The sequence below is a fragment of the Eptatretus burgeri genome, chromosome 2 (assembly GCF_056783735.1).
Source record: "Eptatretus burgeri isolate ZD-2024b chromosome 2, Ebu_testis_v1, whole genome shotgun sequence".
In the NCBI taxonomy this organism is placed as follows: domain Eukaryota; kingdom Metazoa; phylum Chordata; class Myxini; order Myxiniformes; family Myxinidae; genus Eptatretus; species Eptatretus burgeri.
The window spans coordinates 143,748,270-143,892,448 of NC_140962.1; the positions used below are offsets into that span (position 1 = coordinate 143,748,270).

The 144,179-nt window shown below is 42.1% G+C and overlaps 2 protein-coding genes and 1 pseudogene across 2 annotated transcripts; all 3 read left to right on the plus strand.

Annotated features, from left to right (window-relative positions):
• Nucleotides 1–37,122: 37,122 nt before the first annotated feature.
• On the plus strand, nt 37,123–104,166 carry LOC147033399 (E3 ubiquitin-protein ligase TRIM7-like). The gene is made up of 8 exons (XM_085854214.1): nt 37,123–37,141; nt 52,403–53,026; nt 55,471–55,566; nt 56,903–57,136; nt 59,023–59,045; nt 59,516–59,643; nt 92,385–92,438; nt 100,801–104,166. Exons 1-8 carry the CDS (start codon nt 37,124–37,126, stop codon nt 101,328–101,330), a joined length of 1,707 nt encoding a protein of 568 aa, XP_085710340.1. The 5' UTR covers nt 37,123; the 3' UTR covers nt 101,331–104,166.
• LOC147033400 (uncharacterized) lies at nt 59,656–64,330 on the plus strand (annotated as a pseudogene).
• Nucleotides 104,167–119,857: 15,691 nt separating the features above from the next.
• On the plus strand, nt 119,858–128,703 carry LOC147033401 (uncharacterized). Its single transcript, XM_085854721.1, has 3 exons — nt 119,858–126,300; nt 126,398–126,604; nt 126,702–128,703. The coding sequence occupies exons 1-3, from the start codon at nt 126,247–126,249 to the stop codon at nt 126,996–126,998; spliced, it is 558 nt and encodes a 185-aa protein (XP_085710847.1). The 5' UTR covers nt 119,858–126,246; the 3' UTR covers nt 126,999–128,703.
• Nucleotides 128,704–144,179: the final 15,476 nt, after the last annotated feature.

Consider the following 144,179-nt stretch of genomic DNA (forward strand, 5'->3'; position numbering starts at 1 on the left):
CAATCTATACAAGTGCTTAAAAATGTGGGGGCCAGTTCACACCCCTGACAAACTCCAGTAGCAACTGGAAATACGTCAGAGGTGGAACCACTGCACCTCTCACCACTCTCAGTTCCAGATTATAGTTCAGAAATCAGATTGATCAGTTTTGGTGGCACCCCACGAAGACCGAGAATCCTCCAGAGGGTATCCGGATTTACTGAATTGAACACTATGCGGAGATCAACATAGGCTTCAAGCAGCTCCTGCGGAAACTCTCGTCTGTGTTCGGTGAGAGTTTTTTTTCTCCAACTTTAGTTTTGTATGTCGCAGATGAGGTGGTCATTTTTTTCCATGCCATTCCTTCATAGAGAGTACCAGCGTACTCTCTGATTGAAAACCTTTACTGACCTAAAATTTTGAGAAGTCTGTTAGCAACTGCAAGCCACAATTGATCCGATAACTCAATCATGCTGTTGATCATAATGCTGCGGAAGTTGCCTAAATGAACCCATTTATCCCTCCTGCTCCTGGTCTTAGGTTTCTGTAAGAAGGAAAGCAACCCAACTGGAGCTTCAACCATTACAGCAGGTCTCTACTCATAGTCATAACCCTCAAATGACATTCTGGAGTTAACGGGCTCTCTGAAGCATTGCAGCCAGATAGGTAACCCTATCAACTGTTTTCCTCAAAACAATCTCACTGTTACATCGAGGCTGCAGGCGGCTGCACTTTTGTTTCCTCTCTTCACACTCCCATCACATGCAGAGTACCCGCCCGAGGGATGATCTTCTAAGCGTGCAACCCGTTGTTGTTTGGGCAACTGACATCTGTGTCAATCGCTCCACCAAAAGCGAATCGCTCCACCTCTGCAGCAAGTCTGGATGTAATAGGCCTAGAACTGTAGGAGAAGTAGCACGACAAGCAAACAAACACACACAAACACCGGTCCGCGAATATAGTATGGATGATTGAGGCTCCTGGAAGAGCTGGAGCAGAATGGAAGGGAAGGAAACAGATATGGGGAAACACCAACAGTGGAGTAGAAGTGAGAGTGAGATCAAGGGCCACATGGTGGTGAACAAGCTGCATACAAGCGGAATGAAACACAGTAAGAAGAGGAAGGGGAAAGTGGGGATGAAACAGAAAAGGAACAAACCAACCAACAACTAACGAATGAAAAGAGGTGAGGGAGAGGGGAGGGAGGAGGGTGGAATCACAATAACCTGGAAAAAGGGAGTGCTTAGGGAATGGGGTCATTTGGGGAAGAAGATATCATGAGTCTGGATGGTAGATGACCTGATGTAGTGGTAAACAGCTGTCTTGAAGCCCTGGATGGAAGAATGGGACTGAACAGAGAAGAGGAAGTTGGTTGCACAGGCGAGAGAAAAGAGGAACAAACGAGTGGGGGTGAACAGTGACTAAAACAAACCGATGCACTGCATTGCAGCACAAGAATTATTGAAAAGCTGAAATGTCTTGAGTCAATAAGTATTCAACCCCTTTGCTATGACGCTCCAACTTGAGCTCAGGTGCATCCGATTTCCTTTGATCATCCTTGAGATGTCTCTACAACTTAATTGGAGTCCACGTGTGGACGATTCAATTCGATTGGACATGATTTAGAAATAACTGGCAGAGAGGGTGCAAGACCAAAAAGGAGGGTGGTTAGAATACAGAGAGGCCACCTACTTGCATGCGGTGTGAAACTACCATCTGTATCTTTCCCAAGGAATTTCAATGTAAGCATTATGACGTTTCTTCAACATATTCTGTTTAAGGGGAAATCCTTCTTGCGGCATTTGAGGTTGTGCAACGTCGCAGGAGGTTTTGAAACAATAAAACTGATAATAATAATAAAAACAATGTTCCAGGAAGCAACACAACCTTCCTTTTTGAGTGAAGGATGTTGCAACAAGGGATCCTGAGCAATTTGAGCTTCAGAGGAACAGCACTGACACTTGTCACTCACTGGTTTTATGGCCGGAGTGGATGGATATGATCTTTGGGATGTGACTTGATGGCCCTTTCTATTTCTTCAGAGGCAGCACATCTCTGCGGGTTCACATGATTGTTGGGAGTGCTTGTTAACCCCGGCCAACCAACAAAGTTGGCGGGGGATATAGAAATGGGTTCCGTCCGTCCGTCCGTCACATTTTGTTTCCGGAGCTTAACTACAAATCCCCTCAAGATATATTTACGAAATTTGGTACACATATCAAGCAAGTGGTGAACTGGTGCCTTATGATATTTTCTAATTGATAGGTCACATTGTTTGGCAGCCATGTTGGATTCAACAAAAAATATTAAATAATGTTTTCTCTGGAATCACATAACCTAACGAAGCGAAAATTTGCAACTATCATATTCCATCATGTCTGCATACATAGTAAAATTATGACGTCACAAGCCACATGGTTTGGCGGCCATCTTGGATATAAAAACACACCTCATCTGATTAACACGAAACTTCACGCACGTATTCCACTGGAGGATTGGAGGCAGAAAGTAAATTTATGATGTCATAGGTCACATGGTTCGTCAGCCATCTTGGATTGAAAATTAATAAATTTTAAAAATCTTCTTCTCCAGAACGGCTGGACAGATTGAGGCAAAATTTCACGTACACTTTCCCCAAGACATCCTTTCAGAAGTTTGTTAATTTCTAATTGATAGGTCACATGGTTTGGCAGCCATATTGAATTTACCCTAAAACCTTCAAACATCTCCAGAACGGCTGGTCAGATCAAGGGGAAACTTCACATACATATTGCACATGCTTCGGGAATATAAGTTTGTTAATCCTCATTTACTATGGCGGGGGATATCGAAGACTTTGTCTTCAATGGATGCTAGTTCTTCTTCTTGTATATGGCATCTTGGCTGCCGGGTAGCCATCACTTTGTTGGGTGGCAGCTGTGCCACTGATGCTGTGCCCGTAAAACCATTACACTGGTACTCATTTCGCCAACCTCAGAAAGATGACAGGCTGAGTCAACCCCACCTGGTGTTAATTCAGCGGAAAATGGGGCTCAAACTCAGGACCCTAAGATCCCAAGCCAGCCACCCGAACCCCGAAGCCAACACCAAGCTTGTTGGGAGTGCTGTTGTGCTGCTGATGCAGCACCCCCTGTATGTTGGAGCAGGAATTTGTTCATGGTGCCGCTGATAACTCACCCACTCTTCGTGAAGGATACCGTGGGGGTCTTTGACGTCCACCAACTCATGCCACCAGACGGGACCATTATCTATCCAGTTTAACGCCCATCCGAGGGACGGCACACACATTGATGAATCACCTGCCTGTGAAACACTGGGATGAGAGTTCATAGCTGGGTCTGGATTTAAAAAAAACAAGATAGACAACTCACAGGGGAGTGGCCATAGCTCTCGGCTATCACGCCAAAGCCCCTTAACCTGAATCAAACCAGATTCCAACCATCAACCTCAGGTTCCCACAACAATGATACAAATAATGAAGTCATCCCTGAAAAGCAGAGATATTTGGATGGAGAGGAGGTGATGTGTCGGAGTCCGGTGGATATTTAAGGACCTTACACTGAGACCTCAAGGTTTATTTTTCCTGGTGCTCATTTACTCGGGCAACTTTTCTTGCAGGCGGTGCTCATTCCCTGTGGGCCAGACCATTTCCAGATCATCTTTGGAGGCACACCGTGCATTTGTGGTGGAAGCTGGAGAGAGAGAGAAGAGATGCTTTGTTTGAGCATGACGCCAAAGTGCCTGAAACTTGTTTATTTTTCGTGTATAATTTACTTTTCAGCTTGAACTTAACACCAGCTGAGGTTCCTTGCTACCAAGTCTTTATGCAGCATAATATATACAATTAATTTGTTTCACAGGCAGGTCAAAGGAACAACAGGGCATGTGCACACACACACACACACACACACACACACACACACACACACACACACACACACACACACACACACACACACACACACACACACACACACACACACACACACACACACACGAGGTGACAAATTGAAGAAGTACAAGTGAGGTGTCACTTCGGTGTGAAATACATGACCTTGATGACCAGGTGTTGCTCTTTTATAAATAAGGCTTTGGCTCATTAAAATGGGTTTCTGTGAGTGGCCTGAGCACAAGGTATGAGTTGTGTGAGGGCGGCCCGACAATGGCCGACGGTGCCTGGAAATAAACATCAGGTATGGACGAAGATGAGTTTGAGTGAAAGAAGTCGAGAATGTCGATGTGTGAAAGGAGAGGAAACTGAAGCACATTTGATTACGTCCACAGTCAAATAAAATTCACATCTTTGAACTTTAGTCATGGTGAGTCATGGTGAGTATTATTATTGTTATCCATTCCTCCTGGTGAGTATTATTTTTGTTCTCCATACCTCATGGTGAGTATTATTATTATTATTATTATTATTCATTCCTCTTGCTGAGTTTTATTATTGTTAGCCATTCCTCCTGGTGAGTTTTTTTTAGTTATTCATTCCTCCTGGTGAGTTTTATTCTTGTTCTCCATTCCTCATGGTGAGTTTTATTATTATTATTCATTCCTCCTGGTGAATTGAATTATTGTTATTCATTTCATCTGTTAATTTTTTTTATTATCATTCATTTCTCTTGCTGAGTTTTATTATTGTTATTCATTCCATCTGATGAGTTTAATGATTGTTATTCATTCCATCTGATGAGTTTTATTATTGGTATTCATTCCTCCTTGTGAGTTTAATTATTGTTATTCATTCCTCCTTGTGAGTTTTATTATTGTTATTCATTCCTCCTTGTGAGTTTTATTATTGTCATCCATTCCTCCTGGTGAGTTTTATGATTGTTATTCATTCCTCCTGGTGAATTTAATTATTGTTATTCATTCCTCCTTGTGAGTTTTATTATTGTTATTCATTCCTCCTGGTGAGTTTTATTATTGTTATTCATTCCTCCTGGTGAATTTTATTATTGTTATTCATTCCTCCTGGTGAGTATTATTATTGTTATTCATTCCTCCTTGTGAGTTTTATTATTGTTATTGATTCCTCCTGCTGAGTTTTTTTTTTTAGTTATTCATTCCTCCTGGTGAGTTTTATGATTGTTATTCATTCCTCCTGGTGAATTTAATTATTGTTATTCATTCCTCCTTGTGAGTTTTATTCTTGTTCTCCATTCCTCATGGTGAGTTTTATTATTATTATTCATTCCTCCTGGTGAATTGAATTATTGTTATTCATTTCATCTGTTAATTTTTTTATTATCATTCATTTCTCTTGCTGAGTTTTATTATTGTTATTCATTCCATCTGATGAGTTTAATGATTGTTATTCATTCCATCTGATGAGTTTTATTATTGGTATTCATTCCTCCTTGTGAGTTTAATTATTGTTATTCATTCCTCCTTGTGAGTTTTATTATTGTTATTCATTCCTCCTTGTGAGTTTTATTATTGTCATCCATTCCTCCTGGTGAGTTTTATGATTGTTATTCATTCCTCCTGGTGAATTTAATTATTGTTATTCATTCCTCCTTGTGAGTTTTATTATTGTTATTCATTCCTCCTGGTGAATTTTATTATTGTTATTCATTCCTCCTGGTGAGTATTATTATTGTTATTCATTCCTCCTTGTGAGTTTTATTATTGTTATTGATTCCTCCTGCTGAGTTTTTTTTTTTAGTTATTCATTCCTCCTGGTGAGTTTTATGATTGTTATTCATTCCTCCTGGTGAATTTAATTATTGTTATTCATTCCTCCTTGTGAGTTTTATTATTGTTATTCATTCCTCCTTGTGAGTTTTATTATTGTTATCCATTCCTCCTGGTGAGTATTATTATTGTTATTCATTCCTCCTGGTGAATTTAATTATCTATATTCATTCCATCTGATGAGTTTCATGATTGTTATTCATTCCTCTTGCCGTGTTTTATTATTGGTATTCATTCCTCTAGCTGAGTTTTATTATTGTTATCCATTCCTCCTGGTGAGTTTTAATTATTGTTATTCATTCTTCCTGGTGAGTTTTAATTATTGTTATTCATTCTTCCTGGTGAGTTTTATTATTGTTATTCATTCCTCTTGCTGAGTTTTATTATTGTTATCCGTTCCTCCTGGTGAATTTAATTGTTATTCATTCCTCCTTCTGAGTTTAATGATTGTTATTCATTCCATCTGATGAGTTTAATCATTGTTATTCGTTCCTCCTTGTGAGTTTTATTATTATTATTATTATTCATTCCTCTTGCTGAGTTTTATTATTGTTATCCATTCCTCCTGGTGATTTTAATTTTTGTTATCCGTTCCTCCTGGTGAGTATTATTATTGTTATCCATTCCTCCTTGTGAGTATTATTATTATTGTTATCCATTCCTCCTGGTGAGTTTTATTATTGTTATCCGTTCCTCCTGGTGAGTTTTATTATTGTTATCCATTCCTCCTTGTGAGTATTATTATTATTATTGTTATCCAATTCCTCCTGGTGAGTGTTATTATTATTCATTCCTCCTGGTGAGTTTTATTATTGTTATCCATTTCTCCTGCTGAGTTTTATTTTTGTTATCCATTCCTCCTGGTGAGTTTTATTATTATTCATTCCTCCTGGTGAGTTTTATTATTGTTATCCATTCCTCCTTGTGAGTTATTATTATTATTATTGTTATCCATTCCTCCTGGTGAGTGTTATTATTATTCATTCCTCCTGGTGAGTTATATTATTGTTATCCATTCCTCCTTGTGAGTTATTATTATTATTATTATTGTTATCCATTCCTCCTGGTGAGTGTTATTATTATTCATTCCTCCTGGTGAGTTTTATTATTGTTATCCATTCCTCCTGGTGAGTTTTATTATTGTTCTCCATTTCTCCTGGTGAGTGTTATTATTATTAATATTCATTCCTCCTGGTGAGTTTTATTACTTCTGCCTTGTTTCCCTCCACCTTTTGTCAACTCACTCTTCCATGAGTCACAACAATGAACCACTGAAAATACTGTACGATAAACACCGTGCGCTACGTTTAAATATCAGAAAACATTCATGTGCTGCTGCTACTGCTCCAACTACTTGTGCAGAGGTCGGATCGTGGGAGGCATATTAGGCCAAATCTTTCACGAACTGGCTGGCAAGGCCTGGCGTTCAATTGGAGCTGGCTTGGGCAGGAATTTGCAGGAATTTTGGAATTTGTTCAAACTCGACATGAAAGACACCACGGGAGCTTCAGCGTCCATCAACTACAACTGTGGTTTCCAAACATTTTTTGTCCACAACTCAAAATTTGAAATCGCATTCACCTTGCACGTAAAGCGTCACTCCAACAGTTTACAGTCGAGTCGGGAATCCAACCCAGGACAGAGAGCTCCGTGGTAAGTGCACAACCTCTGCACCACCAGGTCAGATTCCAAACATCCATGTCCATTTTCACAAATGACCCTCAGCACTCCTACTCGTTTAAAGACCTTCAATTTCTCCCAACCAGCCGAAGGGATGTTCGCTTTTTCAGATTCGGACAAAGTGTGCGAATCACGAGACGAGGTGGAACGAAATAACTGCACCTGTAAAGTGGACATTGAGACTGTAGGAACACAAGGTTTACTGGTTGTGATTGCTACTTTACATCACGTGTGCAATCATCTCGTATTGCTGGCAGACGAGCAACAATGAAGCTGCAAATCGTATCCATTGATGGCTGGAATTCTGCTTGTGTGCGGGAAGGGAGAATTTCCAGGAAATATGGAACAGTAATTGTTTGGGAAAAAGTGTAAACGTTTGCGCTGTAAATCCCTTTCCCTTTTGTCGTTAACCTCGATCATGTTTAAAAAAAAAAAAAGAAGTCTTTCTCATGTCGGCACAAACTGGTGAGCCCAGTGATGGGAAGAGCTGGCTATACAATTCGATTTTCAAACAATTATCGGGTTTTCTTGGGACTCTGACCAAGGATCTGAGACGGAGACTTGATTCCTTTGGTACCAGGTCTCTTCGGAGAATCCTTGGCTATCGCTGGTCGGATTTTGTGTCCAACGAGCGGTTGCTGAGAGAGATTCGGATGAGATTTGTGACCTGCATCAGTTGCGGCTGTATGGACATGTGGCTCGTTTTCCTGACACTGATCCTGCTCACCAGATTATCTCAGCGATGGAGTCTCGTGAGTGGAGGAGGCCAGTGGGCCGACCACGTGCCTCGTGGTTGCAGCAGGTTGACCGGCATCTCAAGGAGATGGGGATGGGCCTGGCATCTGGCTGGGGGATGGCCAGACGGAGGCCCCTGGAGTACCAGTGGAAAGTGGACGCAGCGACGCGCTGTTCTGGCACATGCTCCCATACCTGACCTGACCTTGGGAGAACGATTGGAGCAAATGCGTTAATCGAAGGATAGCTTCAGGGGTATACACAGCAAAGAAAGGAGAGTGTGTTGGAGAAAATATAAACTCATTTGGTCAGGGTTGCTGGTGTAACAGACCCGTTTGAAATCTCAATGGATATAATAGAAGTCTGGAAACCCAACGCGTCTGCTGGGTCTACGCCGGGCCAAGCCATCTTTGCCTGTGGCCCTGCTTTGTTGGACAGTAGTGGGTCTCGGATTCGAGCAGGTGAGGGAACGTGTCATCGTTCCACAACCCTCACGGATGTTCTGGTACCTTTGAGCTTGGCTGCATGCAAATCCAATATCCCCAGGTACGCATGAAAGAGACCCATGTGAAATTGCTGAAGTCAAAGATCAATCGGCGCTGCTTGAAAAAGTGTGACTGATGCCTTTTTTTTTTTTCTTTTTGGCAATGACAATGTGCCTTCATAGAATGGAGAACTAGTCTTAGTCGTGAAGGTTGGAGTCACTCCTTCATATACTTCCTCGTCTGGTGGTCCTCTTTCACCCTCAGTCACTTGATTTGATATCCTGTGATATTTTGATCCCTCACATTTGTTGAGGACATAAGAGAGTTCGCCAGACGGTCCTTTCTCAGGCATGCTTCTGATTAGTCAGTTAATCATCGTTTCAAATTTAAAAATCTATAAAATTTTGAAAAAATTATTAATTATTCCCATAATTTCCGCATCATTTTACGATAAATTTTGTAATGTGCCATTTTAATTTGGCACCTTATTTGCATGTATAAACTGCCTACGGTAACTTTCCGAATATAACACGCATTTTTTCCACGAAACATTTATCTCGAATTTAAGGTGCGCATTGTACTTGGTAACAAATGGAAATGGGTTATCTTTGCTTATGGACACTCATGCCAGATGGAAATCTACGCTCATAATGTTAAAGAGGTTCTTGGAATTAAAAAAATCATTGTTGCAAATGCTCTGAATGATCTTTCTGCCGTTGGCCTTTTAACCTCCAAACAAGAGATAAAGCTCATTTCAAAAATTGTTGAAACCTCACAAGTTGTGTAAGTGAGTGTCTTGGCATTGGGCATGAGAGACTGTGACCTGATCAAGGCTGAAAAAATATTTGAGTTTTTGCTGAGGATGTTAAAATGAGCAGGAAATCATGATGGGGGCACTATACTCGTATTATCTGGCTGTAGAACACAGGATTAAGAAAAGAAGAAATACAAATCTTGCTGGCTTGTTAAATGCTATCTGGAGGACCCAAGTGCGTACATCTCACTCTTGGAAGGTGACCCACTACTCCAACGTCCATCCAGAAATGAAATTGCCAAGACAGCCAAAGACATTTGCATTCACCTCTTCCAAAACCATGGTCATAAGAAAGAGGTCAAGGTTGACGGTAAGGATCAAACAGTTGATATGAAATTGGACAAGGCAGAGGACCTGGATGCTTTGATATCAGAATGGATGAACAGAGGAAAAGCAAAAGCACTGGGTCCGGAAACTTCACCCAAAGAAATCTTGAAATGTTTCAAGACAGAAATGGCCGTCTTGGAAAGTACCAAGGAACGTCCAATTTAATTGGAGAAGGCATTCAATGCCGTGTAGACTATACGTCCAACTTTTGTGGAGGCAGAGAGAAGTTTTTGTGCAGTTGGCCTCTGTTAGAAAATTGTGCACATCTTTGAATGATGAGACTATTGACAAGCTCTTTTCTTTGGTCTTATCTCACGTAGCAGGAAAGAGCAAAGCTATTCCTTTCCCTTTTTGGAATTATGAATTATTTTATAATTTTTAATCAATCAATTAATTAGAAAATTTCATCATTCATCACTTTTTTTCCCCCAAAATGATCAATTAACCATGCTATAGTCCTTTCGGAGAGATGGATATAATGTTTCGAACCATCCTCCACTTGGTAAGCTTTTGCTGCCTCTGCCATCGAAGGACACCTTAATTCCTGGCTCAACAGCATTCTCTACTCACGCAGTCAATGCATAGCTCTTAATGGTGTCCTTTCTTGCCCACTCCTTGTGGAGACTGGAATTGCTGAAAGCCGATTATTGGAGTGTTTCGTTCATCACATACAGAATGACTAATCTGTTGCACTGCAGCAAACGCTTTCCTCTTTGTCGAGGAGTCCATATGTTGCCACATGGTAATCCAGCCAGCGACAAGCCTACAATCCTTCTCTGCTAATTGTGAAAGGGTCATATGCTGATATGGAAAGTTGAAGGTGTTATTCAGTCCCCACCTATCTACTTCCTTCACCAGCCACTGACAGATACTCATTACATTGAACTTCCAGGTATCATTAGCTGTGACTTCACCTGGGCAGAAAAAAAAAGATATTAAAGTTAGCCACATAAACTAGCCATGGACTGGATGTCCTCAATTGTAAATCTAAACTTCTCACCAGTCTTCAGGGCCGTTGTTTGTAGCTCGATGGAGTTAAGCTCTCCACTATGGGCTTGTGCTCCAACTTCACATGTTTCACTCCTGGAAGCTGTGGAATCCATCGCTGTTTATACAATTGGCTTCTCCCACAAAGAAGCAGAAGTACAATGTGTGCTTCGCTTTCATCGGAAACAGGTTGATGACATCTCCATGGTGTAAAGGTTTGAGCATCTACTCTGCGTCTGTTAGGTCAGTGCTTTGAACACTGGCAGAGTCACAGCTAAGACATGAAAATGGTGCGTGCTGCTTCCTTGTTTGACGTTCCACGTTTATAGACGATAGAACAAGGACAAAAAAAAGAACACCATAGCTTTCCAACATTTGTGCAAGATTGATGGGGCCTTGATGGTTTCCTCCTATTAATTTGTAGGTCATCAAAGGCCAAAATTGTCATTTTTCCTGTGATTGACTTGAAATTTTTAGAACATTTGCATATCAGCTTACTGAATTCAACCACTACTTCGTTCTGTTTTGCCAAGTGTCACTCCATGAGTGATTTTTCATTTGTCTGTTTGTCCGTCTGTTTGTTTGTCCACACACAATTTTAGTGTTTTTCTCTGCAACCGGTTGTCAGATTGAGACAAAATTTTCAACAAAGGAACGACTCCTCATGCAGAATGTTGAATTGATAATTATGACATCATAGGTCCCATGATCTGGCAGCCATGTTTAAAAAAAACGGAAAAACTTTGGACATCTATATCTCTGAAACCACACGATGGAAAAAACTTGAAACTTGGCATATGGCAAATACTCCTCATGGGGAATCTGAGATTTTTTTATGACATCATAGGTGCCTTCATTATGACGTCAAAATTGCATAAATGTAGAATGCTACATCTGATCAGGATGAAAAATTTTGCTGGTTATCTAGGGATAAAATGACCCACAGAAAAAAAAAAATCGATGACGTCATTCGGCAGCCACATTGTTAAAAAAACAACAACTTGATCAGCCACTTCAGAGAAGGTTTAACAGATCGAGGTGAAACTTTACATGTCTGACCACCTATGCATTTGGAACAATAGGTTCACATATGACATTATAGCTCACATGGTTTGACAGCCACATGAGATTTACCCAAAAACCCATAAAAATCATCTTCAGAACAGCTGGACAGATTGAGTGCCAACTTCACACAAATGTTCCTGAAGCCTTGGGTGTCCAAGTTTGTTGAGGAATAATTGATAGGTCAAATGGTTTGGCAGCCATACTGGATTGAAGAAAATATTAAATAATGTTTTATCTGGAACTGCTTAATGAATCCAACTAAAACTTCACAATTATGATCTCGTACTGATGTGGAGTACATGTTTTAATTTTCAACTTGATCAGACACATGGTCTGGCAGCCAGAATGATTTAATTTCTTTATTTTTATTTTTGATTTTTATTTTAAATTAATGACATTGCGAATGGTGGTCATCGGAACATCAAGTTCTCTGGAGATGGATTGTAGCCTTGAGATATATTTGTATATATATATATATATATATATATATATATATATATATATATCTCCTGATTTCATGATGCCATTCACACATTCCAGGCACCAAGTGCCAGAGGCAGCACATCAACCCTAAAACATCACTGAACCACCTCCATGTTTGACTGCAAGGAAGGTGTTCTTTTCTTTGAAGGCTTCATTTTGTTTTCTGTAAACATAGAGATGATGTGCTTCACCAAAAAGCTCTAATTTGGTCTCATCTGCCCACAGGACATTCTCCCAGAAGGATTTTGGCTTGTTCAGGTGTGTTTTAGCAAACTCCAGTCAGGCTTTCTTATGTCTGTCTCAGCAGTGGGGTTCTCCTGGGTCTCCTACCACAGAACCCCCTTTCATTGAGTTGGTGAGTGATGGTGTGAGTTGCAACTGTCGTACCTTGTGGCTAAAGGTAAACTTGAATCTGCTTGGCAGTTGATTGTGGTGCTTTCTCCACCATTCAAACAATCCTATGCTGCAATCTTCGATCAAGTTTTCGATTGCAGCCGTATCCAGGGAGGTTGGCTTCAGTGCCATGGGCTTTAAACTTCCTGATAACATAACGTATGGTGGTCATAGGAACATCAAGGTCTCTGGAGATGGACTTGTAGCCTTGAGATTGTCCATGCTTCCCAACAATCTCATGTCTGATCTCAGAGAATTCTCTGGTTTTCTTTCTTTTCTCCATGCTCATTGTGGTACACCCAGTGACAAAAAACAGCAGAATGACTCCTTTTCTCTATTCAAACTGGAATGAGTGATTTATATATTGCAGGCTCCTGTAATTCACCACAGAGAGTTCAATTCCAAAGTAAAGGAGAATCACCTGCTTGAAATCTAATTATATCTAACAACTTCTAAAAGGTGCCAATAATATTGTCTGGGCCATTTTAGGATTTCTCTGTGGAATAAGCGAAGACTTAGTCATTTTTCAGCTATTTTGGTTTTGTTTCACTGCAAACCAACTAAATACACTTGTGGATACCAAAATATATTTTTTTAATTTCAACAATTTTCAGGAAGAAATGGTGCAATATTTGAAAAACGTGCAAGGGTGTCAATATTTTTGGCAATGACAATATATATATATATATATATATATATATATATATATATATATATATATATATATATATATATATATATATACAGGGTAGCCCGAAAGTTTCTTTACCCCTGATAAATTTCTTGCACTTCCCTCCGTCCCTTCCCCTCTGCCCTCGCCCCCTCGTCCGCTATGGTATGCGGAAACACTGACTCAGAAGAATGATGGAGCACATACAGATACAATGACAAATTAATTATTTTAAATACTGTATACTAAAAGAGTTCAAGAATAATGCTTCACTGGGAAGGGTAAAGTGACTTTCAGGCCACCTTATATATGTATATATATGTATATATATATATATATATATATATATATATATATATATATATATATATATATATATATATATATATATATATACATATATTTCTTACGTGTGTGTGTATATATTGTTACGGCTGTGGAAATTCGAAAACCACCATTCAGGGCCCGTAGGTGAGATAACTCTAAGTACATGTGTAGTTAGCCCCAAACCCGTTGTTTAGAGGGAATTTATGTGATTCATTCGGGCTGCGACGCTTTGAGATAGCTGTTTTTCTGTTCTATCTTTATTTTGAACCAACCACGTCTCAACCGCCATAACCATCAAACCACCACCGATTAAACCCTCCAGCACCCTCACCTCTCTCCTTCTACGGCCATTCCCGCGCCACCTGAGACCACTAAGCGTCGGGCTGTCTTGGGCTCGTTCAAGATACGCACCGAGCCGCGAGTGCAAATAGCGGCCTTTCCGAGGGAGAATTCGGATCAAGAACGCTACACGCCTACTTCTGATCCGTCCAATTAGCAAGCGCGGAGCGGCTTGGCCCCGCCTCCAGGCGCGTCTGTGTGAAATCCATAGATGCAAATTCTAGGATCAGGGGAGGTTGATGCCCACTATTCCTCCGTCCAATTGGCGAGCGTGGCTCCGCCCCCGAGGTCATTCTGATCCGGAAATTTGCATATTGTTTCTCCTGCCGGCCTATAAAACGGCGAGCGCAAGGTGAATAGTGGGAGAGTCAGTTTTTGGTTGGAGAGCAGAGTGTGGCAGCGGCAGAGTGTGGCAGAGGGTGGAGTCGGGTGGCGAAGGCATCGAGTTGGGTTCTGCAGTCGGCTGAGGAGAGTTGTGGGAAGAGGCCAAGGAGCTCGGGTCCGAGGTGAGAAGGATGGCAGTCGGCGACGAGGTCGCGGTGGGAGATCGCTCGTCGCGGAACCCAAGCCAGCCAGCCAGCCATTCTCCCTCCCCCAGGGCATCAACAATTCCCCCTTTTCCCCCACGCTGAGATAGTGCAACAAAGGGGGCCCCGTTCCCACCCCACTCCAAACGTCGTGCCAACGAAACCCGCCAAGGAGCACAGAGTGGGGGCACAGCCACGCGACCACATCTGCGGCTCGTCCGCCAACGCGTCACGAGGACGCGGGTAGGACCCACCCGGTCTCATGCGCATATTGGCCTACAGGCCCGTCTGCCCCCTTGTCTATGAGGGTGGCTTCTTTCCTTTGCTTTTGAGTAAATGTGTGTTGGCGCCGTCTGTAAAGTAGAACTGTATAAGTGTTGCCGTGTGTACGCGTATTTGGTAGTAACTCTGCGTCATTGTTTCTTTTGTTGTAACTGCTATATGTGCATTTTGACTGTTTGGCTGTATATGTGTGCTCTCCGTGTGTCGCGTAATAAATGTGCATTGTGTGAACTGTTTTCCCATTTCGCTTCGTCTTTTCTTTATTGACCCTCCATCCTGCTTCACGTAAAGGGTTCGTAGTGGGCCTAATACGCTGATAATTAATCGGAACTGTCAAGGCCGATGATAACACCGCTCGGTTATCACTGTAGCACGGAACGGACTGCTTAAGCGGTTCGTGTCCGGAGTCGGCCTGTGGCGAGGTACGATCGCCCGGTCGACCATCCGCGCAGGTACTTAGGTAGATCGAATTTGGTGAGCGACCCTATCCTGCGCGGGTGGGCAATTGGCACGGTCGTGGTGGGGTTACACCCCCACCCGTGACTAGCTCCCGGCGTTGTTCCGAGAAGATCACGACAGAATTGTCCGTTTCGTTGGGAGAGGCGGCCGCCATTCGAGTCGAGCGGCCGATAGCACGCCGGCGGGCGCGAATTCGCAACAATATATACATATATATATATATATATATATATATATATATATATATATATATATATATATATATATATACATATATATATATACATATATATGTGTGTGTGTTTGTTGTATGCAATCCGAGAGATGACTGGCTGTTTTATTCTTACCTTTACCATCAATCACACCTGCCTCCCACATAGCTCAACTTGCAGATAAAAGCAGGTCAGGTGCTGCTATGGAATTCTTTATCGGGCTACGTCCGATCTCAACAAGCCACGACTCCTCATACATCAAGGCTTTTATCCAGTGAGAGGGCGTACGTTTCTCTGCTCCAGGCTATTTCTCCCATGAGCCAGCCACCTGGCACATATGGATGCTGTTGAGAGAACATATTGAGAACAAAGCCCTCAGGATCATTGCAGGCTGAGTCTGAAGGGGGGAGCTTCAAAATATTTTGCACTTTCATTCCATCGTTGTGTTGTCCTCATGTTCAAGATGAGACTTTCGAAATGACGAATGAAAGGTCAACAAGGCGTTGTGTGTGTGTGTGTGTGTGTGTGTGTGTGTGTGTGTGTGTGTGTGTGTGTGTGTGTGTGTGTGTGTGTGTGTGTGTGTGTGTGTGTGTGTGTGTGTGTGTGTGTGTGTGTGGACATTGACTCGCTCTTCCAGCTGGGCACATTTAACCTGCAGTTGCTCGCATTAAATCTGCAATTCAAATAGCCTTTTAAACATAATTTTCAGCATTTTACATGAAAGAGAGGCAATTTCAAAATGGTGAACCATAATTGTTCTGTTGCTCAATGAAAATCACATTCACAGAAACAGAAATACGAGAAATAACAGCAAATGAGAGATATCGGGCTTGTAGCATTTCCTGCTGATACAAGGAGCAATAGCAGTGTTTAACACACACACACACACACACACACACACACACACACACACACACACACACACACACACACACACACACACACACACACACACACACACACACACACGATGTTGGCAATCTGGGAGTCAGTGTGATTTGCTGCCTCCCTCTCACCTGGGATGGAAAGGACAGAGGGCCGCACCAAATATACCAGTTTTGAAGGCAGTGAAGACCAAGACAAAAATGGCAGCTTCAATGGGACGAGATGTATACGAGGCTCCCTGTATCATGCCATTTGACATGTTTGCGACGCGCTTGGCCTTGCAGCTTGGCGGGATTTATTGACCCCGTGCTGCTCGGAGAAAAGGCCCGAGCTTTGCCGAACTCCCTCTTGCAAAGTTCCACCCATTGAAGACTAGGGAGACCGAGTTTTGTGGGATTGAGAACCACGCCAAATACAACGACTTCAATGGGAGTGAGAACTGAGCTGTAGATGGTAACTTTGATGAGGCAGAGGGTCGTGCCTGGAGTTGCCCTGATCTACGAGTATGTGCGTTTGGGACATGGCCTGGCCTTGCAGCTTGTTGAGTTTTGCTGGCACCATCATGCTGAGAATGAAAACCTGAGCTTTGGCGCCTCCCTTTTTGTCAAGTTCCGCCCGCATGGGACTGCGTTACATAGGATCTCGGAGAACGCCAAATATAATGACTTTGGGAGTGAGAACCGAGCCGAGGGCAGCAGATTTTGTGGGGCAGAGGGCTGCACAGGGAGCGCCCAGAGGTACACTGATCAACATGCATTTGGGAAACGGCCTGGTGCCCTGGCCTTGCCTTGCGGCTTCTTGGGGTTTGCTGACTCTATATCCCATTGTTTGATCGAGGAAGGGTGAGACTGAAAAGGAAGAGACCGAGTCTGGCCATACCCGGGAGGCCACACATGGAAGCTTGTGCGGATGTTTATCGTTACCACTTCGACCACTTCGGGGACGGAGGGGCAAACTGAGCATGGATAAAGAGATTGCTTGGTCCATGAGTCGTGGTTCCTTGCTGGGGTGAAGATGGGTGTGGGTGCTTCAGGACCAGGGAAAACTCCATTCAGTCTTTGAGACTGGTGAGCGGATGATGATGATCAGTGGTGGCGGCATGTACGTACACACACACACACACACACACACACACACACACACACACACACACACACACACACACACACACACACACACACACACACACACACACACACACACACACACACACACACCATGATTTACACATACACATGTCCAATTGTGTGATTTACACATACACGTGAATCGTGACTTCCATGACATTATGCATATTTTATACATATTACACATGACATTATACATATTATATACAAGCTACATGCATACATATTGATATGTGATCATACTCATTATACATGACATATTTTACATATATTATACACACACAATGATATGTGATCATACGCATATTACACGTACAATATAATACACACACAGTCATATTGATGTGCGATCACACACATATTTTACATATTATATACACACATATTGATATGTGATCACATGCATAATATACATATTGTTGTGGATCTCCGCCCGCCGGCGTGTGAGCGACCGCGGTTAACCAATAGCGGCCACTTCGCCCACCAAACGTGCAATCCAGTCGCGGCTTTCTGGATCAACGCCGAAAACCAGCCATGGGTGTGGTTTAAAGCACACCACAGCCTCGTCAATATTCTACCCGCTACAGGGTCAATCGCCGAATTGTCGATATACCTAATTAATCGCGTGGGCAGACTACCGAGAGACTGTACCTCAACGGGGCCGCTTGGAAACGAGCCGCTTAAGCAGCTCGCTTCGTTTTGGGATAAACGAGCGGGGTATTTATCACGCAGCCCCGTTGGACCCGATTCTATTATCGGCTATTTAACAACCAACTATATTCCGGGTGCAATATGGCAGTTCAATCAAGGGAAAGGACGCAACGAACGGGTGACATTTAAACAAGCACATTTATTTCACAACCAAACATGCACGTATACGATCAAAGATGCGGTTATGCAAACAATGCACATATTCAATCATGCAATGAATGGGGGTAGGGACAAGACGCGAGCAAGACAAAGAGCTACCACCGTCTATTTATGATGTACAGTCACTTATCGACAGTTCTACTTACAGACATGGCGCCACAACGTTCATGCAAACAAACAAAGGAAAAACCCCATCAAAGACAAGGGGGTAGACTGGACCTCTTGGGGTCTTTATAGGCACGGAGCCGTGTAGACCGCAAAGGCTCCGAGAGACCGGGCTGGCTACCTTCACTCTCGCAGTGACTTGCTAGGGTGACCCTCGACTTCCCCTCTCCAGTGACCCACGGTAAGGTACGGTACGTCAGGCCGCGCGCCTTGGCTCCGCTGCGTTCCGCTCTCTCCAGTCCCCTACCGCTGCTCCACACACTGCCCACAACTCCGACACGACACTCTTTTCTCTCCTCCACACACCTCACAGCCTCCAGCTCGACACTACTCGACTTGCGTTCAGCGCGCCCTTTTATCTCCACGGTCCCTCGCCCTCCCTTTCGCCCCCCAAGCGTTTTCCTCGCTGAATCGGAGCCTTTCTCATTCTTTTCCTTTCTTCATAACTAGTGTCGCTTTATAACTATTGGTGTTGGGTTATTCTCCTGCTGCGTTGGCCGGCGCAGATGGTGTTCGTTGGGGGGGGGGTGGGGCCGTCGTCTGCTTTCCCCCGATAAATGCCAGGCTTCTCGCAACCATGTGCCGAGGTGGCAATGCGGTGGTGGTTATGGTGGTTGTTGTAATGGTGGCGTGGCTGGTGTTTTGTGGTGGTCGTGAGGGTGGTGTGGTTGGGCGGTTGTAGTGAAGGTGGTGGTGGAGAAGGTTTTGGTGGTGGAGGTGGTTGTTGTGAGCCGTTGGTCCAAAATAACGATAGCAAAAGAAAAACGGCTAACTGAAGATTCACAGCCCCGTTACATGAATAATTCCCTTAGATATCGGTGGGGAAATCTATCTGAACACAGACTTATCGACATAACTGATCTAAGGACCTATATGGTGCTCTGCGAATTTCCACAGCCGTAACAATATTCTATACACACACATTGCTATGTGATCACACACACGTTTTCATGTTATATACACATATTGATATGTGATCACATGCATATTATACATATTATATACACACATATTGATGTGTGATCACACACATATTTTACATATTGTTACGGGACTACTAAATATAGAATTCGCTCAGTTCTCCCATTAAATTCATGTATAGATAGGTTGTGTGGTATAAGGGACGATATGTATGTGTCGGGAGGTGTAACAGACTGTTTTTGTGTTCGTGCTATGGTGGTGAAACGAGAGATCGCTATTATTCCTTCCTCATTCCGGAATAGGCCCCTCCCTGTCGGCTGAGGGGTGTGGCCTGGACAGGAAGTGACGTAAAGGGGAGGAGCCTTTGGTCAGAGAGTCGCCGAGACTGACGTGTGTCGAAGGAGCTCGCGCGTCGAGGCGAGAGAGAGAAAAGAAAAAAGGCAGTGGTGAATCGGCCGGCAGAGAAAGCGGAACCTGCACATCGATTCACCTCACGACTCGAAGGAGAAAAGAAAAGGGGACGAAAGGAGTGCTGTGTGTGAGGAACGGCCGGGTTCTCGAGGCGAGCGAACGAAGGAGGCACCGTGTTGGGTCTGCCGGGAGAGACGCTGAACCGACCTGCACGTCGGTGATTCGACCGAGAGAGGAACTGAGGGGACGAAGCGGGAGTCGGGCTTCGAGGCGGGAAGGCCGGAGAGGATACGCCGGAGCGTCTTACGGTCCTTGCTCACCTCACGGCTCGACACGTTGTGATCCGCCTGTGGAACTCGGACCTCGACTGGGACCTTGTATGGAGAACAGGCCAGGCCGGGATTCGTGTGCTGAACCCTGGAGAGAGATCGGCGATGTCGCATCGTCGACGTGGCGCGGAGCCGGAGCGCGCTGAGGAGAACCGCGCACGCGGTGACTTGGGCGGGAGCTGGAGTGCTGCGCCGCCATTTCTTGCTGCGCGGCACGTTCGAGCGGGAGTTCGAACCCGTGGAAACCCGCTGGTTTTTACGAGCGACCTTCGTGCTTTTGGGACATGGCCCTCTCGTCCATGAGCCATCACCAAGTACTCTGTCTTGTCCTGCATGCATGTTTGTTTGCACGTGTTGTATAAGGAATATTTCGTAGTAATCCCCTCGAAACCTTTAAGCCGTGGTCCCCTAGTTAAGAACGAGTTGATTGTTAATAAAACCACTGTCGTGTTATTGCTTGCGTTGTGATCCCTGATGTCCCCAATAAATCTGGTTAATTCTGATGAGGTTGCTGCTATGGATTAATTTGTGTCGTGTCGAGGAACGATCCGTTCGATTGGCATATAAGACCAACATGGTTACAGACTGGTAGACTCCGCTCGGTCACTGACAAAGCCAGTCTGTAACTTGGGGTTCTATCTCCCCAACTAGTAAGGTACAGGAGTGCGTTGGTATCGCGATTGAAGATGCGCGACCCGAGGCCTGTGCCGAGCCGGCCGGCGTTATAGACTCCCGGAGACGGTGGTGGTGAGGGTGGCACCAGGGACCGGGTCAGATTCCCGCCACCTCGGATCCGCAACAATATTATAGACACACATATTGATATGTGATCACACACATATATTACAAATTTTATTCACACGTATTGATTTGTGATCACACACATATTATACATATTATATACACACATGTTGATATGTGATCACACACATTATACATATTATATACACGCATGTTGATGTGCGATCACACACATTATATACACACATGTTGATATGTGATCACACACATTATACATATTATATACACACATGTTGATATGTGATCACACACATTATACATATTATATACATGCATGTTGATATGTGATCACACACATATTATATACACACATGTTGATGTGCGATCACACACATATTATATACACACATGTTGATATGTGATCACACACATTATACATATTATATACACGCATGTTGATATGTGATCACACACATATTATATACACACATATTGATTTGTGATCACACACATATTATACATATTATATACACACATGTTGATATGTGATCACACACATATTATACATATTATATACACACATATTGATTTGTGATCACACACATATTATACATATTATATACACACATGTTGACATGTGATCACACACATATTATACATATTATATACACACATATTGATTTGTGATCACACACATATTATACATATTATATACACACATATTGATTTGTGATCACACACATATTATACATATTATATACACACATATTGATTTGTGATCACACACATATTATACATATTATATACACGCATGTTGATGTGCGATCACACACATTATATACACACATGTTGATATGTGATCACACACATTATACATATTATATACACACATGTTGATATGTGATCACACACATTATACATATTATATACATGCATGTTGATATGTGATCACACACATATTATATACACACATGTTGATGTGCGATCACACACATATTATATACACACATGTTGATATGTGATCACACACATTATACATATTATATACACGCATGTTGATATGTGATCACACACATATTATATACACACATATTGATTTGTGATCACACACATATTATACATATTATATACACACATGTTGATATGTGATCACACACATATTATACATATTATATACACACATATTGATTTGTGATCACACACATATTATACACACATGTTGATTTGTGATCACACACATATTATACATATTATATACACACATATTGATTTGTGATCACACACATTATACATATTATATTCACACATATTGATATGTGATCACACACATATTTTACATATTATATTCACACGTATTGATTTGTGATCACACACATATTTTACATATTATATTCACACGTATTGATTTGTGATCACACACATTATATACACACATATTGATATGTGATCACACACATAATATACATATTATATACACACATATTGATATGTGATCACACACATATTATACAAATTATATACACACATATTGACATGTGATCACAAACATATTATATACACACATATTGACATGTGATCACAAACATTATATACACACATATTGATATGTGATCACACACATATTATATACACACATATTGACATGTGATCACAAACATTATATACACACATATTGACATGTGATCACAAACATATTATATACACATATATTGACATGTGATCACAAACATTATATACACACATATTGATATGTGATCACAAACATTATATATACACACATATTGATATGTGATCACACACATATTATATACACACATATTGACATGTGATCACAAACATATTATATACACACATATTGACATGTGATCACAAACATTATATACACATATATTGACATGTGATCACAAACATATTATATACACACATATTGACATGTGATCACAAACATTATATACACACATATTGATATGTGATCACACACATATTATATACACACATATTGACATGTGATCACAAACATTATATACACACATATTGACATGTGATCACAAACATATTATATACACATATATTGACATGTGATCACAAACATTATATACACACATATTGATATGTGATCACACACATATTATATACACACATGTTGATATGTGATCACACACATTATACATATTATATACACGCATGTTGATATGTGATCACACACATATTATATACACACATATTGATTTGTGATCACACACATATTATACATATTATATACACACATGTTGATATGTGATCACACACATATTATACATATTATATACACACATATTGATTTGTGATCACACACATATTATACATATTATACACACATGTTGATTTGTGATCACACACATATTATACATATTATATACACACATATTGATTTGTGATCACACACATATTATACATATTATATTCACACATATTGATATGTGATCACACACATATTTTACATATTATATTCACACGTATTGATTTGTGATCACACACATATTTTACATATTATATTCACACGTATTGATTTGTGATCACACACATTATATACACACATATTGATATGTGATCACACACATAATATACATATTATATACACACATATTGATATGTGATCACACACATATTATACAAATTATATACACACATATTGACATGTGATCACAAACATATTATATACACACATATTGACATGTGATCACAAACATTATATACACACATATTGATATGTGATCACACACATATTATATACACACATATTGACATGTGATCACAAACATTATATACACACATATTGACATGTGATCACAAACATATTATATACACATATATTGACATGTGATCACAAACATTATATACACACATATTGATATGTGATCACACACATATTATATACACACATATTGACATGTGATCACAAACATATTATATACACACATATTGACATGTGATCACAAACATATTATATACACATATATTGACATGTGATCACAAACATATTATATACACACATATTGACATGTGATCACAAACATTATATACACACATATTGATATGTGATCACACACATATTATATACACACATATTGACATGTGATCACAAACATTATATACACACATATTGACATGTGATCACAAACATATTATATACACATATATTGACATGTGATCACAAACATTATATACACACATATTAATATTTAAGGGGGTCAGGTATGGGAGCATGTGCCAGAACAGCGCGTCGCTGCGTCCACTTTCCGCCGGTACTCCGGGGGCCTCCGTCTGGCCATCCCCCAGGCAGATGCCAGGCCCATCCCCATCTCCTTGAGATGATGGTCAACCTGCTGCAACCATGAGGCACGTGGTCGGCCCACTGGCCTCCTCCACTCATGAGACTCCCTCGCTGAGAGAATCTGGTGAGCAGGATCAGCGTCAGGAAAACGAGCCACATGTCCATACAGCCGCAACTGACGCTCACGGACTATGCAGGTAACAAATCTCATCCGAGTCTCTCTCAGCAACCGCTCGTTGGACACAAAATCCGACCAGCGATAGCCAAGGATTCTCCGAAGAGACCTGGTACCAAAGGAATTAAGTCTCCGTCTCAGATCCCTGGTCAAAGTCCAAGTCTCGCACCCATAGAGCAAGACTGGAAGTACCAAGGACCTGAAGACTCGGACTTTCGTCCTCCCGCACAGGTACCGGCAGCGCCACACCCCATGATCCAGTGAATCCATGACTCCCCAGGCCCGACCCAGACGTCTATTGACCTCCGGCTCACAACCTGCGGAGACATGAATATCACTGCCAAGGTAAGTGAATCTATCCACGACCTCAACATCCTCACCACAAACAGACACAGACAGGACAGCAGCATCCAAGATGTCACCGAAAGCCTGGATCTTTATTTTGACCCAAGAAACTGTAATCCCAACGGCTCCGACTCTCATTCAGCACCTCGAGGGCCCCCAAGAGGATGTCTAAAGTCTCCGCAAAGATGACTGCATCATCTGCAAAATCAAGGTCCGAGATCTTGACATTGCCAAACGATGCACCGCAACTTGATCTCTCCGACATCCTCCCAAAAATCCAGTCCATACAAGTGCTGAAAAGTGTGTGGGCAAGTACACATCCCTGACGAACTCCAGTAACAACTGGAAATAAGTCAGAGGCGGTACCACCACACTTCACAGCACTCTCAGTACCAGAGTAGAGTTCAGACATCAGATCGATCAGTTTCGGTGGCACCCCACGAAGACCAAGAATCCTCCAGAGGACATCCCGATTCACTGAATCGAACGCTTTACAGAGATCAACATAGGCTGCAAGCAGCCCCTGCCGAAACTCTCGTCTGCGTTCAGTGAGGACACGAAGAGCAAGGATACGGTCAATCGTTGACCTCTTTGGTGTAATGCCTGACTGCTCTGATCGCTGTTGCTCAAGCAGATGGTGGCGAACCCTATCAAGAATTATCCGAGCAAAGACCTTGCCCGGCACTGAGAGCAGCGCCACCCCTCGGTAGTTGTTGCAGTCTTGGCGATCACCCTTCCCTTTCCAGAGAGGGACAACAAGGCCCCTCTTCCAGTCAGTTGGGATGATGCCTGTGTTCCAGGCAGAGCACAAAACTGCATGCAACGACGCGAGTGCAGCATTTCCACCAGCCTTGAGAAGTTCAGCATGGATGCCACAGATCCCTGGAGCTTTGCCCCCTTTCAACTGGTTCACCGCAGCCCGTGTTTCCACAAGCGATGGTGGACCACAGTTGATTCGAGGGTCAGCAACAGGGATTGTAACACCTTGACGTCCAACTCCGACAGCTGGGGGATCAGCCTGGTACAACCGCCAAAGTAACCGGCCCAGCGGGCCTTCACTTCAGACTCCTCTGTCAAGAGCCTACCACTCTCTGCTCGAACTGCAGTGCTCCGAGGGATGGGCTTGATGAACGTAATGCGCGAATTCCCCTGTAAGCTGGACGAGAATCACCTGTCCACAGGTGATGCTCTACCCCCTCACAGATTCCTCGCACATAGGCCTCCTTGTCCACCCTCAGTGCACGTACAGTTTTACGCCTCAGCTCCCTGAACAGCTCAGCTCTGCCATTCAGCCTGGCCCTGCGACTCTGGTCAATGGTATCCAGTGTCCCTTGAGAGACAAAATTCTTCTTGCCCTGCGGTGAACTCCAAGGCATCCACCGGCAACATCAAGGACGGTGGTCTTGAAGGTGCTCCACAACTCTTCAGGACCCCCAAAGCACCCAGACCCCCCAAGTGTCCACTCAGCCTGTTCGCAAACTCCTCAGCTACTCTCTCATCCCTGAGCTTGGCAACATCCAGCCTAGGCTGGGATGGTACCATTCTCCAGGATTTAAGGTGCAGCTTTAGAGTTGCTACAACAAGCCTGTGGTCAGTATTGAGGAACTGAGCACTCCGGTAGACCCTGCAGTTCTGGATCATCCTCCAACGACCGTCAATGAGGACATGGTCAATCTCCTTTGCCACACCGCCAGCGTTGGAATACCAAGTCCAGCGATGAGCTTGCGGGCGCTGAAACCATGAACCAGCCCCCCTAAGTCCATGACTTCTTGCAAAGTCAAGGAACTTAGTGCTATTCTGGTTCATAGTTCCTGACCCATGGGGACCAACACACACCTCATAACCGTCCCTATCAGTTCCAGTCGATGCATTGAAATCCCCCAAGACTAGAAGTGTATCTCGTCTGGGGCACTGATCAACCACAGACTCGAGTGTGGCGTAGAATGCATCCTTCACGGTAAGATCACTCGCCTCAGTCGGAGCAAAATAGAGACCAGGGAAATGACACCTAAGGAGTGACGAATCCTTAATCTCATAATACGCTCGTTGACCGGTGTTACCTCAATTATCATTGGGGTCAGCTTATTGGACACAGCTACAGCAACTCCTTGGGTATGGTAACCATCAGAGCGACCAGACCAATAGTAGGTGTAACCACCCACCATTATCTCGCCGCAATCCGGGTTCCAAACCTCAGAGGGGGCTGCGAACCCGATGCCCAAACGCTTGAGCTCAGATGATAACAGAGACAGGTGATCATCCTCTCTTAGGGGATAGGACATTCCAGGCACCCACCCGAAGGGACCGCCTCAGGTTAACCCAAGGAGACCGCCGGCCTGGTGGACGACACCTCAGCACCACTCCGACACACTCTCCCGCAATCTGACCCAGGGATGTTACCCCGTGGTTTCCCTCCTATCAAAGATTGGGGGTCCCGAAGGCTTTGCCCCAATCCCATCATCCGGTGAGCTGCCCTGCGAAGGGAAGCTGCACAGGAGGTACTCACGGAGTGGGTTTTCAGATTTTTTGCGTTTTTGCGTTTTGCGGAATGAAAGCGTTTACGGTGGCTGGAGTGCAAATCCTGCCACCAACCTCCTAATAAGAAGTAACCCAACTGCAGGAGGACGTCCGCAGACACAGTTGGGCACTAGATATGGATGGCCGTTGGCTCACAAGGAGCTCCTCCGCCCTTTGACAGGTTTTGTTTTTAATCCTGCTGGGTGTCCATATCCAAACACCCTCCTCACCAGAAAACCTGGTGGGGGAGACGGTTTAGTCGCCGACAACCCGACCATGGAACAGGTTAGTACAGGTTTACATGGTACCTGTAGCAGGTCACAGATCGAACCTGACCTGACCTGATCACATTGATATGTGATCACACACATATTATATACACACATATTGACATGTGATCACAAACATATTATATACACACATATTGACATGTGATCACAAACATATTATATACACATATATTGACATGTGATCACAAACATATTATATACACACATATTGACATGTGATCACAAACATTATATACACACATATTGATATGTGATCACACACATATTATATACACACATATTGACATGTGATCACAAACATATTATATACACACATATTGACATGTGATCACAAACATATTATATACACACATATTGACATGTGATCACAAACATTATATACACACATATTGATATGTGATCACACACATATTATATACACATGCATTGATGTGTGATCACACACATATTATACATATTGTTGTAGATCTGGGGGTGGGGGGGGGGCTCGGATGAGTGCGTCAATCACTGTCCGTAACCAGTTTGGGTTTTCGCACCCTACGCTCGACAGCCAAATGTTACAGATTCGGCGCCACCCTAACCACCGCCGTCTCCAGGGTTATAACGCCGGCCGGTTCGGCACAATTCTCGGGTTACGCGTCTCGAACCACGATACCAAAATACACCTGCACCTTGCCAGCTGGAGGAATAGACCCCGGTTACAGACTGGTTTTGTCAGAGACCGAGCGGAGTCTACCAGTCTGTAACCATTATCGTTTTTATATCCAAATCGAGCGGATCGTTCCTCGACGTGGCACAAATTAATTCAAAGCAGCAACTTCATACGAATCAGCCAGATTTATTGGGGACATCGGGGAACACAACACAAGCAAAGCATTCACGACAATGTTATAATTAATCTATAACCCGTTCTTAACTAGCGAGCTATGGATTATGGGTTTCAAAGGGAACTCTTACGAGATAAACCTTAAACGACATGCAGACAAGACAGAGTACTTGGTGATGTTTCATGGACGAGAAGAAAGTGTTGAAAGCACGAATGTGGCTCGTGACAAGCCGATATCCACGGATTTGAGCCCCAATCTCGAGCACGCCGCTTGGCAAGATGGCGGTGCCGTACTCTTTCTTCTCAAGGCACCACTTGCGCATGCCCTCCTCAGCGCATTCTGACCCCGCGCAATGTCGACGGCACAATACCGTCAGATTGATGGTGGGTCTCAGCTGGTTTCTCACAAGGTCCAGCATACAAGTCCAGGCCTGGCCTGTTCACCAGACAAGGCCAAATCGGGGTGTTGGGCTCCGGCAGGCGGATTGACAAATGTGTCGAGGACCTTCTCATGAAAGTGGATCGCTGACTCGACATGCAGGCAGCCTCTAATTGTTTCTATACAGCAGAAATCCTCACTCGACACTCAGGCTCAGTTACTCCCTCAGCAGATGGCAGACTCGACCCTCACGTTGACCTACTCTTTCTCGGCGCTCTCTCGCCTCAAAGCCAACTGCTCATCCAGCAGATCGCGACTCGACACTCATCGTTTCTCTGTTGCCTTCCCTGCCTTTCTTTCGGCTCGTTCCTCACGAAAACAGACACAGCCGTCCCGTGTACAGCCGATCGGCGCTACCTCGGTGCTCACAGTTTCACCACCTTTTCTTTTTTGGGCGTGCCCCTTTACGAAGCCGACAAACTCCTCCCTTCAGTTTCACTTCCTTCTCTCGGCCATTCCCCCTCTCAGTGCGCTGGGCGGAGTCTATTGTGCGGAGAGAAGAAGGAAGAAGAAGAGCCTCTCCGTCCACCACCAATGTACCAACGCTGAACAGTCTCGTACACCTCCTGACACACATGTAGCATCCATTTACCGAACAACCTGGCTAAACATGCATTTAATGGGGTATCTGGGCTAATCCTATATTTAGTAACACACTAAGGGCCATTTCCGCAGCAATATTATATACGCACATATTGATATGTGATCACACACATATTATACATATTATATCCACACATATTGATATGTGATCATACACGTATTACAGTGCAATATAATGTACACGCATATTGTTATGTGATCACACGCATATTACAAATATTATATACACACACACGCTAACGGAGGTGGATGCTTTCAGACCAAGTAGGTCTCCATGCCATCTCCTGAAACCCACCCACATGCGCACTTGCATGCACACAGACTTACACACATATACGTGCACACACTCATATTTATACACACACACGAATACTTCGAGATCTCAGAGGGCTCTGTTGCACCCATTGAAACCCACATATGGAGATTACAATCGCTGACACACATACACAAACACACGCAGAAGGACGCTTCTCCTTTTAGCAACAGATGCAAAAATCTTTTCTAATTTCTCTTTTGGCACTGGAACCATCCAAAGCATTTATTTATAACAGCACCAAAGTGTTCCCATAGCCCCTCCTCACCAATCCCAACATGATGAATCATAAATATCATCATTTTAAACTTACCGTGTACATTCACAAGCCCCATATATGTTCTTCCTATCGATGTTGAGAAGCACCCAATTCAGAGAGACAGTCCATTTACTGGTACTGAACAATCAGGGGGTTTGTACAGCACACGCCCATCCACTCGGACCTTACACCAACGCTCCTGGTCGGGAGTTTGCAGTATGAGTGAGTAGCTGCCTGTTTTGTGAGCTGAGAAAGTTATCCAAGTCTTTCGTTGTGCAGAGGTACATCCCTTTCTCTCAGGTACTTTTCCAAGTATTTTTGACTTATTTTAGAGCTTTGCGAATCATTTCAGGTAACAATCCTTATCCCGGACACATGATGTGCTTTCTTTCTCGCTGAACACGCAAGTTTCCCGGGGTTTCTGCGCATAAATGCCGATCATCCTGGGGTGGATTTGGTAATTTTGAAAGTCTTGTATTTCCAAGGCGCAGTGCACGGGAGGAGAGAGCATCATAGAATAGAGCAAGCTTTGTGGAAGATGTCGCTTCTGCTGTCTTGTTTGCACGTCATTTTAAAACGTCAAAGATCAACAGAAATGTTTTTACTTTCGACACTGACCTCGGCTCATAATGCTTATTGGGCGTAGATTGAACCATAACTAGATACATTTAGACCTTGTATCATGAACTGTGCTCAGATTCCAGCACCAAACAAGAATGGTCCTTGATGAGATTGCTGCGCTGACGTCAGAATGGAATTCAAAATCCGCACAAGCAATACAACATCATGTAACATTTATCAGCAAGTTTGAGTCATTCGGTGGCAGACTCATCCCCTCCCCTATCCCAATAAAAAAAAACCTTTCCAGGTGGACAAGAACATTGAAAAAGAACACGAATGTGCAGCAACGTCGGAGAGGATTGTGAACAAATTGGGGAAATGAGCATGAATCGTGCGCACATACCGCCACCCTCTGGTTGGATCCAGATAGGAGAATTTAAAAAGTGATTTTTCACCATTGAGAGAGGGCCCAAAACGATACATAGCACGATATCTGAAAACGTTGTGGATGGGTTATGAGACAACGATGTGGATGAGTTGGCTCGGTGACGAGAACAAGCTGTTGAGATGTTGGTTGAGGTCTGGATGCAGATGTGGCCTATCAGTGAAATGCAACATGCAAACTATTTAGCCTGGTGGAGGTATGTGCTCCACTGAGTGCTATTCTAATTCTAAATGTATTTTTTTGTGAATACAAAATTGAGGCTCATGGAAGAGTGAGTTGACAAAAGGATAAAATGGAAACGTGCTGACAATGGGGCCACAGTTGGATATAACAAGCAACAAGGGAATGAGCACACAACAACAGAGGAGACAGGAGAGTCAACAAAAGAGGGTATAAAAATTCCACGTTCGGATAGGATGTGACGTGAGATGGTTGTGCCCTGGAGGGAAGAGGACCATTGAACTGTCTTTTTTTTTAAAAAAAACTATGCATTTGTTCAAGACTGTCTTCTTGTATCATTGCCCACATCTCCTTTACCTCTTGCTGTCTAATCACTTTATTTTTTTCCATACAACTTCAAACCTACATGTCACAGCTTTCTTGGTACCGGACATCCCTGTTTCAGCACCACTCTTCTGATCAAGCTCTCTCCTAAACTCCTCTTTCGATTTTTATTAATCTCAAATTTAATAGCCTCTTTAATCATCCAAATGCAGTGCCCCCTGAAGGTTACAGCAGAGATTTGTAATTTGTTCAGGATGCCGGTGGAAGCTCCTTTACTCTTAGCGAGGAACACTGTGGGATCTATAATGTTCAGCGACTAATTCCAGCAGCATCAGCTCACGACTCCGAAAAATCTGTTCTGCTGCTCTTGCACCTCTTGCACCTCTCTCTCTGTCTTTCTCTCCTCCCTCTCTCTCCCTCACTAATCCCTCTATTCTCTCTCTCACTACTCTCTCTGTCTCTCTCTCTCTCTCTCTCTCTCTCTCTCTCTCTCTCTCTCTCTCTCTCTCTCTCTCTCTCTCTCTCTCTCTCTCTCTCTCTCTCTCTCTCTCTCTCTCTCTCTCTCTCTCTCTCTCTCTCTCTCTCTCTCTCTCTCTCTCTCTCTCTCTCTCTCTCACCTTTTCACCCTGTCATTTGCCCGGGGTCATATTCTATCTGCTTGGAAATCTGCCAACATCACAGCACTTTCTTGTTAGAATACACAATATGGTGTCTGTCGGTCTGACTGTATTTTGACTGCGATACATCCGGTGGTTACTTATCCAATTGCAACTAAACTTGACAGGCGGATTAAGAGTCACAGGCGGATGGAGTTTGTTGCGATTTAACTTGCCCCTCTCCACAAGGGGGTGTTCCACCTTGGGGGAAGTCTGTGTTCAGGTGTATATCCATGTTAACATACCTAATAGTGGCGTTCTTTCAAGGTCGCTTCTCATCACAAAAGTAACCACAACACCAATGATTATAATAGTATACTGAAACGCAAAAGAAACTTACCACTTGTTTGAAATGTAATAAAATTGTAACAGTTCAAAATAAAACAAACCAACAATTGCTCATTGAAACATTGGCATTTTATTGCTGACATGTCAAGTTTTTGAACATGATACACCATGTCATAAGTTTGTTCTACAGTACAGAACAGCACAGGGTGCAATGTCAGTCCCCTTTCAATAGCGTGTGTGGCCACCATTGTTTTGGATACAGGCAGTGCATCGTCGGCGCATACTGCCTACCAGTCTTTGGATGCTGCTGTATTCTGTCCCACTCAGTCCTCAATGTCTGAAGCCATCTGACTTAGGACCATCTGCCTGTCCTGCCTTGCAGTGGTGACTCTTGGCCTCCCTGATCGAGGTCTGTCATCTGCAGAGTTGTGGAGGGTGTCTCTGTCCACCAGAGCTATTATCATCTGGTGTGAACAGCGAATGCGACGTGCCACCTCACGGTAGCTCAATCCGCCTTGTAGTATGCCCAAGGCACACTGCCGTTGATCCCTTGACAATCGTGGCATGTTGATTGAAATGCCCATTGTGCACTGGCCTTTTTAAAGACAATATCGAGACATCACGTGCAGCTCATTAAAATCATCCCGCACCCCTTGGCTAATCACTGACAGTCAAAAAGGCTGTTCAACAGCTGTGCTATGAAGTGACCATTGAAGGTTCAAGTGACCAGCCGTGACCATTTTGTCTGACAGTGAGGACACTATTGTCCACAAATAAGTTCACACATTTACTACACGCAGTGTTATTGTTGATATTTGAAGGTTTAAAAGGTGGTAAGTTTCTTTTGCGTTTCAGTATAGTATAATATTAACATTATTACAAAACAATATCCCCCCCCCCCCACTCCCCAATAATCTGGGAGCTAACAGCGATTTGTATTACATCTTGAGTACAAAAGGTTTGAGAGCTAAACTCATCAGATGGTGGGATGGGGACCTCCGAATGACCATTGTTAAGTTTTCCAATTGGTGCATTAAGTTGGGGGTGCTGCTTGAAGTACCCCCCCCCCACCAAAGTCAGTTTAAATTACATTTTTGAGTACATCGATCAAACTGGTGCCTGAAGTTTCATTTTAGTACTTTAATTATAGATATGCTATTCTTAAGTGATGAAGTTTGCAGGTTGTGACAATAGTGCGGTCATTCTTGTTTTTTTTTTTTTTTAACGATCTTTAAAAATCATTATTTTATTTGAATTGAAGTATATACTGAAACATTGTGTGGGGTATCACGTTCTATGAACTCGCTCGTTGGTAATGGAACACACCTCAGATGTATTGTATTTATTATGTGTTTATCGTTGCAGTTTAGTTTGCATGTTCACTCAATTTTATTTTAATGTGGACAAATACAATTACATGCCTACATGTATGGTGTATTAAAGTTATATTTATTTCTTCCTTGCATGGTCTTATCAATACTAAAAAGTTTCCTTTTCAACACATGGTCTGTTAACTGACACCAGTGAATGTAAAACATTTAGGCCAAAACACCTGAATCATCAAGGAAATGTTGTCATAAACCAAAAAACCCCAAATACCTGACATGAAGTGCTCAGAATAATCAGAGTGTGGTTTGCTGGTGGGAAGAGTGAAACGCACTCATCTTAGGTTCATGATCCAATGAGCACACCTTTCTCTGAAAGTTCTGCTTTCTCTCCTTGGCCCCATGACCACTGATATCCATCCATCCATTGGGACCATACTCTCTGCAGAGCGTTGGTGCTGCCTAAGCAGTCTCCTTGGCTATTGGGCACAATCCTGGACGGGTTGCCACTCCGACACAGGATACCAGCATGCTGGCACTCATTTTGTTGACCTCAGAAGGATGACGGGCAGAGTCAACCCCACCTGGTATTAATTCAACAGCCGAGTGGGATTTGAACTCGGGTTCCTTCGATCCCAAGCCCACCGCCGTCACCATAAAGCCAATACCAGGCATACCACTGATATGGCAGCAATAAAAATGACTTATTGTCCCTATTTATGCCTGTTGTTGGCTTAATGGTGAGGATCCTGAGTTCAAATCCCGCTCACCCGTTGAATTAATACCAGGTGTGGTTGACTCGGCCTGTCACCCTTCTGAGGTTGGCAAAATGAGTACCAGCTTGCTGGGATGATTGAGCCATTCGAGTATCCTGCGACTGAGTGGCGACCCATCCAGGATCGTGCCCAATAGCCCAGGAGACTGCTTCGGCAGCACCGACGCTCTGTACAGAGTTTGGTCCTGATGGTTGTGTGTGGAATGTGGATGTCCCTCTTTGATCTGTTTGAACATCCAAACAATGCACAACTGTTACCCATTGTTCTGATCGCGATCAGGTCAAAATATATTGTACGTTTCATGAACCAAATCATTCAAGCGTTACAATCCACGCTATCTCGCTCTATTGTTTACACTAGTTGTAACTCCAAGATCTGCACACCTGACATGTCAACAATGTATGATGTCATTGTAAAGGCCTCCACAGGCACTGCAAGTAAAAGACGTCATTGCATTCCGATGTGATGTAACGAAACTGATACAAGTACAATACCTTCTTTACTTCCTGGAGCTGGAGGTCTGATCGTCGTGCAGTTTGAAAGCAGCTTCATCACGAGAGGTAAACGAAAGATGCTTTTTGTTCCTGGATTGTGGAATAACAACTGATTTAAAGTACAGTATGTACTTTTATTTGAAGTGTTGATAAACATGCTGAACGCATAACAAGGGAGGAGACATTAAACTACGAGTCTAACCGTTCAGTTCAAAGGGCTTACAAAACTTTTCAACTTTATCTTATTGAAATAAGTTCAGACATTATGTTTATATTTTTTTATAATGCAATGTCGAGAGGTTGTAGAGGAGGTTCATGAGTGACATTTTATACAAATTACTCATATATTGGACCAAACAATCACGATATTATAAGGGATTTGAACCTGACAAAGAAAATCACCCAAGGACCAATAATTATTTTTTGAGCTTATTGATTATGAACCAATAACTATATGAGCTATTGATTACAGATCAATAATCATATAATGGGCTGTTGATTTGAGACCAATAATTACATAATAAGTTCTTGATTATAGACCAATAATTATACAATGAGCTATGGATGAAAGACCAATAATTATATAATGAGCTATTAATTGGAGGCCAATAATTATATAATGAGCTATTGATTATAGACCAATAATTATATAATGAGCTGTTGATTCTGGACCAATAATTTATACAATGAGCTTTTTGTTACCTTTTCTCTTTCATTGTGTGTGTTTAAATATTTCTCATACTTGCTTTTTGTACCAATGCTTTATTTACGTGTACAGAGGGACCTACCTGTTGTTGTATATATGTATATATATATATATATATATATATATATATATATATATATATATACATATATATATATATATATATATATACATATATATATATATATATATATATATATATATAGGATGGCACTGGCAGGATAACCTTTCTAGAGGTATGCACATTCGGCTCTGATATGTCTTACCTGGGTTGGAATCTCAGCGTAGCTAAAAACAGTTTCACATTTAGGATGATTCATCAGTCTTTGCCTTTTACTCCATGAAAAAAAACATGACCACACACACACCTCATCCATTTATTGTAGATATAGAGCACAGACAAATAACCACAGGTTGGTGATAATAGCGCAGCCTTTGATCGGCTTCATGGCCTCCTCCTTTGTTGAAGTTCCTTTAATTGCAATGGCACTCATTATTAATGTGTGTGCCGTCCCTCGGATGGACGTTAAACTGAGTGTTCCGTACCTCTCTGCCATCCAGCCGGCCCCATCAATGTTTTGAAGATCCCTTATTAGGTGGTGTTGTTTTTCATGGACAGTACATATTTTGCCAACATCACAACCCTGTAGAGTCTGTAGAGGACTGACGGTAAGTCAAAAGGTTTTTTTTCCATTTCAGAGCCAGTCCAGAAACATTATTTATTTTCCACTGGTTTCAAGAAAACCACCCACCTGTATGAAACACCCTTACACTGTGCTGAAATTATGTAGGGGAATTGTTACCAGCTGTGCCGGCTTTCACTAGCACAGGAGACTTTCTTCATTGATCTCGTTATGCACTTAATTGTGTCTGATGTCTGACTTCATTGTGTCTCATCTGATGGAGTTTCTTTATGATCAGTATTAAAGCAACTTGCGTAAGAATGACAAACAAGGTCCTCAAAAATATAAATATCAAATAACTAATTAATTTAGTATCTGGTACACAAACGTTATTTCACCTTGGTTTAGACCAAAGACCTGCTGTGTTCGAGTGTTGCGATGGTGCAACGAAACGTTGTGAGTGAAATAACAGGTTCGTCCGGCTTTCCTTGTTTATTCAACTTCTCTTGTCATTCCATCTGGTTGGTTCCCAAGGGTGATTATAACTCTTGTTTTTGGCAAAAGTCTCCTTCACTGACCTTGTAGGTCAGGATGGTGTAATGTCTTCAATAATCCTTATGGTTAGTGGTATTCCTTGGATCAATATCATCGGTGATGTACATCAATGATTTGTACAACCTCTCAAAGGACAAATCGGTATCGTACAATTAACGACTGAAAATGACATCAAGCTTGTCGTCTCCCAATTAGCTTGGATGTCTCACTGCTCTCAGGTATCACTGCTACTCCTCGTGCTTGTCACGCATGTGTTTCTAATGTTGCTCTTTTCCCCCTTTATGTGTCTTGTTTTTTTTTTTCTCTTTGCCTTTTTTGACCTACTATATTCACTTCTCCAATCAAGAGAGCTGAAGACAAGGCCCACGGCCATATGGTGATGGCGAACAGCTCTCTACCAGCTTGCGGCCTACTTCGACCTCCTAGAAGTTTGCTCTTCCTCGCCGTAACTGTAACTGGGCGTCCCGTCTGCCGGCATGAATTGGTGGATGCTAAAGATCCCACGATGTCCTTCATGAAGAGAAAGCAAGCTATCATCGGCACCTTGGCCTAATTCCAAATTGCTGCCGTAACCTACAGGGGGCACTGCATCACCGGTACCATTGCGGTCCTTGCAGGAACTGATGCTAGCACTCAGCCACATTCTACATACGAACAGTAATGATCGTAGCCTCATTCACTTTGTATGCAGCCAATTGCTGCTGGTTGCATCATTGCTGGAATCACAGCTGTGACGCTGGTGCAGTGTCCCCTGTGGGCGAGGGCAAGAATATGGAATTTAGCCAGGGTGCCAGGGAGAACCCACCTGCTCTTCACTTAGAACATCGTGGGATCTTAAACATCCATCAACTAATACCGGCAAATTGGACGCGCAGTTTAACGTCCAACCAAGGGACGGCACAAAACAGTAAAATACCTGGATGACTGTAATAACTGTAAAATTCACCTTTGAAGCTAAATAGTATAGGCTCTGGGGGCGGGGGGGTGTTTGTGTACATGACTCTTTTAGAGCGTCACCCTATTTTTTATTTTTTTTTGTTCTATATGCCAAGACCTTCAAAAAAGTTTGGGTAACACCTCCAGATCAATTACATTTTCTCTGTAGGGTGCATCTTGGATTCGCAGTTGGCTACCAGCAAACCATAATTGAACCAAAATGCCCATATTGGGTTTAGATGGAATAAATTCTTGGTAAACATCCATAAATTATTAATTTTGATTTATTTCAATTACTTATGCATTACCTAACATATTTTAGCATGATTTATTCTCTTAAAACTTGGTTCACAGTAGAAAATGACCATATTTTACTTAACTTTAGTCAAAAATAGTCAAACAAGCTGTTCGTCCTTAGATCGTGACTCATACTTATACATCTACTTAGTCATGCACTCATTGTGATAATACAGATCTGCTCCAAACACAGAATGTGGATCTTGAAGATCACAAGTTCGGTCGAAGACGGCATCTTGGAAGAAGTTAGTTGCAGCAAGAAAAGACATAGTACGGTTGGATTCACTTATGCGATATTTTGTGTACAGTTATTTGTAGGATTTGTTATCACAGATAATGCAGTTCACAACTCGCAATCCTGTTGCTGTAGTATCTGCATTAGGTCGGTGACGAACTGCCCGGGAGCGAGAGCTTCTACCTTCAGTTTTGTTCTGCTGAGAAAAAGATGAGTCTTGGCCTTGAAATAGATTATTCTTAGTTATTCTGTCAAGAACTGTCTTCATAGTGTACATCTGTAACATTCATTAGTCACATGATAACAAAACCCATCTCCTTCAACAAGCTTCAGTCTTTTGGAAACATGGTCATTGTGTATACCGCTGGCTTCCCATATCCTTTTACAGCCATTGCTTGTGCTTGCTGTCTTATCATCACCTACTTTTTGGCAGATAATACATTTTGTTGCATCATGACAGAGGTCTTGAGATGATTTTACAAGAGTTACAGACTCCATCATTGACACTTTATCCAACTCTTCACAACCCTGAAAAAAATAGGATATTATTAGTACTACATGTTGTACATACTAGGGGAATTGGAGGCACAACCACACACTTAAAGTAAATTGGACAACTACCTATTTGGAATCGATGCTAGTTTTAATTTTGGCAATTGTATATGACCCACGTCTCCTCAGGGACATAACAGGTAAATACATGTAAACTATTCTGCACATTCTGGATGAGTCACAACCACATATCAGTGTGTGGCTGTGTCCCAGGCCTGGGGCACAATCGCACACTGGTATGTGGTTGTTCCCCATCCATTTACCGGTATGGTTGTGCCCCATGTTACATGTGTTCATGTTAATGGGGGTCTGTTTTTGTTTTATTGTTTAGGCATAAAACATGTGATAGTTTCCATTCCATTCTTCCCCAACTTCTGATAATGTATCATTTATCATTTTCTTCATATTCATATGTATCCTAGATATGATTTGACAAGCTGATACATTTAATATGTGCACAATAATAGTTGACCTTGAAAACATAGGCCAAGGTCAAAGTATTGGAAACCAAATCCATTCAATTCCTTATCCTTAAAAATGTGATTATTTGACATTTAATTCATATTTCTATGTGTTCTGGATCAGGTTTTATTATATTTTACAAATTGCCTAGTTAATATCTGAATACTAATAGTTGACCCTGAAAGCATAAGTCAAGGTCTTTGAAACCAAATCCATTCAATTCCTTACCCTTAAAAATGTATGATTTGACATTTAATTTATATTTCTATGTGTTCTAGATCAAATTTTATGACATTAGACAATATAATATGTCTATTTATAGATAGAATTGGGGGATTCCCTCATTTTGGGGATCAGATAGAATTTGGGGATTCCCCCATATGGGGAATTCCCCCATTTTGCTTTGAAATTTAAATATTTTGATCGAGATTTCACAATTATTCATCAAAATATTTCATTTTAAGAGATACAATTATTCTTTGATATTTCATTTACAACTTTTGACCATTATATTTACTTAAAATCAAAGGTGATCCATTAAAATCTTACCTTTTGTTTGCAGCATTGTTTTCTCTTATTCTTCTTGAAAATCCAGTTGCCAAGAGGAAGTGACATCAGAGTTAACCTCACTGTGACATAGTTTACCTCACTTAGGTATCCCCAAAAATGACATCATAGACTTTCATATCCCTGTAATTTACTTTAAAATGGTCTGAGGGCTTAGGTATGTATTATACACTAATAGGAAATCACTTATGGGGAATCATTTGGTCACCTATTTGACCTTGAGTGAAGGATTCAAGGTCAAATAGACCCTCAACAGTGTTCCCTTTGTAAAAAAAAAAAAAAAGAAGTCCTTATCTTTCTAAAAAAAATGGTGTGATGGCTCAGTTACATATATGTGTTATAAATAAATGGGAAATAACATATGGAATCTTTTGGTTACATGGTGGTTGGCCTCGAACAATGAGGTCAAGGTCACATGGACCCTAACAGCATTCTCATCACAGTATTACCTTTATCGAGGAAAAGCCCATATCATTGTAAACATGGTGTAATGGCTATAAATAAAATATGGGAATCTTTTGGTCCTTGACCTTGCCCCGGTATGTGGTTGTGCCCCAAGTTCCCCAACATCTAATTAAGATGAGTGTCTCAATATAGTCTCTGTAGGATTGAAGCATATGCACATCACTGTTTTAGACCATTAATTAAAGCTTCAATGTTAAATCATGTCTACTTTTCATTATTTTGACAGTCATTTTGAGGAAAATCTTGGGATTATGCTAATTACATCAGCTAAAAAAATACAAAAATGTTACCAATGAATTCCTTGGGGTCAATAACCTATATTTAGTATAAAAAAATCAACTTTCCATGGCATGTAATTGAAATATCATCATTTGATGAAATACCGCAAAAGTGGCCATTTGGGGGTAGGAGTAACTGGTTTACAATGAGCTCTGTGGTCATCACTCATAGCCCCATTGTGAGAATATGAAAATTGAATTGCTCAGAGAACTTAATAATGAAACTTTTGGCCAAATTTTATAGCTCTACTTACAATATTAAGTCATTCAGAGACCATCAAACTTTGAGCTACTTTCAAGTTGAAAGCTATTTTTGACTAACGTTACGTAAAATATGGTCATTTTCTCCTGTGAAGCAAGTTTTAAGAGAATAAACCATGCTAAAATGTGTTAAGCAATGCATAAGTAATTGAAGTAAATCAAAATTAATAATTTATGGGTGATTAATAATGATTTATTCCATCTAAACCCAATACAGGCATTTTGGTTCAATTATGGTTTGCTGGTAGCCAACTGCGAATCCAAGATGAACTCTACAGAGAAAACGTACTTGATCTGGAGGTGTTACTCAAACTTTTTTTGAAGGTCTTGGCATATAGAACAAAAAAATTAGGGAAACGCTCTAAAAGAGTCATGTACACAAACCCCCCCCCCCCCTCGGAGCCAGGAGTAAAAACTGAGATGACGAGAAGGCTCAAAGAAGAGTGTGCATGCTTGAAAGCCACTCTGCCAGCCATACAACTATCGCTGTGTTTTTGGTTCTACTGTATTCTGACCAGCACCACCCTCCCCTCCCCTGTGCTGAAGGATAAGTAGAGTTTATGAACAATGTAATATGAAAAATGCATTTTCATTTAACTGCAAAGGTTGAATACACATTTGCTCCTTGAACATTTTCTATTTTTCTGATGATGATTGTCCTGTTGTTGGCTTCTCCCAATCTGCATCATCCAACTCTCTCCTCATACCCTCAAGGTTTGCCTTCCTGAAATCTCACAGCTTTACCCTACTATCCTGAACTCTAACCCTCAACAGAATCCTTGCACACACAATGTTATGGTAATTTGCCCCGAAATGCTCTCCTTCCTCTACCTCCCCTACCTATTGGGACTATAAGTGTGTGTGTCATTTTTTGTGGAGTTCTCCTAGAGCTTTCCGATGTGGAATATGATACACCAAAATAATAGTCATGATATACTGAGTTGATTAGGCTAATTGACTACAAAGAACCCAGAAGAATTACCATGTTTTACATGAATGCCATGTTAAGGCGAATGGAGCGGCTTAATGTGTCCTTCCACGACATGGCATTCTAATAACAAAAAGAATGAAAACACCAGCAAAACATATATTAATTAAAATAAATAATGTTAACAACAATAATAATAATCGTAGTATCATTTGGCAATTATAATAAGTAGCATATTGGCACGGGTCTGAGCGGTTAAGATTAATCCCCCCGACCAAATTGTGGTTGTCGGGTGGATAACACTGACCAGGCCTGGATCGCCGAGTGGTTTCCTTTAGGAGGCGGACACGTGATCCTCAGAGATTATAGCGCGTACGGGAAGGGTAGAGTGGCACTGGCGGAGTGACGGAAGCACAGCAAAAGGGGTATATACTCTAATCCACAACAGATGCACGGACTCAGCAACTTAAAATAAACAGGTATTTATTAACAATAGACAAATATAGAAGGGTATAATTATAAATGTAATAATATCATGTGAAGTAAATTAAGATCTAAAGTCGAGGAACCTCAACACATGGACTTAAATACAGACAAGGGGAAAATGAACAAAAGAAAATCCTCCCTTATTCTGGCACTTAGCTTTGTCCAGAGATGGTCTTTACTGAACTCTGGTATTGAGGCGCTTCATCTTGCGTGGGAAGACGCACCAATAATTGGCGCCGAGCCGTTCTCTGGGCGGGAAACGTACGTGAGGAAATTTGTGAGGCGATATTCAACTACAGGGCTCACCAACCACCGTGCGGCTTCCTCGTCGATCGCGCTTGCCCATGCTGTTCTCTGCAGAACGGCGCCCCTCCCTTCGGTGACACATGAGGCTTTGAGGTCCGTCTCGTGCATCATGAGTCAAAGGCAATCCAGCCGTAATGCCCTGATACACGCCATCTCCGAGCTCCGTCGTCTCTCAACTGTGTGCGTCCCTTACACCCTTACGAACTCCAACCAATCAAACCAAAAACCTCTCCCTTCTGACATAACGCCCATCAATCATCCACCTCCGGGCGTGCCTTGTTGGCACGAAACCTGGGAAGGCGGGGCTTCTGCCTGCTCGGCACGTTTGGCTTGCTTGTGGTTACGGTTGTTGTTGGTATAAAACCACATTTCTTTCATTGCTGGCTTGTAAATACAAAAACGTAGGGGAAGGTCACAAGGAGCAATTATATCCTGGGGGAACTTGGCCTTAATTCCTATCTAATTAACACAGCACCACCCCCCTTGTGGTCAGGTCAGGTCAGGTATGGGAGCATGTGCCAGAACAGCGCGTCGCTGCGTCCACTTTCCGCCGGTACACCAGGGGCCTCCGTCTGGCCATCCCCCAGGCAGATGCCAGGCCCATCCCCATCTCCTTGAGATGATGGTCAACCTGTTGCAACCATGAGGCACGTGGTCGGCCCACTGGCCTCCTCCACTCATGAGACTCCTCGCTGAGAGAATCTGGTGAGCAGGATCAGCGCAGGGAAAACGAGCCACATGTCCATACAGCCGCAACTGACGCTCACGGACTATGCAGGTAACAAATCTCATCCGAGTCTCTCTCAGCAACCGCTCGTTGGACACAAAATCCGACCAGCGATAGCCAAGGATTCTCCGAAGAGACCTGGTACAAAAGGAATTAAGTCTCCATCTCAGATCCTTGGTCAGAGTCCAAGTCTCGCACCCATAGAGCAAGACTGGAAGTACCAAGGACCTGAAGACTCGGACTTTCGTCCTCCCGCACAGGTACCGGCAGCGCCACACCCCATGATCCAGTGAATCCATGACTCCCCAGGCCCGACCCAGACGTCTATTGACCTCTGACTCGCAGCCAGCAGAGACATGAATATCACTGCCAAGGTAAGTGAATCTCTCCACGATCTCAACATCCTCACCACAAACAGACACAGACAGGACAGCAGCATCCAAGATGTCACCGAAAGCCTGGATCTTAGTTTTGACCCAAGAAACCCGTAATCCCAATGGCTCCGACTCCTCATTCAGCACCTCGAGGGCCCCCAAGAGGATGTCTAGAGTCTCCGCAAAGATGACTGCATCATCTGCAAAATCAAGGTCCGAGATCTTGACATTCCCAAACGATGCACCGCAACTTGATCTCTCCAACATCCTCCCTAAAATCCAGTCCATACAAGTGCTGAGAAGTGTGGGGGCAAGTACACATCTCTGACGAACTCCAGTTATAACTGGAAATAAGTCAGAGATGGTACCACCACACTTCACAGCACTCTCAGTACCAGAGCAAAGTTCAGACATCAGATCGATCAGTTTTGGTGGCACCCCACGAAGACCAAGGATCCTCCAGAGGACATCCCGATTCACTGAATCGAGCGCTTTACAGAGATCAACATAGGCTGCAAGCAGCCCCCGCCGAAACTCTCGTCTGCGTTCGGTGAGGACACGAAGTGCAAGGATACGGTCTATCGTTGACCTCTTTGGTGTAAAGCCTGACTGCTCTGGACGCTGGTGATCAAGCAGATGGTGGCGAACCCTATCAAGAATTATCCGAGCAAAGACCTTGCTCGGCACTGAGAGCAGCGTCACCCCTCGGTAGTTGTTGCAGTCTTGGCGATCACCCTTCCCTTTCCAGAGAGGGACAACAAGGCCCCTCTTCCAGTCAGTTGGGATGATGCCTGTGTTCCAGGCAGAGCACAAAACTGCATGCAGCGACACGAGTGCAGCATTTCCACCAGCCTTGAAGTTCGGCATGGATGCCACAGATCCCTGGAGCTTTGCCCCGTTTCAACTGGTTCACCGCAGCCCGTGTTTCCACAAGTGAAGGTGGACCACAGTTGATTCGAGGGTCAGCAACAGGGATTGTAACACCCTTGACGTCCAACTCGACAGCTGGGGGATCAGCCTGGTACAACCGCTCAAAGTAACCGCCCCAGCAGGCCTTCACTTCAGACTCCTCTGTCAAGAGCCTACCACTCTCTGCTCGAACTGCAGTGCTCCGAGGGATGGGCTTGGATGAACGTAATGCGCGAATTCCCCTGTAAGCGGGACGAGAATCACCTGTCCACAGGTGATGCTCTACCCCCTCACAGATTCCTCGCACATAGGCCTCCTTGTCCACCCTCAGTGCACGTACAGTTTTACGCCTCAGCTCCCTGAACAGCTCAGATCTGCCATTCAGCCTGGCCCTGCGACTCTGGTCAATGGTATCCAGTGTCCCTTGAGAGACAAAATTCTTCTTTGCCCTGCGGTGAGTTCCAAGACATCCACCGGCAACATCAAGGATGGTGGTCTTGAAGGCGCTCCACAACTCTTCAGGACCCCCCAAAGCACCCAGACCCCCCAAGTGTCCACTCAGCCTGTTCGCAAACTCCTCATCTACTCTCTCCTCCCTGAGCTTGGCAACATCCAGCCTAGGCTGGGATGGTACCATTCTCCAGGATTTAAGGTGCAGCTTTAGAGTTGCTACAACAAGCCTGTGGTCAGTATTGAGGAACTGAGCACTCCGGTAGACCCTGCAGTTCTGGATCATCCTCCAACGACCGTCAATGAGGACATGGTCAATCTCCTTTGCCACACCGCCAGCGTTGGAATACCAAGTCCAGCGATGAGCTTGTGGGCACTGAAACCATGAACCAGCCACCCTAAGTCCATGACTTCTTGCAAAGTCAAGGAACTTAGTGCTATTCTGGTTCATAGTTCCTGACCCATGGGGACCAACACACACCTCATAACCATCCCTATCAGTTCCAGTCGATGCATTGAAATCCCCCAAGATGAGAAGTGTATCTCGTCTGGGGCACTGATCAACCACAGACTCGAGTGTGGCGTAGAATGTGTCCTTCACGGTGAGATCACTCGCCTCAGTCGGAGCATAAACAGAGACCAGGGAAATGACACCTAAGGAGTGGCGAATCCTTAATCTCATAATACGCTTGTTGACCGGTGTTACCTCAATTATCATTGGGGTCAGCTTATTGGACACAGCTACAGCAACTCCTTGGGTATGGTAACCATCAGCGTGACAAGACCAATAGTAGGTGTAACCACCCACCATTATCTCGCCGCAATCCGGTCTCTGAACCTCAGAGAGAGCTGCAATCCCGATGTCCAAACGCTTGAGCTCAGATGATAACAGAGACAGGTGATCATCCTCTCTTCGGGATAGGACATTCCAGGCACCCACCCGAAGGGACCGCCTCAGGTTAACCCAAGGAGACCGCCGTCTGGTGGACGACACCTCAGCACCACTCCGACACACTCTCCCGCAATCTGACCCAGGAATGTTACCCCGTGGTTTCCCTCCTATCATCAAAGATTGGGAGTCCCGAAGGCTTTGCCCCAATCCCGTCATCCGGTGAGCTGCCCTGCGAAGGGAGGCTGCACAGGAGGTACTCCCACGGAGTTGGTTTTCAGATTTTTTTTGCGTTTTTGTGTTTTGCGGAATGAAGGGTTTTACGGTGGCCGGAGTGCAAATCCTGCCACCAACCTCCTAATAAGAAGTGACCCAACTGCAGGAGGATGTCCGCAGACACAGTTGGGCACTAGATATGGATGGCCGTTGGCTCACAAGGAGCTCCTCCGCCCTTTGACAGGTTTTGTTTTTAATCCTGCTGGGTGTCCATATCCAAACACCCTCCTCACCAGAAAACCTGGTGGGGGAGACGGTTTAGTCGCCGCCAACCCGACCATGGAACAGGTTAGTACAGGTTTACATGGTACCTGTAGCAGGTCACAGATCGAACCTGACCTGACAGGATAACAGGATAACCTGACCTTGTGGTGACAAGTAAGTTAAGCTCACAGTGTCCCTACTTAATTTACATCGAGACATCTCCTACATGTCCACGGACCAAGCAACTCTTTGAAATCCTAACTTTGTTATGAAATTCCTCCATCTACCCCCACAACCGTAACACTATTATCCCTGTCCTGGCCAAAGCGCAATAGCGCATCCAGGCTTGGTGAAAGGCAAGCTAATGCTTGAATTGTTTTTATTGATATATTATTTATAGTTCTTATAATTAGCAGAGTACCTGCCCTACAGGTGATCTTGTTCCAAGCATGCAACGTGTTCTTCTGAAGCGTCCCTTTATTTTGGCAGTGTGTAGGCAACAGACCACTGCCTTGATTGCTCCTGAAAATAAAAAAAATAACCCGAGTTACGTACATGAAGCAAAAACGTGCCTTCTGCTTATGTGCATATGTAATACAGTGTGTTTATATAGCTCGGATAAATCCAAATGCACTGGGCCATAGGCTAACACCGGAGACCTGCAGCCTAAGGCCTAAATCCTGAGGCCTATATATACTGATGCCTCCACAAAGCCCACGACACCTAACGGCTCCAACCTTTCGTGATTTGGTGATCCTCTTAACAGTTGCTTAGGTTGTTTTACATTGAACGGAAAGCTCACACGGAGGGCATGGCGATTTTGAATGACACTTCTGAAGATGTCATTTTTTAATTTATTTTTGCCTACATCGTCGAGGCTTGTGGAAGAGCTCGAACACAGAATGGATCAGGACGCAAAACAACAAAAGGAACAGCAGAAAGAGAAGGGGGGGGGGGGAATGCCAACAGCAGGGTGGAGGGAGAAAATAGATGGAGACAGACAAACATGGGATGTGGGTAACGATCAGGGGTAGGGGAGAACACAAGGGGTGGACAAGATAGAAACAAGCAAAATTTGTGTGTGGGGTAGTTTGCGAGTTTGCGATGATCTGAGATGGTGGTGAACAGCTTGCTTTGTCTTCGGCCAAGCGTAGTACCAAAATGGCAGACATATGATTTTATTTTTTTCAGATTACAATTGTGGGTGGTGTCAGGCTTGCTGATTATAGCTTGGTTATAGAGTGGACACAAAATCATTTGCTCCATTATATACAGGGGGCTGCAAAAGTAGGTATACAGTAAGGATTATACCAGTATTACCAGTATTATAATAGTCGTGCTTGGATTCATTTAATAATTCATAATTCATTACTGTATACCTACTTTTGCAGCCCCCTGTACATAGAAAAACAACATATAGATACAGATTATTAATTCAATTTAATCAAAAAAGTAATTCACAGTGTGCAAATACAATTGCAATGCTTTTTACCCCTCAGCCTGAATTGGCTAAGGGGTATTGTCGTCATCGGCGTTGTCCGGGCGTCTGTCAACTTTTGGTTTCCGTCATTTTCGAGAACACCTTGACCGATTAAATCCATTTTTGCAGTGTGTGTTGGGGTTGAGTAGAGGAAGGTTCCTTTCGAAAATGGGCACGCTGCGATTTTTCAATGTTGCCTCCATGGCAGCCATCTTGAAATTGGTTTCCGTCGATTTCGAGAACACCTTGACCGATTAAATCTATTTTTTTCAGTGTGTGTTGGGGCTGGGTAGAGGAAGGTTCCTTTTGATATACAGCACAATCAGATATCCAATATGGTAGCTAGGGCAGCTATCTTGAATTTGGTTTCCGGACAATAACTTTCGGCTTGACTTATTGATTTCATTTTTGTGTGATATAATGGGGGTGTTTAGAGGAAGGTTTGAGAACAGCTTGACTTATTGATTTCATTTTTGTGTGCTATAATGGGGGTGTTTAGAGGAAGGTTCCTTTCGATATTCAGCGCAATCCGATATCCAATATGGCGGCTGGAGCAGCCATCTTGAATTTGGTTTCTGGGCAATAACTTAAGAACGGCTTCATACATTGATTTTATTCTGGCGAGATATAATGGGGTTGAGTAGAGTAAGGTTCCTTTCCAAAATGGACATGCTGCGATTTTCACTGTGGCCGCCATGGCAGCCATGTTGAAATTGGTTTCCATCAATTTCGAGGAAAACGCCTTGTCCGATTAAATCCATTTTTGCTGGGTGTGTTGAGGTTGAGTAGAGGAAGGTTCCTTTCGAAAAAGGGCATGCTGCGATTTTCAATATGGCCACCATCTTGAAATTGGTTTGCGTCAAGGGGCTGAGGGGTTACGCCCACTTTGCGGTGCTATTTTTAAAAACTATATCGACCCAAGCTTCAGGTGATCATTTTTACTTGTGTGCATAAGGGGCGGCAGGGGAGCATCCGGTCTTCGTTAGTTCCATTAGTAGCCACCCTACATGCGTTAGAGCAAAGACTGTCCTCTGATATCTGTTTGTGAGCTATATGTGACACTATACCTGATAGACCCACATTAAACATTTACAGTGCCTTCAGAAAGTATTCACATTTTGCGGTGTTACAGCCTGAATTTAAAATGGATCAAATTGATGTTTTTTGGCCCTGATCTACACATAATACCCCATAATGTCAAAGTGGAATTTGTTTTTTTTCTCGAAGTTTTTACAAATCAATTAAAAATGAAAAGCTGAAATGTCATGCGTCAATAAGTGTTCAACCCTTTTGTTATGATGCTCCAAATTGAGCTCGGGTGCATCCAAAATCCTTTGATCATCCATGATATGGCTCCACAACTTGATTGGAGTCCACCAATGGCCAATTCAATTCATTTGACATGACTTAGAAAGAAATAACATCATTTAGAAACAAACACACCTTTCTATATGAGGTCACACAGTTGACCATGCATGTCAGAGCAGAAACTCGACCGTGAATTCCAAAAAAAACTGTCCGTAGAACTCCGAGATAGAATTGTGAGGATGCATAGATCTTGGAAAGAGTATAAAACAATTTCTAGAGCGTTGAAAATTCCCAAGAGCACAGTGAGCTCCATTACTAAGAAATGGAAAGAATATAGAACTTCCCAGACTCTTCCTAGGGCTGGCCATCTGACCAAACTGAGCAACTGAGAAAGAATGACCTTGGTCAGGGAGGTGAACAAGAACCCAATGGCCACTCTTACAGAGCTACAGTGTTCCTTGGCTGAGATAGAAGAACCTGCTGGAAGGACAACAATCTCTGCAGCACTTCACAAATCTAGGCTTTATGGGAGAGTGGCCAGATGGAAGCCATTCCTGAGAAAATGGAACATGACAGCATTCCTGGAGTTTGCACAAAGGCACGGGAAGGACTTTGAGAGAATGAGGCAAATGATTCTGTGGTCTGATGAGATGAAAATTAAACACTGTCCTGAATACAAAGCACTACGCCTGGCAGAAACTGAGCACAGCTCATCACTCGTATAACACCATCCCTTCCGTGAAGCATGGTGGTGGCAGCATCATGCTCTGGGGATGCTTTTCAATGGCAGGGACTAGGAGACTTGTCAGGATAGAGAGAACAATGAGTGGAGCCAAATACAGACAAATCCTTGAGGAGAACCTGCTTCAGAGTGCAAAAGACCTTTGACTGTGGTGATGATTTACATTCCAACAGGACAATGACCCCAAGCATACAGCCAAAGCAACACTGGAGTGGCTTCAGAACAAGAACGTGAAAGTCCATGAGTGGTACAACCAAAGTCAAGGCTTGATTCCCGTTGAGAATCTGTGGAAAGACCTGAAGATTTCTGTTCACTGACGCTCTCGATCCAACTTGAAAGAGCTTGAGCAAATCAGCAAAGAAGAATGGAAGAAAATCCTCAAATCTAGATATGTAAAGCTGTTACAAACATACCCAAGAAGACTCAAAGCTGTGATCACTGCCAAAGGTGCTTCTACAAAGTATATTGACTCAGGGTGTTGAATACTTATGTAAATTAGATATTTCTGTATTCCGTTTTCAATAAATTTGCAAAAATTTCCAAAAACATGTTTTCACTTTGTTACTTTGGGGTATTTTGTGCAGATTGGTGCCAATTTTTTTTAATTTAACCCATTTTAAATTCAGGCTGTAACAACAAAAAGTGACAAAAGTCGAGGGGTGTGAATACATTCTGAAAACATTGTATTGCACCGTTTATTCTCCTCTTATTATCCTATTTTCCTATTGGTGCCCAATTTACTCGATCTCTTTTAACGTGTTTCCCAACCATGGTTACACTCACGAAACAACTTGACTTGCAGAGAAAGATGAGTTAGCCTTAGATACACTCTGAAATATAACTACAGCTTCCACACAATCATGAAATAATATGAAAAACAAGAAAGCATCTCAAAATACAAAGCCCGTCCATGTCCGCTTTGTACAAAACATAAACTTGACAAAAATAACAACTAAAAAAAAGGGTAAAATTTATTAACTAGTGTTCTTCATATTTTCATAAATTATTTGTTTGTTGCAAATTTGATGACAAATGCTGAAATGGTAAATAAAGAAACGGTGAAGCGATTACAAAACACAGCCATTTGAATGCTGCGTGGCGGATGGGCTAATTAAGCCTTTTTTTTCCTTCTGTGACTTTGCCCTTTGACATTTTGAACCAATTATCAATTTGTGTTCTCCATAGTCTCATCATAACGGTTTGTTTAAAATTTGATGACAAAAGCTCAAATGGGGGGAAAAAATTATGGCCTGGATATACACGCTCGCGAAACCCCGTCTTTCACTGTGCGGAGGGGGGGCTAACAACAGCAAAAATGAAAAATCACTCATAGAGTGACAACTTGGCAAAACAGCACATAGTAGAATGGCACTCAATAGAGCGCATACCTCTGCCAGGTGGAACAGTTCACGTTTTGTATCCTGATGTATCACTGATGGGCTGGATCCGAACCAAAATCCAATCTGCTTGTTCTTGTCACCTATCCAACTCATTCACCTTGTTTTGTCATAACTCATCCACAACTTTTTGAGATATAGTGTTATATTTAGTTTTTGGCCCTATCAATTTTAGAAATTAGTCCTGTGTTGACCTTGCCCTTTGACATTTAATTAAAAATTAATTGGTAGTTGAATTCAGTGACCTGACATGAAAATGCTCTTCAAATTTCAAGTCAATCGGAAGAAAATTAAGGATTTTAGAAATTTTGGCCCAAATTGACCTTTTGTCCTATTTACCTCAAAATTTATAAGTGGCTGAATTCAGTGACCTGATATGCAAATGTTCTTCAAATTTCAAGTTAGTTGGATTAAAATTGATGATTTTAGAAATTTGGCTGATGCTGACCTTTTGGTTTATGTTGACCTTTTCACAAGTGGTGACCACAAAAATAATAGGTGGTTGAATTCAGTGATCTGACATGCAAATGCTTTTCAAATTCCAACTGAATCGGATGAAAATTTAGGATTTCAGAAAATTTCACCCAAATTGGCCTATGTCGACCTTTTTACCACATGTTTATGTTCACCACAAAATTAGTAGGTCGTTGAATTCAGTGACCTGATATGCAAATGCTCTTTAAAATTGAGGATTTTAGAAACTTGGCCTATGTTGACCTTTTGGTCTTTGTTGACCTCAAAATTAATATGTGATTGAGTTCACCGATGGTTGAGGAGGTGAGCGGACAGACAAACAAACGGAGACGATCAACATACTTGTAAAAATAGAGATTGTCTTGTTCTGCATTCTTAGCTCAGAATCCATGAAACCAGAAGGCCAATCCTGAAAATTGAGTCATTAAAAGTTTTTACTTCTGTTTGTTTTCCTCACTAACCCTCTTTATGTGCAGGCCTCAACTCTGCTCCACATCCTTCTTTTCTCCAAAGAAATGGCTTCTCCTTCGATGATTGGAGTTTGTTCAGATGAACTTCAATGCATTGTGTGCTATGATCTCTACAAGTATCCCATTACTCTGCCATGCGGCCATTCTTTTTGCTGTGCCTGTTTGGAGAAATACTGGGAAAGCAGGAAACAAGGCACAGCCTGTGTTTGTCCAAATTGCCGTAAAGTTTTTCCTCAAAAGCCAAAATTCAAAAAGAATGTGATCCTTGCCGGCATGGTCGAACGGATGAAGTTGACAATGAAAGCAGTTCAATCTGGGGTTGATGTCCAACAAGATGTGCATGTTGAGCATCACTGTGAGGTTTGTTTTCGAATGGCAGCCAGGCGGTGTGTACCCTGTGATATCCTGTGCTGCGAGATACACATGAAGCCTCATCAACACAAAGGGCACAAAGTGGTTAACCCGGAAGTAAAGTTGGAGGAGCTGATATGTGCCAACCATGGGAAGCCAATACAACTGTATTGCAACGATGATAAAACCATGATGTGCCTGATGTGCCAGATGTGCAAGGATGGAAAACACAAGAACCACGATGTTGTCACTTTGGAAACTGTTCATGCTGAGCTCAAGGCAAGTAAATAAGTGAAAAAAAGTTTTTGGTACGTATTGTAATCATACGATTTTATTTCTTAAACCTAGTGTTGGCTTTAATGTTAAGGTGGTTGTCTTAAGATCTTTAGGTCTTGAGTTTAAGCACCTGTTTAATTAACACCAGGTGGGTTGACTCAGCCTGCCATCCTTCTGTGGTTGTCAAAATGAGTTTAAGCTTATTGATAACAGGGGCACTGCATTAGTGGCACAGCTGTGCTTTCAGAAATAATACAATAATACAACCAGCAGCCACAGGCTGCGTTTTAAAGAAAACAGCATTTCACTTCCTGGTGTTTCAGAACCATTCTTTTTCGAAAGCAAGTCGAACGAATAGTCTCAAAAGGTGAAATTAATTGATGAATTACAAACGCATATGGTTTTGATTTTTAAACTTCTGCAATCATTTAAGTTTAGTCAATTTCCTGAGAGACAATCTCCACATTGGCTTGTGTTGTCTGGGTGGCAGAATATGCTCCACAAATTTCAGCTGTTTTGTGGAAAGAGGAACTTTAGTTTTGCTGTTTTAGATCATTTGGCCGAAGAAAGAGAAAAGGGTAAAAAAAAAAAGATTAAAAAAAAAATTTAGCCTTTAAGGTTACCAACTAACAAAACAGCGGAGTCGTTCATTTGGCACGTAAAAAGGAAGGTGAACGATCCCTCCCCAAATAACTTTTGTGTTCGGATTGCTTCTAGCACTAGGCCGAATGTTCATGACCCTGAGCTCGGATGATGAGTTTGGGGGCTTTTGTGTCAAGCTATGCTCAAGAATAATGGAGTCTGAACAGCATTTTGATGTGTTGCATAAAGAGACATGCAGGTTCTACGTGCCCTCCATCCTTCCTGTAATGTTCACCTTGCCGTCATAGGTACATTTCAAATGCACACAATTGTTGTGAAAGTTCCTGCTCAAGGATACAAACTGCCACCTTGATTAAACACCAATAGGTAATGCTCAGGTCTGACATTATCCAACTCAGGTATTCTTATTTTTCTCATCCTCTTTGCTTGTCTGTCCAACTGTATTCAGGTCTGTGGCACATATTAACTCGAAGTTTATGGTATTACTTATTCTGATTTACCAACTTCTTTTGATAATTTAATTCTCTCTCTCTCTATCTCTATCTCTATCTCTATATCTATATCTATATCTATATCTATATCTATCTATCCATAGGAGCGGTAAGGGGTGGGGGTGGGGATTCTATCTTGTGTTGTATAACTTCCAGGAATTTTTTTTTTTTTAGCAATAACATCCAGGGATGTGTTCAGTTACCAAGTTTCTTGTAGAGCGCTCTCCAAGTGTCTACAGCACTCAAGCAAGTCTCCATTCAAAACCATTGATAAGGAACGGCAAGCTTGGCAAGCGCCAGCTGGCTTCTTGGTAACTGAACACACCCCTGATGTCCTGTTATTCTGTCCAGCAGTGCAGGAGTGCATCAACGTTAGGCACTCCAGCCTCCATTAATATATGAGAATAGCAAGGGCTTCCCTTGATAATTATGCATTGACTGCAGAGGTGGATAAGGTGACATCGCCAAATATGAATGTGGCCTTGTATGCCACAGGCAGGGACCTTTCAGTAGCCCAGAAGGTCAGACTATGTCAAATTCCTGCGATTATGGCCAGAGACATGGTCCTGACCTCCTCCATGAAATTTAGCGCCATTGACCATTGCAGAGAGGGAAGCAGCAGCATACCCCTAGTTGAGTGGCTGTGGCTGTGACAGTATTCAAACTGATGGTCAGATATCAGGCTGTTTGAAAGAAGAAGACTTGGAATCGGCAGCAATTATGAAATCTATGACTTTGCAGGTGTATGATCATAACCTCACTGTTCTATAGTTGAGAGGATCTGTTTTTGCATCCGTTGGGTGAATTGTAGTTGTGTTTGCCACTTCCAGGCAGACGAGTGATGCTCAAAGGAGGGCAAGTTGAAGACACCAGATACTGGAGAAGCAGTATCCAGATATAATTTGCCTAATGGGTTGCATTCACATGTTGAATGCATTACTGAACTGTAAATACATAGCATATTTTACCATTTAAAAAAATGTTTCTTTAAATCCAACATTCACATTTCCTTTACGATTGTGAATATCGTTCATAGAACATTTGAAATGCTCAAGGTGTATCTCCCATTTTATGTAATTATTTAATCATGGTAGTCTTCCCAGCCATCTATCTACCAGGCCACTGAGATCCTGTTTTCTGGTTGATTGAAACTCTTACATAATCCCAAACAACATCATTTGACAGTGGGGTCCAGCTCCAGACCTCTACTTCCTTTAACTCTTCACCATGATCAATAATATTGGTGATGAGTTTTTTTGCAAAAAAAAAACTTTTAATCAGTTTGTGTCTTTTCATTTCACCACAACAGTGCACAACAATTCTTCTTTACTGGTGCTTCTTCCTTCTGTGCAGGATGTTTTGAAAACGAAGTGTCCTGAAGTATCAAAATCAAAGCAGCACCTGCAGTCCCAACTCGATCAGCTGCAGGAAGAGGTTGAGCAGACACAGGTAGGAAGTATCAAGGAGTTGATGTGATTACAACGAATGGAAATTGACATCTGGAAATGTATTGTCGTGACAGAGGCCCAGCTAACATGGACGCTCTGTGCCAGAGGTCAAATGACCTCAACAAATGATCAGAACGATGTTTGAATTTACTGCATTCAGAATTAAATATCTTAAAAACTTGCGATCCCCCCAAGCATTGTCGAAATAAAGCTGTGAATGGCAGTTGCTCATGCGTGAGAAGGCAAAAGGCGGGAATATTTTTCTGATAGTACTTAAAGGATTTATTAAAATGTATATGGCAGTAAGTATGGACAAGACGCTAATAAATAATAGATGGAATGAACCAAGCGGTCGACAGACGCAGGGAAGAATGGAAAACATTCAAACTTAAGTACAAGAGAAACAAGTAAAAAAGACATTAAATGTCACAGCCCCCATTGCTGTAGTAATTATGTTGTATGGAGTTAACGGGCTATCCCATATTTATTTACAGCTAAAATTGCCACCAGTCTACCAGTCGGCCATCTTTCATCAGATCACAAAATAAGGTGAGGGACACGTGTATGCCATAATTTACTGTGTGTGTGCCAAGTTTGAACAAAATTGGGCCATGCATGTTTGAGAAATTGTTAGGGACACATTTAATAAATCATTGCATTGGGAAAAAAACAGTTTCCCACCTTCATGCCTTTTACGTTTGCGAGCAAGCTCTCGGCTTTATTTGAACAGTTCTTGGGGGATCTTAAATTGTTGAGTGGTTAAACGAAAGCAGTGAATTCAAGCATCATTTCGGTCATTCCCCAGGCAAAAATAGAATTCCTTTCTTGTAGTAATCCTCCGCAACCTACTGTAGTATGACATGTTACCAACAATAGTAGATGAGAGTACAATTCTCATATGCTATAGTTCGAACTGTAGCATTTTTGCCTAGGGATCATGGAGGTTTTTATTAGACCTCTGGCACAGAGTGTGAATGGGCGTCTGACACGACACAGACGCTGGGCGTCCGACACGACACGGATGTTTGAAACTTTTTTTAAATTTCTTTCAACCCAAAAATATTTATTCCTTTCCTGAAACAATTCTATACAAAAAGTGCTTACAAGTTAAAATTCATCTCCACTCATCAAAACCGTGTAAACTGTGGTCAAATTCCAATCAACATTTCACATAATAAGTGTGTCCGTGTCCAATTCATTGTTTCCTTCCACAGGCATTTATGGATGCCCTCACGATCTCCAGGCACAGTTAATTGAACTCTTTAGTTTTGACAATTTCTCTGAAAGTTTATTGTTGACTTGACTTTTGAGTGAATTCAAATAATGACTCCTTCCAGCACACAGGTCAAAGTACTGAAGGCAGGCTGGAGGAGAGGCGAAGGGAGTTGTACCAACTTGTGGATGAAACTGTGGATCTGTTGATGAGTCGGGTGATCAAAAGGAAAAACAAGAAACTTTCTCTGCTTATGAAGAATATGGAGAAACGACAGCAGCAGTTGAAGTCTGTGCTGGAAGCAGAATCCTTGCTGCAAACAGCGCTCCAGGAGTTGGAAGCCGTTTATTTTATGCAGGTGTGCTTTCTTTGAAATCTTTTACAAAAGTAAAGTTTAATTGGTAAAGTTCAGAAGTCCTTGTTGGTGCTGAAGCATTAAATTGTAGGACTTTTGCATGGGACTTTTGTCAGACTCAGCTCCTGTTGCATGGGAAGGTTTGGGCCAATGCATTGTCCATTGATTTCATGGTATAGTGTACTTTACAAAGCCTCATAAACGAGAACAAAGAAGGCCCAGATAATATACAGGTGTAGCTACCATGCATGAAGTCACTACTGTTGTTACGTAATAACATCAATTATTCCCACCTTCTTGTGGAGTTGGCTAGAATGTGGGTGAATAACTCACTTGCTCTTTGCCAAAGACACCATGAGATATTTGGCCTTCATCAACGAATGCTGCAGATGGGACTCCCAGCTTAACATCCATCTGTGAGATGACACTCAGTGATGCAACTCCCTGCTTACAAAGCACCAATCCAACAGTATGTTAGGTCATGAATCAAACCATGACTAGACTGCTCAAAATTAGTATTCCACCTCTGCACAATCTTGTCAGACTAGCTTTCATGCATGAAGTCAGAGAGCTTGGTTATTATTGTTTAATCACACTTTTTTCAGGGTAACAGTGATTGTGTGCCACAACAGTGATACATTGCAGTTGTCATGCTACTGCTTAGTGTTCCAAAGCATTCTACTAAAGAATCTTCTCCAGGAATTACTCACGGGAAATTACAAGTATGATCACAGCATGGCTTTCATGTGGTACTGAAACTTTGCAATGGGTGTGGTTTATCAATTTGCTGTCATCTCGATGCTCACAATCTTAAATATATTGCGAACCATAGTGTCTGTCTGTCTGTGTGTTTGTCTGTCCCCCGTTTATGGCAGCCACTTCCCGCACTGCATTTGAAAAGCTCAACGATCACTCTTGAAATGACGGGAGAACAAGCATGAATAATGTTGATGCCAAATTTCATTTCGCAAATAGAATTGATCATACATTGCCCTCTTATTAGACAAATGCAACTTCCGGTGCCCGATGTTGAGGTGGGTGATAGAAGTAGCTTGGAGCTTTGGCTCTGAGTGAAACCAAGAGTGGAACACAATTAACCTTTTTAAAGTCCATGAAATAATTTAAATTGATATATTTGCTTGAAATTTTGAGAAATGTTGCGCTGGCTTCAGGCAATATAAAAGTTTATCTTGCAGTTTTAAACTTGATAAACCACAGATAGCACAGGCTAATGATTTTATGCACAACAAAACTTTCATGTTGTGAGTGTGTTTTGAATTGGTCCAATTTACAGCAGTTGTAGTTTATGAAGTTAATGGCTAAGATTCACAGTGATCTGTGTCATATATTTAATTGTACGTTTGATAATGTTGTGTCATGTGGCCTGTGGCAATGTTAATATGAATGCTGTTTTACCAAATGCAACTGCACAATTTCCTTCTGAAACGGTCAATGCTATTCATCTGAATGCTGTTGAGTTTTAAAATTATGTTATTGGAAAATAAGCCTGGTGTTGGCTTCACGGATAAGATGGCTGGCTTAAAATCTTCAAGTCTTGAGTTTGACTTCCTGTCTCTCCGTTAAATAATACCAGGTTGACTCAGCCTGTCATCCTTCCGAGATCAGCAAAATGAGTACCAGTTTACTGGGAACAGGGGGGCACTGACTGCATCAGCAGCATGGCCACGCTCCCAGCAATGATGCAACCAGCAGCCCACAGGCTGCATATGAAATAATGAGAATTGGAAATTTAACATAAAGGGAGTATATTATACAGCTTGCAAAATGAAAATAAATTTTAGCCTTGTTGATACAAATTGAGGAAAGCTTTTGCAAAATGGAACTGATTTACTCACCTTGAGCGAATGCTTTGCTTTCTTCTTTTTCAGGGATTTAAGGATCTCGTACAAAGGTAGGACTGTGATGGTGTCCATCACAGGTCATCGTGTGTGTTTTTGTTGTGTTTTTTTTTTTTTCCTCCTTTCTTGCTTAAAAATTAGATATTTTAATTCATCCTGTGATAATAGTTTCATTCCTCCTCCAAAAAATGAAATTCACAAGAATATATCGCCGAGATCCGATTTGATGATTAGATATTCCATATTAGGTGAGAGAAACTGAGACACTCATTAAACCCTGAAGGAATTAAAAATTTATAAAGTCCAGTTGTTTTGCCCATTTCCCAATCCATAGATTAGTTGAAATGTGTATTCTCAATAAAAGATCAGTTCAAAAATGAATTCCATATATTTTATATTTTGACTCTTTTTCCCGACAACTTGGATGCTTGAGGTTTAAAAAAAGCAGATTACTTTACAGAACCTTTTTCCTCCAGTCATATCCTGTCATTCCTGAATTGTTGTTTTTCCTTTTCTTGCCAAGGCTCGAGTCGGTGTCGCACTTTCAGTATCTGAAGATGGCACCACGCACAGTGTTGGACTTCTTTAAGGAGGAGAACAATTTGAACATGCTTGTTGAAGTCAACAGGAACTTTTTGAAAAAAATACACAGTGAGTGACACAAACCTGAGGTTTTATAAGGAGGGTAATTAATAATGGAACATCCAGGTTAGACGATAGGGCATGTGGTCCTAAGAGCTTGTCTTGTGGTCTCCATCTCCCAACTAAATAAAACTTATTTTATAATTGAGTTAAATATTTTTTAATGAATTCTCGTTCATATTCACGCGTCATCGGTTGGAGCATTTTGTTGAATTTTAGGTTAGAATAACTAATATTTCGTCGGTAAAATAATTATCACGATCTCGATATTTATCCAATAAAATTGTACATTTCATTTATCAACGTTGCTGCGATTTTTCATTTTTGAAAAGGAGCCAATCAGCAACATCGTACGAGAGTGCTGCGGTACGGCGAATAGCGGGTCACGTGTCTAAACAGATGCTGTTTGGTGAAAAGTATCGGTGAAAATGGCATCAGTTGGTGTCAAATTTGGTGTACAAAAAAAAAAATAGGTGTTATGCACATGGTCCAGGTGCCGGTGGTGATATTGTTCCATTTAACGAAAAAAGTGGAGAACATTCTTGAGTGCTGTAGATATTTGGAGCGATTTGGTGGTAAACCAGGCCAATTTAGCGAGGTCTTTCGTCCGCGATCATGGTCTACACTGCAGCGCATGTGGAAGTGCATTGCCGGTCCCTGAAACTGGGGGTTGCCACGCAGTGTGTTACCGGTATTTCACTGATTCTACCAAGCAAAAACGTGCCCAAACTGCTAAACAGAAGCATCAGAATGTCACCCAATCATCCGGTAAGGTTAAAAGTAGCCTACAAATACATCACAAATGAGAAAATTGCATGTACAATCACGTAGGGAGGCCTATGATATTGGGTCAGGTCAGTCCCAAATGTTGTGATTTGTGTAGTCTACATGAATCGTAAAATGTGGGACTTTTGTTTTTACATGTAGTAGATCGATTCCATATATCTTCAATAACCAGACAATGTGAAGAGATGGCTGGCAAAAGGCAGAAATCTTCAAAAAGGGCAGACCTTACCAACAGTCGAATGACTAGGGATGAAGACGACGTAAACAACATAATGAGTACCATCACGAGCATGACGAATCCTTTCGAAAATGACCCGGAAATGGATGCTAATGATCTGGTTCACTTGTCATCTGGAGTCATTGCACCAGATGATGTGTATTCTGACCTCATGACCGCAAAAGTAAAGGGCGATGAAGCTTTCGTCAATTTTTCTAAAAGCCGCTTGCAAGGTAATGATGTAGACCTGAACAAAATGCTGAAGCAGATGAAACTGAAAACATTTTCAGATGCAAGCAAGCAAACCATCAAGGTTAAAGGGAAAGATGTTACTTTGAAAAGTGATCGTGAGTTGTTGGCAAGGCTGGTCATCATTGGCAAAGTACAAAAAGTGAATCTCAAAAGCATGATGACATACTCGTTGAGCCCGTATCCACCAGCTCTTGCGACTTATGAGGGATGCTTAGTTAAAACTAACAAGGCGAGGCTGCTACACTACCTAGAAAGTGTACCTGAGAGTTCCCATGTCATGGACCCACCAAAGGGAGGCGTATGGGTAGTTGATGGCATGGCCATGCTTCAGCAAATGAGTTCAAAAGGAATGCCCGCAAGCATGGGTCAACTGGCAGAAAAAATTCTGAGACAGTTAGTGTACCTGGCACTAAGTAGTACCTCCAACTCTGTACACTTTGTAACACGTATCCATCGATCAGTATTAAGGGTGCTGAGAGGAAACGAGGAAAAAGTGGTTCCCAGAGGATTAAAATATCCAAGGCAGACCAACCTGTACCTAAACAATGGAAGAAATATCTGGCAAACAGCTTCAATAAGGAACAGCTAGTTCACTTCTTGTTCAATCATTGGAGTACTTGTGGAGAGGACAACTTTAAGGGCATCACACTGTATGTTGCACATGGCAAGATGTGTCATTCCATCACACCAAGAAATGGTACCATCAGCATTGAAGAAATACCGCAGCTCCATTCCACCCAAGAGGAGGCTGACACCAGGATGCTCCGACATGCCCATTACATCAGCACCCAAGGCATCAGAAGCATCATCATCAAAAGCCCAGAAACTGACGTGTTTATTATTGGTGTGGCACTTGTATCGCACCTTGTGGGTTCCCAGTTGTATTTCCACACTGGCAGAGACGAGAATATACGTACCATTGACTTACAGGCCATACAGCAGGAGCTTGGAGATGACATTGCAAAAGCCATCATAGGTCTCCACTGTTTCACAGGATGCGATTCTGTAAGTTCCTTTTACGGCAAAGGGAAAACAAAAGCTATCAAACTTCTCACCCAAAAGAAATCCTTTTCCCATGCGTGTCAAATGCTTGGCGAGTCTTTCTCCGTAACAGACGAGCTTGTTTCTTTACTGAAGGATTTCGTTTGCAAGCTTTACAGCCAGCAGGAGTACAGTCATGTCAACGATGCACGGTATTTTATGTTTTAGATGGCTACAAGAAACGAAAGTGTCATGCCACCAAACCAAGATGCCCTCATCAAACATGTACAACGAGCCAACTTCCAGGCAGCTGTTTGCAAGCGCAGCTTTGACAATAACCCAGATATCCCATCACCAGCTGGACATTGTTGGAAATTGATCGATGGCAGCCTCTCAATAAACTGGATGGAAATGCAACCTGCTCAACAGAGCATTCTTGAACTATCACGCTGCACCTGCAAGAAGTCCAAGTGCAAACCATCAGATGCAGATGACCAGTGTTGTGTGTCTTTGGGGCTATGTTGTACCGAACTGTGCGAGTGCAAGAACTGTGATAACATGCATGTACGCGATGACGATGCTGAAGAAAGTGAAGAAGAAATGGATGAAGTTGGAGATATCTGCTTCGATGAAGAAAACTTTGAAGAGGAAGAATCTTTTTAATGGTAAGGTAAACTTACATGGGATTATAACTCTGGAATACTGTGTAAAGAAACCATTTTTAAACAGCATATCTGTTGCTCTCACTTGCAACACCCGCGTTCCCTTTTAATGGGGGACTATGGTAGGTGAATATTTTTTGTTTTTTGTTTTTTGTACCCATACAATATTAATCTTGTTGGATCCATACATTTTTCCTCTAAAAAATTACCAAACATTACTTTTTAAGTGCAATTTAACAACCCTAGTCTCATTTTTTACAAACCGGAAGTGTTAAAAAATCCACTTCCGGTTGTAATTTTTGTCTAAAAATAACCCCTTTTCACCTATTTTCAAGCAAGTTTTGCAATTCTAAATAGAGTGTAAGTGTTTCTATATGTTCACAGCATGTCCTGCTACCTATTGAATAAAAAATACTGCCATCTGTTGATCTAAATATTGTCTAAATGCATTCACCCATTGAGCTGCATGTGCTGACATGTAAACAGACATTCGTTACTTCGATCTGCAAAATGTAACGTCGGCCATTTTGATGCGAATCTTTATCGGCTTCTATCATTTTTCAGCTTTTCGTGATTTGATCGTAATTTTTTTTTTAGGTTGTGAGTGGGCTACATCCTTGAAAATTGGCACAATTGTTGATTGTTTTATGTACTGTGATCTAATGAGAGCATTTTTGGAAAATATCTTTAGTTCAGAATTTATGTTCGTCCGAATAGTTCATCAGCAAGAATAAAATCACAAAATTTGGCAAACCGTTGCCATGGCAACATGCAAAATATTTTTTTCAAAAAACTTTCCATTGGATCACAGCTTGCCAACCTATAAACAACTTGGTGATGTTACAGCATGATCTGATATTTGTAAATGTGTACAAAATTATGAGCAAATTTTTAATTTTACCTTCACCCAAATTTAAGGTCATTGACATTTGACCTTGGGTCACTAACAAGATTGACCTTGACTTGTGCTAATTAATGTATTTCTTAAAACTTGACACTTATATGATTATGTTGATACCAAACATGGCATCATTTGTCAAAACATTGGCAAGATAATACCTCTTGAATGTTGTCAGGTCTTTTTGACCTATAGTACCCCGTTAAAAAACATTACTTGTATGACACATTATTTTTAGGTGGGAATTACTAATTAATGCTCCACTTTTGAGCGTGGGAACAAAGGGGATATTGATAAGACATTCAATACCTATATTTTAGGACATAATAGATGTAGTTCCAATGTGGAGACCACAAAAAGCACTTTCTGAAGGGATTTTGACTACATGCCCTATAGTCTAGGTAAGGTAAAGAGGAATATAATGTCAAGAAAAATTGCAAATATAAATGATTTTCACTTGAACAACATCGTTTCCGAAGTGTTTCAATCGCACCACCACCTGCCCTCTCCCCAACCTCATTACCACCTGCTCTCACACCATCCTCACCGCTGCTTGCCCTCACTGCATCCTCACCACTGCCTCAAGTTCAACAATGCTTCATTATTGTGCTCAAAAGCAAATAGTAATTCTTTATCAACAAAACAGCAAGGGAATTACATTGTTTGTCATTTTTGTTGTTTGTAAAGCTGTTTTTAAAAAGTGTAATTCTTCTAGATGTTTCTGTTGTAAAGTCTTTAGACCTTGTGAAACCTTTGTTTGTCATGTGACAAGTTCGATTTTTGTTGTTTACTGTGAATGTTTGTTGGGATGTAAATCAAAGTACATTATTTATCTTCTCACTTGTGGAAGATTGTGGATTGCAATATGTTGGTAAAATTTCTCAATGTTTACATCAACGTTTGAATGGACATATGTCTGCTGTTCCATCTGGTATTAAGACATATACATATGTATGTATATATGTATATATATATATATGTATATATGTATATATGTATATATATATATATACATATACATATATATATATATATATATAAATATACATATATGTATATATATACATATATATATATATATAAATATATATATATATATATATATATATATATATATATATATATATATATATATATATACACACACACAAGAAGTTGGACATGTTTTTAGTTGTAGTTCTATTCAAATTATAGACTTTGTTAATGTTAATGATTTTGATAATAAAGAGGAGTGTAATGTTAAGCTTGGACGCAAAAAGGACTTTTGGATCAGGAGACTGTGTGACCTATCCTTGGGCCTTAATGACAGAGTCCAAGGTACTGGGTCGGTTTCTCAAGGTAATGTTTTCGGGAATGAGTATTTCGCTAATCCAATCAGGAGACCCAGAGGTCATGGGTATCGTAGTCAGTGTCGTACAGCTCCAAAATTGGAAATTTCAGAGATAATTGATAAACTTAAAGGTTTTTTATGAAGGAAAGGTTTTTCATGATTTTTATGTTCCAAACAAGTCTTAGCTAATATTCTTCAGAGTTTAGCAGGTTCATATGACATGTGCTCGTTTTTGATTGAAGCTTTTTGAAGCAGGGTTCTGGTGAAGAAGTCTACTTCCTAAGTTGATTGGATCTACACTTCTTAGTTTGTGATTTTTTTTCCAGCAAGTAGCTAGATAGGCTTCGGTTTCTTTCTATTTCTAGGGATACCAGTGTCGAGAGTTTATTACCAGATAAAGTTTGGGAGTGAACCCCATTGAAGGTTTATTTCACTTTCACTAAGACCACAGGACAATCCTTATTCAATTATGGTAAATTTCTTAAAACTCTTAGAATAGATTTAGTAAAGGAAATTTTGGAAACTGTGCATGTTCGTTTTCCCCTTTTTTATCTGGTCCTTATGGACACGTAGTTTCTGGGGATTTCAATGTAATTCGTAAAAGTGAAATTGGGGATCTGATGAAAATGGGAGCTAAATATAGGGAACCAGTAACTCAACCTTGGAGCTGCATTTGGTCATCAATTGTGGATTCTGTCGCTAATTTTATTAACAAAATGTGCACCAAGTTTAAGTTATGTGTCAACAGTCTTAATGCATGGTTTAACAGAGTTGTGGAAGTCCTGGATAATAGGCTTATGTTTTTAGTAGTCGAGGCTTGCTTTCACTGGGTCGGTCGAAACCAGTGTTGAACAAGCCGAGTGTTCGTAAAGGCATTTGGGATCTCCATGATAACTACATGATAGTTCCAGCGGATAAGGCTGCTAATATTTTTGTTGTGGTTTGTAAAAAGTTATATGTGGAGGTTTTATTAAAAGAGTTAGGCATTGATTCGGTTACTTTCACCAGTGTAGCAAATAGCACATATGTTCTTGTCATGTCACTCCAAGATATTATCTCTGAGCACCAGGAAGTTTAAGTTAATAATTTCGGTATTAAATGTAAAGAAGTAAATCTTTGTATTCCTCGGATTTTCTGGATCCCTAAGCTTCATAAGTACCCATACAAGTATGGGTTTATAGCGGGTGCCAGGCAGTGTTCCACCAAACAGTTATTGGTTATAGTTAACTCGGGCTTACAAGTTGTTAGGGAACAGTTTAGGAAATATTGTTTAGCAATTGAGAAGAATTCTGGTATTAACAATTTCTGGAGTATTAATTCTTCTTTAGAGTTCTTAGATGGGATTAGATGCCTCAATATCAAGTCAGTTGAAGTTTTTGATTTTTCAACTTTACATAGAAATTTGGATTTAGTCCGAGTGAGGGATTCACTCTTCAAAGTGATGGACAAGGTTTTTAACTCTTTTAAGAAGTTTTTATGTGTCAGGTTTGATCGAGCATCATTTTCGAAAAAGAAGTACTCAAGTTTTCATTGTTTTGATGAGCAGAAGTTGAATGATGTTGTTAATTTTATTTTATTGAACACTTTTGTGTCTTTTTTGTGGGATAATGTTTCAACAGGTTGAGGGTATTCCCATGAGTAGGAATTGCAGCCACCCACTAGTGGACATTTTTCATATTTTCTGTGAATTTTCATTCATGCACAAACTGATGACGGATAAAAAAAAATTAGGATTAGCTAAAATATTATCTCATACATGTCGTTATATAGATGATATTTGTGTGGTTAACGATAATTTTTTTGAATGGCAGATTCACAAGATGTAACCAGATAGCCTGATTGTAAACAGGAGGGTGAAATGATTGTACAGTTGATGCATATCTGGATGTGTTGGTTAGAGTTTGACAGAATGGCTTTAGTCCAAGTGTGTCATAAAGTTGATTATTTCAGTTTCCAGGTAGTCTTGCACATCTTTCCAGGTAGCAATGTACCAATTAAAATGGATTACAATATCTTTTTAACTGAGCTACTTAAAATTTGCAAGAATTTGTTTAATCAAGGATGATTTTGTGGAACATGCTGAGAAGGTTTTTTTCCATCATGTTAAACAGAGGATATTTTTGACTGATTGTTTGATCAGATATCAGGAGAATGTCTTTAGACTCCATCATCACCTTTATTTCAGTTTGGTTGGTTTTCATGAAAACAAGTTCCGATTGCATTGCATTTGATATTATAATAATGAATTAATTATTTTAGTGAGAGAAATTATTTAATTAATATTATTGATTAAACACATATATTTATCGATGGTATGAAATAATGGAGGTATTTAGATAAAAATACAATAAATATTGGACACAATCCTGGGAAGGTCACCACTCCGACACAGTATACCAGCAAGGTAGCACTCATTTTGCTGAGCTTCGAAGGATGACAGGCAGAGTCAACCCAACCTGGTATTAATTCAACAGCCGAGTGGGATTTCAACTCAGGATCCTTTGATCCTAAGCTCACCACCCTAACCATTAAGCCAAGATCAGGCAGAATAAATAAATATTATTTTTCAAATTCATTATAAACAAGCATTGAAATAATTTGTTGGTGGTTGCTTGGATACACAGTGCAGCATGATAAAATCGGTTTTAATGACAGTTTGAATATTCGATTGACAGTTTCAGACTGGTTTGATGGTGGTGCGGTGTAATGGATATGTCCACAAGGTGAAGTGTTTATCGCTCAATATATTATCATATAAAGTGGTGTATGATTAAAGTTAGTCATATGTAGCATTACTTTAAATAAAAAGTAATAATTTAATAAGTTTGAATAAGGATATTGTTGCATTGCTGTGTTGACTGACTGTCTGGACACAACTTTGAGGTTGTGGGTCCATTGATGTTGAGTCTACTGATGTGGACCTGCGATCAGGGTTGTGGATCCGCTGTTTGGAGAGGTTCTGGGCTGAAAGGATCGAAGCCTCTGAAAAACGGGGCCCAGCTGATCCGGGCAGTTGGGAAATGAGTAAATTGCTTTTAGGTTAAGGTTATAACTTCATATAAAATAGCTTTGGCAAGTACGTGTGTGTGTGTGTGTGTGTGTGTGTGTGTGTGTGTGTGTGTGTGTGTGTGTGTGTGTGTGTGTGTGTGTGTGTGTGTGTGTGTGTGTGTGTGTGTGTGTGTGTGTGAGTGATGTCTGACTTCATTCTTGGAGCTATGGTGCAGTACTTGGTCTTTATTTTGTGTAATCTAATTTCTTTAATTTCATCGACTTTGGAAGACAACACAGTCCATGCCCGAGCTGCCAAAGTTCATGCTGCACTGGATTTGTGGGTGATTGGGTTCGTGTAGGGAATTTGGCAGCACTCTGGGCCAACACATTAAAGAACATCGTAAAGTGTTTGAGTGCAACCATCCTGAAAGGTCTGCTATTGCCAAACACTGTCTTGGGGTCAGCCACACTCCCTTTTTGTGATAGTCAACACTTTGGTTACCACCCTGAACCGGGCCAGGAGGCAGATGTTGGAGGCATGGCACACAGCAAAATCAAGTTCACCTCTCATGGATGAAACTGTGACTTTGCCGCAGGCTGTACACCACTTCTGCAGAGGTGAGTAGCGATGCACTGAGGAAGGACCAAGCGACATGGACACGTGATCACTCCCTGTACGACCTGACATGTAATGATGGCACATAAAACATAACGTACTTCTTAAGAGTCATTGGGAATTTGGCAGACTCAACTACCAGCCTGTTAACCTTCAGTTAGGATTGCCTGGTGGTCATGAGGTCTTGTACCACAACTCTGTGATTGATCGTTCAACCTGTCCCTCCTCGATGTACTGTTTGTATGGGTCAGTGGATGTCAGTGAATGCAAGGAATTCGAAAGTCAGGAGATGCAAGGAATTTGTGTTGCTGACTAAAACGTTGAGTCTCTCAATTTACAGAGGACAGAGAACATATTGTTGTGGAAACGACTCCGAGTGGGATAAAGATGCTTAAAATAGCATAGTTATCTCTTTAAATTGCATGTCCAGCAGAAAGGTAAAATTAACTTTTTTTTCTTTGTTTGTTTTTTTGTATGTACTGTCGAGGCTCGTATGAGAGTTAACACACAGAACATACAAGGGGAGCAGGAGACGATAAGTGCAGGAGAGGGAAGGAAAAAGCAGTGGGGAACAGACACATGAGGAGATCTGTGGAAGGGAGAGGGGTGGGGCGGGGTACACGGGGTAAACAAGATGGACACTACAGGGACTATCAGGTCATTACACGACAGGGACTTTCAGGAAGGAAAGCAGGGAATATGAAGGAGGTGGGTTTGGGGTGGATTAGCGGGGGTAGAAAAGATCGTGGTTTTGGATGGGGAAAGATAAGAAGTGGTCGTGAATAGCTGTGTTGAAGACCTGGAGGACAGAATGGGATTGAAGGGAGTGTAGTATTTTGTTGCAAAAGGTGGTAACAAGCCGGTAGGCAACATGGGTGGTCGCGATATAATTGCATACTAGTCATACAGTTTTTGACGGATCGGGCTGAAATTTTTTGACAAAGAGGTTGATTATAGTGCGCATAAAAGCGCAGAAGCCGATTTTTGAGTTTCGAAAAAAATATATATATATAAATATTTTTCGGATTTTTTTCAAAATTTTCAAAGTTTCGTTGCTACACAACGGTGGCGTCCATAGCAACGGTGCTCAAAAGCATACAACTAGATCCTGGTATGAACCTACCACTCAAGTTTCATCAAAATCGGTTGACTCCTCTGGCCTCCAGAGCTGTCCATTATAAACATACAGATAGATGGAAAACCTGAGAATAACGGTAGTCTCGAGACCACCCAAAAAGAGGAATGAATGAGTGAATGTGAGCAGTGCTTCTTGATTTTGGTAGTTTTATCAGAAGGGGGTTGCTGGCAGACCTTGAGTGCCCTGCGGCAATATGGGTGGGACAGAGGGTAGACAGCATGGGGGGCAAGGCCAGAGAGGAGATGGTCGAAGACAGACAGACCACCAACTTGCCTGAGGTGAGAGAGTGAGAGACCCAAAGACTCAGCCTCATTGTGGGAGATACCAATGATCCTAAATACCTTGGTTTCCACAGCGTGAAGCAGAGAAAGGTGAGAGGCAGGAGCACCAGCCCAGAGGGGGGAGCAGCACTCCATCAGGCTGTGGACAAAAGGTATGGATGTGGTCAGGAGCTCAGGTGTGTCAAGGAAGGACTTTGCACGATGGAGGATGCCCAGTCACCGACTGGCTTTGGTGGCCAGGTTGAAAATGTGGCTTTCCCTGGAAAGATCATGGCAGTTGGTGAGATCCAGAAGCTTGAATGAAAGGACTTCTTCCAGAGGATTGTTGAGAAAGTCGATGGGGGGGGGGTGTCCATATGGTCCTTTCGGAGAGACAAAGTGAGAGTGTGAGATTTGTCCGGATTGAAAGACATGTTCCACGTGTTGGACTAGCTTGTGATTTTATCGAAATCTGCAGAGAGTGCAAAGGCTGCTGCTTGCTGATCTGAGGGATGACAGATGGTATGGCAGAGGGTGAAGTCATCAGCAAAGAGATAAAGAGGATTTTCCAGAGAGTCTGAGAGATCATTGATGAAAACCAGAAAAAGCACAGGGCCCAGAACACTGCCTTGAGGACCTCCAGCCTGGACAGGAAGAGGGGATGAAATAACTCCATTAAGGGCCACACATTGGCTGTGACAGGGAAGTCTGCAAGCCATGAGTGGAGATGTCCTTGGATACCATAGGAACAGAGTTTGGTGAGCAGGGCAGGTTGCCTGATTGTATCGAAAGCACCCAATATGTCGAGGGAGATGGCTCTGATTTCATGTCTGGCATTGAGGACCTCCATCCATTGTTGGGAAAGCAGAAACAGCATATCCAGGGTAGAGTGACCTGGTCTGAATCCAAATTGATGATTGGAAATCAAGCCATTGGAGAAGAGGAAGGATACTTCGGAGCAGACACTCAAGAAGCAGAAGGCTGAGGAATGCAGAAAGGAGAAACGAACGGTACAAGCTCGCCTGAGCAGAAGACTAACAGACTAAGAAGGCTCATGAGGGAAGGAACAAAAACGTGTGAAGGGAAAGAAAGGAAAGTTTCACGAGTAATTGGTGTCAAACTTCTGTGGAAAAAGAACACTCCTTCCATGAGCGTCATCCTGCCCTCTCGATCCTGTCAGCCACAAATGACGAGGAGGGTGAACAGCGGTACTCATCAACGGAGGTCTGAGGAGGAAGAATCTGAGGCAGAGGAGGGTGAGTCTGGGGCATCAGAGAGGACTCACCTATTGGGTCTTGGCACCTCAGGGAAGCGGCTGCCTGTCCCCATCGCCACTGCCCATCTTCCCCATCCATTTTCCTCCGCATTCTTTATATTTGTTTGAGGTGAGGGTGAGAAGGAAAGACTGCTTTCCTTTTCTCCATTCATTACTTTTATTTTATTTTCAAGTTCTTGTTTTATTCTTCTCCCCTGAGTGAATGATGGCCAAGTCTTTTGTTTCAGTAAGATTGAAGAAGAACACGTGTTTTGGTTAAATCTGCTTTTGTGTGCCTTTTTGCTTTCTTGCTTATAAATATTGCTTTTAAATGATTCCTTGCTTGTGTGTTTCTAATAAGTAATTGTTTGTTGCAATTTCCAATCTGTCTTGGTTGTCTTTTCCTTTATTGGTTCGATGCAGTGCACAAGTATAGTTATATGGGACGTTCTACCCCAATAATTTGCTTTGTCAGCCAGCGCACACTCACTGTAATGCACAACAGTAATCCGCGTGTGCACTGAGGGCACTGACCTCAAGTAGCCGGCCGTCCACAGGTAAGGTATCACGCAAAGTAGTGTAACAATGCCCAGATTGGCCATGCCAATCGTCGTTCGTGGTTGCTCAGCACCGTGCCAATGCACGGAGTTATCTGTGCCCGGCGGCCTCGAGTCCAGGAGGGACCCAAGTGCTTCTCCTCATGTCAAGTCTCGAACCCCGGATCCGCAACTATATATATTGTTATGGTTGTGGAAATTCACAGATCACCATTCAGGTTCCCCGAAGATCAGTTATGTCGAAGTGTGTGTCCAGATTAGATTTCCCCACCGATGTCTAAAGGGACTTATTCGTGAACCGGGCTGTGCATCTTTGAGTTAGCCGTTATTCTTTTGCTATCTTTATTTTAAAACGAACAACATCTCCTCACCATCATCTCCACAAACAACGCCATATTTTCACCAACAACAACCATTTCAACCAACGAACAACGTCTCCTCACCATCATCTCCACGGTGCCGACATCTTTTCGCCAGCAACGGCATCCACAAACGAACAACATCTCCGCCGACAAACACGACGACTTCCTCGTTGGAGCGAAAGCCGGTGATTCCTACCACGTCCGCGTTTGACGGCAAGATCGGATCAGAATGACAAAAGGGGTGGAGCCAGCCAGGGGTGAAGGGTCGGAGGTGAAAGACAAAACACCACCCCCGAACCCGATAAAAGGCCGGGCTGAAACGCTGAGAAACCAGTTGAGCTTGGAGTGGAGCTTGGTTGTTGAGTGGAACTCGGTCGTTGGAGTCCGGTGGAGTTTGGAGCCTGGAGTCCAGTCGGGTCGAGCCTGCAGTGCAGTGCAGAGTTGTTGGTCGGTGGAGGCAGCAGCGAAGTCGCCAGCCAGCGACATAACGGTCCGAAGTGATCGGGGCCCGGGACGATCCGGGCGACGCTGAGGAGTGAGCGTGCTCTTAAGAGCATCAACTCCAAAAGAGCAAGGCCGGTTCGCACCTCTGAAGCGTTGTCGGCCAGGCCCGATCAGCCAGGCCGCACGGCTTGGCCTAGACCAACCAAGCCGCCGTTACACCAGATGCCGTGTTGACGATGAGACATGGGGAGGGTCGCCGACCGAAAGACCCATCGAGTCGTCTCCAGGACGACAAGGTAACCTTCACGGCCTCGTGGAGCTCCTTCAGTCTTCCAAGCTCTGAGGAACATTAAAGGCCTACGGGCCCAGTTCTCCCTTTTCTTTTCTGGGGTTTTTGCATGAAAGTCTGTGGCGCCTTGTCCGTAAGTAGAATTGTTGTAAGTGCATGTACATAATAAATAGATAATGGCTGTAGGTCTTCTTTTTGCTCATGTCTTCTCCCTTACCCCCATTCATTGCATACGTGTACAAATAAATGTCCCCCGTTGTTTGAATATTCACCTGCTCGTTGCGTCCCTTCCTCCATTGAACTGTCATAATTGCATTTGGAATAAGTAGCTGGTTTTTAACACCGATAAGATAATCGGGTCCAACGGGGCTTGGCGATAATAAACCGCTCGGCAATCGCAGACGGAAAGAGCTGCTTAAAGCGGCTCGTTTCCGAGCAGGTCCCGTTGAGGTACAACCTCTCGGTAGTCTGTCCGCGCGAATAATTAGGTAAATCGACAATTCGGCGATCAACAATGTCACGCGCGGGCAGAGCATTGACAAGGTTGTGGTGTGGTTAAAAACACACCCGTAGCTGGATTTCGGCGTTGATCCGAAAGCTACGACTGGATTGCCATGGTTGGTGGGCGTGTGCGGCCGCAAATTAGCTCAAGGCGGTCACCCCGGAGTGGCGAGAATCCACTGCAATATATATATATATATATATATATATATATATATATATATATATATATATATATATATATATATATATATATATATATATATATATATATATATATATTGTTGTGGTTGACGAAATTCGCAAACCACCATTCAGGTCCCGTAGGTGAGATATCTCTGTAAGTGTATGTGTAGTTAGGCCCAAACCCGTTGGTTAGAGGGAATAAATGTCATTCATTCGGGCTGCAACCCTTTTAGATAGCCGTTTTTCTTTTACTATCTTTATTTTGGACCAGCCGCCATTACTACCACCACAACCACCACCAACCACGTCTCAACAGCCATCACACAACAACCACCAACCGCAACGCCGCTTCACAACAACAGCCACGACCCTTGCCGTCACATCTCGCTCTCACAACCATCGCATCACCGCCATTCCCGCGCCGCTTGTGGGCACCGATCCTGGACTCGTACAGGGCGCGCACCGAGCAGCGGGTGCAAAAACACCAGCCTTTCCGAGAAATCGGATCAAAAATCATTCACGCCCACTTTTCCTCTGTCCAATGGGGAGCCAGCCCGAGGTGAAGGGTCGAAAGTGAAGGAGCGAAGCCCCGGGGGCTATAAAGGGCCGCGTTCGCTCGCCGAAAAGGCAGTTGTTGAGGGAGTTTCTGAATCGGGAGAGAAAAATAGTTTCTGAATCGCAGTTGGACGGAGTTGAGAAGAGTGGGAGAGTTGGAGAGTTGTGGCGGCGGCGAAGGCAGTCGAGAGGGCGCTCGTGTCAGAGTCGGGTAGCTGCGGAGAGGGGAGGCCGGTAACGCGACCGAGGTCGCGGTGGAGTCGCTCGTCGCGGGACCCAAGCAAGCGAGATATCCTCATTCCCCCGAGCATCAACAACCCCCTCCTGTTTCCCCCCGCGCTGAGATAGTGTGAGAAGGGGGCCCCGTTCCCACCCCATTCCAGGCAGTGCCAGCAAGGCCCGCGGAGTCGGGGCGCCACCGCCATTTTGCGGCTCATTACCAGATGGGTAGGCTCGACGCGGTCTCGGCCCCAGGCCCGTCTGCCACCCTCATCGTTGAGGGTGGTCCCTTTTTCTTTTGCTTTGAGTATATGTGTTGTCAGCGCCGTCTGTGAAGTAAAACTGTATAAGTGTTGCCGTGTGCTCGGTAGTCGGTAGTAGATCTGCATTGTTACATTTGCTTTTTGTGCAGAATTGTTGTGTTTCTTCTACTTTTACATTTGCTTTTGGTGTAATTGTATATGTATGCTTTCCGTTTGCCGCGGAATAAATGTGCTTTATGTTGAACTGTTTTCCCGCTTCGCTTCGTCTTTTCTTTTATTGAATCTCCATCTTACTTCACGTAAAGGGTTGGTCGTGGGCTAAAAACGCCCAATAATTAATCGAACCGTCGAGGTTGACGATAACACCTCTTGGTTATCCCGATAGTACGGAACGGGTCGCTTAAAGTGGCCCGTGTCCGAAGTCGACCTGCGGCGAGGTGCGATCGCCCGGTCTACCCTCCGTGTGGGTACTTAGGTAGGTCGAATTTGGCGAGCAACCCTATCCCACGCGGGGAGCCGATTGGCACGATCGTGGTGAGGCCGAAAGGCCCACCCGTGACTAGTTCCCGGCGTTAGTCCGAGAGGGTCACGACGGGATTGTCCGTCCGGTGGGCGACGTGCCGCGATTCGAGTTACGTGGCCGCTCGCACGCCGGCGGACGCAAATCCGCAACAATATGTATGTATGTATGTATGTATGTATGTATGTATGTATATATGTATATGTATATATATATATATATATATATATATATATATATATATATATATATATATATATATATATATATTGTTACGGCTGTGGAAATTCGCAGAACACCATAAAGGTCCGTGGTTCAGTTAGATCGATAAGTCTGTGTTCAGTTAGATTTCCCCACCGTTGTTTAATGGGAACGAGCATAACCCGCGCTCTGCGCGACATGTTGGGGTGGGTGTGTTTGAGAAAGGAACTGATGCAGAGTATCAGTAGTAATTTTACTTTAATGCAATCAGTGGAATACGATTTCACTGTTTCAGAACCATTTTATTTACTTTTTTTGTACCATGCACCTCATATGGTCTTTGAGATAATGTAAGCCGAATATCACGTTACTCGAGCGCAGAACAAAGTCGAAGATAGTGCGACACGAAACCACAAACTCAGAAATAATATACAAGATTCTTCGTGTTAACCGGGCTGTGATTCTTTGAGGTAGGTTTTTCTTTTTCTATCGTTATTTTGAACCAACCACATCTCCACCACCATTACAGCAACCTACATCGCTCCCCTTAACCATGCCACCAACGCCACAACCACGATCGCCTCTACCACCAACCACCTTCGCCGCTACGCCAGCTATCAATTCCCTTCTTCTCCACGGATACATTACAACCATCTCTCTACATTCATTCAATAAACGTGAGCAAAAGGAAACCAAAGGAACTTCGATGGCGCACGGATTTTTCCCACCTAATATTCCCGCCTGTTTTCTCCACACTTGGTGTGGGGGGAGGGCGAGGCAGATCGTTTGCCATTGGTCGGTTCGTGGAATGAAGCGCTGGGAACGGAGGAACGCCCCTTTTCTGGAAGCTTCTCGCAGGAACTGGAAGGGGGGTGGAGCCGAAAACGGGGAGGAGCAAGGGGTTGGACCCCAGGGGATATAAGGCCGGACAGGACGCGAGCTCGAGGAAGGAGGGGGTGATCGTGTGGGTTGTTGTCTCTTTGGGGGAGCTTCGTCTCTTCGTGACATTGGTGCTTTTCGAACGTCGTCGAGCCCTTTTGTCATCGAGCCTTTCGTCGTGTGTCTTTGGTCGTCATCATTGTCGTCTCTTCGGGAGAGCTTCTGGATTGCGTTGGTGGTTTCAGCTTCTTCGGGGTCGTTGGTGGTTTCGTCGTCATTGAGCTCTTCTGGTCTGGTGATTGCTGCTGCTTCGTGGTGGTTCGAGCTCCGGGTGCATTTCCTCTGTACACCAAGTCGTGAGGGTTGTGTGCGGTCGTCCAGGGTCGAGGCGCGCACGAGAGGAGAGTGCCGGAGAGAGCTCGCCGACCGTCGCACCACGAGGGTGCAGGTAACCAGCGTCGGTCTCGTGGGGCCCATTCAGTCAGCCAGGCTCCACGCACATAAAGGTCTACGGACCCGGTCTGCCATCCTCGTCTTTTGGGGATGGCCCTTTTCTTTTGGGCTTTGGAAGGAATGTTGTGGCGCCGAGTCTGAGAAGTAGACCTGCTTAAGTGCCTGTAAATTATTACTGCTTATATTCCGTCGTAGTGCTTTCCCTTGCTTTTGCTTTGTCTGTACAGTATGCATGATTGCTTTTGTCTCTTTGCATACGTGTATGATTATTTCATTGCCATGCCTGCATACGTGTTGTGTGTAAATTATAAATAAATGTGCTTTGTGGAAATGTACCCCGTTCGTTGCGTCCTCTCCCTATTGAAAATGCCATCTTGCATCGCTGAATAAATTGCTGGGTTTTAAACACCCGTTAAATAGAATCGGATCCGGCGAGGTCGGGCGATCATACCCGCTCAGTTATCACTGCAGAACGGAACGGACCGCTTAAGCGGTTCGTGTCCCAAGCCGACCTGCGTCGAGGTACGATCGCCCGGTCAGCTCTCCGCGCAGGAACTTGGGTATATCGAATTCGGCGAGTGACCCTATCTTGCGCGGGTAGACAATTGGTTCGGCCGTGGTGGGGATGAGAAACCCACCCGTGACTGGTTTCCGGCGTGAGCTCCGAAAAGTCACGACTGAATTGTCCGTCCGGTGGGCGACGCGGTTGCGATTTGAGAAACGCGGCCGATCGCACGCCGGCGGGCGCGAATTCGTAACACTGGTGTCCGGGAGTGAGATTCGAATCCATCCCGCCTCCAACTAAATTAACGGGAATCGGTTCAGGGGTGAGTGGAGCGACCCTCGATTCCCACCAAACCACAAGCATTAAAATTAGTTCCGGGAAGCAAGATGGCGTTTCAAGGTGAACGGGAACAGGGCCCAGGGGGTATTAGAAATTGATTTCGAAATAGTACAATCCATGGCTCAGGACGAGATCCCCGAGCAGGAAATGCTTATTGGGCAGGATGAATTTCCCCAACCAAACTCGGAACCCGAAATTGGCGCAGCGGCAGAGGCCGCTGTGGATGACACCCCCCCCCCCACTCCTCCGTCAAAATCCTTCTCCGGCCCCCAGCGAAACCGCGACCAATAATGGTGGATCGGTCCTGCTTGGGCCATCGGACATCGCACAGCTGAGGTTGATGATCCAAACAATGAGTGGGGATATGAAAACAAATACGCAACAAATGAGCGAAATGAATAACGAAATGGATGGAAGTGCACTCTAAATGAAAAACGAAATGAAGGACATACGAGGGGAGATGCAGAGCGTGGGGCGATGCCTGCAGGCGGGCAAAATGGCGGCGCCACATGTTGGAGCGAACGAGCTGAGGGGGAGTGTGGACTGTGTCGGCCCCGCGGTTGAGGACAAAATAATTTGGGAGATGTGTTGGACGAGACTCGAGTCGGTGACAAAGAAAGTGACGGTGACACAGAGGGGAAAAGGAAATGTGGTGACTGCGACATGTAAGAGACACATGGAGACGACGGAAATAATAAAAAAAATAACAGAGACAAAGAAGGAAATATAAATATTGCCAGAGACCCGGGAGGTAGAAACGGTAGAGGAGAGACTACACAATAAAGACGGTGTGAAAGACGAACACACACACACACACACACACACACACACACACACACACACACACACACACGGAGTTCGTGGAGGACGATGAGGGGGAGCTCGGGGGATGTGTCGTGACCCGGTGCAAGCAACCGGATAGCCTCCTTCGGGAACGGAGGGAGACGCTATGCTCCCTTGAGGCGGATCACGACCAGGTGGGTCCGGTCGGGCCTTGTGAGGTTGAAGAGATGAGTGCTACGAACGGGTGCACGTGGAGCTTGGGGGGTGTGAAGGCCCCGCAACCCCTTGTGGCACAAATCCCCAGCGTCATTGTTCCTGTATGTGTGTGTTTATAAGTGTGGTGAAATGTGTGCTGAAACGCGCGCATCGCGTGGGTGAAAGGCGTTGTGTGAAAGGGACCGCGTGTGTGAGTAGAATGGTGTGTGAGGTTGCAAGTGTGCCGAAATGCGTGCTTCCCAGCACGCCGTGTGTGGAAGAAGCACGGTGTGTGGAAGAGACAACATGCGAGTGAAAGGGCATGCGTGAGTGAACGGCCGCGTGTAACAGAGACCGCGTATGTGAGAGAGCGGTATGCAAGAGAGATGGCGGCTGGCATGCGGGAACACGCAACCGTGTGCCCGAGTGAGAGTGCCATCTCGAGGTGTGTGAGCCTCGTGGCACGAGGGAGTTTGTGCGCGAGAGTGCGACGACGACGGAGCCTGACGGTGGACAAAGGCCGAGTAGCGGCCGTAGCTGCATTGGGAACCTTGACGGGTTTGCACGGCAGCGCGCGCGGGGTCCGTGCTGTGCAACACACGAGGCCGCCACGTGCGCGCCTGCGAGAGTGAAGCCCGGTCCGCAAACGCACGCGGTGGATTAGCCGATCCCGCGGATGGACAGAAGGTAGGCTGGATTACGGATTTGGACCGGATGGGTTCTCCAGGCGGGCGTGTGTGAAGCTCCATGTGGCCTGCCCAGTGTGTTCTGTTCGCAGAGCGCACGGCGCAGGTTACGGACGGGCAGAGCACATGTGTTCGTGTGGGGAACCCCTCAAACGCGAGGCTTTTTTTTTGGATGCGCAGGGTGATGTCATGGCTGCACGTATGGTTGGAATCCGGCAGAAGGGAAGTCCCTGCCGGATGCTACCGTCCGATAAGGGATGAGGTGCACAAAGCGCGAACAGCTGCCATGACGTCACAGGAGTAAAAGAGCGCAGGTTGTGAGTTGCCGCGCTGGTGCGCGCATTTAAAAAGACAAAAAAAAGCAAGCCTCGCTTTGGGTGAACAGGATTCCCAGGCAAGGGGTGGAAGACCCCCCTGCCTGGGCACAGGATACAACTAGTTAGGGGGAAGGGTTAGCTTAGTTAGACCGGCTCCATGGGGCAGGGGTAAGTCCTCATGAGGCCCGTGGAATGGATTAGGTAGAGGGATTGTAGTTGAGATTTAGGAAGGGAAATGGAAAATGATGATTTGGAGACATGGACCGACTTTGAGTGTGTGGAGGGGACATAGCTTAGCTACGTAGTGTTAAATGGAACGTGCTATAGTGTAAGGGACGACGAGGGAGCACGAGTTAGTTGAGGGATTTAGCAAGAAGAATGGCAGTGATCAGCGATGTGTGAGAAGAGAAGAGTGGAAACATGATGAGTGAGTGAGGCCAGCAGGCCTGGGTGAATGGAGCGAATGTGGAATGCATGGTGCAATGAGTGATTGGGGGGAGGAGTGATTCCCACCGAAGGGACCCCGGGGTCAGAATAATGTGAGTTAGGGGGTTAGCCAAATTGACAAAATGGAGGTTGTTTTGTTGTTGGTGGGCGTGTAGGCTCGAAACCCATTTGGAGGGGTGCAGTAGCCCTGTTGACGGGCTGGGAGCGTGGCTGCGAACGGTATCGCTGAGTGGGTACCCCAGGCACCGGGCTAGTCGGCCATGGTAGGCCAAGGGCCCATGCGGGCCCGGGATAGCGTAGTGGGCACGTGTGACCCGCATGATGCGGGGCCCGGGGCGCCAAATGCCACGGGGGCAGTGTACTGGGCACGGGCGACCCTCGGAAAGGGACCCGGGGTGCCAACACGCCGCGTGGGCATCGAGGGGGAGTCGCCAGAGAGGGCACTCCCCGGTGTTTCGGGAGCTGGTAGGCTCGGAGACAGTGTAGTGCCCGGGGGTACCATCGTTGGAGAATCGGCAGAGGGTAGTTCCTGCCAAGGGAGCCACGCGTCCCAGCCACTAAACCGTGCAAGGGCACGAGGGAAAATTGGGGGGGCGAGGCCCGAAATTTGAGAGGACACCAACACAGGCGACGGGAATCTTGGTTGATAGAACCGATAGTTTAAGCGAGAGGCGCTTTTGGAAAGCCCCGGGGTAGTTTAGGTTAATAATTGTTAGGGTAGATTAGGAAGTGTACCCCTCCGCACCATCCATCCCTTCGCTCTCGTTGTGGGCCACTGGACCCACTTTGGGTTGAGATCGCTGAAATCTGAGGAGGCCATTCTGAGGCTTCATTGGGCCTTGACGCAGGACGCCAACTCTCCCTTATTCCCCTCCAGGAAGGGAACGTCGGGGTTGGGAGTCGGCTAGGTGACATGATAGGTTAGCCGGACAAAGACTGTAAAGGGGGTTAGGAAACAAATTTATAGAAGGGAGATGAAAATAAAAATAAAACAAAAAAATAAGTTGGGGCTAAATTTGTGTTGCTTGCAAACTAAGGGAGTGGGTATGGACAGAGACAGGCAAAGGCGATAGGTTGGGAGGAAGACAGTAGGGTAGGTCCGAGCCTGCCTTCCGAGCGGCCAGCACCACCGCACTCCCTCCACGAACCTCCAGTACAAGGCAAGAGGCCGGCCAACTTCATCTGCCGGCTGTTTTACTACAAGGTCTGTGCCGGTCAGCTTCACCACCGGCCCGTTTTGCTACAACGGCCTTGTCTTGCCTTGCCATGCCTTGCCTGCTTGCCTTTGCCTTGGCCCCATGCCTGCCCCATTTCTGTGTTGCATTTGCCCCCATTCATCACCATGTGCGCCAGGATCATCACGAGTGCTGCAGGGACTGCCCTGCAGTGCATCACGGGACTGCATTGGCAGCCCGTGCACCGTGTTTGTTGCATCCATCCATCCATCAATCCACTCAGTTGCTTGTGTTTGTTTGCTGCGTCAGATCATCGCGCGTTCTGCAGGGACTGCCCTGAAGGCAGCCGCATCACGGGACTGCATTGGCAGCCTGTGCACCGTTTTTTTTGTTGCTGCGTCAGATCGTTGTGCGTGCTGCAGGGACTGCCCTGTCGGCAGCCGCATCATGGGACTGCATTGGCGGCCCGTGCACCGCTTGTGTTCACTGCGCTCATTTCAAAGGGGGAGGCCGAGGGCTGCGTGTGAGCAGCCGGCCACATTCCCTGGTACCTGCATTTATTTCATGAGCCAGAGACTGCATGTGAGCAGCCTGGCTCCCTGCTGTTTTTTTTCTTGCAGAGTCCATCGTTCCTGGGCCATGGTGTAGTGTAAAATTTATAAGTTAAGGTTAAGATTGTACATGGTTTTGCTTGTCCCCTGCATGTTTGTCATAGCGCCGGCAATTTATTTAAGTCGTCTGTATGAGTGGGTTTGTTTAGTCAGTTACTCAGCCCGTATCGTCGGTTATTTATGTTTGGGACACGAATACACTAAATGTCGCACTCAGGGATCCGAATGTAAATCGTACTAGGGGAAACTGACAAATGATGGCACACGAAAATTCGACGACTCGGGACGAGTCTGTAAAAAGGGCAGGGGGTAGTGTTATGGCTGTGGAAATTCGCAGAACACAATAAAGGTCTGTAGTTCAGTTAGATCGATAAGTCTGTGTTCAGTTAGATTTCCCCACCGTTGTATAATGGGATTTCTTCGTGTGAACTGGGCTGTGATCCTTTGAGGTAGGTTTCTCTTTTTCTATCGTTATTTTGAACCAACCACATCTCCACCACCATTACAACAACCAACATCGCTCCCCTTAACCACAACGCCAACCACGCCACCAATGCGACAACCACAATCGCCTCTACCGCCAACCACCTAACCACATTCGCCACTACGCCAGCTATTAATTCCCTTCTTCTCCATGGATACATTACAACCATCTCTCCGCATTCATTCAATAAACGCGAGCAAAAGGAAACCAAAGGACCTTCGATGGCGCGCAAATTTTTCCCGCCTAATATTCCCGCCTGTTTTCTCCGCACTTGGTGTGGGGGGAGGGCGAGGCAGATCGTTCGCCATTGGTCGGTTCATGGAATGAGGCACTGGGAACGGAGGAACGCCCCTTTTCTGGAAGCTTCTCGCAGGAACTGGAAGGGGGGCGGAGCAGAAAACGGGGAGGAGCAAGGGGTTGGACCCCAGGGGATATAAGGGCGGACAGTCGGTGACTTTATGCCACTCCTGGCGCAAAAATTCAAGCAGCTCGGCTTTGTTTGATGGCTTGTGACCATCCATCTTCCTCTTGATCAAATTCCAGAGGTTTTCAATGAGGTTCAGGTCTGGAGATTGGGCTGGCCATGACAGGGTCTTGATCTGATGGTCCTCCATCCACACCTTGATTGACCTGGCTGTGTGGCATGGAGCATTGTCCTGCTGGAAAAAACCAATCCTCAGAGTTGGGGAACATTCTCAGAGCAGAAGGAAGCAAGTGTTCTTCCAGGACAACCTTGTACGTGGCTTGATTCATGAGTCCTTCACAAAGACAAATCTGCCCGATTCCAGCCTTGCGGAAGCACCCCAGATCATCACCGATCCTCCACCAAATTTCACAGTGGGTGCGAGACACTGTGGCTTGTAGGCCTCTCCAGGTCTCCGTCTAACCATTAGACGACCAGGTGTTGGGCAAAGCTGAAAATTGGACTCATCAGAGAAGATGATCTTACTCCAGTCCTCTACAGTCCAATCCTTTTGGTCTTTTGCAAACCTCAGCCTGGCTATTCTTTGCTTCTCATTGATGAAGGGCTTTTTTCTAGCTTTGCTCGACTTCAGCCCTGCCCCGTGGAGCCCGTTTCGAACCGTTCTTGCTGTGCACTTCACCCTAGCTGCCGTTTGCCATTCTTTTTTAGATCATTTGATGTCATCCTATGGTTGTTGAGTGACATTCAAATGAGTTGGCGGTCATCCCGGTCAGTGGAAAGTCGTTTTCGCCCTCTGCCAAGTCTGTAGCTTTGTTGTCCCCAATATCTGCTGCTTGACCTTGTTCTTATGAACCGCCGTCTTTGAAATTTTAAGGATGGAAGCAATGCGACGCTCACTGTATCCCTCTGCCAGTAAAGCCAGAATTGAACCCTTCTTTTCCTCACTCAAAACTTTTCTTTTCAACTCTTTTGGCATGGTCAATAGTTATTTTTTTGATTCCAATTAGTTTTGAGGTACTACTAGCACTGTTTTTGCCATCCAGCTGGTCCTATTGCAAGAGGATTGTGATGACCACAGCAGTGGTTTTTTATACTTTTACTTGTTAAATAAGATTCGGTTCAGGTAATCACCTAATCAGTATCTCACTAAGTAGAATGAGGTGTGCCTGTGTTGGAATTCAACAGACACTGGAATGGAATGGCTGCCAGACATGTGGAGATGCTGATTTAATTTTTTTTGGAGTGGTCTCTTATTTTTTTCCAGAGCTATATATATATATATATATATATATATATATATATATATATATATATATATATATATATATATATATATATATATATATATATATATATATATATATATATATATATATATATATATATATATATATATATATATTGTTGCGGTGGTGGAAATTCACAGAACACCATTCAGGTTCCCCGAAGATGAGTTATTTCGATAAGTGTGTGTTCCAGGTTAGATTTCCCCACCAATGCATAACGGGAATTGTTCGTGTGCCGGGCTGTGAATCTCTGAGTTAGCCGTTATTCTGTGCTATCTTTTATTTTAAACAAACTCTACAACCACATCATCTCCACAACCATGCCATCCCCACCACAACCCCACAGCATCTACAACCACATCATTTCCACAACACAGCGCCCTCCTCAGCAAACAGCGGCAAAATGCTGTTGTTACGAACTCATGGCGTAACAGGGAGATCCACATTCCAGCGTCCGTGTGTAGTCAGCCGTGGAGTGGCTCATTTGCAGAAATGGATCAGAATGGGATTTGCCCTGGAATTAGCCAGCCAATTGGAGCGTCCGTGTGCAATCGGCCATTTCGCGGCTGATTTGCATAAATGAATCAGATCGACCTCTGCCGAGAAAGGAACTGTCCAAACAGTAGTGAAAGGGGCGGAACCAGCCGGGGCTGAAGGGTCGAAGGTGAAAAGGGGGCGGGGCCGAGCCTCGGGTGAGAGGTGAAAGAGCGAGCGCCCCCGGACCCGATGATAAGCTGTGCTGCAACGCCGAGAAGTCAGTCGGGAGTTAGTTGGGCTGGGTCGTTGGAGAGTTGGCGGTTGGAGAGCAGTTGAGTTGGTTGGAGGGCAGTTCGTTGGAGTCGTCGGGGAGACGGCCATGGAAGGTCGGGCGCGCTGCCAGGCCCTGGACGAACCAAGCCGCCATTACAACCGCTGCCGCGTTGACAACGAGCCAGAGAGACAGATACCGAGGGTCGCCGAACAAAAATCCATCGAGTCGCCACCAGGGCGGCAAGGGAACTGGCCCGGCCTCTCGGAGCCCCTGCGGTCATCCTGGCTCTGAGGAATATTAAAGGCTTACGAGCCTGTGTCTTTTCTTTCTTGGGTTTTTGTATGAAAGTCTGTGGCGCCTTGTCTTTAAGTAGAATTGTTATGAAGTGCGTGCTGTAAATGAAATAGCAATCGGCTGTAGGCTTTTGCTCGTGTCTTGTCCCCTATCCCCATTCATTGACTGCTTATGTGTAAAAATAAATACCCATTGTTTGAATGTCAACCCGCTCGTTGCGTCACTTTCTCCATTGACTTCCATGGTGCGCTCGGGATATTAACTGGCTTTTAAAGCCGTTAAAAGTACATCTGGTCCGACGGGACTTTGCGATATATAACCGCTCGGCTTCGCACACGGAACGAGCCGCTTAAGTGGCTCGTTTTGGTGCAGGTCCCATCGAGGTATAAACTCCCGGTATTTCTGTCTGCGCGAATAATTAGGTACATCGATAATTCGGCGATCAACTCTAGTGCGTGGACAGAATAATTGGCTAGTTTATGATGCGTTAAGGCATCCATGACTGGATTTCGACATTGGTCCGGAAAGTCATGACTGGATTGCGGCGGTTGGTGGGCGCACGACCGCGATTTGGCAAGAACGGTCGTCCAAACGTGGCGGAAACCCACAAATATATATATATATATATATATATATATATATATATATATATATATATATATATATATATATATATATATATATATATATATATATATATACTAGCGATACCCGTGCACATGCATAGGATAGCAGTACAACATAGCTGGTAGCAGACGACAGACCGTACACGGGGAATGACAAAAATACGCATTGTGCAAAATGCAAGTGGTACTATGGAACGCCAAGACTTCCCAAACATTGTCGGCATGTCCGCTAAGTGCCACAGCAGTTTCATAGGGATCGTGTGACGGCGAGCCAAGTTTTTAGTGTGCAAGCTTGGTATTATAATAGAGATATATATATGCAGTGTGTCCCAAAAGTCTGGATCCATAGGCATTTTTCCTCATATACAATTTGATATTTTTCTTTTTCTTTCAGATCCAAAATGGCTTCGAAACTAACAATAGAAGATTGAATTGTATTCATTCTCATGTATGCAAGACAGGATTCTTTACATGGAGGAGTTGCTGCCAAATTCAATAGAAAGCATCCTGATAAGCATCCAATAACACATGCCACTGTTGAAGTGTTTCAACGTTTTAGGTTCAGAAATGTTCAACAGTCGTGTATTCAGCATATAAACAAGTGTTGCGAAGTCCAAGGCCATCACTTTGAGCATTTACTAAAATAAAACTTTAAAATACATTTTTGCCTATGGATCCAGACTGTTGCGACACCCTGTGTATATAGTATCCATTTGTAATTGATGCTTCAAGGTGCTGATCAACCTCAATCTTAAACTAAATATACTGTTTTCGTTGCCACTATATTTTCAGGGAGATTATTTCTTGCATAAACTACTCTCTATAAGTGAAAAACACCTGCTTTACCACCATCTTCACTTTCCTCTTCATTCCCTTCAAGCTGAAAAACACCTTAAAGCTATATCCCTTCAAAAACACACACACACACACACACACACACACACACACACACACACACACACACACACACACACACACACACACACACACACACACACACACACACACACACACACACACACACACACACACACACCAGATGCTATGGTGAGCATCACCACAGATTATGTCTCACATGGTAAAACTGCATCATCTGCAAAGAACAACCGTCTGTCTGCCACCCAGACGATTGTTCCCACTAATGTAAACTATTCAACCAGAAGGCACATGATGCGATCGATGGGTAAATCGAAGCATGTGGAGTGTGACGAGCACTCCCCCGATCTCCATTGGACATAGTCAATAAATGTCGAAATGTGGAGTGAAATCCGAAAATGTTAACAAATTAGGGATTTGATTTTTTTTTTTTTATAACTACGTGTATTTATTTAAGCAAACCATTAAACTTAACTCTTTCTACTGTTCGGATTTTTATATTGAGTGAAGAAAAGATGAAGGAATGTGCAGAAACTGTAACTTCATTGAGCACAATGGCTTGCTTCATCACCTGCTTTTGTAATCCATGACGGTATAGTTCACAGGGTTCCTTTTTAGATCCTCGTGGAGGATCTCTAAGTCTTACTCACGTTGTTGTTCTTCATCTTCTTCTTGTGGACGTTTTTTGTTTCACAGCCTACAGTTTTCATCGAAACTTCCTGAAACTTGGCGTATATATGTAAAAATACCCTGCGCAGACAGTAACCATCTCCGATTTTGAAAATTCCTCCTAGAAAAAAAGTTATGACGTCAAAATATCTCCGCTAATGGAAATCGCCTAAAAAATTATCTCCGAAACTAGGCAAGCTTTTTGAATTCTGTTTGCGAGAATCGAACAGGGCATTAGCAGAGATGAATTAGCGCGCATATGATGCATCACTATGACGTCATATCAATTTTTATGACGTCATTCCTATTTTTTGACATTTTTGATTTCACAACCCGGAGTTTTCATCGGATCTTCGTGAAACTTGCCATGTATATGCAGAAAGCCCACGCGTAGGCAGTAACCATCTCCGATTTTGGAAATTCTTCCTAGAAAAAAAGTTGGCTCCATAATATCGCCGCTAATGGAAATCGCCTATACCACTATCTCCGAAACTAGGCAAGCTGTTTCAATTTTGTTTGCGGGAATCAAGCCGGGCATTAGCACAGATATAATTTATCGCAAACCTGATGTATCACAATGACGTCATATTCGTTTTTATGACGTCATCATTAAGAGGATGAGGATCTTAGCTCATTTGAGCTTGTTTTTTCTTTTCGGTAATTACTCGTGCAGTTTGCTCATTCCGTTTTGGCGATATGCTTACATTACACAATATTAATATAAATATACTATTGCAGTTCTGCCAATATATTAATAGTCGGTAGTTTCTGCAAGCAAAGAGGAAGTTTTTGTTGCTGCAAGTGAAGAAGCTTTCCACCATTTTGTCCCATCTAGGTTTTAACAGGTTTTCCTTTGTCCTCGTAATTGTTTCCAAATCAATTGTTTTTTTGGGGTTTTTTGAAAAACAGTTTCTATGGTTTCTCCTTGTGCGTTTCAAGGCAAAATATAATATTTGATTATCGAGGTACTCATGCTTTAAACTCAACCTCTCTATATTTTCATTCCAAACAACATCATTCCAATCACAAATTAATACTTTCCCATGAATTTAACAAAATCCAATAGTACAAACACTCGAGGTGAACGAAGAGAAACGCAATTCTTACAAGACATTCGGATTTGTCGCATCTCACATTACAAACTCACAATCATCATTGTATTGAGGTGTTTATGAAAAGTCCCACTTAACTTAAGACTTCGCTGGGACCCCAAAACGTTCCACACAAGGCTTGGCGAGGCTCGCCCCAAAACTGAGGGAGTTATTCGGGGTCAGACGGATGGACAGATACTCTTGCTTGAAAATATATTTGATAACACCCGATTTCCAAGCCGTTTGCCATCTTAACATGTTTTCTAAATTACCGAACGACATTTTTTTCCCCACTCATCATACGCAGCTGTTTATAAAGATTAATGTTTCTGCACATCTCCCTGAAACGTCTCAATAAATGCAACGTCGTTTTGATAATTTGTTCATTGAAATTCCCCCAAAACGAGGGTGAAAGCTACTTTTGGTTTTTGGGTCAAAGCATGCACTGCAGTCGGTGAACAGACTGACCCCAATCTGCCGATTACCAAAAAATTGCCGATATCGGCCTTGTGTGCGCGTGCACATGCGGTGTGCGTGTTGTTCAGAAAGCATAACATATTCTCTCTGCTAACTCCGCCCCTCCCCCATCCCCACCGCACCCCTCTCTCTGTCTCTGTCTCCGGAAGTATCTGGACAGAGGTTATGTCTGGACGGTGGATATCTTTGCACGTATCAGGTCAGGTCAGGTATGGGAGCATGTGCCAGAACAGCGCGTCGCTGCGTCCACTTTCCGCCGGTACTCCAGGGGCCTCCGTCTGGCCATCCCCCAGGCAGATGTCAGGCCCATCCCCATCTCCTTGAGATGATGGTCAACCTGCTGCAACCATGAGGCACGTGGTCGGCCCACTGGCCTCCTCCACTCATGAGACTCCCTCGCTGAGAGAATCTGGTGAGCAGGATCAGCGTCAGGAAAACGAGCCACATGTCCATACAGCCGCAGCTGACGCTCACGGACTATGCAGGTAACAAATCTCATCCGAGTCTCTCTCAGCAACCGGCCGTTGGACACAAAATCCGACCAGCGATAGCCAAGGATTCTCCGAAGAGACCTGGTACCAAAGGAATTGTCTCCCGTCTCCAGATCCTTGGTCAAAGTCCAAGTCTCGCACCCATAGAGCAAGACTGGAAGTACCAAGGACCTGAAGACTCGGACTTTCGTCCTCCCGCACAGGTACCGGCAGCGCCACACCCCATGATCCAGTGAATCCATGACTCCCCAGGCCCGACCCAGACGTCTATTGACCTCCGGCTCACAACCTGCGGAGACATGAATATCACTGCCAAGGTAAGTGAATCTATCCACGACCTCAACATCCTCACCACAAACAGACACAGACAGGACAGCAGCATCCAAGATGTCACCGAAAGCCTGGATCTTTGTTTTGACCCAAGAAATCCGTAATCCCAACGGCTCCGACTCCTCATTCAGCACCTCGAGGGCCCCAAGAGGATGTCTAAAGTCTCCGCAAAGATGACTGCATCATCTGCAAAATCAAGGTCCGAGATCTTGACATTGCCAAACGATGCACCGCAACTTGATCTCTCCGACATCCTCCCAAAAATCCAGTCCATACAAGTGCTGAAAAGTGTGGGGGCAAGTACACACCCCTGACGAACTCCAGTAACAACTGGAAATAAGTCAGAGATGGTACCACCACACTTCACAGCACTCTCAGTACCAGAGTGGAGTTCAGACATCAGATCGATCAGTTTTGGTGGCACCCCACGAAGACCAAGAATCCTCCAGAGGACATCCCGATTCACTGAATCGAACGCTTTACAGAGATCAACATAGGCTGCAAGCAGCCCCTGCCGAAACTCTCGTCTGCGTTCGGTGAGGACACGAAGTGCAAGGATACGGTCAATCGTTGACCTCTTTGGTGTAAAGCCTGACTGCTCTGGACGCTGGTGCTCAAGCAGATGGTGGCGAACCCTATCAAGAATTATCCGAGCAAAGACCTTGCCCGGCACTGAGAGCAGCGTCACCCCTCGGTAGTTGTTGCAGTCTTGGCGATCACCCTTCCCTTTCCAGAGAGGGACAACAAGGCCCCTCTTCCAGTCAGTTGGGATGATGCCTGTGTTCCAGGCAGAGCACAAAACTGCATGCAACGACGCGAGTGCAGCATTTCCACCAGCCTTGAGAAGTTCGGCATGGATGCCACAGATCCCTGGAGCTTTGCCCCGCTTCAACTGGTTCACCGCAGCCCGTGTTTCCACAAGCGATGGTGGACCACAGTTGATTCGAGGGTCAGCAACAGGGATTGTAACACCCTTGACGTCCAACTCGACAGCTGGGGGATCAGCCTGGTACAACCGCTCAAAGTAACCGGCCCAGCGGGCCTTCACTTCAGACTCCTCTGTCAAGAGCCTACCACTCTCTGCTCGAACTGCAGTGCTCCGAGGGATGGGCTTGGATGAACGTAATGCGCGAATTCCCTGTAAGCGGGACGAGAATCACCTGTCCACAGGTGATGCTCTACCCCTCACAGATTCCTCGCACATAGGCCTCCTTGTCCACCCTCAGTGCACGTACAGTTTTACGCCTCAGCTCCCTGAACAGCTCAGCTCTGCCATTCAGCCTGGCCCTGCGACTCTGGTCAATGGTATCCAGTGTCCCTTGAGAGACAAAATTCTTCTTTGCCCTGCGCTGAACTCCAAGGCATCCACCGGCAACATCAAGGACGGTGGTCTTGAAGGTGCTCCACAACTCTTCAGGACCCCCCAAAGCACCCAGACCCCCCAAGTGTCCACTCAGCCTGTTCGCAAACTCCTCAGCTACTCTCTCATCCCTGAGCTTGGCAACATCCAGCCTAGGCTGGGATGGTACCATTCTCCAGGATTTAAGGTGCAGCTTTAGAGTTGCTACAACAAGCCTGTGGTCATTATTGAGGAACTGAGCACTCCGGTCGACCCTGCAGTTCTGGATCATCCTCCAACGACCGTCAATGAGGACATGGTCAATCTCCTTTGCCACACCGCCAGCGTTGGAATACCAAGTCCAGCGATGAGCTTGCGGGCGCTGAAACCATGAACCAGCCACCCTAAGTCCATGACTTCTTGCAAAGTCAAGGAACTTAGTGCTATTCTGGTTCATAGTTCCTGACCCATGGGGACCAACACACACCTCATAACCATCCCTATCAGTTCCAGTCGATGCATTGAAATCCCCAAGACTAGAAGTGTATCTCGTCTGGGGCACTGATCAACCACAGACTCGAGTGTGGCGTAGAATGTGTCCTTCACGGTAAGATCACTCGCCTCAGTCGGAGCATAAATAGAGACCAGGGAAATGACACCTAAGGAGTGACGAATCCTTAATCTCATAATACGCTCGTTGACCGGTGTTACCTCAATTATCATTGGGGTCAGCTTATTGGACACAGCTACAGCAACTCCTTGGGTATGGTAACCATCAGAGCGACCAGACCAATAGTAGGTGTAACCACCCACCATTATCTCGCCGCAATCCGGTCTCCGAACCTCAGAGAGAGCTGCAATCCCGATGTCCAAACGCTTGAGCTCAGATGATAACAGAGACAGGTGATCATCCTCTCTTAGGGATAGGACATTCCAGGCACCCACCCGAAGGGACCGCCTCAGGTTAACCCAAGGAGACCGCCGTCTGGTGGACGACACCTCAGCACCACTCCGACACACTCTCCCGCAATCTGACCCAGGGATGTTACCCCGTGGTTTCCCTCCTATCAAAGATTGGGGGTCCCGAAGGCTTCATTCGGGATCCAGACAGTGGATATCTCCACATGTATCCAAATGGTGGTTATCTCCAGACTTATCCAAATGATGGTCATCTCCAGATGTATTTGAATGGTGGTTATCTCCAAAGTACCCGAACGGTGGTTATCTCCAGACGTATCTGATGGTGGTTATCTCTGGGCGTATCCGATTGGTGGTTATGTCCGGATGGTGGTTACCTCATACGTATCTGGACGATGGTTATGTCTGGCCAGACCCTCCCCTCACACTGCCTTACCTTGGCTTCCCCCCATGCTGCCTTCCCTTGCCCCACCCCTTCTCACTCACCCACCCTCCTCGGTCTCCTTACCTCTTCGCACCTCCACCCCTCTCTCTCTCCCCCCTCCCAACCAAGCTATGGGTGATATTTGCTAGTGTATGTATATACACACACACACACACACACACACACACACACACACACACACACACACACACACACACACACACACACACACACACACACACACACACACACACACACACACACACACACACACACACACACACACACACACACACACACACACACACACACACACACACACACACACACACACACACACACACACTGTATACCAAGAAGAATTGCTGAATTTTAGTATGATTCTTGCTTTCAACAGAGCCAGTGGAGCCAGAATTGTGTGAGCTGGAGCAGAGCAGCTTGAGAAGTCTTTGTGAGTAAAGGGAAATAGGAGAGGGCGGGTGAAGGAATTGGAAGGGAATGAAATTCACTCGGTGTCCTTACATGGTTCTTCTTTCCATTTTCTGGTCTGAAACAAATTCCTCTCTCTTCGCTTGAATTACTTGCTTCTATTTTCCTTTTTCTTCACTCTGTTCCACTTGCTGACTTTCACAAGGATACACAAGCAACTTTGAAGCAGGAGAAGGCCATTTGGCCCATCGAGGTGTGCTACATCAACATCACATTAATTCAATCTAACAGTTTATCAACTTAAATTCACTAGAGTGGTGGTGGAAGTTGGAGTGCTGATGGGAACACTGAAGCATGTAAATATTTTGGGTTGGGGTTGGAGGTTGGTGGTTGTGAACAATGTTGTTAGGTGAGGAATGGCAAACACAGACAGCACATTCACCTTTTGATGAAACCTTCTCGTAGAAATCACAATCCCGACATGTATACAACCACCTTCCATACCTCAGGCACTTACCATTCCTACCGATATCCATGTATCCATTTGTCATCGATGATTTTCGGTGCTGATATACTTCAAACTTAAACATAATATACTGTTTCCATTGCCACTACATTTTCAGGAAGATTATTTCATGCATAAACTACTCTCTAGGAATGAAAAACACCTGCTTTACCACCACCCTAAGAAATCCTCATCATCTGCTGATCTTGCACATCCTTTTTTCTATTCCATTCACCTTTCATCTGCTTGGAAGTGAGCCACCAACACAGCATTACACAAACATGGTGCAAAAACAAATACTGTTAACGACAGACCAATTCGCTTACTTCTAATAATCCGCAAGATCATGGAATCCATCATCGCAGTTGATATAAAATCCTTCCTTTTCTACAACGACCTCATCTCGGGCCATCAGTTTGGATTCAGAACGGGTCACTACTCTCCACCTGCTGCATCTGCTCTCCCAACAATGTATGGAGGTCCTCAATGTCAGACATGAGATCAGGGCTTTCTTTTGGGACAGATTTTGAGCATTTGATGCAGTCTGGCATCTCACCATGTTCTCCAAACTCTCCAAACCTACAAACCAAACCATGCCTATGGCATGCAAGACCATATCCTCACATGGTTTACCAACTTCTTCCGCTCTCGTAGCCAATACGTGAGTCTCAACATGATCCTCTCATCTCTTCTCCCTGCCAAGGCTGGAGTGCCCCAAAGCAGTGTCTTTGGCCCAGTCCTGCTCCTAATCTTCAATAACAAGCTTTCCAACTCTTGAAAATTTTCTTTATTTCCTTGCTGTTGTCTCCAGCTTCTGCTGTGGCATCCCTCATCACTCAGATAGGCATGGAGCAGCTTCTTCCTTCTCTGTAGAACTTGATAGAATTGCAAGCTGGACCAACATTTGGAATATAACTTTCAATATCGACATATCTTATTCTCTCTCTTTGAAAAGACCATCTGGAGAACCTTTCTTTGTACTTCCTTAACAATCCTCTTGAGGAAGTTCAGTCACTCAAACCTTTGGGCCTCACCATCAGCTATGATTATTCTTGGGCAAACCATATTTTCAAGTTGGCCTCCAAAGCCAACCAGCGACTGGGCATCCTCGATTTTGAAAAATCTTTCCTTGGCACATCAGAACTTCTATCTACGTACAAGCCCTTTACCTCCAGCTTTATAGAGAATTCTTCTCACCTTTGTGCTGGTGTCCCTGCCTTACACCTTGCTCAGCTTGATGCCATGGAAAATAAGGCCTGTAAAAAATCACTGATATCCCCCACAATGAAGCTGAGTCTCTGGGTCTATTACTTTCACATGACAGAGAGGTCCATGGTTTCTGTATTCCACTGAATCCCTTTAAGTCTTCCACCTTCTGCCCTCTCTATGCTCTGTCATCACCCCTCCCCCTCTCCCCTTCCAGGTTTCTTCAGGGGTGCACTTGGTATGTCAGTAAATCCCTTCTGGTGAAACTCCCAAATTCCAGACTCACTGCTCTCATTTGTTCCTATCCCCCCCCCCCTCCCAACACGTGGAACCAACTTCTTCAGTCTGTTCAATCTAAATCTTCCCTCCAGGGAACAGGTGTTCACCAACATTGCAGGTCATCCCCCATCCACAACCATGATCTTTTCTACCCTCCTCAAGCTAACCTCTTTCTAGGTTTTAGGTTATTGTGTTTCTCCCCACTCCCTCACCATCTTATCCCTCTTAAAAAAAAATTTTTTAACGAGCAAGGGCCACCTGGAGGGGTGGGTGGAGGGTGGTGGGGATTCCCAGTGCCGCCTGGCTGGGTGAGCTTTTCAAGGCAGTGGTTTTGGGACATGTTAGACATGGAAAAGCTATGGAATTATTGGCCTTATGGTGGTTACCTTTTGCCTGCAGGCCGGCGGTAGCACTGCCTGACCCCACATCCCAACATATACCTTTATAGCAGCCTCAGGTAGCCTCAAAACAGTCATGAAGGCCAACATATGGTAGCTTAAAACCTTGCCAGATTCTGACGTATACACTCAGAATTCGGGGCCTCTCGGTGCTACGGTTTGGCCATGAAAGAATAATGTACAAATCCACAAACATACAAACAAACACACAAACACACACTTGTAAATATTTATATGTAAGATACCGGCTGTGTCCTCCCCTAGCTCTCATTATTCCTCAAAGTTTCCCTCTACTTTTACCCTCTACCCTGCTGTTGGTGTGTTTCCTACCTCCCCATTCACCCCACCCTCCTCTTGCCACTGTTCTTTTTTATTCTGGTCTGTTCTGTGTTCTCACTCCTCCAAGAACTTTGACTCTATACCAAAAAACATTTTATTATCTTAATCATCTCCTTTCTAATATAAAATGTCCTGTCTTCTTCAGCCGCTCCTCATAGTTCAATCTAGCTTGGACTAGAATCAATCTAATTGCTCTGCCTATTTATGGCAGACTTTGCATATAATTGAAAGACAATCAGCCTGCAGTTAAGATTATATATTTTTGTATCCCTTTTTTTGTAAAGCAGTAACTTTGTCCGACTTCAAAACTTCAAAGTAAATGGAAGGTGACCTCACGCAAATTCTAAGTTGAACAGAGCAGTTAGAGGATATGCGAGAGCAGCTGAGCATGTTTGTAGGACACGGTCAATGTTGTCATCTCTGCCTTTCGTGGAATTGGAGTCGAAGGTTTGCTATAAACTTCTCCACCTTCTTCAGTTAGAAAGACAGTGTCAATGAGCAGTTGGGTGTGAGTGGGTAGAGCGAGGTAAATAAAGCGAGGGATAAGATCGGTTGCATTTGAGACATTTATCCTTCTCATGAGCACAGACAGAAGCAAATACAAAATTGAGACTTTCGACCTTCTTACGATTAGAGTCTGGTATGGTGCCATTTCACATGAGACTGGGGATGAAAGGAAAGAAAACACGAGACGGACTTGTCAAGGTGCACCAGGTCTTTGAGGAAGGAGACAGGTTCGACAGTTCAGTGTTAAGGTTGGCCCGATGTTATTTTCTAGCTTTCCATACAGTTGAAGTATTTGTTGAATGATGTGATTTCCTTCTAACTTGTTTGTTTGAAGGCAACTGCCTCACCATACGATTCAGTATTATAGCTGTAAATGAGATTGAATAATCCTGCGCATGAGAGACAGCACGGGTTTGTGGAATAACTCTCAGGCAGCATCAATATCTGGGGTGGTGAAGATAGAAAACTAATCTTTAAAGATCCACAGAATCAGAAATGTAAAAAAAAAAAAAAATGATGTAATAATATTGATTTGTAAGTAATAAACACAGAACTAAATGTGGTTTTTAATTTTAATAATTTTTTGAGGTGTTACAGTTAAATTAAAAAAACCCAACCTGTTTGGTACCGCCCCAAAAATTCTACAAAACCTCCATGGTCATTGCATCATCTGTGTGACGTCATCACCAGAACAATTGTCTCAGCACGCAAATAATAATGGCCGCACAACTCTCTTCAGACTCAACAGAAAGTGAATTTGACGAATAATTTTTTGATCAAGAATCCTCGGATTACGACGCGAGCCAAAAATCGTGATGTAGAAGCTGCTGGCAGACGGTACATGTATGAACACCGGGTCATGAAATACCTGGCGTTCACGATAATCGGGAAGACATCGAAGAAACACTCGGCAATAACAATTGGTTCGTGGTATATCATCGAGAGAATGTGGTAAATGCGGAGTTTCGTGGAATTTTGATGGAACACTTCTCTGTAATTCTTGCAGTAACGAGAACAGCACTCGGTAGAGCGCATAGTCGCATACCTCCACCAGACAGAACAGTTTACGTTTTGTATCCCACTGATAGGCAGGATCTGGATCCGGACCTTCACCAAAATCTAATCGGCTTGTTCTTGTAACCTAGCAACTCATCCAGCAAGTTTTGTCATAATCCATCCACAACTTATTGAAATGTCATGCCACGCGTCTTTTTGGCCCCATCTCTCAATGGTGAAGAATTACAAGTATTCATTACATTCATGATAAAAGCAAATGGTTTCATTTAAATTCTGTCATTGCGATTCCAACCTGAAGATACTTGATCTCATTTCCAAATGAGAATAATTGAGCATATTTAGAAGCAATTGCATCACTCTGAGCGATTAGTCCGATGACGTCATTACAGGGATTCTGACTGCTGCCTGGTATAATTATGTTATATAATTATTAGATTATCTACAGAGGCCTGCAAAAATATTCACCCCCTCTAAAGTTTTCACGTTTTGATGCCACCTTAGCTTATGTCATAATGCTTTCAAATCAAACATAACATATACAGTAGAGTCTTCGCAAACTACTCCAGAGTGATGAAGCTATAAAATGTGAATAAGTTCGATTGACGGAGAAAAATCAGATGATTCTAAGTTCCAAAAGTATTCAAACCCTTTGCCAAATGAATCATAAGTCACTTCAGGAGCAAATTATTTGTTTGAAAGGTTACAAAATAAGTGTAATAGGTTTCACCTTGTGTAATCAGTGGTTTAACTAAAAAAATTAAGCTCCGCCACTTATCTAAGGAGTTTTTAGGTGCAACTCATTTGGTCAACCAACACGGCAAACATGAAGACCAAGGAGCTTTCCAAAGAAGTCAGACATAAAGTGGTGGAGAAGCACCGTTCAGGAGAGGGTTATAAGTAGATTTCAAAGTCACTCATTATCCTTTTGAGTCACGGTGAAATACATCATAAAGAAGTGGAAGACGTATCATACCATCCAGACCCTACCCATATACGGTCGCCCCTCATTACTAGATCTGGAAGGGATGACTTCCGATTGGCAGAAATCTGCATCAGATAGTTCACAGATTTGGTCAGACACAAGGAATCACAGAAGTCATTTGCTACAGTGCCATGGCTGGGTGAACAGGTACCAACTCTGAGAGAATTGGTTTGGTGATAGCTGGAATTGTTAAATATGATTAAGAGAGAGTTAGGAAGGGTGGTAGTAAGTTTGGTCAAGATGACAGAAAGAGCAATCTGAGTTTACTCATTACTGTTAGGAGGATGATATGGCAAGAGGTGCTTACAGAACGGAAAGCACAGCCAAAGGCACTCTGGAGATTTTTGGATGGGTGAGAGTAGTCCACGGAGAATGAAAAATGGAGTATTGGTGTAAACTCCCCCTTTGAGATGTTGTTCAGGCTTGTCATTACAGTGGAGACAATATTTGGGGAGAGCGACAAGAATTGGGGACATCCTATGGGAGGAATGACTGCTAAGAAGATAATGTCAGGTTGATAAGCAGCTGCCTTGATTGACAGATCAGTCAGATTGGAGTCCATAAAGCTTGGGAAAGGGGTGGAGGCAGAGTTGGCAGGGTGAGTGGATGCAGAAAGGGAAAGGGGGGGTAGGCATTGAAGTGGAGCTGGACAGATGAGTAGAGATGAGGGAGGTTAGCAGTACATGGTAGGAGAGGTGATAGATGGGGGAGCGGGAGGTTGCAGAGGACAGAGCATTGTGACGATGAGGGAGGAGTTGTTATGGGGTTGCGGGGTAAGAGGGACAGGGTGGGTGACCCAGAGCAGGGGAAAGGGGCAGGGGAACCCGGAGCGGGCACGGGGTGAGTGGACCTGGAGTAAAGATGTGGCAGGGGACCCACAGCAGTTGTATTTCAAATTAATCAGACTCGGTCACATAATGGTTGGAGCATTTGCCCCGAGTCTTGGAGGTCTGCAGTTCAATTCCAACCCTGACCGAGTTATATCAAAGACAATGGGACGTACTTCTTCCTTGCATTATGCTCAGGATTTAAAGGACAGAGCATGGACAAACCCTAAGGGTTGTCATCTCTGGGGAGAAGGAAATTCCTCAATTGACATACTCATTGCAGATAGTCTGTGGTGCTCATTGCTGGAGAAAGTGACATCACTTCTCCCAAGATCGGTGACCATGTTTGTCTGAAATCAAGTCAGGCTTTGTCTCGTATGTGTGTGTGGTTTTACAAGGAAATCCAACACAGGTGGAGGCCATTCAGCCCGTCATGCCTGTGCGAACACCAAACGAATTTATCTACACAAAATCCAAGGAAGAAAATGCAAAAAGATGTTTTTAATTAATGAAATATTTTTTTTGTTTGTTCGTTTGTTTTTTTGTATTTCTTTTTTCTTCCCCTCAGGGGAGGGGGAATGAGCTTGGTTAAAAACACACATCAACCACACAACCCCCCTTGACAATACCCCCACCAACAAAACAACCGCCGTACACACGCACACAATCACCAATCAATGCTCAAACTACCTAAAAGTGCTGTCAACATCCTCATACCCCTCTATCTCCATACCTTCCAAGTACTTATCTAATTCTAATTTAAACTTGTCTACTTTTTCTGCTGCCACTACCTTTCCAGGGAGACCATTCCATGCATTAACGACTCTCTGAGTGAAAGTCCTCTGCCTTGCTACCGTCTTAACTCTCCTCTCCTTTACTTTCAGGCTATGGCCCCTGGTCATATCACTGTCTACTATGTTGAATAATGAATGTGCACTTATTTTATCTCTACCTTTCATTATCTAAAACATCTCTATCATATCTCCTCGTAACCACCTTCTTTCTCGTGTATAAAGCCGTGTCTCCTTCAACCGCTCCTCGTAGCTGAGTCTAGCTAGGCCCGGAATCAATCTAGTATCTTTGCGCTGAACCCTCTCGATGGCATCTCTGTCCTTCCGGAACTGTGGTGACCAAAACTGCACACAATATTCTAGATGTGGTCCTCCCTCACTAAATCCCTGTACAATGTTAACACCACCTCTTTTGATTTATAAATGATCCCCCTCCTAATACAACCTAAAACCCCATTTGCTCTTCCTTTCGCTGCCTGACATTGTGCTGTCTGCTTACCTCCCATATCAATTACCACCCCCAGATCCTTCTCCTGTGTGACACGCTCCAAAATTACCCCTTGCATCCTGTAATCTCTATTTTCATTGTTCTTTCCCATCTCCAACACCCTACACTTGCTCAGGTTAAATTCCATCTGCCAATCTTTTGCCCAATCGATGCAAGTATCAAAACTTTCCTGTATCTGTTCACCACTCCCTCTGCTGTCCACCTCACGTCCAAGCAATGTGTCATCTGCAAATTTGGAAAGCTTACTCTTTACCCCATTATCCAAATAGTTGATGTAAATATTCAATAGTAATGGTCCGAGTACTGATCCCTGAGGCACCCTGCTACTTACATCCTCCCAGCAAGACATCCTCCCACTCACAGCCACTCTCTGCTTCCTATCACTAAGCCAGTTTGCAATCCAATTAGCTACCTGAGCAGCCACTCCACAAGCCTTCATTTTGGCTAACAACCTCCAATGTGATGCCTTATCAAATGCCTTCTTAAAGGCTAGATATACCATGTCCACTGCTTTTACATCATCCACCCAATCAGACACTGCCTCATAGAACTCTTAAAGATTTGTGAAACAGGAACTACCTTTGGTAATCCCATGCTGACTACCTTTAATTAGTTTGTATTTATTTAAATGGTTCCTCATCCGGTCCTTAATTAATGTCTCCAACACCTTCCCAACAACTGAAGTCAAACTAACAGGTCTATAGTTTCCCAATTCCTCTCTGGATCCTTTCTTAAATAATGGTGTTACATTTGCTTCTCTCCAATCCTCGGTACCTGTCCTGACTCCAGGGATCTATTGAAAATATCTGTTAACATCTCGCTTACCTGCTCAACCACCTCCATCAATACTCACGGTTGCATAATATCTGGACCTGGAGCCTCATCTACTCTTAGATTACCTCGCTGTTCCTTTACTTCCTCCACTCCAACCAGGCTCTTCTGGAAAAGCCCTTCCTAAAAAGTTTGTGTTATCGATCTTCCATGAGCCTTCGTCCCTATGGAAATTAAATGTGTTCTTTCTGCAGATGGAAGGACTCCAAATTTAGATCCAAACTCTGCAAGTCCTTGGATCCTGGTCTCCCATGACCTGAAAATGGCGACTCGAACTGCGACCGACCATCCTGAACCGAATCACCCCGATAGGTTTGATGTTTGGGAACAAGTTCTTTCTGCTGACAGCTTCTTCTCAGGCCGCCATTACTGGGAGGTTGATGTGAGTTTGAGCCGTTCGTGGAGAATCGGAGTCGCTTTAAACTCGATGGGCCGAAAAGGGGCAGGGAGAAATCGCTTGTTGGGAAGGAATCCCGAGTCATGGTGTTTACAGAAGTATAAAAAGGAATACACAGCATTGCACAATGATCAATGGACCTGCCTGTCCTTGCCTGGGGATGCTGAACGGTTGGGGTTCTGCTTGGATTGTGAGGCGGGAGAACTGAGGTGTTTCGTGGACTCGCAGGTCCTGCATGTTTTCAGGGGTAACTTCTTGGACCCTGTGAAACCCGCTATTGGGGTTTATCAATATGATGATGATTCTGTGATGTTCTGTTCATTGTGACGATTTTGTTCATTCAGTTCTGTTCATCATGAATGTTTTTTTTTTTTTTTCATGAGGCCCACAAAACCAACATTATTTTATGTTAGATTCAATAAAATCAATTACCTGAATATGTGAGAGTATTTATGATCTAATTATTGATTTGTTATAATCATTAAAATAACAAGTCTGAAGACGACGATGGTTCACGAGCGGTATTTGACGATGTAGATTGTTTCAGAAGTCAAGGATGAGACGATGTGATAATTTGTGACCAAGTTATAAAAATGATCAACATGATGTGGTACGAGTGACAGGTTATTCGCTGCAAAATGTTGAAAACCTGGTTTCGTTCAACAACTTTAAAAATTTGACCTTTGCGCAACCTTTAAAGGTCACAAAACAATGTTGTGGACATTAAAATAAGGAAACAGGATACGTGCTATAGCTTATTGGAGTTAGTTCATCGAAGAAGGTCGAAAACCCGGTTAGATTCCCACAACTTTGAAAATTAGACCTTTGTGAACTTTAAAGGTCAAAGGTCAAAGATTATGACCTTTGGTGCAAAACTTCCTCTGTAACATTCCAGGAACAATATAACGTCATATAGGCTATATGGCATTTCACACTCCTCGGATTATCCATTATCCATAAAAACAAACTTGAAGGGGGCGCCACGGGCAAGGTGTTCGAGATAGAGCAAAATGGTTTCAAGACTTTAAGTGGGGAATGACCTCAAGATTATGAATTAAAAATATTGTCATCCTCGCTCTCAAAGTTTGGGCCGTCGTCTGATTTTTATGTCAAAATTCGAAATTTTCTAAGTTAGTGACCTTGTGACCTTGAGCTTGGGATGAAAATGAAAAATCGAGCTCCGTGAGGCTATGCAGGTGCCATTGGGCTAACGAAATACCGAAACCCTGCCAGATTCGACAAAACCCTCGGAGAAGATGGATTTTTATGTCAAAATTCGCAATTTTCTAAGTTCGTGACCTTGTGACCTTGACCTTGGGAGGAAAATGAAAAATCGAGCTCCGTGGGGCTATGCAGGTGCCATTGGGCTAACTAAATACTGAAACCCCTGCCAGATTCGACAAACTCCCTAGTAGAAGATGCAAATTGAAATCGGCTACCCCCTAAAAACACAATTCGCAATTTTCTAAGTTCGTGACCTTGTGACCTTGACCTTGGGACGAAAATGAAAAATCGAGCTCCATGGGGCTATGCAGGTGCCATTGGGCTAACCAAATACCGAAACCCCAGCCAGATTCGGCAAACCCCTCAGAGAAGATAATTTTTTATGTCAAAATTCGCAATTTTCTAAGTTCGTGACCTTTTGACCTTGGGAAGAGAATGAAAAAATCGAGCTCAGTGGGGCTATGCAGGTGCCATTGGGCTAACCAAATACTGAAACCCCTGTCAGATTTGACAAACCCCCAAGGAGAAAATGCAAATTGAAATCGGCTTCCGCCGAAAAACACGTTTTTGGGCGTGGCTCTGCTCATAATGGGCGCACCATGCCCATTCTCAGGAAAACACAACTAGATCATGATATAAACCTCCCACCAAAATTTTTTATCAGGATTGGATCAAAACCCACGGAGCTATGCTTAGGACAGACAGACAGACAGACAGACAGACAGACAGACACACAACAATAACTAATATAGTGGTCACTTATTTTTTTTTAGTGAAAATATTTTTTCGTGAACCAATTTTTTTTTCGTGAAAATATTTTTTTCGTGAACCAATAATAACAAGCCGGTAGGCGACATGGGTGGTCGCGACATAATTGCATACGAGTCATACAGTTTTTGACGGATCGGGCTGAAATTTTTTGAGAGGTTGATTACAATGCGCATAAAAGCCTGAAAGCTGATTTTTGATTTCGAAAAAACAATTTTTTTAGGATTTTTCAAAAATTTCAAAGACCCGTGGCTGGGCAACGGTGGTGTCCATAGAAACGGTGCTCAAAAGTATAGAACTAGATCCTGGTTACAACCTACCTGTCAAGTTTCATCCAAATCGGTTGACTCCTCTGGCCTCCAGAGCTGTCCATTACATACAGACAAACTGACAAGCCGGTAGGCGACATGGGTGGTCGCGACATAATTGCATACTAATCATGCCGTTTTTGACGGATCGGGCTGAAATTTTTTGACAGAGGTTGATTATAATGAGCATAAAAGCCTGAAAGGCGATTTTTGAAAAAATTATTTTTTTAGCATTTTTCAAAAATGTCAAAGTCCCGTTGCTCGGCAATGGTGGTGTCCATAGAAACGGTCCTCAAAAACATAAAACGAGATCCTGGTATGAACCCACCTGTCAAGTTTCATCAAAATCGGTTGACTCCTCTGGCCTGCAGAGCTGTCCATTACATACAAACATACAGACAGACGGAGAAAAGTGAAAATAAGGGTACTCTCGAGACCACCCAACATCCAGACAGACGGAAAACCTGAGACGAAGGGCAGTCGAGCAAACACCCAATAATAATTGTTATAAAATTAAAGATAATTGAAAGAAAATACATTTATTATTTTTATACTTTGAAACGAAATCTAATGCAACCCAAAGTCTTCACTTGTTGGCCTCCAATTCTTCTATCTCTGAATAGCATTTTCTTTTATCGGGGCATGGTTGTCATTTACAGGTGGTTGGAAGCTCAGTTCGACACCACTCACATTGTGCTATTTCAAATGAAAAAAGTTTCTAAAAATGCAATAGATTTTTGGCCTTTGATCTTGAGTTTAATACTTTTTATTTTGATCATATAACCGTGAAACTGTTGAAGGAAAAGTGACCCTGACTCACTGTTTCCAGGTATGACAATAAAAGGATTTGATAAACACCTCGACACCGCCTCCATGCCGATGTGTCGACAACCATCATTGCTTGTTTTTTTTTTTTCTCCAACGTTGTTGAAAATGACAAGTTTCATTGAAGAAGAATCTGTCGCAGTGATCAATATTGATTATGAAAGGTATACATGGTTTGTATTGAACCTCAAATTTATTTTTCAAGTTTGTGGGTATTTCTTCCTCAATCGTTACTCAATCTCCTTTGATGAAAAAAAATATAATAAAATCGCGTTTCAAAGTGCAAGCTTTTCAGGTACAATTTTTATCGATACATTCTTTTTTATAATCGCGTTGACCACAGAATTCGGATGGTGCGCTGCACAGTCCAACCTCAATGTATTTGTTTCAGACCTGAGTGTTTCAGTAAATGTTTATCATGTGAAAATAACGACAAGTTCGTCTAATATCTGTCATAGGGAAGTTGATAAGGGACAAGACATTTGAGCATCTGACCATCAATAGATTGTTTTCAGATCACCAGCACGGAATTGTCCTTGAACAGTCGTGCGTTATGCAACTTTTAGTGCAACTAGAAGATTAGACAAAGATGCTGGATAGAGGAGACCAATTCACATCATACACCTGGATTTCAAAAAGGCCTTTGACTCTGTGCATTAAGAAAGACTGCTGGAGAAAATCTGGTCATATGGCAATCAGGATCCCCTACTCTGGTGGCTCAGGACTTTCCCTATAGCTCAGGGCTTTCCCATTGGCTCGGGGCTTTCCTCACCAACCAAGTATAGTCTGTGATCAGCAACAGGACAAAATCCAACATGAGTCGAATCAAAACTGATATGCCTCAGGGTAGAGTTTTGGGGCCATCCCTCTTAGTGGTCAATGTCCTGCCCTGCATGATGCAAAGCATTATCCAACTGCATGCCATTGTAAAGCAAGTTATATGGTGCAGGTAAACTCCAACCAAAAGTTTATTCTGGACAGTGCAACCAGATGGTGAAAAGAATAACAATTTCACTCAACCATGGATAAGTGAAAACCCTTTCATCTGGGTAAGCGTAACATGAACCAGACAAACATGATGATCAACTTGCATCTGGACAACATTTCTGAAGATAGGGACCTTGGCATCATAAGTGATGATGAACTGGGCTTCCACAGGCAAGTGTCCCTGAGACTGAACAGAGTAAACTAAACTCCAGGTCTGATCAGGAGAGCATTCACCAACATCAATGAGAAAACCCTCATCCCCTGTTCAAGACCTTGGTCCCCCTCTCTTGGAATTTTGTAACATCATATTGAGTCCAAGATGCATCAGTGATGCAGACATGGTCAAGCTAGTTCAAAGACGTGCCATCAAACTCATCCTTGAACTACATGGCCTTCCATATCAAGAGGGGCTGAGGAAACAAAATCTGCATTCCCTACTTTAGGGAGGACAATTGGGACATGGTCCAGATATACAAACTAGTCCATGGGATCGATAGAATAAGCTCGCAATAATTATTTACCCCAGTAGACTACCATACTAAGTGGGACACTGAAATAAATTGCATGTGATCAGAAGTTACCTGAACACAAGGAGTCACTGCCTTAGTCAGAGTGTCGCAGGAGCTTGAGCAGCCTCTCCCAGGAAGTTGTGAAACTTTCCATATTCATTGCTTTCAACAGGGGATTGGATCGACCTTGGGAAGGAAAGAGATTTGACTTGTAAAAACTCTCGACATACATCCTCACACTAAGTTTAAGTGGTATCAATACATGTTCACCGCTGCAGAGAAGATTAATGTATTCCTTCTGGTTTCCTGGTTATGATTGCTTCTCTTGGTCCTCAGAGTGATCTGCTTCCAAAAAGCTCAATAATCGTTCCAGACTTGTGTGTTGCTGTCAATTTTGTCCTCTGTTTGTGTTGAATGTTCTTCATGTTGAGTGCTAACTCCTGTGTATTTTTTGTGCTCACTATTTATTTTGATCCTGCATCTCAGGCTCAGTTTTGGTCCTATAACTTCGACCCCAAACGCCCCATTCCCAAGCATTCCCCTTTTCCAGCTTATGGTGATCCCTTACCCCCTCTCCCTCACCTATTTTCATTGGAAGTTGTAAGTTGCTTTGTTCTTTTTTGTTTCATCCCTACTTTCCCCTTCCTCTTGATGTGTTTCATCTTGTCTACAGCTTATTCACCCCCATGTGTCCTTTTCCCCCTCCCCTTGATCTCACTCTCACTTCCACTCGGCTGCTGCTGTGTTCCCCTTTCCATTTTGTTCCATTGCATTCTGCCTCGCTCTTTCACGAACCTTGCCCATGTATACATATAAAAAATTAACAGGAGATTAACAGGAAATTTTTGACTTGTCCTTTCTACCAACTCGTGAGTTCATAGGAAACAATATCTCATGCATTGTTCAGTTATATACTCCAATTTAAATAAAGGAATGATTTTAAAGACAGTTAAAAAAAAACACTCCAGAGGTTTAATGCGATTGAAGTAGTCATAATATTCACCACCCTATTTAACATGCACATGTATTGCTAAACGGAAAGGTTTTGAAAGTGCAAAAAAGGCGATTTCTGTTCTTCTGAATTGTTCAAGTGTATAACTCAATTTAAATAAAATAAAGATTTTGAAGGTTGCAGAAAAAAACATTTTTCACAAGTTTACCACCATTGACCGGGTCAGGTGTGGGAGCATGCGCCAGAGCAGCGCGTCGCTTGTTTCACTTTCAGCTGGTACTCCAGGGACCTCCATCTGTCCATCCCCCAGGCAGATGCCTTTCCCATTCCCATCTTCTTGAGATACTGATCAACATGCTGTAACCACGAGGCACGAATTGCGTGGCGGAGATATGCACTCTACCGTGTGCCCTTCCAGTTATGTTGGGTATTTAATTTTGTTGTTGGTGATTTTGAAGCTGCTTAATTAGATGGTGTGAAGAACAAAATATGCTCTTTAGGCACTTTGTGTTGGGAGATTTGTTCATTTCTCGCTATGGGATTCCATCATCCGTACTTCAAGTCCCACGGTCCCCAGGCCTAAAATTTACTGCTGATTCAGCACCATTACACCTTTTAGAGTGTGAATTGGGTATCTCAAGGGTCATATGTGAATTCTCTCTTATAAACACGAGTTTCTCGCTGTTCAAGTGCATAATCACAGGTGCAATTAGTATGGATTGTGGATTGCATATCTCGGCACCGTTTTATCGATGTGAAATTGATTAATGTGATTGATTGCCTGATTGATATTTATTATAAATATAGAGAGAAGGTTACAAGCAGGTAACAGGCGTTTAAAAAGTGGTGCTGATCGATCACCTGGTAACCTGCCTGGGATAGTGTGGATGAAACTTCAATCAAGTGTTCTTCTCTTTCGGCACTCTTCATCACGTGGTGACATCTCGTTACAAGTATTTACTCTGCTCTGAAGGTAAGAATCCTACAGTGTACCTATTACGGGATATTTTGGGATCTTTAATTTCTTCTGCCCGACCAAATATATTCCAGATAATTATTTCCTCGCTATGTTCCTTGTCACTATGTTCCAGATGTTTGGATCGCAGATTCAAGAGGATCTCTCAGAAAGTGCAGTGAATGAGATACTCAAATTAGCGCAAGACTTGCGAAATATATTATATTTTTCATTCTATAATTATGTCAAATATGTGTATATACACAGACACCGATTTTTCACTTCTGCTCCTCAAAGATCTACTCATTTATGAAACAGGGATAGCAATTCCTAAGGCATTATATAAACATTTATTTTAAATTTTATTACTTCGACAACTCCTGATACATAACTTTATATTCATTGGAAATCTCAAAAATAGTTGTTTACCTAAACTATGAAAATTATTAACCTGTAAGAAATTGATAGATTATCTGATTGCTCGGCTCCAAAAACCTATCCAAACGTTGGGCCCACAACCACACCTGTGGGTCTACATCGGTAGATCGATAACCTCAGCTGTGTCCAGCCAGAGATCTTAACAATGTAACCTCACCATTCAAACTTGATACCTTGTTAGAAGGTTTAATGTATAATTATATATTCGTAATGTTAACCACATATTTTATAACATAATCATACATTAAATCATACACACCTTACGTTACAGATTACCTGAACATGTACTTGAACCAACACGTCCATTATACATCCACTGAATCGACCTGTTAATCTAACATGTAAAATGTCATTTTAACAAAATTCTACCACGATTACTGCATATTCTAGCAACCACTGAAAATGATTTAAAATGTATTTATTTGAATGGTTCATTAATAATGTTTTTCCCGTTTTTATTATAATTAATGAACTACATTTGGTGGCATTTTGTGACTTAAAAAAATCGTTTTAATCTGATAACTGTAGCTTGCTGTGTTGGTAAATGTCCAAAACTTGTCATATATTTGCCAAAAACATAATTTATTGTACAGAAACAGAGAGATCTTACAAGTTAAAATAAACCAAACAATTAATTACATGCAAAACCACAAACATAGTTCACTTATTGACTTGTAGCAAATATGCGATGAAATATGTTGGTGAAACAATGTAGAGATGTAATGTAAGAATGATTGTACACAGGAGCAGCACAAAAACCCAGATAAAACAACTGGTTGTCCAGAACTCACTCATCACTTTACTTATAGACACTGTAAAAATGCGAGCTTCAGTGTTCAGGTTGTAGAAAAGATTTTCGATAATAACGGAAAAAAGGACGACATGGAAGATAAAGCAATCATACAATTACGTAAGTGTCGAGAATTTTTCTGGATTAAGAATTGCTTTCCCATAAGGACTTAATGATAGATACATACATACAACACAATTGGCTCTGTTTTTAGCACCATACCACGAGACTCTCAGAGACACAGAGACATGAGAAAGGCACTCGGAAGAGCACATACCACCACCACGTAATGTCTAATCCACGAGAACATATTTAAGGCCAATACATTTTTGAAATATCATGTTCTGTAGTACGATATCGTTTTTGGCCCGATCTCTCAATGGTGAAGAATCACTTTAAAAGTTAAACAATTCTCGTATCCAAATCCAGATTCAGATGTTCACCAAAATCAAAACAATTCGACCTTGTCACACACCCAACCTGTCCACCAAGTTTTTTTTTTTCCGAATCCGTCTGCAACGTTTTGAGATATCGTACTATATATCATTTTTTTGCACTATATCTCAATGGTGAAGAATCATTAAAAAAAATTATAGTAGTCGGATCCGGATCCGGATCTACACCAAAATATCATCACTTCGTCCTTGTACCACACCGAACCTGTCCAAAAAATTTCATCCAGATCCGTCCCAAACTTTTTGAGATATCCTGTACACAGACAAACACACAAACAGACAGAAAGGGGTGAAAACATAACCTCCTTCACCTTTGGTGGCGGAGGTAATTATGGGTATAAACATCCAGTTACAGACATACCACAACAAATTGTAAATGAGTGGCTAGATCTTAACAAATCAAATATCGGTGGATTACTTAACAGCAGTAGAATTAAGATCAATACTTAAAAAATTAAATAAAAATTTAAAAAACTGAAAGAAGTTTGGCAATTCGTGAACAGTTTAATGGAAGAGAATGATCAAGAGGAACTCCCAATCCAATGCATGGAAGCAATTCTGCACATGATTGACCATAGAATGCATAAAGAGAAACCTAAATAAGTTAATCGTAGAAAACACATTGATATCATCAAAATGATGGTTCATAACAAAGGGGTGGAAATGATCAATATCGAGAAAATACTACAACGAAAGGAAGTGTGGGGTAAACTTTCAGAAACAATACAACAGAGATTGCTACCACGGGTTGTGTACACTTTACAGAATGCAATTAGGCTGGAAAAAAAATCTTCAATTAAAAGTCAACAGTACAAGCTGTAGACGTAGAGGAATGGTTGAGTAATACACATCATTGTAATTTAAACAACAGGGACATCCCAAAGCTTTTCAGTCCGCTATCATCAGGAATGAGCTTGACGTTAGGATTATTTGGAACCGGGCAATGGAACACTAATGATAGGACTGACAGAATGGATGAAAGAACAAATTATAAAACACAAAGTTCCAAACACGCAAATGGATTTATGGTTAGAGGAGGAAGAGAAACATGGAAAATTGAGAAATGTTGATTGAAAAAGAAAAGTTCGAATCAATTATCCAAAAGTAATTTTCAACAATCCAGACACAAGTGATTATTTAAAACAGTTTCAAACACAATATGTTGTTGTTCCAATTGACAAAACAAATAATAATATTGCAATTGCATGTAAAACATTCTACATTTAAACACTTTTGGAAGAATTGGGCTTACAGACTGGACTCTCAAAGACCTACAAAATAAGTAACGATAATAAAATAGACTTCATACAAAACCTTGTAAATCACTCATAAGCAAAATCAATAAGACTGTGAGTTCCGGATAAACACCATAAATGACCATTCATTTACTGGATCCCAAAAATGTAGAAAAACCCTTGTAAGATGAGGTTCATCATTGCAAGTGGAGAATACAGTTTGAAACCATTTCCAGGTAGTACTACAGGGGCAATGAACATAATCTATAAATGTTTTTAAAAACCACCATGAAAAGGTGAGGTTTTATTCTGTTATTAAAAACATTCTCGATCATTGATAATTCCAAACCTGTGATCGACAGTAACCACAACATTAATAACAAGGGTAAGGCTAAATGTTTATCAACTTGTGATTTTTCAACATTATACACAAACATTCCACATGACAAGCTTGTAATCGCATTGGACGAAGCAGTAGATAAAGCATTTGTAGGAGGTAATAAAGCATACTTAAAATCTATCAAAATAGAGCAAACTATTCTGTGAATGAAAATATTCATGTCGTTTTTCAAAGAATGAAGTTTATAGTATTTCATTTCTCCGAAACAACAGTTTCTTTACATTTGGCAACAAGATACTCAGGAGACAGTTGGGATACCCTTGGGTTTAGATCTGGCCCCTTCATTTGTAAATTTATTCCTGCACATGTATGAGTTTGATTGGGTCCAGCACATGTACAGGAACAAACAAACAACTGCAGGAATGTGTGGATACATATTCAGAATAATTGATGATTTGTGACCATTTAATTATGGGTTTGTATTTGATCAGTTTCATGATAATAGATGTTCAAAATAACTCGAATTTAAAAAAGGAAAACCAAACTCACACTTCAGTGTCTTTTTTTCGAATTACAAATCGATATCAATAATAATAAATTTCAGAACAAATAATTATTTCATGAACGAGATGCTTTTGCATTCCACATTGTACGAATGCCTTTCTTTGACAGAAATATTCATTCCTAAGAAGCTAATGTATGGTACAGTCGCAGGTGAAATAATTAGGACCGTGAGAGTAACCACACACAGCACTGAACTTGTCAATAGATTAAAACAGCTTTTCAGACGTATGCTAACACAGGGACCAACAGTTAGCAGATTAAAACAATTTTATTTAAGATCATAAAACGACACCAAATATAATAATTAATAGAACACAATGTGAATCACAAAAATATTATGAATGTGACATTTATATAAATACATATGTATATTGTTTTTTTGAAAACCCATTTTCAGTGGTTGCGAGGAGAATGTAGCATGTCGAAATCCATTAAAATACCGTTTAAATATTTGAATAACAGTTTTATTCAGAGGGAAGTGGGGTGGTCATAATGGTTGGTGGACATGTTATATTGAAGGGAAGAAGTGCATGATTTAATGTATTATATCATGGAATGTGTGATGAAAGTTATAAAGATGTGATACATTTTGTCCTCTGGCAAGTAAAGTTTGAATAGCGATGTTGCATTGATGTGTTTACTGGCTGCCTGGACACAGCTGAGGTTGTGGATCTATTGGTGTAGGTAATCTACTGATGTGGATCCATGACCATGGTTGTGGGTCTGCTGACTGGAGAGGTTCTGGGCTGAAAGGATCAAAACCTCGAGGAAGAGCAGTGACCAGCTGATGAATGGCACAGTCGGCAAATCTGTCAATTGCTTACAGGTTAAGGTACTTACTTTAGGAAAGGGAACTATGTTTTGACATTTACAATTTAAACAAAGTTAAATGTTGAATAATTTTATTTGCCAAGTATGTTTGGACTGCAGTGTTTCTCGATTTGTTTTTCTGTTTTCCACACGTTTTTTGTCAAAAAATTTTTATTGACAAAGGCCAACTTTCTTAAATTGCCAATTTTCATCCGATTGATTTGAAATTCGAACAGGATTTTCATTCCGGCTCACTGAATTCAACCACCAAGTATTTTAGAGGTCAACATAGGCCAAAGCTCACCAATTTATGTCAGGTCAGGCATGGGAGCATGCACCAAGGGCAGCGTGTCGCTGCGTCCACTTTCTGCCGGTACTCCAGGAGCCTTCGTTTGGCATCCCCCAGGCAGATATCTGGCCCATCCCCATCTCCTTGAGATGCCGATCAACCTGCTGCAACCACGAGGCATGTGGTCAGCCCATTAGCCTCCTCCACTCACGAGGTTCCCTTTCTGAGATAATCTGGTCAGCAGGATCAGCATCAAGAAAACAAGCCACATGATGACACAGCTGCAGTGGATGCTCACGGACTATACAGGTAACAAATCTCATCTGAGACTCTCAGAAAACGCTCGTTGGACACAAAGTATGACCAGCGATAGCCAAGGATTCTCGGAAGATACATGGTACCGAAGTAGTTAAGTCTCTGTTTCAGATCTCTGGTCAGAGTCGAAGTTTCACATCCATAGAGCAAGACCAGAAGCACCAAGAACTTAAAGACTCGGACTTTTGTCCTCCTGCATAGGTCCAGACAGCTCGACTCCCCATGATCCAGTGAATCCCTGACTCCCCAGGCCCAACCCAGATGTCTGTTGACCTCTGGCTCACAACATGCGGAGACATGAATATCACTGTCACGGTAAGTGAATCTCTCCATGACCTCACCATCCTCACCACAAACAGGTAGAGAGAGAGAGAGATAAGATAGCAGCATCCAAGATGTCAATGAAAGCCTGGATCTTAGTTTTGACCCAGGAAACCCGTAATCCCAGCAGCTCTCGCTCCTCATTCATTGCCTTGAGGTCCTTGATAAGGATATCCAGCATCTCCGCAAAGATGACAGAATCATCTGTGAAATCAATGTCATAGATCTTGACATTCCCAAACAATGCCCTGCAGCTTGATCTCTCTGACATCCTCCCCAGAATCCAGTCCATACAAGCGCTGATAATTATCAATTTTCACCCGATTGACTTGGATATTAAACAGCAATTGCATCGAGAAGATTATTGAATTGGGAAACCAACTATTTTTGAGATCAAAATGTCAAACGTCAACTCAAAGTCAAACTTCTAAAATCATCAATTTTCAACTGAAAAATCATCAATTTACATCCTATTAACTTGAACGTTGAACAGGATTTGCATAGTCCATCACTGAATTTGGAAAGCAACTATTTGAGGTCAAAGGTCAACTCAAGGTCAAACTTCTAAAATATTCAAATTTCATCTTGAAAATCATCAATTTTCATCTGATTAACCTGAAAATTAAGCAGCAATTGCAGAGTACATCACGGAATTTGGGAACCAACTATTTTTGAGGTCAAAAGGTTAAAGGTCAACTCAAGGTCAATCTTCTAAAATTATCAATTTCAATCTGCAAAATCAATTTTCCTCCGATTGACCTGAACTTTGATTAAGTTTGTGAATTTTAGTCTTAATGAAATGGACAATTTGATGTATCCATGGCAACCTTTGGAGAAGGGGGTGGATTTTGCAAGTATTGTGCTCTGCACAATATCTTTTACTTGTTTATCTGTCTTCATGTCAATTTGCTGCAGGTCACTTTTTTACACCGATATTCATGAAACTTCACCACCTGGTAGATGTAGTGTCAAGCTGAAAGCCTATTGTTTTTGATGTCAAAAGGTCAACATAGGCCAAAGGTCAACAACTTAGGTCGTATTTCTAAAATCTTCAGTTTTCATCCGATTGACTTGAAATTTGAAGAGGATTTGCATAATAGGTCACTGAACTCAACCAACAATTATGTTTGAGGTTAATATCGGTCAAAGGGTGGTTTTTCATTTGAGCCACATTTATAAAATTGTCAATTTTCATCCATTTGACTTGGAAGTCAATTATATCTTGAAGTATTGATTTCATGCACATAAGTAAGATTGTGTAAAAACTTTATTCGGATGAATAATGAGGAAAGTGATTCTATTACTACAACATACCCTAACATTCCCCTTTTTTGGTAGAGGAATCACCATTGACTCTTCATTTTCCAAGCTATTCTCCAGACTTAAGAATTATGCTGCAAATTTTGTGCAAAACATCTATCATGGGTTCTCTACCTGCTTTTCAGAGTTCAGCACTAATATTGCTTGTGCCTGGAGATTTATTGTTTTTAGTTTATTAATTGCTAATTCTACCTGTTCTCGCAATATGGGTGGTTCTTCATTGGGCTAAACACTTTCTTTCTCACTTTATTTTTTAACCTCTTCATCTATAATAGAATTATGCTTACAAAGTTTGAATCAATACAACCTCCATCTTTCTAAAACTTCATCAGGTTTAGATAGTTTTCCATTTTTATCCTCTATGACTGTGTTGTTTTACTGCCATGATTGCGTTCGAGTTTTCACTATATTAATCCTTTTTATGCCTCCACTGACAAAGTCGCTGGTGGCTTTATGTTTTCGGGTTGTACGTATATCTATACATACGTACATATGTCCATGCTAATTTTGCCTGTTTTCTCTGCAACCTCTTATCCAATTGAAACAAAATTTTCGCAATCAGTGCGGCTACACATGTCCAATATTTTAAACATAACTATGACATCATGTGTCACATGGTATGACAGCCATGTTGGAAAAAAGGAAAAAAATTAGACCTCCGTATCTCTGAAACCGCTCCATGGAAAAAATTGAAACTTGGTACATGTGAAGTACTCCCCATGGGAAACAAGAGTATTTTTTTTTTTTGATAATGGCATCGGTGGCTTCATTATGATGTCACAATTCCATACGTTGAACGCTTTATCAATTTGGTGTGAAAATTTTTGAGGGTCATCTCGAGCTAAATTGAAGGGGGAACAAATTTGATGACATCATCAATCATGTGGTTCAGCAGCCATATTGTTTTTAACATAAAAACATTCAAAAAATCTTCTCCAAACGACTGAACAGATCGAGGAAAAACTTTACAGGAATGATAGCCTATCCATGAGGAACAAAAAAATTCTCCACCTATGATGTCACAGGTCGTTCCATGAGGAACGCAAGAAGAAGGTTTAAACTACTCTCAATTTCACTACATTACTTCTTCTTCTTCCTCTTCTTCTTCTTCTTCTTGTGTATAGCAGCTTAGCTGCTGGGGTAGCTATCATTTCTTGGAAGTGTGACTGTGTCGCTGATGCAGTACCCTTCTACCAGTACACACTGGTACTCATTTTGCCGACCTCAGAAGGATGACAGGCTGAGTCAACCCCCTGGTGTATTAATTCACTGGTCAACACGGCTTGAACTCAGGACCCTCAGATCCCAAGCCGCCACCCCAACCACGAAGCCAACACCAGGCTTACAACATTACTGATTTATCAACTTTTCTTTATTAGCCCTACTCATTTCCCTTTTTTCGTTTTTATTCACATTTTTGTTCAATAGTAATGTCTCTGAATTATCAAACTATTTTGCCTTAAGTTTCAATCTTTCATCACATTTTTGAAAACTTAATTTGTTATCCAGGGTTTCTTTTTCCGAATACCCTGAGTGGGGTTTCATGCTTAAAGGCCCAGTCACACCTTGACGTTTTAGCCAGCGATGGCAACATATTAAAATTTATGTAAAACGCTGGCTTACGTTGAACTTTTGATGTTTTTTTTTTAAAGATTCGGACGTATTCATAGCGACTTGGTCTTATGTATAACGCAAGAGTAATGGACACAGAACGTTTCGTTGTGTTATACATAACTTATACCAACGAATGCTGAACCTGTTGTCGGCCTACACAACCGATGCCCAACGATAGTCTAACTTAGGCATAGCGCGTTGCACGCATCGCCGACGATGTCGTGACGTAGCCTATTAAAAGGCTGATGCACAACGATTCGAATCATAACTGCGGTAGAAATGGAAGTGTCAACATCGCAGTCACACCTTGGCGATCTTGCCAGCGTATGCCGACCTAAGAAAAATGTGTCTAAAACGTTGGGGCACGTCAAATACGGTATGAGTAAGTTTGGTATACGTGAGTAGAACGCTAAAGTACGCTATCATACGTCGTAGTAAGTAGAGTACGTCAAGAAATTTTAAACATGTTCAAAATTTTACGACGTACTTGGTGTATGACGCACGTTCTGCATGCGATGGGGAGAAGTTGTACATACGATATGCGGATGCTTACACACGTCCACAAAGGCTACTTGTAAGCTACTCATAAGTCGAAACACGTCGCGGTTATGTCTTTTTTATGCGAAACTTATTTCTAACTTATGTTTGACGTGCTTTGAACCAATTCTTTACGTAGTCCCAACACACATTGACGTATGTAGACGTATTCCAATGACGTCTTCCGGTCGACAAAAAAATAAATGAACGTGTTTCTAACTTACAACTGCCATATAAAGACGTGTTCCCAGCGGTTTTGGGAATTGGTATATAAAAATGGTGTTCATAAAAGGGGAACCCAACAGTGTTTTCGAGTCCTTTTTGAGTCGATGTCCATGTCAGCAGTAACAGTATCAGTATCAGTATTAGTATTAGTAGTAGTTTGTTCATGTTGGCAGTAGTAGGTGAGTGTGAGGGGGAGGGTGTGGGTTATGATGGATCCTCCTTGCGTCCGCGTGTCCACGGGTAGGAGACATCTTTGCACCATTGTTCGAAGTTCTTCGCGGCTAATTTTTTATGGGGCTTTTTCAACAATGAGCTATGGCTTGTTTATACGATTTAGGTCAATTCATAACGGGTTGGACAAATGCACAATGAACTAATAATGTGCAGAGAGCGCTTCAATAACTTATATATACGGTATACCAACGAATAATTATCGTGTAGCCGGCGTTCACAAACTATGCCCAACGATAGCCTAACTTATCCATATCGTGCGGCAGTTTATCTTTGCCGGTGACGTGGGGTTTGCTATCCATAGGCTGCCACTCAACCATTTAAATGGCTGCATCTCCACTATTGAAAGTCGACGCTTGCGCTCAACAATTGGATTTTTTTTTACACTCAACGACTTTTAAACGGTACCACTCAGCTATTTTCATTGTTTACAATGAACGATTTAAATTGCTTTCACTCACCTTTGTTTTTTGACGCTGGCGCTCGGAAATTTTAATCGTTTCTATTGAACGTGCTAAATCGCTCAAACTCCACTATTGAAAGTAGACGCTTGCGCTCAACAATTGGATTTTTTTTACACTCAACGACTTTTAAACGGTACCACTCAACTATTTTCATTGTTTACAATGAACGATTTAAATTGCTGTGACCCGCCTTTGTTTTTTGACGCTGGGGTTTGGAAATTTGAAGCGTTTCTTCTGAACGTGTTAAAACGCTCAAACTCGACTATTTTAAATAGACGCTGCCGATGGACAATTGGAATCATAGCCAAGCTAGACATCGAAGTGTGAACATCCTCGTTATGCCAAAGAAAAGTTTGAAGAATGCTGCAAATAAGTGTCCTGGCCGTGGCCGTGGACGCTGACTCAAGGACGATCCATTATACCGACGTCTTTCAGCCTATGAGTAACTTAAAAGTAACATCTGTCGACGTGTGGCAACGATCGCGTAACGTGCCAACAACACGTTAATCATAGGTTAGAAATTAGTTTCGGGTATGCTGAACATTACCTCGGCGTGTCTCAGCTTATGATTAATTTACAAGTAGCATGTGTTGACGTCTGTCAACGATCGCAGACCGTGCATACAACTTGTGGCCAGCGTAGCGGAACATGTGAGTCATACGCCGGCATACGTTGTGAAATTTCAAGCATGCAAAAATTTGAGGACAACCGAAAAGTACAACGTTTAAAGCCAGCGTACAACGACGTATGGCAGTGTTTTTCAGCGTGCTTTCAATGTTATCAAAACTTACCCATAACGTATTCAACGTGTGCCAGCGTTTTAGAAAAAAAATTCAAAAATCGGCATACGTTGGCTAAAACGTCAAGGTGTGACTGGGCCTTAACATTTTCAAAGGTTTCTGCAATTGATTGTACATTATCAGTGAGTAATAATGGGGCAAAATGTCCACCAATTTCTGTTTTAAAACATTCAGCTATTGTAGCATCTCTCAACTTTTCTAGATCATCTCTCATTCAGGCATTTTCTGCTTTTCTTGTAGCATCTCTCAACTTTTCTAGATCATTTCTCATTCAGGCATTTTCTGCTTTTCTTTTCTCCTTAACGCAATATTAATTGTCATCATTAACAGTTCATGATCATTCCTGATATTTGCTCCAGTAATAAAATGGGTTTTGCTCCTATTTATACTTGATTAGAAATGGTTGGAGAGAATAATGTAGTCAGTCTGGTTATGATGTAATCCTCCTTCTCAATGCCTTGTTGTTCTTCTTGATGGATTATGATCATGAAGTGTATTTGTGAGGTTCATTCCATGTTGTTTAGAAAATTTGAGAAAATATTAACCCTCTTTCAATTATTTTCACCCACTTGAACTTCCCAGTTGTCACGTTCCACTCTTCATGTGCATTAGGACTGATGTTAAAATGTCAGTCTCCTTGTAAAATTAAAATGTCCTTTTATGGAGTATTTTTTATGGCTTTCTCAAGTTCGTAAGTAAAAACATCGACATCTTCATCTGTATAATTGCATGTTGGAGCATATACTTGAATGATGGTTAGATTTTGTGGCTTGCCTGCTTATTTGATCAAGATAATTCTGCTTGAACATGGATGAATGCTAAGCACTGTTTTTAGTGCATTCTCATGTTCCAGAAAAGCTATGCCTTTTTCATGTCTTGTCTCTTCTCCGCAATACCACAACTTGTGCGCTTTATGTGTCAGAAAATCTCCTTGCCCAATCCATTTAGTTTCAGAAATTCCTAGAATATTCCAATTGTAGTTTTCTTGTTCACATGTCAGTTCTGTTAGTCTTCCTGCTACATTCAGTTTTCTCAGATTTATCGCACCGACAAAAACTATATTGAAAACTATAGCACCTACAAAAGCGATGTACACAGCGATTCATCGGTATGAAGATCAGGCATTTGATGATATGAGTGAGGAAAGTGAAAAAAAAAATTTGAGCACGTTGTCGTACTGAAACCATTGCGGCCTGTTCCAAGTCGAGGAATTTTTGAGCATCCCAAAACAAAATGTCACCTAAAGATCCCAGTGAGGTGAAAGCGGGTTAACCAAGATGACATGCCACCATCTTGGTAAGGCTGTTTTTGTTTTTTGATGATAAGTATCCCCTTAATTATCTTGAAAAAGGGGTGTTGAAATTTACCAAAATATCCAGTTTTCATTCAAGCACTCCCTTGGAGTTCCCTTTGTATGCCTGGAAAGTTTTGGGCTGATAGGTTTAATGGTTTTGGAGTTGTGGAGGAGATTGACCACACACTGACACATGGGTTTCTTTATTATTATGGATAACCACATCGCACCAAAGTGTGTGCCCGGCATCTGAGGAATTATTTTGCAAAACAAAAAAACACGATTTAAACAACTTGATTACATGCATTACGTTTATGTTGAAATCCAAATGAAAATAATTAGATTTAAAAAAAAAAAGAAGTTAATTCTCATATAAAACATTGGAGTGAACGACCGCAGTGCATTTCAGCTGCTTTCCCATTTATATTTCAGCTCAATATCATTCCCCTTGATAGAACTGTTTCCGAAGAAGATTATCAGTCCCTTTGCAGTTGGGTTTAAACAAAAGTTGGCAGGTTGTACCCTTCAAACATTCTGCTCTATTTGCTCTATAATTTGCCTGAAGCCAGAGAGGCCAAGTTCAGGGAGGAGATGGCAGAAGACAGAAAGACCACCGACCTGCCTGTGGTGAGAGACTGAGAGATCCAAAGACAGCCTAATCGTGGGAGATACTAATGACCTTAAATGTCTTGGTTTCCACAGCGTGATCAAGAAAGGTGAGAGGTGGGCACACAATCCCAGAGTGGAGACCAGTGGTACATCAGGCTGCAAATGAAAGCTTTGTACGTGGTCAGGAGCTCAGGTGTGCCAAGGAAGGACTTTGCATGATGCAGGATGCCCAATTGGCGACTGACTTTGGAGGCCAGCTCGGAGATGTGGCTTTCGTCGGAAAGATCATGGCAGATTGTGAGGCCCAAAAGTTTGAATGAAAGGACTTCTTCAAGAGGATTGTTGAGAAAGTAGATGGCGGTTTTTCCAGATGGTCCTTTAGGAGAGACATAGTGAGAGTGTGAGATTTGTCAGGATTGAAAGACGTTCCACATTGTAGACCAGCTTGTTATTTTACCAGATCTGCAGAGAGTGATGAGGCTGCTGCTTGCCGATCTGAGGGATGACAGTTGGTATGGTGGAGGGTGGAGTCATCAGCTCAGAGATAAAGAGAATTTTCCAGAGAATTGGAGAGATCATTGATGAAAACCAGAAAAAGCACTGGGCCCAGAACACTGCCTTGAGGAACTCCAGCCTGGACAGGAAGAGGGGATGAAATAATTCCATTAAGTGCCACAAGTTGACTGCAACAGGAGAGGAAGTCTGCGAGCCAAGAGTGGAGATTGTCTTGGATACCATAGGAAGACAGGTTGGTGAGCAGGGTGAGGTGCCAGACCATATTGAAAGCTCACGATGTGTCTAGGGATATGGCTCTGATCTCATGTCTGGCATTGAGGTCCTCCGTCCATTGTTGGGAAAGCAGAAGCAGCAAGTCCAGGGTAGTGTGTCCTCGTCTGAATCGAAATTGATGATCGGAAAGCAGGCCATTGGAGAAGAGGAAGCATTTGATGTCAGAAGCGATGATGGATTCCGTAACCTTGCTGATGATTTGGAGAAGACTGATTGGTCTGTAGTTGCAAGGATCTGTTTTTGCAACTTTTTATGCAGAGTGGTAATGTTAGCTGATTTCCAACCAGAAGGCAGATGACCTTGAGCAAATGAGAGAGGGTGATCAAGAGCAGCAGAGCAGGTTTTTAGGACACGAGGGCTGATGCTGTCTGGACCGGTTGCAGAATCTGAGTCGAGGTTTGACAGCAAGCTCTCCACCTTGTCAGGAGAAAAGGACACAGAGGTCCAGGAACAGCTGGGTGCAACTGGTTAAGGTGGGTCCAGAAAGCTATGGGTTAGGACACAGGATATAGAAGCAAACACACAGTTGAGGCATTCAGCCTTTTCATGGGCAGTGTCAACTGTGTGGCCATTTGAGGTTAGGGAAGGGATGGAGGAGGAACACAAACCAGAAACAGACTTGACTAGATGCCACCAGGATTTGGAGGAGGGAGATGGGATTGAGAGATCAGACTTCAGATTCGGAAGATGTTGTTTCTTGGCTCTCCTGAGGGTAGCCACACACTTCTTCTGAGCTTTGAGATTGCCTTTGGTTGGATTAGCCTTCCATGAGGCGAAGGCAAATTGTTTCAGGACAACTGCCTCGCCAAAACCTTCAGTGTATCATGGGCGGGGGGAAGTGAAGGACAACTGAAGACGAAATGGGAGAAAAAAAATCTAGTTTTTTGACCATTCTATTTTACTTTTTGAAGCATATATAAATAAACAAACCAATAACCAAACAAACAAATATACAAATTCACTTTTTGTTGAATAGATTAAAGAAGAATGGGTTAAAATATTCATTGATGGCTTAAACTTAATGCGATACAAACTTATTCATTAACATATGTTGTACCATGTTTTTTTATCCCGAGTATTTAGAAACCATTGTCCTTAAATGTGGACAAATAAGGAAATGATTTATAAATATAATTTACATGTGAGCACAATGTGTTTACCCAGGAAGACAACAATGAATACCACAATTGTGAAGCAGACACCGCGTATGGTCATTTTGTGGAAGTTCTCGCTGGATGAGAGAAGGATCGTTTTATTGTGGATTTTTACTTCCATTGCGTTCCTGTCACTCCTCCTCAATGCGGGTATTATCATGTCATGTGCATCCCGCAGGTTCCACAAGCCCATGCTGCTCTACATCAGTATTTCATCATTAGCCGATGCATGCTGGGGAATCGTTGGGGTATCCTGTGTCCTCAGCAACACGTTAGTACATCGCATAGAGATCACGTTCGCTGAATGTCTGTGGCAAATGTTTTGGTTGGAGTTCACGCTTGTTCATCAGTTCCTCAGCACCTGGATCATGTACGTTGACCGACATTGTGCAGTGTTTTGGCCGTACACGTACGTCGCTCTGATGGCAAATAGGCGAGGCACCCTGAAGCTTGTCTTTTTGGTGGAGATCCTCGCAGTGTTCCTCAGCATCAGTTACCCTGTGGTCACGATCTACCTAGAGTTTTGTAATGAGTCAGTGATTGTGCAAGACAGCACGTGCCTGTTCACAACTTTGGCTCGCTCCTCTTGTGAGAGCTCCTCTGTCGCATCCGCTTCCATTGTCATTGTTTTTTCTTTTGTGTTTGGCTTAACCGGATTTACCGCATTGTACTCCACATGCTGTATCATCTGGAAATGCCACAATTCAAGCAAGGAGGCAAATGTCAAAGCTCTGCACACTTGCCTTACACAGCTCATGGTGACATCGGTGCAATTTGCAACTTGTATTGTCATCATGGTAATGAAAAATATTCTAAAACGACCGGCAGACGGATTGTTCCTGGACCTTTTTGCCATCGTCACCCCAGGCACTGTAAATCCCCTGATATTTGGATTTAGGACTCAGGAAATCCGTAATGTGTTCGTGAAGGCATTTCATCCACTGTGGATTAAATACTCTTCCATGATCAAACATCCATCATCCTGGAATTATTTCTTTAAAAAATGAGTCCTCGTTTATAATATCAAAATCCATTGACCAGCTCAAAATATATATTTTCAGAATTACTTGATTTTAGAGGAGTCATGTCGAGGTTAAAGAGTTGAAAGCACGATGATGCTGGGGTTTTTCAATTTGTAATCCAGGCAGTAATGCTTGCGATGTTAGGTCTGTTTACCTTATGTGTATGTATATTTATATTCTCTATGTACATTGTTGACAGTATTTCCTCTTTATGGTGATACTTATGAGGGCAATAAATAGTAATACTTATAAGACAGCATTCAACATGTTTTTGTGGTGAAGAAGAGGTTAAAGTGTAACAAAGTATGGTAACCTACTTGTGGTGTGTAACTGCAGCAAGAGATACAGACTCCTCTGTACATTCTGATTGTGAAAACTTATTTGCTTAATATTGACAGAGAAAATAACACAACAGTGGTGATTCCTTTTTAAGGTTAAATATAAAACAAGCTTTTGATAATCGAAAAATTAGGTAAATTGTTTTTTTTTTGTTTTTTTTGATGACAAAAATCTCATTTTAGTTTTTTGACATTTTTTTTTCAGGCCAAAAACTTTTCACACTTTCCTCTTACATTTCGTGAAATTAGTGAAATTGCTACACCGTGAAAGACCATACTTGGATTGAAAAGAGAGAGAGAACAAACTCTCATTCTTCCGCATTTCCCTTATCATAAGAAGTAGCTGCTTTGAGTTGGATCGAAGTTAAAGGGTTGAAACCGTGATGATGCTGTGAGACTGATGATCCAGGGCATGGAAGAATGTTTGTGGTGTTCATTGTATTTACATAATGTGTATGTATATATAAATTTTATACATACAGTGTTGACAATATTTCTATAAATGGTGATTCGAGTACTTATGAGAGCGATAAATAGTATTACTTATAAGAGAGCATTCAAATTGTTTTTGAAGGAAAGAAGAGGTTAAAGTACAACAAATTAACCTCCTCTTGGTGTGTAATAACTGCAGGAAGACATCTATACCCCCCCCCATACATAAAGATTGTATGAAAACCTTTTTGTGAGAAATATAATAAAACAACAACGATGATTCAGTTTTAAGCTTAAATATATTACTAGTTTTCGATCATTGAAAAATTTGGTAAATTGCTTTTTTTTAAAGGTGTCTACTCGGAGTCAACACGCTCAAAACGGTCAATCAGAGCCATAACCAGCTCTTACTTTTCAGTGGGCATCTGATCGTACCATCTCCCCATCCCCATGAACACATCAAACGCTGATTTCTGGTCCGTTGAAGGCTGAATATCAGCATCTCGCAGGGAAACTTTGACGTACTTGGCACCGAAATCTTTCAATATGAACAGCGATGTACAACGTTCGATGGAAACAAAATCGGCACGATCGAGAGTAGCCTGCGAATCATCCCTGCTGCTGCACTGAATTGATGCAATAGTTCGGCCAGAATATTCATCATCAAGATGTTGTGTGATTAAATCACCAATACAGTCACTCAAATTTATACCGCTGACATACTTCTTCACAATCACTTTCACCCCAGAAACCACAGTCAATCTGAACCACGCTGGCCACTGCTCAGACGCCATGACCGAAGACTACTGCACAGTTTGGTTAAAGGTGACTCGGCATTTTGGCGCGCGCACGAAATTATATTTTGAAAATAAATGCCGACGCTTACATTTCGTGTTTTGAAACTTTTTCACCTTCGGCGGAAAATGTATAAATATAAAAGGCTAAAAATGTGTTTTATATTTATATGTCATTTTGTCAAATATACCGTTAGCGGATCCGAAAACCAAGTTGTAAAATAACTAAGGCCTAATCAGTAATTATATTTTGTATACAAGAAAAACAACTTTGTTGTCTTTCGCTCTGTTTGAATATGAGTAGGGTGAACATACTGATTCTGGCTCACTTTCCCCCATGTTAATGAATGGGAGATTTGTTGCGATTCATTTTTTTTCCTTAAAAATAAACCCCTTTTTATCCCAACCTGTTGAATTCTCTGCTGTTGAAATATCTAAAACATGTAAGTGAATGGAGATTTTAATAACCTCCCCTTTTAGCCTCGGAGCACTTTTTTCAAATAACCAATGCATATTGTTTAGCTCACTCATTGAACCTATAAAGATTTGTTCATTCTTAAATTCCTTCAATAGTTTAATTTTCTTTGCACAATAATCTCCATCTAAAATATTTAAAAATAAAACATTTGAATCTTTATATTTTTCAAGATACCCCTTTTGTGTCATTATGAAATGATATACTTCTCTCAATGCTCTCATCTGACCACCTCCTGAGCATCAGATTATTTTTTTGCATAAGTCCCGCCCACTTTTCACGAGGTATTTTCCATAAGCCACGCCCATTTTCCTAAGCCCCACCGAATTGTTTTAAGCCCCACCCACTTTCCATGAGGTATTCCCATAAGCTCCGCCCACTTTTCCTAAGCCCCGCCCTCTTTTGTGAGGACCACATACTCACATCATTTCCTGTTAATCGATTTTCCAAACAATTCTCCATTTTGAAAAAGGAAACCTTCATTGATTTTCCAAAGAATTCTCCATTTTGAAATTTTTTTCTCCATTCTAACAACATCTGACTCACAAGGCTTGCCTGGGCTTGCCCAGGGAATTTTCAAAGAATTCTCCATTTTGAAAAAGGAAACCATAGCAACCAGTCTTTCTCCATAAAAGCTTCAAACCCAGACTCCATTTTAAACATTTTGCACTTTTTTTGACAATGGAGTGCTGTGCTGAACTTGAGTGCGATGACTTTGGAGTTCCTTGGATTTCTACTACCTTGTATGGTACTTGTATGAAACTAAACCTTCAAGTTGATGAACTGGATTCAAACCTCTTATCTATTGAGGTAAGATTTTATTTTCCTATTTACATAGTTTGATTTAAGCATATAATCATTTAATAATTAAATCACTTAATTAATACAATATTATTTTCTCTCACAGAAAATTGTATCTGAAATACAAAATGAAAATACTGCTTTTGCTACAACTTGGGGCGAAATTGTCGGTTTGGTTGAAGACCTTGTGAGCGACCAAGACCCACAGAATGAGCTTGAGTGGGATGACTTTGGAGTTCCTTGGAGTTCTACTACTTGTATGGAACTAAACCTTCAAGTTGATGAACTGGATTCAAACCTCTTATCTATTGAGGTAAGATTTTATTTTCCTATTTCCAGAGTTTGATTTAAGCATATAATCATTTAATAATTAAATCACTTGATTAATACATTATTATTTTCTCTCACAGGAAATTGCATCTGAAATACAAAATGAAAATACTGCTTTTGCCACAACTTGGGACAAAATTGTCGGTTTGGTTGAAGACCTTGTGAGCGACCAAGACCCACAGAATGAGCTTGAGTGGGATGACTTTGGAGTTCCTTGGAGTTCTACTACTTGTATGGAACTAAACCTTCAAGTTGATGAACTGGATTCAAACCTCTTATCTATTGAGGTAAGATTTTATTTTCCTATTTACAGAGTTTGATTTAAGCATATAATCATTTAATAATTAAATCACTTGATTAATACATTATTATTTTCTCTCACAGGAAATTGCATCTGAAATACAAAATGAAAATACTGCTTTTGCCACAACTTGGGGAAAAATTGTCGGTTTGGTTGAAGACCTTGTGAGCGACCAAGACCCACAGAACGAGCTCGTCCTTGATGACCCAACCAAAGAGTTATACCTTGGAGACCAGCAAAATCCTGAAAAAGAGTTTTACAACAATAGTACTCATTGCGAGTTATCAAGACAATACCCACTGAACAAGTTATACCTTGATGCGCCAGAATACAAGTTTTACCTTGAAGACTCACAAATTTTGAAAAAATCAGTAAATTAGTTCTGCCTTGATGGTTTAAATAACTACCTTGGAGACTCGGGAAAAGGGTTCTGCAAAGATGGTTCGAAATATGGAACTTACCTTGGAGACACAAATTTCAGACATTTTGAAAAATGGAGATTTCCTTGATGATCCACAGTTATACTATGTGAGATCTATAACTGAAACCCATACAAATTGGAAAAATGGAGTTTTCCTTGATGATCCACAGTTATACTATGTGAGATCTATCACTGAAACCCATAAAAATTGGAAAAATGGAGATTTCATTGATGATCCACAGTTATACTATGTGAGATCTATCACTGAAACCCATCAAAATTGGAAAAATGGAGATTTCCTTGATGATCCACAGTTATACTGTGTGAGATCTATCACTGAAACCTATCAAAATTGGAAAAATGGAGTTTTCCTTGATGATCCACAGTTATACTATGTGAGATCTATCACTGAAACCCATAAAATTTGAATAATGGGGTTTTCCTTGATGATCCACAGTTATACTGTGTGAGATCTTTCACTGAAACCCACAATATTTCTGGAAATTGTGGTTCTACCTTGGAGTCTTGGATAGATGGTTATATTTTTTGAGATTTGAAATGTGGGTTCTGGCTTGATAACTCACAATGTGATACATATCTTGGAAACTCAACAGGAATGTGGTTATACCTTGGAGACTTGGAAAGTTGGGTTTATTTTGGAGACTTGAAATGTGGTTTCTACCAAGACTCTTGGGGATCTCAACCTATCGATGTAGTTCTTTGTTGGATGGTGCTTGATGAGAGCAATATCAAGAAAGTTCTGGGCAGAAAGTGCAGGAAAGTTCTTACTCCCCCTTTCTACTTCATCAAACCTGAAAGCTTTAAAAGACAGAATTGGAAGAAGAGAAAAAAATATATTGTTGAAATACGTATTTTAAAAAAGACATGGTGTTGGGCGAGGGTTGGGTTGGGGTTGAGATTTTGAATGTGAGGGTTAGGGTTGAGACGCATATCTACTCCACAAATCAATAACGGTTAAAGCATACTTGTACCCTTTATCATTATTGAATTCAATCAAATCAGCAGACCAGATATAATCAACTTCCTTGGAATAAACCTTCCTTCTCTGAAACTTTGTGAATATTGGTTTATGGAAATCATCAGCTGACTGTTCTTCAGTCTTTATGACATCATAAGAGCCTATAATTTTTTTTTGAATTTCCAAGTCCAAGTTTCAATTTAGCACTGATCATCTTCTTCACGATGAACCTATCGACTTTTTCTCTCATGGTTGGATTTTGTATCAGAGACAAATTATACAACATTTCTCTATCGCCTTCATGTTTTTCTTTCAAAGTTGTGGTATTCCCATAATCAATATCGTGTCTCATGCACACTTCATCAACCCTATTGATGGGTTTACTCCATGGTTTATGATTGTCTGCCTCATTTAATCTTTTATCCAAGTTTGTGCCTGGACCAGAGAGAGAATACCCTGGAAGATGTAATTCCCCTGGTATTCCAGTAGTTGTAAATTTACTTCCTAATAAAAACTTTTATATATCTCCTCCGAGTTTGTTTTTGGAGACATATTGATTTTTTTTGAATCACACACCGAACATATACCTTTTTGTATAGCCCTTTTTTTACTTTTAAAATATGAGATATTTTTAGTATTAGTTTTCTTTTTACAATTGAGACAATAACTCATTTATTTATGAGAAAAATTCCGACAGAGTGCAAAAACTTTTTAGTTTCCAACATGCACATTTGAATCTTAATTTTTAAAACATAAAGAATCCTCAGAAACATCTTTACTCTTTCCTCCATTTATTTAAGAAAAAAATGAAAAACTTTAATTTACGTCAATATCTTTCCTTTGAAAACGATGTCAATAGTCTTGTCAAAAATATTGCAAATAGACTTGTCAATTCTTTGTTTTCCTCCTCGGTGCGTTGAGATTCATTTATTTTCTGTAATACCCCCAATCTTTTTTTAATCTCACCGGTTTCCATATTTTCATATTTATTCATTCTCGCTCTTTCCTCCCTCTCCTCCTTCTCTCTCTTCTCTATCTCCTCCTTCTCTTTCTCTCTTTCCTCCTCCTTCTCTTTCTCTCTCTTCTCTCTTTCCTCCTCTCTCTTCTCTCTCTTCTCCCTCTCCTCCTTCTCTCTCCTCTCCCTCTGCTCCTTCTCTCTCTTCTCTCTTTCCTCCTTCTCTCTCTTCTCCCTTTCCTCCTTCTCTCTCTTCTCCCTCTCCTCCTTCTCTCTCTTCTCCCTCTGCTCCTTCTCTCTCTTCTCCTTTTCCTCCTCTTCTCTCTCTTCTTCTCTTGCTTCAACTTCTTCCTCATCCCTTACTATCCTTGAATCACTTACACCCCATAGAATATCATACATATATTCATCGGGATTTCTTGTTATTCCTGTATCCAAAATATTTTTTTTTACAACAGGAAACCAATAAAATTTCTTTTGAATTTCTAAAAGAGCCTTACCTTTTCTTAACTTTATAATCTTTTCATTATTTAACATTCTAATTAAATCCAAAGTTGTCGGTTTATCAGCATCAGCATAATGCCAATCTTTTATTGAAAATACCTCATTCTTATGTTGTAGAACATATTTATTAAAATACCGAATACCCTTTTCTTGAAGGTATGCTTGGACACAGAAATGATAATTTTCTTGAAGCCTTCTTGCTGTCATTTATGTATAAGAAATATATGACAGAATAATATTATGACACGAAACACCTCCCCATCTTCCCATAGTTAAATCATTTTGTATTTCCTTACTTATTATATATAATCCTGTTTTTCCTGTTTTCATGATATAAACGAGGGCAAAACCATTATTATATTTACCCTTATTAAATTCTTTTATTTGTTGTTTACTAATCGTGCTTCTACAAAACTCATTCTCTATACCAAGTGGATAATATTCTTCCTTACGAGACTGATTTAATTGTTCCAGGTCTTCTCGGTCAATTTTACATGACCAATTATACCCTAAATCATTCATATCATACCCCTATTGTTCTATTCTCATACAAACGATACGCCCTTCTTTATAAAAATTTATTTTAATTCGAACTGTGAATTTTGTATGACCTGGAGATAAAATCAACACTTCTGTATCTTTGGAATACACGGCCGTTTTATTTCAGGATATATAATGTGATAAATCGCTTAATCTCACCAAGTCATTCGCGTTTGTCAGGCTTGGATAATTTTTTAATGTATAAGCATTTTTCATGGTAATATTTTTTGTTAAACTATATTTCTGTCGTTCAGCCTGTGCCTTTGTATAATAATTTGATAAATCAATATCCAGTTATTGGGATACACCAAAGATAGAACCATCTTTACCAACATAAGTCATTTATATGAGATTAAAAATAATGTCATAAATTTTTTTAATTTTGTTGAGTTGAAATAACACATAGAGACAAAATTGACCACAACACTTGGAATTTAATTCTTGGACTTGAAATGTTTGATAAACACCATTCTGAAAGAATTGTATTACTTCAACAGGTAGTGGAAGACCAAAACTATCAAAATAATATTTGTCTTGACCATTTGGTGTCAGGTCAGGTTCGATCTGTGACCTGCTACAGGTACCATGTAAACCTGTACTAACCTGTTCTATGGTCGGGTTGTCGGCGACTAAACCGTCTCCCCCACCAGGTTTTCTGGTGAGGAGGGTGTTTGGATATAGACACCCAGCAGGATTAAAAAGAAAACCTGTCAAAGGGCGGAGGAGCTCCTTGTGAGCCAACGGCCATCCATATCTAGTGCCCAACTGTGTCTGTGGACGTCCTCCTGCAGTTGGGTTACTTTTTTATGAGGAGGTTGGTGGCAGGATTTGCACTCCGGCCACCGTAAAACCCTTCATTCCGCAAAACACAAAAACGCAAAAAAATCTGAAAACCCACTCCGTGGGAGTACCTCCTGTGCAGCTTCCCTTCGCAGGGCAGCTCACCGGATGACGGGATTGGGGCAAAGCCTTCGGGGCCCCCAATCTTTGATGATAGGAGGGAAACCACGGTGTAACATCCCTGGGTCAGATTGCGGGAGAGTGTGGCGGAGTGGTGCTGAGGTGTCGTCCACCAGACGGCGGTCTCCTTGGGTTAACCTGAGGCGGTCCCTTCGGGTGGGTGCCTGGAATGTCCTATCCCTAAGAGAGGATGATCACCTGTCTCTGTTATCATCTGAGCTCAAGCGTTTGGACATCGGGATTGCAGCTCTCTCTGAGGTTCGGAGACCGGATTGCGGCGAGATAATGGTGGGTGGTTATACCTACTATTGGTCTGGTCGCTCTGATGGTTACCATACCCAAGGAGTTGCTGTAGCTGTGTCCAATAAGCTGACCCCAATGATAATTGAGGTAACACCGGTCAACGAGCGTATTATGAGATTAAGGATTCGTCACTCCTTAGGTGTCATTTCCCTGGTCTCTGTTTATGCTCCGACTGAGGCGAGTGATCTCACCGTGAAGGATGCATTCTACGCCACGCTCAAGTCTGTGGTTGATCAGTGCCCCAGACGAGATACACTTCTAGTCTTGGGGGATTTCAATGCATCGACTGGAACTGATAGGGATGGTTATGAGGTGTGTGTTGGTCCCCATGGGTCAGGAACTATGAACCAGAATAGCACAAAGTTCCTTGACTTTGCAAGAAGTCATGGACTTAGGGTGGCTGGTTCATGGTTTCAGTGCCCACAAGCTCATCGCTGGACTTGGTATTCCAACGCTGGCGGTGTGGCAAAGGAGATTGACCATGTCCTCATTGACGGTCGTTGGAGGATGATCCAGAACTGCAGGGTCGACCGGAGTGCTCAGTTCCTCAATACTGACCACAGGCTTGTGGTAGCAACTCTAAAGCTGCACCTTAAATCCTGGAGAATGGTACCATCCCAGCCTAGGCTGGATGTTGGCAAGCTCAGGGATGAGAGAGTAGCTGAGGAGTTTGCGAACAGGCTGAGTGGACACTTGGGGGGTCTGGGTGCTTTGAGGGGTCCTGAAGAGTTGTGGAGCGCCTTCAAGACCACCGTCCTTGATGTTGCTGGTGGATGCCTTGGAGCTCACCACAGGGCAAAGAAGAATTTTGTCTCTCAAGGGACACTGGATACCATTGACCAGAGTCGCAGGGCCAGGCTGAATGGCAGAGCTGAGCTGTTCAGGGAGCTGAGGCGTAAAACTGTACGTGCACCAAGGGTGGACAAGGAGGCCTATGTGCGAGGAATCTGTGAGGGGGTAGAGCATCACCTGTGGACAGGTGATTCTCGTCCCGCTTACAGGGAAATTCGCGCATTGCGTTCATCCAAGCCCATCCCTCGAAGCACTGCAGTTCGAGCAGAGAGTGGTAGGCTCTTGACAGAGGAGTCTGAAGTGAAGGCCCGCTGGGCCGGTTACTTTGAGCGGTTGTACCAGGCTGATCCCCCACCTGTCGAGTTGGATGTCAAGGGTGTTACAATCCCTGTTGCTGACCCTCAAATCAACTGTGGTCCACCTTCGCTTGTGGAAACACGGGCTGCGGTGAACCAGTTGAAACGGCGCAAAGCTCCAGGGATCTGTGGCATCTATGCTGAACTTCTCAAGGCTGGTGGAAATGCTGCACTCATGTCGTTGCATGCAGTTTTGTGCTCTGCCTGGAACACAGGCATCATCCCAACTGACTGGAAGAGGGGCCTTGTTGTCCCTCTCTGGAAAGGGAAGGGTGATCGCCAAGACTGCAACAACTACTGAGAGGTGACGCTGCTCTCAGTGCCGGGCAAGGTCTTTGCTCGGATAATTCTTGATAGGGTTCGCCACCATCTTCTTGAGCACCAGCGTCCGGAGCAGTCAGGCTTTACACCAAAGAGGTCAACGATTGACCGTATCCTTGCCTTTCGTGTCCTCACCGAACGCAGATGAGAGTTTCGGCAGGGGCTGCTTGCAGCCTATGTTGATCTCTGTAAAGCGTTCGATTCAGTGAATCGGGATGTCCTCTGGAGGGTTCTTGGTCTTCGTGGGGTGCCACCAAAACTGATCGATCTGATGTCTGAACTCTACTCTGGTACTGAGAGTGCTTTGAAGTGTGGTGGTACCATCTCTGACTTATTTCCAGTTGTTACTGGAGTTCGTCAGGGGTGTGTACTGGCCCCCACACTTTTCAGCACTTGTATGGACTGGATTTTAGGGAGGATGTCGGAGAGATCAAGCTGCGGTGCATCGTTTGGGAATGTCAAGATCTCGGACCTTGATTTTGCAGATGATGCAGTCATCTTTGCGGAGACTCTAGACATCCTTTTGGGGGCCCTCGAGGTGCTGAAAGAGGAGTCGGAGCCGCTGGGATTACGGGTTTCTTGGGTCAAAACTAAGATCCAGGCTTTCGGTGACATCTTGGATGCTGCTGTCCTGCCTGTGTCTGTTTGTGGTGAGGATGTTGAGGTCGTGGAGAGATTCACTTACCATGGCAGTGATATTCATGTCTCTGCTGGCTGTGAGTCAGAGGTCAATAGATGTCTGGGTCGGGACTGGGGAGTCATGGATTCACTGGATCATGGGGTGTGGCGCTGCCGGTACCTGTGCGGGAGGACGAAAGTCCGAGTCTTCAGTTCCTTGGTACTTCCAGTCTTGCTCTATGGATGCGAGACTTGGACTCTGACGAAGGATCTGAGATGGAGACTTAATTCCTTTGGTACCAGGTCTCTTCGGAGAATCCTTGGCTATCGCTGGTCGGATTTTGTGTCCAACGAGTGGTTGCTGAGAGAGGCTCGGATGAGATTTGTTACCTGCATAGTCCGTGAGCATCAGTTGCGGCTGTATTGACATGTGGCTCGTTTTCCTGACGCTGATCCTGCTCACCAGATTCTCTCAGCGAGGGAGTTTCATGAGTGGAGGAGGCCAGTGAGCCGACCACATGCCTTGTGGTTGCAGTAGGTTGAACATCATCTCAAGGACATGGGGATGGGCCTGGCATCTGCCTGGGGGATGGCCAGACGGAGGCCCCTGGAGTACCGGCGGAAAGTGGACGCAGCGACGCGCTGTTCTGGCACATGCTCCCATACCTGGCCTGACCTGACCATTAAAAATACAAACCAAATGAGAACCGTTCCACTATTATCTTCTAAGTTCATAATAATATTCTGTGTATGTTTCGGCACGTTTGTTAATTCATCTCTCATACAAATAACCACATTATGAATTTTTAATTTCTTACAATATTTGACAAGTTGCAAATTTGATGTTGTATTCTTTCCAAATTCTTTAAACCACTCATCAATGCTCATTTATTTATTGGAAAGATATTAGCCATTACCCCTTTTAGTTAATTTTACACCTGCTTGTGCGATAGAAGAAAGCATATCTCCAACTAACAATCTTGCTTTCTCAGGCAGACTTTCAAGTTTTTCAGCAAAATCTACAATTACACCACGTCCACTAATTTGTTTCTCCAACTCTCTGTTCTGTCTTTCCAATTCTTTTTGAGCCTGGAGTTGAGCCTTCCTTTCATTGGCAGTTTTCACCGCTGTTGAAATACCACCCATCAATGCTCCAGCCGCACTTAAACCAGAAAATAAAGGAATTAGAAATGGAAGAAATCCTCCACTTGTCTCTCTTATTGAATTTTTTTCAACATTGGTTTTGTCATTTTAATTTTAAGTGAGACAGTATCATTCAATATTTTAACCTGTTCTCTTGTGAGCAAAACATCAATTCTTACTGCTCCTTTTCTCTGAATTGCATTAACGTTAATCGTACAAGGCTTTTGATTTTGAACACAAGATGATAGTTTATGAAGATTGATTTGATTAACATATATCCCCCAGTTGGTACTTTGCCACTCATTTATTTAACAAAAAAATTATGTGAGACTAATCATAACACCATTATCTGTATTAATCTGCAATTATGTTTCTTCCAAAAGCAAACGATATGTATCAACTTCTTCACACTCTCCTCTTTCAATGTATAGGGCAGTATCCACTCGAATAGACTTTATAGTTTCCTTTTGAGCACTCAGATCAAACGCATAGATTGTATCCAAACTTTTAAATGCTGTCATATCCAACATAGGTTCTTTATTTCCATTACTTTCACACACCTTTTTGTAAGACTTGTATGCTTCAGCAAAATCATTTTTTTCCCAATTAATTTCCAATCTATCTCGTGGATAAAGTGTTCCATCTCGAGAAACGCGACGTTGTTTCACCTTGGCATTATCACTCAATGCATTATTCTTATCAGTCGCAGTATCACCATTTGGTTTTTAAAAAATGATCCAAAGATATTATGGCTTTCCTTCCAGAACACCCAAATTCCATGTGTAAGTGGTTTGGTTTAGTTTAACATGTTGACGTCTTCTTTTAAGGTATGATACACTGAGTGGTTTCTTTGAGTTAAGTCTTCTATTCAACATCTCTTCTGTTTTAAGATTATGAGTATATTCGCTAATATACAAACTCATTTCATCAATTACAAATTGATTCTGATCAGCAAAAGCATTAACAACACCAAAAAGTAATCTATTTTCATTATCATTCCTTTGTAGTTGACATCTAATTTTCAGACCATACAGAACTTTATCATGATCACAAAATCCAAATATACCTTAAAGAGGAACTGCCACAGTAAAACTATTAACTGCTTTTGTATCATCATTATAATTCCTTTCCTTTGAGTATATCCAGGGTCTGTGTTTGTTCCCGTTGACATATCAGAAAAAAAAAACCTTCAACAGACCCCTTTCCCATTCTATCACTGAATTAATATAGTGTAAGTTTCATCATTTCATATACAGCAGAGACATAATGAACTGCTTCAACTTCTTGTGTTCCATTGTACATACGAACACTATGAAACATTTTCCAGAATAAATCATTTACGAGTGTAGCGTTTGAATTATTCCCAGCCTGAGTGAATTTAAATTTACACAACAAGAAACTTTCGGATAGATTCAAATAGGTTTGTTGATTATTTATTTCAAAACTTTTTGCACCATTTGCTTTCCAGTCTGTTCCAGTTATTGCATTTACCTTGAAGTAGTCTTCTTTTTCATCAAGTTTGAGATGACAATGGTATCATCCAAATCATAGATACTATCAATTGCTTCCATACTTGTATTTATTTAGGAAAAAAGATGTTAAAACTTTTGAAACCCTGATCCAAGTATTTGAATTATTTTCTGTCGTTCTTGGGGAGACAACTGAGTTTTACCTTTCTTAATTTCTTTAATTGCTTGTAATTTATGAGATTCCTTTTGGGCATCTTTCATGCTCTTTACAGCACCTGCTACGGTCTTTATGTTTCAGAATAGTTGAACCGATACCCATTCGAGAATCAATTATCCCATCTCCTCTAAAATGATGTCCGACACCCCTTTGTCTCTTCGGTTTATAGTATCCTCTACCAAGATACATACCTTCACCCTTGTAGTATGGGGAAAGGGACATCCCATCCCCTGTAATTATTTTATATTTTCTCAACTCGTGTTTCCTCACAATAACCATCGTATTTATTTCTTGGAAAACTTTACGTAGGTGAATTCTGATGGATATAACTTCTCCATTAAAAGAAATCATACAATTATCTTGGTCGGTTATCCTAAAATTTACTCTGTGTATGGTTTTTCTTGACACAGGGAGATAAACCAATTTTTTCGGTTCCATATTGAATTTATAACCAATTGGGGTTGAGTATGTGCTGAATAAAAATATTGTATTTGTTTTTATTCCATCATTATAAGCACCATCAATCAAATCACAGTGAATTAATACCGAATTTATTTCTGAGGATATTTGAATGACATTATCACTGTAAAACATCCCATGAGTTTCAATCTTTTTTGAGGAGAAACCCAATAACTCTCAAAATGAATTATCAATTGTGAAATCAACCTTGTAGTTATTTTTAAGTTTAATCGTTGATTTTGAAGTATGTTTTTGAATATCTATAATAATATTTTTTGGTTCATCACCCTGTTCTTTCATAAGACGAACATTTTCGGAAGATATTTGAGAAATCTCATATGCTCCGGGTGAGACTGTTATCGTTTTGTATCCACTTCCCGGATTATAACTAAACTTGTCATTTTTCTCAGTTATATTAAATAAGGTGTTAAAAGTTTCCATGGACAACAAGTGAAATCCTTCAATACAGCGTGTGTGGTGAAGCAAATGAGTACACTCATGTTAAAATATGCAATTTATGCTTTTTCAGTTGAAAAACAATTAAAAAGCAAACTTAATATTTGAAATGTAAAAATCTTGTTATTATTATTATTATTATTATTATTATTATTATTATTATTATTATTATTATTGTGATAAGCACCTTTATATATAACAGAAGGGATGAAATCGTTCAATACAGCATGGCAGGGGGCCGCAAAAGAATGATGAAACCAGGACAGCCGTTCACAGTGAGATCACATTCCCACGGAAATCAAATTTTCACAAATATCGATGAAGACTCGCGGATGAAGAAAATGTCAAAAGCCGTCATGGAAGCTTTTTAACCTTGATCAAAAAAAGAAAATCGTACAAATTAAAACAAGGAGAAAAATATTATTATTAATGACGCAGTGAACTGATTCGGGTTGTGAAACAGATACCTGTGTGTTGCAAGTGGATCCGAGGAGAAGAATTCCTTCCGTTCCTCCACGTTTCAACCAATCAACACGATGCTTCGCCTTTCCTCCTTGGTCATTACCATCTGTCAGAGGTTATCGCCGCCTCTCCACTACTTTGACCAATCAAAGCTCGCTCTGATCCAGAGCTTATCAGAATGCAGCACGAGGTACATCGCCGAACGTGATTGGTCCAATGGTATCACGTGCCGCTGAGGATTGGCGATGCAGCATGATGTAAATCACAAACATGATTAGTCCAGTCCTGTTTGCTGGAATCCTCGTGCATAACACCGCCCACACAACACACGTGGTGTCCTTTGACCAATCAGGAGCAGTGCAGTTACAGTATCGTTTCCTTCAGCTCGATTGGTCTTGTCCTGCACGTGATGTTTTCGTTTTTTGTTTTTTTTCCTGTTGAATCTGAGGAGATTCTTTTTTCGTTCTTGTTGTAAGTAAATTTAAACTACTAATGCATGACGAAACACTTGTTTATGGCTAATATTAAAGAGAATGATGGCAAAAGAAGAACTTAGCTTTCTGCGTTCAGCGGTAATGCCATTGTGGACGGAAATGACGTCTTTTGTTCGTACATGAGGGGAGCGTTTCTTCGTTTTTTTCCGTCAAGCAATAAATTAAATGTTTTTCACATTTCTAGCACATTAGTTTCACAAATTTCCATTGAAATACTCGGGCATTTCCGTCAAGTGTCGTCATTTCCGTCGAGGTTACGCACTGCATCTACCGGACGCCGTCATTGGCTGTCTTGAGGCATGTGGGGGAGGGGGGGTACAAGGGACAACGCACCCACCGGAGACGTGGTAGACGACGCCAGGGACATTTCAAACTCAGTGCAATTGTTTACAGCGCACGCGCTGTAATAAAGATGCCTCATATTCTTTTGTTGGGTAAAGTTGTAGTGGGTATGGGAATGAAGATGTGTGGTCGCTTGTTGTGAAATTAAACTTAGGATTGTGCTTCTCATCTTATTTAATATGAGATAAAATGTCTTTATATTGATATTTATTAATTATTTTCATGTTCATCAACTGGTCTAAAATGGCTGATGCTTCATTCAAACAATTGTTATTTCCAGCCGTCTTACGACCTAACAGCAATAACAGTCTATTAACTAATTGTGATGGGTCATTTGGAAGAAAACTAACACCTGAACCAAGGATACTTAAAGCCTGAATAATGTGTTTCTCCTTCTCATTCTTCCTACTTTGACCAGAAAGACTAACCCTATAATTAAGAGAGTCCAGCAGATCAATATATACTCTATCATCGTTATTTTTCTTATCCAATGGTTTATCAAAATACTTTGATTCATACCTCACAGTTGAAGCTTGTCTTCCATCTTTTGTGAGAAGAAACATTAATATCGGAGTTAGTTTAACAGGAGGTTGAGCAGAACTCAAGAACCTTAATTCATCATTAAATATCAATACCTTTTCTTGAACAAGATGAAATATTGCTGGTTGTTTTGTTGGAATAAGTCCTGCTTTGGTTTTTGAATCCGCTGAATATTCATTCTTTTGAAGAGCATTCACAATATAATCAGGGGGGTGATTAATCTCTTCCAGTTGTTGAAATAATCCTTCATCATCATATTCTAATTCTCCTATATGTTCTAATTCTTCCTTTGTCATTTAACTGAAATCTTTTATCATTTGAAGTTTTTTTGGAGTATATTCTATTGTGGGAACTGTGGAAACATCTATAATTTTTTCTTTGGAAGTTTTTAAAAGTGGTTTAAAATTTTTTTCTTGTTTTCTTTCAAATGCTTCTTCACCTGTTAGTTTCTGTCTGCGTTTCTTCTTTATGTCTGCCTGTTGTTTTACAACTTTTGAAACCAACTCTTGATGTTCCTTAAATCTTCTTGCTCTTTCTTTCGCATCCATTTATTTATTGGAAAATATCATTAAATATCTCATCTTGTTTCACAACAATATATTTATATTTTTCAGTCGTGTGCTTCATGTAATCCCCAAATTCCTTTTTACTACATAATGTAGAACAATTATCTCTCCAAAAATTGTTTATATCTATTGAATTTAACTTTAATAAAATAAAAGTATTAGCATTGTTTCTGATGGAACGACGAGGAAGTTGAAAGTATGATTGACTAAGATAAATACAATTACAAGAACAATGTCCCCCTCTTGTGTAGTTGCTGTCCATTACCGTTTGGTTTCTGTCATTAACAAAATCATCAAAGATAACGAGGTTCTTTTTTGATTTATCCAAATCTTGGGGAGACGGTATATCATCCGTATTATCACTAAGAATACAAGTTATCGGTTTTGATTTCTGTTTACATCTCTGTGTTTCACAAAATAGTTGTATTACATCTTCAATGTTAGAATCATTTAGGTTTTTTTGAAGTTTAAATAAACCGATTATATCTTCTTTTTGAAGACCAGCATTAAAACCTTGTGAGAGTAGTTGATACTCTGGTTGAAAACTCGACTTTGTGAAAATTATGAAATTATCATAATCTAAAAAGTTGGGAGTCAGGAGCATCTTTAAAAGTAAGCAGGTTTTTCCACATCCACTTGAACCAACTATGAGACATCTTAATGAATTTGGAAGATTTTTATGATTGTTAAATTTTATCTTATTTTCCCAAATAGGTAAAAAATCATTCATTTATATCTTTAGGAAACAGGTTATTTAATTTATTATTGGCTTTTTTAGAAACTCTGTATTTTATCCTAAGTTCTGGTTTAATTTCAAGATAATCCATTATTTTATTTATACAATATCGTGTGTTGATATTTCCCTGAAAATGACAATCATGAATAATATATAACAACATTCCTTTGAACATTTCTCTAATACGTTCAGTTTCTTCACTTGCAAGGAAAGGTGTGTTATCACCCTCATACTTTACATTCATTTCTCTAATCAATCTTGTAAAGTAATTCATTTTTGGTGTAAATCTAAAATAATTATTTTCCTTTTTATATTTTTTATTATCATTAATTAGAAGATAATCACAGAATATACATTGTTTAGAGGCTTTTGACTCTGTGTTTAATCCCTGTCTTTCACACGCAGGACAATTCTTAAATTTGTCATATGGAGAATCAAGGAATTCAAGAGGCTCAAAATCTGGCATATTTATAAAGTAAAACTTTACTTAAACTGAAATTCATCTTCGGAATCATCTATAAAACTACTTTCATAACTATCGGTATCATAATCGCTCTCATAATCTTCAAAATCTTCAGTTGAATATTGACTCATATTTAATTAGTAGAAACAATATTACCATCGATATCTATATACTTTTTTTTCATTACCAGATTCAACCGCAACATTTTTTTTTATATTAATGGTAATTTTAAAATCATCCCTAACTACTATTGAACGAAATGTCATTTCACCTGATATATTAACATCCTTTATTTCATCAGGATTTACATCTTTCGGGTTGTTGAAAAAAATACAAATTTCTCCTTGCATATTACAAATGGTCTTGTCTTTTCTTTCTAAAGCTTCATCCATAAGGTTTCTCTTTTTTGAAACTTTTTCTTGTTTCATTGCTTTTTCTCGTTTTGAATATATTTTCAGAAGGAGAGGAGAAATTTTTGTTAGAGATACTTTCATTGATGTTCTTCCAGGTAGACTAAAAGCCCTTTCACTGAAGGGAATTGAAGAACTCATATTATTCACCATAATTGTTTTTATCCAATAGTTGTTATGTTTATCTTTGTTCAATTTTACATGCTTGACATATTTCTCAGTATCTTTAACAAATGAAGAGATTGATTGAAACTTGTCTTTTGTGTGTTGAAACATTGTATTTATTAAGTGAAAAAGTTGGAGGATAAAATGGTTTTAAGCACAGATTCACCTATATATTAAACGAAATTTTCATCAAGAAAATTTTAGTTTAAGCAAAGTTTTATTCTATTAATATGGTGAATACAATGTACTGCGATGTTTGTAATCACAAATATAAATATTATAAAAACACCTTCAAACCAACAAACACACATTTAATCTATTTTATCAAATATCTCCTCTTGAGTTGGACACAAAATATTGTGATATCTGCTCAAAGGATGTTTTGAAGAGTGGTTTTAAGAAGCACCTTCAATCACAAAAACACAAGAAGAATGAGTTTAAAGTAAAGGGAGACTATTATATTGAAAACACTGATGGAGCTTTTAAGAATCATATTAAAATAAGGATTTTTCAATTTAGAGAACCCAGTCCATCATCAATAGCTGAATCAATTGAAATAGTGAAACCTGATGTTGAAAAAGTTATTAAAAAGACATTAAAAGAAATGAAAACTTTAAAGTTTGATATGGGAGTGAAAATGAATATGAAAAGACAAGACGAAGAACAAACTCCTTATATGAGAACAGATCTTCATTTTATAACATCATTTCAAGATTTTCTGAATTGTGGGATTTATGAAGAACTATCAAGACAAGAGGAGGATGTTGATTATTCAGTGGTAGGAAGTGGATTTAATATATAAAAAATCATCTTTTTCGATATACACATTCTAAAATCAGACCCTCTTTAAGCTTCTTCTTATATTGAATTACCAAAAGAAATAAAACCAAAGAAGGCAGTTGTTAATATTAAGAACAATGATAACAAGCCGGTAGGCAACGAGGGATTCGCGAGGATCGAAGCGCTGGATACGATGCTTTTCATTCTAACCGATCCACTGAGGAGGATTCATTGCCAAGACGTATTGGTTCACATACAATTGTTCCTCTGCCTGGCAAGATTTTTCCTATTGCATATTTTGCCAACTGGCACTCCTCATAAAAAATGACGGTAAATAGACACCCTATTTTTGAAGGACTACCATTTGAAAAATAATCGGTTTGCTGGTTTGTGCTGTGGAGCCTCGCGTTGCACACACACACACACACACGCACACGCACACGCACACGCACACGCACACGCACACGCACACGCACACGCACACGCACACGCACACGCACACGCACACGCACACGCACACGCACACGCACACGCATACGCACACGCACACACACACACACGGAAAACCTGATAAACTTCTCTCAATGCTCTTGTTTGACCACACCTCCTGAGCCACACAATATTTTTCATAAGCCACGCCCACTTTCCTACGCCACTCCCACTTTAAATAATAAATAATTGGAGGTGGTGTGTGGGTCGTGGAATCGTTTTCGGTAAATAAATAAAAAATAATTGGAGGTGGTGTGTGGATCTTGGAATCGTTTATGGTAAATAAATAAATAAATAATTGGAGGCGGAGTGTGGGTCGTGGAATTGTTTTCGGTAAATAAATAAATAATTGGAGGTGGTGTGTGGGTGGGGAATCGTTTTCGGAAAATAAATAAATAATTGGAGGTGGTGTGTGGGTCGTGGAATCGTTTTCAGTAAATAAATAAATAATTAAAGGTGGTGTGTGGATCGTGGAATTGTTTTCAGTAAATAAATAAATAATTGAAGGTGGTGTGTGGGTCGTGGAATTGTTTTCGGTAAATAAATAAATAATTGAAGGTGGTGTGTGGGTCGTGGAATTGTTTTCGGTAAATAAATAAACATATTATTAGAAATCCACAAAGACAGAAATGCTGGTGATTCCATTTATTTTGGATCCTTTTCACTTTGGTCAATAACCTTTGGATCAAGGAGAGATCAAAGGTGGAATGACGGTGTAGTTCCTTACAAACACTGTATACACACCTTAAATGATGGTAAAGAGACACCCGATTTTTGAAGGATGACCATTTGAAAAATGAAACCTCAATCAAAAATCGGCTCAGGTAAAATTTTCTCAATATCTCGAAGTGTTTAATTTTGAAGTCTCGTTTTTCTACATTCAAAACTGGAGGACAAGTATTGAAAATACTGTATGCGGTTTTTTCGGCCGCTGCACAGCAACGGGTGGTTGCTCGGCAACGAAATTCAAACGTGCACATTCCCAGTATATATTCCACCTGTTGGCAAAGTTTCTTCGAAATCGGTTCGCTGGTTTGTGCTGTGGAGCCTCGCGTTGCAGACACACACACACACAGACGGAAAACCTGACAATAAGGGATATCTCGCATATATAGCGAATCCAATAAATGTTTTCTCTGGTCTGTTCTTGCTCACTTTCATCCACCAAATTGTAATTCAGAAAGAGTAAAACAATATATAAAATATGAGAATACCTTGGACATAAAAGATTTTAAATTCCCAATGCCACGAACAGATATTCCTAAATTTGAGAAAAAGAATAATCTTTCTATTAATGTATATGGATAAACTCGAGAGAATAAAGTTCAGATATTAAGAATTTCAAACAACTATAAAAATGAAGAAACACACATTGATCTTTTATATTTTAGTGTTGGAAAGAATTCACATTATACATACATCAATAATTTATAAAGATTAATCTCGTCTCAGGTATTCAGAACAGCAAACAAAATATATCCTTGTAAGCGATGTCTTAATTCATTTCATACAAAAGAACGATAAGAACAACATTCAAAATATTGTAGTAATCATAAATCAGCTGTAATTACAATGCCTAAACCTGGTGAAAAGATTTCTTTTGAAGATTATAATAAATCTA

Bases quoted from the DNA above. Each gene is read 5' to 3' on its own strand.
- LOC147033401 (XM_085854721.1), top strand. From the start codon at position 126,247: ATGGAACTAAACCTTCAAGTTGATGAACTGGATTCAAACCTCTTATCT. The intron at 126,301-126,397 runs GTAAGATTTTAT...TTTCTCTCACAG, and splicing joins CAAACCTCTTATCTATTGAG to GAAATTGCATCTGAAATACA. The intron at 126,605-126,701 runs GTAAGATTTTAT...TTTCTCTCACAG, and splicing joins CAAACCTCTTATCTATTGAG to GAAATTGCATCTGAAATACA.
- LOC147033399 (XM_085854214.1), top strand. The intron at 53,027-55,470 runs GCAAGTAAATAA...CCTTCTGTGCAG, and splicing joins CTGTTCATGCTGAGCTCAAG to GATGTTTTGAAAACGAAGTG. The intron at 57,137-59,022 runs GTGTGCTTTCTT...CTTCTTTTTCAG, and splicing joins AAGCCGTTTATTTTATGCAG to GGATTTAAGGATCTCGTACA.